The sequence below is a fragment of the Cololabis saira genome, chromosome 1 (assembly GCF_033807715.1).
Source record: "Cololabis saira isolate AMF1-May2022 chromosome 1, fColSai1.1, whole genome shotgun sequence".
Classification (NCBI taxonomy): domain Eukaryota; kingdom Metazoa; phylum Chordata; class Actinopteri; order Beloniformes; family Belonidae; genus Cololabis; species Cololabis saira.
Window position 1 is genome coordinate 27,769,272 of NC_084587.1, and position 144,179 is coordinate 27,913,450.

The window sequence follows — 144,179 nt, forward strand, 5'->3', positions numbered from 1 at the left end:
TTTATGATTCGTTTTATTATTCTTCTTACACACAGCTCCTTTAACTGATTAAAACCTCTCTATACCACGAGCGGACTTCTGAACTGGTTTTTGATAAATTCCACAACACTACATAAGACTACAACAGCTGAGTGAATTGAGCATGACGAATAATACAGCATTAGAAATCCAGAAAGAGTAACAAGGGAACATAAAACTGACCCTAATGTGACATATTTTTAAATGCTTTAACCTAAAGTGCAACAGACTGAATAAAATAAATAATAAACAGACATAATGAAATAAAAGGAACTTATATAAATAAGTCATTAAATTAGTAAAGTAATAAAACTAGTAAGGAAAAAAAAGCAGCTTTTATAAGGGGGAATTCAGACTGATTTTATTCAATTCAGTAGGGAAAATTCTTTAAGAGATCATATAAATTTCGTGCCTTAATTGTTGTTATACGTTTTAGAGATTTCAAATACATTTTAAATTCGTTCATAAATACACAAAATTTTGGGGATGATTTTAGTATCCTATTCTTGTTGATAAAAAATTTTGCCAAGCAGAGGATTACATTGCAACAGAGTTCATCATTTTTGTTTTTCAAGATCATACCAAAAGTTACATTATCTTTAGAAATAGAGGATGGGAACGATGCAATTTTCCGTTTAATAAATCTGTGAAGATTATTCCAGAATGTTTGTATTGCATCACAAGAGAAGAAAATATGGTCCGTAGTTTCAATTTCATTTTCACAGAATGTGCACATATTGTCACCGATATTAAAGCGTAATCTATGTAATTCTTTAGAAGGATAAATGTTGTTCATAATTTTAAAGTGCGTTTCTTTCGTTTTGGGGGGTATAGGAAATGTTAGGTACATTGTTCTTAATTTATCAATTGATTTTTTATCAAATTTGTGTAGTATATCATTTTTGTTTTGTTTGTTGGGGAACAAAGTTCCACTTAGGCAGTTTCTAATGAATTTATTGTTGCATTTCTTGTCCAGGACTGAGATCCCCTGTAGTGACAATGGGGCCAGTTGTGGCATTATAGGTTGGTGTGCCAATATGTTTTTTGTTAGAAAAACAAATCCATGGGGAAGTGCTTTTTGTAATTTAGTGAAATCTAATTTTGAGGGGTTGAATTTATGTTTAGTGCAAAATTGTTCATAATCCAAGAGATTACCATTGGCATCCATTAAATCAACTATAGACCATATATTCCTCTCATACCAATCTTGATAAAATAATGATTTATTCCGGTATAATATATATCTATTATTCCAAATCATAGTGGTGTGGGGTGAAAAATTATGCACATATAACATTTTCCAATATAATAGGATTTGTTTGTGGAACTCTGATAATGATACTGGTAATTTATTAACATTGAAATCAGTCATAAGAAGACAATTCAAACCTCCAATCTTCTTGAATAGGGCATTTGGGATACAGTACCAAAATGAGTTGCTATGTTTGATCAAAAATTTCAGCCAATTAATTTTTAAAGTTCCATTAAGACAATCAAAATCAATAACTTTCAGGCCACCATCTTTGATTTCCTTAATCATATCACTTTTTTTCATATAGTGTGGCTTGTTTCTCCAAATAAAATTTAGATTTATTTGGTTAATAGATTTGATCAGTTTATTTGGGATAGCACTAGAGTAGGCTGGGTAAATACATCTTGATAAACACTCCATCTTGGTTAGATAAATCCGGCCGAGTATTGAGAGGTCTCTTTGGAGCCATGAGTTTAGTATGGCTTTACTCGTTTTTATTTTTTGTTCTACATTCAAATATTGACTTTGTTTTTGGTCTTTAGTAAGGTACACTCCTAAGTATTTGATTTCTGATTTGATAGGGATATTACAAATGTCTTTAAGTGTTGTATCGTGAATTGCAAAAAGTTCACATTTATTTAAGTTTAAGGTTAACCCTGAGGCTTTAGAGAAATTTTTTATTTTGTCAATGGTAATTGGAATTTGATGTCTGTCTTGTACAAAAATTGTTGTGTCATCCGCCAGTTGGCTGATAACAATGTCGGTACCTAAGACATGTAGGTGTTTAATTTCATTACAATTTTTAATGTAATTCCTAAATTTGATTCCAAAACCAAAATGTTCAAGAACCTGGAAGATAAATGGGTGCTCTACTGAGTCGAATGCTTTATAGAAGTCTAAAAACAAAAGAAAACCATCATTTTCAATTTGATTTCTATATTCAATAATGTCCATTACCAACCTTATGTTATTGTGGATTGATCTCCCTTTTAAAAAACCTGATTGTGTTTCTGCAATGAGATGTGAAATTTCTGTTTGAAGACGGGTGGAGAAAATATAGGTGAGTAGTTTATAATCAGAATTTCTAAGAGTAATATGTCTTTTGTTTTCTATTAATCTGGGGTCCTTGCCAGGTTTAGGAATTGAAATAATAAGCCCGTGTCTCATTGTGGGTGGAAGTATACAAGTTTCAAATATTTCCACAAAAGCTTGATGAAGTAATTTTTTTATGTCTTCCCAGAAATGTCTATAAAAGTCTCCTGTGAGGCCGTCTGAGCCAGGTGCCTTATTAAGAGAGAGGTGGCCGATCACTCCATCCAGTTCAGCCATTGTTATTTGATTATCACATGTTTGTTTGAAATTATCCCCAACTTTGGGAATATATTCTTCTATATCCTTTAAAAATGTATGGCAGTCTTCCTCAGAGAATTTAGAACTGTAAAGCTGTTTATAGAATTTGAGTATTTCTAAGGAGATTGAATTTGGTTCTGTGATTTCTATATCATTTACTAATAAGGTATTAATGTTATTTTTCTTTTGTCTTCTTTTTTCAAGGCCGCAAAAGTATGCAGAGTTTTTTTCCCCCTCCTCTATCCATTTAGCTCTAGATCTAATAAAGGCTCCCTGTGCTCTTTGAATATACATTTCATCCAATTCAGGTTGAAGATTTAGTATTTTCTGTTTATCATCTTCCGTAGGGTTAAGTTTATTGCAGTAAACATTTAATTGTTTGATAATGTTTAGTTCCTTTTTCTCAAAATCTTTTTTACTTTTTTTACTGAAAAAGATGGTAAATTGGCATATTTTATATTTCAGAAATTCCCATTTTTTGACAGGTGTTGTTAGTTCTTCTGAATTTATAATTTCTGTAATTAGTGATTTAACTTTTTGACAGATTCTCCTGTTGTTAGGCTTTACATATAAAAGGATAACACTGTGATCAGTGAGTGGAGCGGCAGAGATATCAGAGCTGAGATTATAATTTAGGAGGTTGTTTGCAATTAACCAATTGTCAATTCTGGATTTATAATTGGAGTTAAACCATGAGAATTTAAGTATTCCTGGATTTAAATGTCTCCAAGCATCAGTTAATCCATAGTCATTACAGAAGTTAGCGAAAGTACTGTTTGGATGACTTGAAGAAAATCTAGTCGGACATTTATCAAGGAATTCATCATGGACTAAATTCAAATCACCACCTAATGACGTTCTCAGTTGAATATGTTGATTTAATATTATCTAATCGTAAGCCTATTTGTTCTAGTAGGTTTTTATTTTCAGTGATCCCGTTGTAGCCATAAATGTTTACTAAGATGAATTTGAAATCATCAATAGTTACTATAAGTATCAGCCAATGACCATTAACATCTGCCACATGAGAGATAATCTGACCCTTAAAGTTTTTCAGTAGAATGGCGACCCCTGCTGATCTTGAAGTGCCATGGCTGAAATACATTTCATCTCCCCATTGTTTCGACCAGAAAGTGATATCTTCAACCTTGGAATGAGTCTTGTAGAAAAAAGGAATTAACATTTTTCCCTTTGCAAAACAAAAAAATGCTTTTCCTTTTGGTTATGTCTCTTAGACCCCTTGCATTAACAGACATCAGAGAAATGTCATTTTTTAACAAAAACATATAACAAACAACATACAAATAAGAACTGAGATGAATTAAGGGAACTGAACTGATTTAACAAGAGTAGACGCAAGCTAACCTGAACCTGAATAGTAGCAAAACCCTGAGCATGTTAAGTGCTTATCCAAACTCACTTGTTTGTAGGATTAGAAATCCCACCTGTTACTTGATTATGGTGTGACTCTCTGTCCATTGATGAAGGCATGGGGGCCTCGGAACATCGTCTTAAGACCTGCCTGCCTTGCTTGCTCAATTTTTGGCCATACAGCTTTACGTGCCTCTCTGTCTTCTTTGGTGAGATCTTCTGCAAAGCGGATGTTGAGCTCCTTGCAGACGGTGTGATGTTTGGTGGTACGCCAAAGTTCATCCCTGAAGTGCCTTCCAGTGAACTGCATGATGATCTGGCGAGGACGGTCTGCGTTGTTTGGCCCTAGACGATGCACAGAGTCTATTATGAAATCCATTTTCTCCTTCCAATGTGGGGCGATTTTTCCGACGATATCCACCATCATCTGACGCGTGTTTTCTTCTTTTTGTTCCTTCAGTCCATTTACTCTTAGATTCCATCTCCTTTTATACCTTTCCAACTCTGCAGCTCTCTTTTCCAGCTCTGTGTTTTTCTCCTTGAGCAGTCTCACTTCCATTCCCAGCTCTTTGGTTTTTCCCTTGCATTCTTTGATTTCAGCCGAGTTAAACTCGACTGCTTTAGCAATGCTGGCCATGGTGAGTGTGTTTTCTTTTTGTTCTTTTTTGAAGTCCTCCATCATGCTTTGAAGTGTCCCAATTGCTGCTAGGATCGCAGCATTTGAATCACCTCCAGCATTGCCTTCTGTAGTCGTGTTTTCAACTCCTCTTTGTTTTTTCTGTGGAGCTGGTGGTTTAGAAGGTGATGTCAAAGAGTTTTTAGTGCCTTTGGCGTTTGTCTCCATGTTCTCTGGTCCGCAGTAGTCGTGTTGTAGGAGTGCACGTGCACGTGCATTAGTGTTAGTATTCGTTTTAGCCATATTCTTGCGTGTTGTTAGGAATATGGGATTACTTACAGGACGGTGAGTGGCTGTAATTTGTCTTCCGTAATGTTTACTTTGAACAGAGATTTTTTTTTGAATGAGTTTTCCGCTTTTTAGGGCTTCGCTACACGGTAAACGCTACTCGTTTACCGTGCGTCTGTTCCCTCCGCCATCAGCCGGAACCTCCTCTGCAGCCAGGTACTTGTGGACTGGGCTGCAAACTAATACAAGTAAATTTTACAAGTAAATTTTCATAATGCACCTTTCTACAAAGAAATTTACGTACGTACGTATATCCCCCCTCACAAAAATAGAGACATATTTTTTCATCAATAAAACAAATTTAAAAAATCAAATAACAAAATAACATATTTGAACCATTTTTCAGACAATAAAATAACAATAACAATAAAATAAAATGTAATGTAATGTATAAAAATGTAAAATATGCTTTGTCAATGAGAGAATATGTTTCTCTATTTTTCTTATTTTTGTGAGGGGGGGATATATATTGTTTTTTGGCACTACCTTGTTCTCTATAGCTGATATAACATGAATTACTCCTATGTGGGATCAATAAAGTTCTTATTTTTGCCGTCTGAGAAAATTAAATATATTATATTTGGTGCCTAACTGTTTCCCAAGTATATTAGTGCGTGTGTGAATGAATAAATGAGACGTAAAACGTAAATTTCTTTGTAGAAAGGTCCTTTATGAAAATTTGATCAGTAAACTTATTTTTTTTAAATTATTATAGGTTTTCAGAAAGACTGTCATAAGACATTTTAATAAAAAATGATTAATTTATTTTCATGGATTTCAAGTTTTGTTGTCTATTTCGAGGTGTCTCAAGTATTAGAAAATACTGATTGCATGTCGTACATTCTTCAACTTCTTCAACAGATGGAAATCACGGTCAACAACTTAAACATATATTTTGATTTGTTTATTTGGATGAGGAGGTTACATTAATTATGACATATGAAGGATTTGACAGTTTTAACATGACAGCAGGACTTGCAGCCTGTCAGACTACGCATCAGCTGATTGTTGTGTTGTCAAAATGTTGTAGCTTGTACATTTTTCAACATATTCTGTAAAAAAAACAAGGCAAAGACCAGGGAGAAGGTGGAGAAGGTTTGTAAAGGTGACATTTGTCTCCAATCAGGTGAGGATCACAGGTCAAAGTGTAATGGACCTCAAAGCCACCTCTCTTTGCCCCGCAGGTGAATCTGTGTGTCCCCGGGCTCACAGACCTCACGCAAATTCCAAGGAGATCATCATGGCGTAAGTCCTTGTCCCAAACCTCCACCTTCAAATTCAAGTCTGTGCTCACCTTTAGAAACAAAAGAGTTAAGGTTTACTCTGGTGTTATCCATGAACAAATGTAGTGGATAATCAAGTTTAGTAACAAGAAAAGTCCACTTAATGTATAACAGTGTTTTACTATATACCAAGCTAAAAACTTTGTGGCAGGGTGGAGGAGGTGCAGCCACTCAGGTTGATGGGACACAGGTGTGTCCCGTCAACCTCTCAACCCTGCCAGCCTTATAAGAGGAGAAGCTGCTGCTGAGACTGGTGGGTGATGCCGGGGGAGAAGGTGCTTGGGCACGTGTGTGTGTGCTTTGGGTGAATACAGGATTCTACACAGAAACTCCGTGTCCTCTCCATCCTGTCGGTCGGGCCCCGTGGCACACGCCGTGCTACAACTTTTTTTTAGATTTTTAATTAACCGTTTAGATTTCTTTCCCCATCTTTTGAAAATACTGTCTGCAACAACAACAAAAAAGTGTAATTTGGGATTGATCACATGACTCAAACTATATTGACTCACAGCCTATTTATTTATTTATCAAACATTAATTAACTTTTTTGCCTTGCTCCATAATATTTAGTGTCACCAAATTAGGTTGTTTTTTCCATTTGACTGGGCCTTTAAAAATTAAAAAGGTACAGGATGATTTATTATGATAAATTTTACATTTTAGTCATTGGCGCATTTTTTGTCTTAATTCAAAGCACAAAACAAGAGTTGATGGAGTGTATGCAGTCAGCTGTCAATAAAAACACATGAATGTAGTCTGGGAGTTTTTGGATCAAGGGTTGCACGATTATTCCACTCTACTGTGCAGTGGGCCACTGAGTGCTATCAAATGATTTTTTATGTTGGCATAGTACAGCAAAGCAAACCCACAAGCTTCAATCTGACTTGACCACTAAAGTTTGAGTTAGTTGTAAGAAATATGTTATTTGTTAAAACACTTTTTGTTAAAACACTTTTTCAATAAAAACAGATTCCTGTCACTAGCTACTGTGATTTGGTGCATAATATATGGGAAAACAAAGCATAGGTCGACTATAAAGGAGTTTTGCCCTTGTACAATACTCTCATTTAGACAGTGACATTTTATAATCTTATGTGCTATGGTTTAAGAAGCGCCAATCAACTAACTTTTGGATTCAGGCTCATGCAGAACCAAGATTTGTTGCAGTTCCTCGATTGGCCGCTAGAGGCTGGATGGCAATGCCCCAGATATTTTGGCGGTGGTCGGCTGAAGGAGCCATTGTTCTATTTCATCCCTGCTTCAAGCACTGAATATTCCCCTTTGCGCATACGCAGTTCGAGTATGTACCAACAACGTCACCTGTGACCCCTGGATGACCCGGAGAAGTCGATATCTTCTGGCGTCGTCAGAGGATCAGTTCCTTTTCATTTTCTCATGCGCAGGTTTGTTTTGGACCCGTTGAAACCGCATTTCAACCAAATCTAACTTGTAGCTCGTCCCTGGTAGTTCTGTGACCGTTTGGTCGGTCGGAGGAGCGAACAATTCGCCTTCCAGGAACTGTGACGGCAAAACTTTCTTCGGAGTTTGTCAGCATGTGGACGCAGTGTGTCCTTGTGTTTGCCGGTGAGCCGGTGCTGTCACTCCCCTCTAGCCGGGACGAGGTACTGTATGTGACTACTGAGTTCTTTGCATTGTTTATTGATACGGTTGCGTTTGCAGTTTCTTTTCTCAGCTGGAGGGTTGCGTTAGCGCTTCCCCGCTGCCAGTGTGTATATTATTAGTTATCTTATTTTTATTTTTTTTAAATATTTTTATTCCCGATTTTTTCCCATTTTCATCACCCAGTGCTCTACCTAAGTGCCAGTCCTGGGCATTACCATCCTCTACCAACCCCGGGAGGGCCCTGCACTGAGCTCAGGTCTCCTCCTTATCCTGAGGAGTGAGCAGGCCGCTTCTTTTCACTAGACAGGGTGGGGCTTCTCTGGCCGGACGGAGCGCTTGGAAGGATTACGTTATTCAAGCCAGATCCTCCCCACCCCATCTGGTGCCCCGGCCGGCCAGAGGGGGCATGTATAGCCCAGGACTGTTGCATGTTTTTGTGAGGGTAGCTCACATTAGCTACCCAAGGGAACACGGGGAGAACATGCAAACTCCACACAGAAAGGCCCTTTCGCCAACCCCACCCAGGGTGTGGGCGCTGAAGTCATGGGGGAACTAACACGCACTTCAGCGCCCACAGCGTCCCTGGTGGGAATCGAACCCAGGACCTTCTTGATGTGAGACGGCTGCACTACCAGCTGCTATCTTAAACCGACCTCTGCTGGTGTAGGCAGCGTAGCTACGCGCTCCCTCCCCCCAGCATATGGTCTCACTTTAATCAAATCAAATCAAATCAAACTTTATTTGTAAAGCACCTTTCATACAAAAAATGTAACACAAAGTGCTTTTCATAAAACATAAACATAAAATGTATTAATGCCCGCCGTGTAGACTGGGTACACGCTGCCTCCCTCCAGCACTCGCTGTTTCTGCTCTAGCTGACCGCAGCGTTCGCGCCCGGGTGGTCTGGAGTGTTGTCAAGACATTGCCTTGGCTGGTACAGGTGGCGTATAGGCCCCTTCTCCCCAGTGTTAGGCTCGATTGTCTGGCGACCAGTGGCGTCCACGCTCTTGGCGCCTGGAGTGGTGTGATGCAACCAACATGGAGGTGCTGCACTACTGTGTGTCCTGTGAGGCCCCTCTGCAGCCGGAGGATGGGCATGATCTCTGCCCCACCTGCCTTGGCCCTGAGCACCTGAGGGAGGCGCTGTCCGACCATCCCTGTAGGAACTGCAGCTACATGCCTTTGGCTTTAAGAACTGCCAGATTGGCAGAGCTAGAACAGTCAGGGGGTGAAGGAGGCAACTCAGGCTGCGTGCTCCAACCTAGGCGCTCCAAACGCCGGGCGGAGGCGACTGTGGCTGTGCCCTCCAAGAAGCCAAAGTCTGGTCACGACAGGCTTTCTTCGAAGGTGGATCAGCTGTCTGCTGAGTTAACCCAGATGAGGGCCATGCTCAGGGCCCCCCCACCTGCTGTCCATTCGGAGGAGGATGTGGTGAGGGAACACTCTCCTTCGATGCCAGAGCTGTTCCCTCAGGATGATACGCTCTCCCTAGCAGCTTCGGCCACCTACTTCCAGGATGGTGGAGATGTGGGAGATGGGGTCTCCCAGGCCTCAGGGCCGGGCTCTCATTCCTCCGCTCGGAGTTTGCTGGCGGAGAAAGAGGACAGCTCCATGCATGCTGTCATGCGCTTGGCCCTAGATCGCCTGCAGCTGGACATCGCACAGCAGGCGGAGCCGGCTCCTGCAAGTGCCTTCTTCGGGCGCAGGCCTGAAGGAGTTACAGGCCTGTTGGAAATACACTTAGGCTGCGTCCCAATTCTCCCCCTCGTCCTCGTTTTCTTCACTACCCCTAAATTTTGCGCATTCTCGTGAGGGTAGTGGTGTCCCAATTCCTCTTTTCACCTAGGGGGAGTGGGCATAACGAGGGCGAGGGGCTGAAATTTCCCAGAATGCTTTTCGTTGTCATTTGCGGACTGAATAAAAAAAAAAAACATGGCGGACATTTCTTAGTGAATAAATCAATATTTTGAGTTAGTTTCTGCATAAAAATGCGTTTTGATTACATTTCTAGCGACAAATATATATTTTACTTTCATAATATTCACTCAGTGAATGTACATAATCCCTTTTTTGTCCGTTGTTCGCGAAGAATCGCGCCGGAGTAAAGGCTGTTAGGTTACGCCGTAGGCACCGTAACCTATGCCGTAGGCTACGGAAGCTACGCCGTAGGCTACGTAACCTACCCCGTAGGCTCTGCGTCGATTTGCCTCGCCGACCGAGGGAAAACACAACATTTGCACACTCGTCTCAGATTGTGACCAAGGGAGCAAGCATTTTTTTGTGGGAAATAGAGAGAAATAATCCTGTGACTCGTCAGATTTGTTTTGGATGTTTCTGATATAATAGTTTTCAGAAACCACAAAGCTGTTATCTGGGTAATTTACACACTTTCAGATAAAGCTGAAGTGAAGATAGCGGAGCTGTTTTATGGTTCTGCGTTAAAAATGGCCGCAGAGCCTACGGCGTAGGTTACGCGGCGACGTGCGCCGTACGCAGAGCCGGATTAAATACATGGACTACACTAGGCAGACTGTGATTTTCGGGCCCCCCTCCATCGATGTTATTTATGAAATCTTAAACTTACCAAAGTTACTAATAAAACTTAATTCACATTTTACATAGCAAAGTCATAGTCAAGTTTGTTCTTTGTATTCCAAAATAAGTCATGTGTTGTATATTAAACAGTCTATCAGACTATTTTTAGATTTTTATTATTTATACGTTATTACAATGCTCTATTAAATGCTATTAAATTATCCTTATCTTATCGATTGTGAGCATTTTGCAGAAAATCTTAATTAAATGTGTTGATTAAATTGAATAGTTAAATAAGAAGTCAAATCTACAAAGACCAATACAATTTGCAGTAAGACAAAGTGTGCTGTAGTATGTATGTCTGTATGTGTATATGTATGTATGTGTATGCGTATGCAGAGCCGTTTGAGAGATTTGCGAGGCCCTGTGTGAAATAGCCAGGGTGGCCCTCGCGCGTGAGCGTAGCGAGCGCGCGCGAGTTTTTCGGGTCGGATCTGGTGTCTCTATGCGCAATTTTAACTCTCCAATTAGCAAAATACTGGATACCTTCCCCTGCCTCATCATCATCTGGGCTTACCTCGACGCGGGGCCCCACGGCTGCTTGAGACCCGAGCGGATCGGTGATTTTTGTAACAAATTTATCAAACGTGCCTTTCAGAGAGGCATTAAACTCTTCCATTGTCTTTAGTTTTTTTCTTTTTTCATCCCCTGATGGAAATTTCCTGAATCTGTCTCGTTTTCTCGACATTGTGTGACAGTTTGTTCCACCTCCACCCGTCTGGATCAGAGCAGCTTGTGTCTGCGCTTGGTCTGATCATTGGATTGAACAACAGACACGCGTCATCATTGCACATATATTTATTGATATGCACAGACTAGTACACATTTAGGTCTGTAATGGAACGTGACTGTTGATATTTATAAAGAAAAAAAAAAAAAATAGGGGAAAAAAAAACGGCCCATAGCGCCAGGCCCCTTGGGGCGCCAGGCCCCTTGGGGCGCCAGGCCCCGTGCGGTCGCACGGTTCGCACATCCCTTGCGGCGGCCCTGTGCGTATGTATGCGTATATATATATGTATGTATACTAAATATAGTAATAATGCACATATATATATGCCTTAGGTTTTTACCGGCATGTTATCAACCATTAATATGTGTGCAGACAAAAAAAAAAAAAAAAAAAAAAAAACATTTTTTTTTTTTTTTTCCCCTCTGTCTGGGCCCCCCCCCTGTCGGGCCCTAGGCACGTGCCTACTCTGCCTCTCTGTTAATCCGGCTCTGGCCGTACGCCGTACCCTACGCCGTACCCTACGCCGTACCCTACGCCGTACCCTACGCCGTAGGCTCTGCGTCGATTTAACGCAGACCTATAAACTCCGGAGCCGGCAGGCAGAAATCTCTTAATTTTCGGAGAAAATTTCTTAGGCGTAGCTAACAACTGTTAGATTTCATCTATTAAACCAACATCTTCCTAAATGATTTATTTCAGCCAGCGTAATTCTCAACAGAACTGCAGGTTTCTCTCCCGGGACGACGGAGCAGCTTGACCCGGCGGACACGTCTGTTCTCGGGCTGTGAGCTGCTGCTGCTCCCCAGGGCTGGCGGCTCTTCTCATGTCCGAAAACGTCGAGTCAAATTTCTTAACAGGCGTGTTTTGGATAAACTGAGCCCAGGTTGGGGATCTTAACGGTTACTTTTACGCCTGAAAAAATATTAAAACTTAATAAAGTTCCATATTAACAGCGCTACAGCTGAAATTAAAACAGCTTTTGGCTCTCAGCTTCCTGATCAGGGTAGGGATGAAAACGAGGGGGAGTAGGAGAAATGGGACAGGCACCTGGGCCAAGTGCCCTAGATTTCAAGTGCCCTAAAATCTCCCCCTTCTTTTTTAGGGGGTAGGGAAGAAAAGAAGGGCGAGTGAAGAAAACAAGGGCGAGTGAAGGAGAATTGGGATTGGGCCTTAGGCTTGCTCCCGGCTTTCTGCTGACAGTCGAACCCTGGCGGCTATCTGCGATGGAGCAACAGTTGGCCTAGATCGTATGCCGCCTGTTGAGGCCACCATCGCTTCCCTCATTGTGGCCCCTGATGAGGCTCTGAGACGGGATGCAAGGTGCCCCTGACCCCAGTGTCAGATCACGGATGACCTTCTCACACGGCCCTATATGCCTCCTATATGCCTTCCCCCCACCTCCCCTGATTCGTCCAGTAGTTCAGAGAGTCCTTCGGGAGGGTCACAGAATTCTGCTCGTGGCCCCCTTCTGGCCGGGCAGGACTGGTTCCCTCTGCTGCACAGCCTCCGCAGTGCACCATGGTGCCTCCCCGGTAGGAGAGATCTCCTATCCCAGCTAGGGGGTCGGATCTGGCATCCCAACCCCCAACGCCTCCAACTGTGTGTGTGTCTGCTGGAGTCCCCGAACCGCTATTGAGCAGTTGCGTGGACCCTGTTAGGCGTACCATCTTGAATGCCAGAGCACCATCCACTCGGCTACAGTATGCCAACAGGTGAAGTTGTTTTCCGACTGGTGTAGGGGTCGAAGTGAAGACCCGGTACATTGTTCCGTGCCTACTGTCCTTGAGTTCCTGCAGTTCCTCCTGGACAAGGGCCGGTCTCGTTTTACACTGAGGGTGTATATGGCAGCTATATCGTGTCGACATGCAAGGGTCGACAATGGCACATTAGGGAGCCACAGTCTGGTGTCCCTCTTCCTGAAGGGGGCTCGGAGGTTGCTTCCTCCAAGAGCCCCGAGACCCCCAGCATGGGATCTTCTTCTGGTGCTGGATGCTCTGGGCCGGCCTCCTTTTGAACCCTTGGTACAGGCGCAACTGAAGTGGGTGTCATGCAAGACCGCATTCCTCCTGGCCATTTGCTCTGCAAAGCGTGTCAGTGAGCTGCACGCCCTGTCTGTTAGGCTGCGTCCCAATACTCCCCCTCGCCCTCGTTTTCTTCACTAACCCTAACTTTTGCGCGTTCCCGTGAAGGTAGTGGTGTCCCAATTCCTCTTTTCACCTAGGGGGAGGGGGCATAACAAGGGCTAGGGGCTGAGAATAGCCCCTTCAAATCGAGGGATTTCAGATGCTGACTTGGCGAGCGAGGGGGTATGAAAATTTCCCAGAATGCTTTTGCCGTAGGCTCTGCGTCGATTTGACTCGCCGACCGAAGGCAAACAGGCAGACTCGTCTCAGAGAAATAGAGAGAAATAATCCTGTGACTCGTCAGATTTGTTTTGGATGTTTCTGATATAATAGTCTTCAGAAACCACAAAGTAATCCAGCTGTTATCTGGGTAATTTACACACTTTCAGATAAAGTTGCCGAAGATCACGCCAGAATAAAGGGATTTATGGTTCCGTGTTACACCAACGCAGAGCCTACGGCGTAAGGTCTGCGTCGATGTACGCGGCAACGCGCACCGTACGCCGTACCCTACGCCGTACCCTACGCCGTACCCTACGCCGTACCCTACGCCGTACCCTACGCCGTACCCTACGCCGTACCCTACGCCGTACCCTACGCCGTACCCTACGCCGTAGGCTCTGCGTCGATTTAACGTGGACCCAAACTCCGGAGCCGGCAGACAGAAATCTCTAAATTTCGGAGCAAATTTCTTAACAGGGGTAGCTACAACTGTTAGATTTCATCTATTAAACCAACATCTTCCTAAATGATTTATTTCAGCCAGCGTAATTCTCAACGGAGCTGCGTCTCGGGAGAGACTTTCTCTCCCGGGGCTGACGGAGCAGCTTGACCCGGCGGACACGTCTCTTCTCGGGCTGTGAGCTGAGGCTGCTCCCCGGGGGCGGCGGCTCTTCTCATCTCCGAAAACATCGGGTCAAATTTCTTAACAGCCGTTATTTGGATAAACTGAGCCCAGGTTGCGGATCTTAAGGTTACCTTTATCCCTGAAAAAATATTAAAACTTAATAAAGTGCCATATTAACAGCACTACAGCTGAAATTAAAACAGCTTTTGGCTCTCTGCTTCCTGATCAGGTTAGGGATGAAAACGAGGGGGAGTAGGAGAAATGGGACAGGCACCTGGGCCAAGTGCCCTAGATCTCAAGTGCCTTAAAATCTCCCCCTTCTTTTTTAGGGGTTAGGGAAGAAAAGAAGGGCGAGTGGAGAAAAGAAGGGCGAGTGAAGAAAAGTAGGGGGAGTATTGAGATTGGGCCTTAGTGACTTGTGTCTGAGGTGGAACTCTGATGGCTTGGGGGTTACTCTGTGGCCGAACCCGGCTTTTCTCCCTAAGGTTCTGTCACGCTCTCACCTCAACCAGCCTACACGGCTTGCACGATTTGACCCTCCGCCAGGAGAGAGGAGGGCTGAGCTGGATCTGTTGTGCCCAGTATGGGCCTGAGCCCAGTACGGGCCTACGTTGCAGCTACCGCATGCATTCGGCAGTCGGAGCAGCTCTTCCTGTGCTATGGGGCCCCTAACAAGGGTTGTGCTCTCTCTGCAAAGCGTCTGTCCCACTGGGTTGTAGATGCCATCCGCCATGCGTATGGGGCAAGTAACCATCCCCTGCCGCCTGGTGTGAGGTGCCACTCCACCAGGAGCGTCTCCACGTCTTGGGCGGAGTTTCCCTGGAGGATATTTGTGCCGCTGCCTCATGGGCGTCGCCGGATACTTTCTCCAGGTTCTACAGGATGAATGTCGCCTGTCCCCACCCACTGGGTGTGGTCCTGTTGCCTGCAACTTCTCCAGGTCATCCAGGGGTCACAGGTGACGTTGTTGGTATACATACCGCCTCTGGCAGGCATTCGGGATTCATAGAACCATAATTACATTCATAACTTTCGTTTTATGCAGTCAATGGCTTTGACCTATATATTGTATGAAACTAATGGATGATGGGAGTGTATGGGCTCAAATTAAGAGTATTAAGTATTTTGTATCTGTAAATAAACTTTGTACTTGTAGAAATATTGTGTGCGTGTGCAAAAAATATTTGTACTTGCAAAAAATATTTATACTTATAGAAATATTTTGTGCGTGTGAAAAAAATATTTGTACTTGCAAAAAATATTTATACTTGTAGAAATATTTTGTGCGTGTGCCAAAAATATTTGTACTTGCAAAAAATATTTGTACATACAAAGCCTTAAACTTTTTTACAAAAGCTACAAACTTTTTTTCAAAAGCTACAAACTTTTTTTACAACTACGAGTTATGGCATTGTTTTGACGTGCCAAAACTAAGACTCAATCAGCGATCTTTGGCACGGGTTTCAAAGCGTTTCTGGAGAGCCAATCAGCACATTGCATCGCCTACTGACGTCGCCGCCATATTGGATGTGGCAAGACTGGGCTGCAAACTAATACAAGTAAATGGACTTATTTTCATAAAGCACCTTTCTACAAAGAAATTTACATTTTACGTCTCATTTATTCATTCACACACGCACTAATATACTTGGGAAACAGTTAGGCAACAAATATAATATATTTAATTTTCTCAGACGGCAAAAATAAGAACTTTATTGATCCCACATAGGAGTAATTCATGTTATATCAGCTATAGAGAACAAGGTAGTGCCGAAAAACAATATATATCCCCCCTCACAAAAATAAGAAAAATAGAGAAACATATTCTCTCATTAACAAAGCATATTTTACATTTTTATACATTACATTACATTTTATTGTTATTGTTATTTTATTGTCTGAAAAATTGTTCAAATATGTTATTTTGTTATTTGATTTTTTTTTAAATTTGTTTTATTGATGAAAAAATATGTCTCTATTTTTGTGAGGGGGGGATATATATTGTGTTTCGGCACTACCTTGTTCTCTATAGCTGATATAACATGAATTACTCCTATGTGGGATCAATAAAGTTCTTATTTTTGCCATCTGAGATATATTATATTTGGTGCCTAACTGTTTCCCAACAAGTATATTAGTGCGTGTGTGAATGAATAAATGAGATGTAAAACGTAAATTTCTTTGTGGAAAGGTCCTTTATTACGGAGCCCTGGAGGTGACATGGAAATTATTATTTTTAAGTCGTGCGCACAACTTTTTATCTCCGCTTTAATGTGAAAAGTCTTTGCAAGTCTAACTTTTTTAATACATTTTCACTTTTTCAAGAAACACTATCTACAGTAAACATTTGGTAGTTCGTCGAAGTAAATTCTCGAGGAACTCTTATCACAGTTGATGTTTTAATATCATAATTTTTATTTTCGTGGCGGATTAGACAAATTAGTGCTTCGACCCGGTCATGTGATCATGCTGGACAAATCACGGTGACTCCCATTATCACTGTAGCAGGTCTCTTAGGTTTATAATTCAGATTAATTTTCGTTTACATATAACATTGTTTGTAGTCATTTTAGTGCAATTTAAAGCTTATTTCTACAAATAAAATCAGCACTGTAGGCAGCGATCTTTGACCAGCGGCCACTCTGATTGGTCCAGCACGCTCACGTGACAATGTCGAAGCACTTTGTGTCAACTCCGCCTCTGGAAATAGTTCCACTTTTAAAACGTAGTTTGTGAAGCCAGTTTCCCGAGATCGGACTTTGACGACTAGATAAATGCTTGGCATCAATAGCTGTATATGTTGAAGTGAGCGGATATGTCACTTCTGGGGGTTTCCTTTCGGCCTAATTATTCAATCCCAGTGTTCTGTTCTCACTGACCGCCTTCCTAACTCACGCGAGATAAAAAGTCGTGCGCACGACTTTTTATCTCGTGCGCACGACTTACTGAAAAGTCTGTACTTTATGAAAATAAGTCCATTTACTTAGTTTGCAGCCCAGTCTCCCACATCCAATATGGCGGCGACGTCAGTAGGCGATGCAATGTGCTGATTGGCTCTCCAGAAACACTTTGAAATCCGTGCCAAAGCTGATTGGCTTTTAGTTTTGGCACGTCAAAACACTGCCATACCTCGTAGTTGTAAAAAAAGTTTGTAGCTTTTGAAAAAAAGTTTGTAGCTTTTGTAAAAAAAGTTTGTAGCTTTTGTAAAAAAAGTTTGTAGCTTTGTAAAAAGTTTGTAGCTTTGTAAAAAGTTTGTAGGTTTTGTAAAAAGTTTGTAGCTTTGTATCTACAAGTACAAATATTTTTTGCAAGTACAAATATTTTTTGCTCACGCACAAAATATTTCTACAAGTACAAATATTTTTTTGCAAGTACAAATATTTTTTGCAAGTACAAATATTTTTTGCACACGCACAAAATATTTCTACAAGTACAAAGTTTATTTACAGATACAAAATACTTATGGCATTAATTTGAGCCCATAGTAATGCACTTTATTCCTATTTGTTCTTGTTTTTTTTATTTTATTTTACTTTCACAGATTTTTCCACCTGTATATATTTGTTGTCTACACACTTTTATGCAGTGCCTTATCTGCCAGGCCAGGGTAATTTGTCATTCATGAAATAAAAATTGACTGACCGTGCCCAGATTGTAATAAGCGTTCCACGTGGGGTCGTTTGAGTGAATCATATGAGTCCTGCGATAGTGTGGACCGAACCAGAAATTAGCGTAGCTGTGAATTTGAGAGAACAAAGAAGCACATTCCGGTTAACATTTCTAACATATCATTGTAGTATCTCATCCTCTCATCCTTCCTTAACACACCTTTCAGTTTTGCCAGTTAAATCTCCTTGAAGGTCCCAGGCTCGAACGATGGTCACTGCCAATGTCCCCATCCTGGTACTAAGAGGACAACAGTTAGAAGCCAGGTTAGGGGTTCTCTCACACACTCGTTCTCCGGGTGAAGTCCTCCTAGCATTTTTCCCCAGGTAATCCTCAATGGCAGCCTTCATCCCTGCCTTCTGTGTGTCACTTGGCATGAGCTCATACAGTGGCCGAAGAGAGTATGAAACAATATCCGGGTGATCCTTCAGGGTCCCCAGCCAATTTATGTAGCCCAGAGAGTCATTACGAGTCATTGAAAAGTCCCCCAACCAACCATTTCCTCCTGAGATCTCTGTGTAGTGTTGGCTGAGACCATAGATGTATTTGGTGGAGACATCCTGGTTCTGGAGAACCTTGTGGCAAGACTGTTGGACAGTGGAGATCCCTACCTTGCCCAGTCCAACGGAGAAACCCGTGGATAAACAGGAGTGGACCTGGATGACAAGAGAGGCAATGATATATAATATTCAATGTCCAAACAACGGTATTCAAAGGTTTGGACATTAACTTTCAACATTTGAAAATAAAATAGAATATGAAGGTGGTGGATTTGTTGCAAAATGTAATCTTTAAATAGTTACTGAGAACAAGATCTCCAAGTTCATAATATTAAAATGAAATAAAATTAGTTTCAACATTATGACCAAGATAAGTGTGACTTTTCCATAATTTCAGGAAATAGCCTTGTGCAGATGTTTATGCAAATTATTTATTTTGGTAAAATCCATCCATTTTAGCATTTAGCATTTACTGACTTGCTTAGGGGTATGGCTTGATCGCACTTGTTATTTAACCACCCCCAACAAACAAACATAATTTAAGAAAGGCAGAGTGATGCAAGTCTCAAAATTAAATGACTGCTCTTAGTCAGTAATCAAGAGTAGGTGCACACATTTTATATGTGCACAAAAAGCACGAAATATAAGCCTGATTTGGCAAAAGTGTAAAGTGGGTGTGGCTGCCCAAATGCCCCACTACCTCAGAAATACCAGCTGAAGGTCTGCTCACAGCTTTCAGACCTTAAAGGTATTGTGACATCATTTTTAACATGCTTTTAACACTATTAAAAGTCTCGGGCAACATCCCTCAAATGTGTCTAAAAGAGTGTAACAAGAAAAACTTCACTCTAGTAATCTTTTCCTGGCTTTTTATTACAGTGTTTTTTTGCGCCGTGAAAAATGCTTCCTTTCCCCCCTTTCCTGTCAATCATTGCTCCGCTCCTCCTCCAAACCTCCTCCTCCTCCAGCCATACGCTCACAACGGCGTCGGAGCGACAGGCGAAGCATGCACGGAAAAGCAGGAGGGCGAACCACAGCAAACAATCATAAAAATAAAGGCATGCAAGCAGCACTGTCCCCTTATCTTAAGTCCAGTCAGTGGCCGCGGGTCTTCTTAGCAGTTTTCCTCCGGTGATTAGAACAAAAGAGGCTCTAAACTGCTCCGTGTTAAGCATCATTTATGGTTCCGCGTTAAATCGACGCAGGCCCTACGCCGTAGGGTTCAGCGTATGGTGCGCGTCGCCGCGTAACCCTACGCCGTAGGCTCTGCGTCGGTGTAACGCGGAACCATAAATCAGCCTTTATGGTGCACTGGAGAGAAGAGGAGGCAGGGAGCTGGGTGGAGGGGGCGGTGATTTAGCGGATCGTTACGTAACGATCCGCCACCAAACCACATGCGCCGTTTTTGCATAGTTATGCAGAAAATCCCAGAAAGCACACAATACACTGAATGTTAAAAGTTTGTTGTTTTTTGGGTGTAATTGATGTCAAGACACCCAACAAAACACAAAAAATCAAGAAAAATGTGTTTTTCATGTCACAATCCCTTTAACACCATGGATGTAAGCAAAACCTGATGAACAGTGTCTGTGTGTGTGAGGTATGTTTGCATGTACCTGATTGGAGGAGAGTCCGTTCAGTGATGACAAGCAGGTTCTAGAAGCTGTTACTCGCCTTAGACGCCCCCCAAGGTAAACCTAAAATGAAGTTTCATTAGGTTTCGACAAACATTACTAAGAAAGATTTTAATTTGTTAATGAAAAAAAAAAATAGTATGAGGGATCTGCATATATGTTTCTACCTGTCGAATGTAGTGCGTGCCATAGGTGTGTATGATCATGTCGTACTGAGAACTAGTGGAGGAGTTGTAGTGACTTGGCAGTCTGCTTAAGTCATTTGTGAACTCAGAGCTGAGGGGTGGTCTGGCAGAAACACGGTAACTAGACACAAAACAGACAAATTAATAATTATATTAATGGGGATTAGCTTTACAAACTTAATTTACAAACAAAAATATCTAGACTATGTGGTCATGCAACAGTGTTCACAGCTTACCTATAATGGCTGCAAGTGACTGTATGTGCGCTAAAGGTGTAGCGATCCTCTTCGTTCCTTAGTGAGGCAAAGTTGTATGTGTTGGAGCGTGTTCCTCCCACCGCCAAATTAGCAGACACAAACTTATCCAAGTCAAGGCCAACCTGAAAACATATGGGAAAAATATGAACTAATGTGTTCCTGGATGATTTATTTTCAGCTGATTGTACTGCATTGAGTGAGGAGTTGAACCTAAGTCAGAGCTGAGCAAAGTCAAATGTCCATACCAAAATAGCCATAGGTTTACCAACAATAGGCCATTTCCTTCTTTCAAGCAGAAAAACAGGCCCAAATCATGATGCTACCACCATCAATCATACCTTGAACAGACTCCATTTAAACAACAATGTTCTTTTTTTTACACAACAGGATTGTCATTAATTAACTCCTTATGTTTCTCCTTTGTTTTATAATAACACAAAAGATGATTCAACGGATGTGTGTTATGGAGATCACATCTTGATAGATTCTTGTTATTCAAATACAAACATTGTTCACATTTGCACTTGATAATCACCCACTCTGACAGATTTGTAAAATTTCCAGTGAACATATTTATTTGCTACTGGTCAACCTAATTGGTTGTATCAGCCGCACTTACCTTCCAGTCTTGGCTTTCCTGGTTGGTGTAAGTGTTAATCAGTGAGCTGTGGAGGAAAACATTAACCAAAAGGATCATTATTGAATTTTATTTTACAGTTTCAAAGGTCCCTCATTTAAACCTTGTAATTATAACTCACAACAAAAGCAGCAAAGAACATGGAATGAGGAGAAAGTTTCAGTTCTGTGGCTGCATGCTCGTAAAAGTCGTAAAAATGTTAAACAAATGACTGGTATCGAAGTTGGAAATATTATTAACTTTTGGGCTTTAGTGAAAGGCTGAGTGGTTGAATTTGAGGAAATACAAGTGAGTTGCATCATCCCACTAAGATAAAGCACATGTTATTTTATGCCAAACAAAAACCATCTGATACTTCCTTGGATGAAAGATTTCATTGTGCAGAAAACTGGTGCCATTGGTGGTCTTAGGGAGAGAATTTTTTTTTAAATGTGTTTACACTATGAATGTGGCGATGATGCTCTTTGGTACTGTACCTAACAGAGGTGTGTGAGCTCCTGTGGTTGTCAGTGCGGCAGCGGGTGAATGCACGCCAATCCACGACAGAAACCGGTAACTGAAAATGAAAAACACCATCATTAACTTTTTTATAAAGTTTTTTATAAACGTGTGTATAACCATTTGCTACTATTTTTAATTACTTTCTGCAGTCCGTTTCCTTGAAGAGGGTTGGAGCAGAGGATACAGGTGTTATTTGGGGTGAGGAAGGTGTTCACATCAACCACATAAGCTCCTTTTCGCTGCAGTGTGACCACGTCGAAGCCCTCCCCCACCAGATTGTGGCTTGGTACAAAAGGGGCAGATTCACATTGGCTGTAGTTCCCGATCCTACAGGAAAGAGCAGGGCATAGAAAGACAAGCAGACTCAAGAAGAAAGGAGGTGAAATTGAACAGGAGTGCATGGTTGGAGGTGAAAAAAATCTTTAGACAAAGAGAGTAGAAAGGAAAAAGATAAAACAGAAAAAAACATAACAAATCATAATTTTAACTGTTGATGTATAAATGGGGGTTTTCTGTTTTACAGTACGCTTAATGTATCTTTTAAAGAGCCTGTTCATTATTAGTATCAATTTAACTATACTTTAGTGTTACTAAAGTATGCAGTGAACATGTGAAACAGCGTCACGATTCAAAATAAGCTTTGTTGTACATAAAAATGAATAAATAAGTAAATTAAATCTGAAGTCGAACATTAATTATTTGGGAAAATATGGAGTTGAAACCTCAACTCTTCATTAGTCTCTATTATCCACTGGTAACAACGTTCACTTTTGAAGGCAGTTGACTTCATGGATAAGATGTAAAAGCGTAATTGTTACTGCAGTTTTTGCATTTGAATTGCATTTGCATTGTCTTCTTATACTTTGTGAGAAAGCATGTCTTCTGTCAGCACCAATGCATGATAGCTAAAGCTGATAATGTATTCATCCAGAACTGAGAATAGTTGACAACAAATCTATTGTTTTGAATTGGGTTCTATCTATGTTTAATAGATAGAGATAAAGTCTACAACTTCTTAAGGATAAAAAAGATTTCCTGTAAACTCCAGTAATCGATCAAGGAAAACTACAACACAAAGAGATTGCTGACAAATAGATGTATTATACAATGGCAGCTATGTACTGTATGTTTGACCCAGCTAATTGAAAGAAACAGAGAATCATGTGGTTGACATCAGTAAATCCCCAAAATAAAAATATAAATCATAATTTAAGTCTTTATGCTCGAAGTGCATGAGTGATCATCCTTTGATCCATACAGTGCAGACAATTTGTAATCAAACTAGGATCCCACTAAGTTGTGACAAGTTTATTACATGAATCATTTATTTTCTAGGGCTTTAAGTTTTAAAAATATCTCTAGACTGTCATATTCACTGCAAGATAAGTAGATCATAAAGTTAAAACCATCACTATCAACAAAAAGTCCCACAGCACAAAAGCTATCTGTCGCACATAAGAATAAGAAGTCATTTCAGGTCATTTTTCCTCTGTAAAATAATCCATACCTTAATTACGCATTCTGTCTGCTGCATAATGCAGTCATGCAGTATTTTAAAATAAGACATTTTCCCATTTTGTTTTAAAAATAGTGTGTACCTGTTCCAGATGCAAAAAAATGTTGCTGCTGCTGGACCCTTCCAGTAGCCTGAATGAAATGGTGCAGGACAGAGAATGACTGAGCCTTTATCAAAACCTAGCTGAAGATTACCGGTAAATGAGAAAAAAGGTAAAGATTACAGCTTTGGATGTCACGGCTCAAAAGACAGAGAACCCAAAAGCACAACACCAAACAGAATCAGAGTCCAAGATGCTTTAATCGGGTCAAAGGCGGGCAGGGGTCAAAAACCGGGAAGACAGGCAGATCAGGCAAACAAATCCGAAGGGGCAGGCAAACATCCAAAAACCGGGAATCAGGTAGGGTCGCAGGGTTTGCAGACAGGCAGGCAGGCAGAAAACAGATCAGAATCGGAAAGCGAGGCATAAACACTCGACAATCTGGCAACAGGAAGGTGGAAATGGGCCGGTATATAAGGGGAACTGATGATGAGGAAACCAGGTGTGGAGCCTGGCAGGGAAGCACAGGTGAAGGGAATGAGTGAATTTCTGGCTGATGCGGGTGGCAGGATCTGGAATGATAGGAGAGTCAGTTAAACAGTAAAAAAAAAACCCTATCCTACACTGTGAAACCGTGACATTGGACGTCAGAAGAAAAGTGAACGGCAATTATGAGGTGATAAAGACCAAACAAAATCAGACAACAAAGTGCACATTGCCTCTAACCTTAAATTGTATTGATGTCATATATATATATGTGTGTCCCTAATTGATCACACATGATAAACATTTTTAGTACAAAGGTGAATCTTCTCACTTTTCTTTTCTTAATTTTATCATTACCCAGAAACCGCTGATACAGCTGGATTTTTTTTATTTTAGTCATTAAAAACCAACATAACTGATGAATAAACATGTTTGTTTTGGTTGGAATATTTGAAGATGCTCTTAGAAGCAAAGAAAATGTTGTTTTAAAGAAAACCCCCTATAAAATATACACAAACTTTATATTGATTTGACAGGGTTCAAGGAGTCGCAGAGAAAAGCCATGCTTTATACTCGTCACTATTAAAATTACAGCCAACCCTCTCTCCTGCATCACATTTTGTGTCACTTATTCATTTGTGTTGCCAAAAAGAAAATCTATTTGACCTATGGATTGTTTCTTCTGGAAACAAAATGATTGAATGTAAGTAAGTCATAATTTTTTGGTATACTACGTGTGTTAATGTGCAAGAATGAGAGGTCATCTTTCTTATTAAATTGATCACTGATATATTTGAAGTCCTCTTCCTAGAGATAACTGCAATCAGACATCAGGGTTTGTTTCATGTTAAATATACAATTCATATTTGGGTCATTGTTACACAATATATCACTTGAGGGTGAGTCACCTCTGATTAAAACCTCAGCAGGTTCAAGGGTGACTATACTGGTTGGCATGACCTTTGGCTTCTTAGATTGGTGGTCAGACAAAATGTTAAGCTCAGCATTATCAACGTGACTAAAAAGAAATGGGTCCTTGTATTCCATGATTGGATTAAGTAAACAAGTCCATCTACTGTAGGAAGATCATCATGTGTCCACATAATGGAAATATGACTGAAATGTAAATTTCTGGGTCCACTTGGTTCAGTCTTTGATTCTTGATCCTCTTTGGTTTGACAATCAGGTGGTCATAGCTGATGCTCCTTCATAGCAGGGATAAGCTCTGCTCTCTTCTTGCAGAGAAAGTCGGAGAAGTCCTCATTGATGTAGATAGAAGTTTTCTGGAGCTCAGTTCTGGCCTTATAAAGGATGAGTTCTCTGTCCTTAAATATCAGTAGTTTCACTACCACAGTCTGGATTTGTCACCATTTTGTTTAAGTTTTCCAATTTTTATGAGCCCGCTCAATTTCAATGTCTTTGGGATCCAGCTTGAGATTTTTTGTAAATATCTCACAAACTTTGTTTTCAGTTTCCGCCCATGTTCCAGATTCCTTATCTGGGCCTAGCCCTTCTATAATAATATTATTTCTCCGGCTTTGATTCTCCAAGTAATCCATCTTGGCAACACAGTCAGAGTGCGGGGACTTGATGAGAAGATGAGGGAACATTTAGAAGATCAGATTCAATGGACATCAGCTTTCTATCCATGAGTTAAAGTCATCAATTTCTTTTTGGGAGAATTGCAAGCTTGTTTTGAGATCTTGAACTTCTCTAACAAGCCCATCAATACGACTGTTGGCAGAGTCTAACACTATCTGAAGGACTTAAAATTTGCTTCCTGGCTGTCGGTTCAGCATTTGTTCATAGAAAATATTTTGTTGTTCAAGAGCTTCTTGTAGTGTCTCCCAAGTAATACAATCTTTGTCATTTTGCAGTTTTTTACTTTTATGCCGAGTTGTAGACATTATGGTGGTGCTGGTGAGTAGGTTGTTGAAAAGAGAAGTTTAATTTCTCACTCACCTTTCCCTCACGTTGCTGTTGTGACCTGGTCAGCTGGTGGTTGCTTGCTACTGTTGCCTGGTCTTCAGCTAGTGGCTAGTCTGCTCCCTCAGCTGAGGATGCTAAATCACACCTTCTCTGCAGTGGGAGTCTCAGATAGTTGGTTAAACCATGAAAATGCTGATATGTATGGTATCGAGAATTAGAGTGATGTATATAGATGTAGAGAGGATAAAGTACGCGGAGGATCTTCACTGTATGTAAACAACTGTTTAGAGTATAAGGAAAGGCCTGATATTGAAAAATGCTTCATGTCCTTTAGAGAGAGTGTTTTTATTGAAACTTATAATCATACTGTCATTGGATGTATTTATAAACCACCAAATTTCAGTATAAGTGACTTTAGCTCTCATTTGGCAGATGTGCTTGACATTATATCCAAAGAGAGAAAAGATTGTTATATAATGGGAGATTTTAATATTAATATAATAGATTCTGAATTTTTGGATATAATGTTTTCACACTGTTTTCACCCTGTGATCTGCAAGCCAACTAGAGTGACTGATATTTCAGCCACACTGATTGATAATATTTTCACTAATGTGTTTGATAAAAAAAAATGAATTCAGGGATCCTTTGTATGGACATATCAGATCATCTTCCAATTTTTGTTATGACTTCTGTACATTTATCTATTAAGGACGATGACTCTAACCCATCTACTTGAGCATCTTCCATGGGATACTGTTTTGGATTCAAATGACCCACATAAGGCTTATACCCTATTCATAAATGAAGTAACTAAATCTTACAATGTTGCCTTTCCTGAAAAGAGAAAGAATTCTAAACCTCATTCTAAACCAACAAAGCCATGGATAAGCACATGAATTATCAAGTCCCTTAGAAATAAACATAAACTGTACAGAAAATATCTTTCTAAACCCATTCCATTCTACCGTAAGCAATTTATACAATACAAAAACAAATTAAATCATATTATTAGAGGGGCAAAGAAACACTACTTTAATGCCGAACTCTACAAGTGTAAAAATAATATGAGGGCACTATGGAGTATCATTAATAAAATTCTTAATAAAAGGAAAAAAAACAGAAATCTCTTCCCAATGAATCTAAAGTTAATGGATCACTCATAAATGATCCTGCAACTATAGCCCACAACTTTAACCAGTTTCTTACTGAAATTGGACCAATGCTGGCCTCTAAAATCCCTGTAGTCAATGAAAGTCCCCTCCAATTTATGACAACACCCCCTACTGGTGAATTTAATCTAAACCCTGTTACCTGCAGTGAAGTCTGTAGGATATTAGACCCCCTGAGGAATTCTGCACCAGTGCAGAACTACTTAAAGTGGTTTCTGATGCCATTGCCAAACCACTGACACATATACGGTATTTAACTTGTCTTTTACTAAAGGAATTGTGCCATAGTAATAGAAAATGGCCAGAATTATTCTTATATACAAGGCTGAAGATCCTGCAATATATACTACCTATAGACCCATTTCCATTTTACCCTCTATCTCAGAAAAGCTAGCTTGCAATAGATTGTTTAATATTTCATTATTGTCAATGAAGCTCAGCAAACATCAATATGGCTTCAGGAAATCACATTCTACTTATATGGCCATTACCCATCTCACTAATGAACTTCACAGAGCAAATGATAACAAAGAATACACTATAGGAATTTTTTTAGACCTATCAAAAGCCTTTGACACTGTTAACCACCATATTTTGTTACATAAATTGAAATATTTGGGACTGGATGAACAGGCATTATTGTGGTTTTCCAGTTACTTAGAGCAGTGGTCCCCAACCCCCGGGCCGCGGCCCGGTACCGGGCCGTGGGTCATTTGGTACCGGGCCGCACAGAGAGAGAAAAAAAAAAAAAAAAAAATTTTGATGAAAAAAAAAAAAAAAAAATTATTTTTTTTTTTAATTAAAAAATAAATTTTGTAGATGATGGATGTCTCTCAAACTGATGGTTCACAATGTTTTTATTCCTTGGATGTAAATACACTGCAAACACACCGTAAGAGCTATAAAGGAATAAAATAAAATAAAATAGTTAGTCTTTCTACATTCATATAAGTTTAACTTAAATACAGACCGACGCAGCTGCTCGCTCGGTTGGCAATAAAGCTTCCACAATACATGAGCGACCAAACTCAAGCTGGACATAAATACGGTATAAAATTTGCACAAATCCTCATCAGCAGGTGCTTTTTGTGTCAGTTAGGCTCCACTTTAGCATTCAAGACACTAGTTTAGTCTTTCAGACACACTTTCTACTGCCGTTAAACTTTTACCATTAAAGTCCGAAGCGCCGGATGTTTACGAGGTCTCGGCGAGACGCCTTCAAAATAAAAGCACTAAATATCGGTCTACTTAATATGTAACAATAAAATAAAAGCCTGGCTTTAAATAACGTTAATGAGAAAACAAACATAAAAACACATTTATAAAAACACTGATATTATAAGTAATTTACAATTTCCATTATTTCATTTTATTTCTTCAAAAATGATGTTTTTTTATTATTATTATTATTATTATTATTACTAACTTTTTAATGCCGGTCATTTTATTTAGTTTTTATCAGCTACACCTTTAGATTGGGCCGTGAAAATATTGTCAGACATTAAACCGGTCCGCGGTTCAGAAAAGGTTGGGGACCACTGACTTAGAGCACAGAAAACAGTTTGTTGCTTTTAAAGGAGGGAACTCTCCTCCTCTTATTATAAACTGTGGTGTCCCCCAAGGATCAATCCTTGGGCCATTGTTATTTCTTATATATATTAATGATTTACCCAACGTTTCAGATCAGTTATCTAAAATGTTATTTGCTGATGATACTAGTTTTACTCACAAATCCTAATAATGTAATTATGAAAGTTGTTAATGAGGAAATAGAAAAAAAATGGTTTGAAACTAACAAATTTCATTCTGTTTAGTCACAATTACAAGAAACACATTGAAAATTTAACAGTAATGATTGATAATGTTTCAACAGCTAATGGTAAATCGATGCTAATTGATGAAAACCTATTATGGAAACCTCATATTTCACTAATTTCATCTAAAATTGCAAAAAAACATTGGAATAATTGGGAAAATCCTTTATCTCCTCAACACAAAAGTTTCACTCAACCTTTATTACTCTATGATTTATCCCTTTATTAGTTACTGCAACATTGCTTGGGCCTGTACTCACCAAACAAAATTACAACCAATTCTTAGGTTGCAAAAACGAGTGGTGAGAATCATTGCCTCTTCGCCTCTAAGAAGTCACTCGTTACCTTTGTTTCGCAAATTTGGCATCTTTAATATCTATCAGATTAATAACCTCCAAATTGCTCAATTTGTATATGGTTCTTTAAATAAAACTCTTCCTAACTCTTTTGACAATTTCTTTTCCCTGACAAGAAATTCAACCCCTAAGCTTCCCAGCTTCGGCCCCCACAATCGCAAACTATTACATCTCAATTTAAGATCTTTTACAGAGGTTCCAAGATATGGAATTCACTTCCTCCCCACCTTGTCAAACTTTCTCATGAATTATTTAATAAATCTGTAAAACATATTTTGCTATATCAATAGCTTAATAATATGATGTAAACTTCTACTTACTCACATTTGTCTTTTTTCCCTATTTTTATACAGTATTGTAGTTTTTTCTTTCTTTCCTTTGTCTTTTCTAGTTTTCTGGGTATGTACCTTTTTCTTTACTTTGTGTGTGCGTGCGAGTGTGCATTGTGTGAGCGTGCTGTGCGCGTGTGTGTGCTGCGTATGATATGCATTTTATGTCCATGATAATGTCCATTTTTATGCTAATTTAAGGAAGTCCTCTTGTCAAGCCCCTAGAGGGTTTTTTGGACCTCCATATATGCTGTCTATTGTTTTTTATGGTAATTGTATTACTGACTTTTTAATATGTGCTAAATAAAAAAATCAATATCAAATCAAAATTGAGGGGAAAATATATAAATAAATAAGTCTAACATCCCGTCAGAGGTATTTTCCATCACAATAATCCGTGTTTATAATTTCTAATATGTTTTTTCATGTCTCCACTTGCACTTCGGACCACTTCTTTAAATGGTTAACTTCCTCCACCTCCTTTGGATGTGATTCAGGGCAGCATTTTCTGCCCAACGACCAGTTATTGAACTAATATAGTACCATTCATCATAAAAAAAATGTTAAGTCCGACTGTCTCCTGATCACTATGTAACTTTGAACAATTTGAACAACCAGAGTTCAAACGACAATGATTTAGATGTGTTTGTCTTACTTCAGCAGTACAAACTACACTGAAACTCTTATCATGTTGTAATGACATGTTAATATAAGACGAATGAGCAGCTTACTTTATTCATACTTCAGTCATGCAGTATAGGCTACCAACTGCCGCAACATGATGAATAAAATAACGTATTACAAATGAAATATAATTAAAACTCGAACAAATAGGGCCTATGTCAAAATGCCATAAGAATAACAGTCATTTTGGTGTAATAGTATTATAAACACAAATGTAAATAAAAAATAAAAGTATTTGCAATAATAATGTTTGTTTCAGTACCATGAACATTCATCATTACCTGCTGAGTCGCACCAGATCAGGGTTTCTGTAATTCATCCTGGTACACGGATGGTGACCAATTATAAGAGAGATGCATTCAAAACCTGTTTTAAACCTCTTTTTTTTCCCCTCTCTCTCTCTAATACAAGTTTTAACAGCTGGGAAATTGGTAAGAAAACCCCTGCTGCTTGTCCCTGTATGCAAGTCCAAACCAAATGTCTGAGTAAAATAAAGCAACTTTTTGATGCTCCCATTTAACAATGTTCTTTTTTGTTTTGGGGATAAAGAATTATTACAAACTTGTGTATTTTTGTACTTCGGAGGTGGAATACTTAAGTTAGCCATCAAAGCAGAACACAGCAGGAGGTATTCTAATTTATTAGTGAGATGAAAACACAAGTACACTGAGATAACTATAAATCATTTGATCTGTTCATACATTTGAAAGAAATTATTTTTTACTTTTGGTTTGATAGTTGGAACAGGAATTATCCTAACACAGATTGCTCTGCCAGAGCATCTCCAATGTAATTCTCAAAAAAGTTTCCATCAAAATAATAAACATAAAAAAAATAAATATAAAATAGATGATAGACCATGCTTTCCACTGTTTATTGTGCTGATGAATATGGGTCCAGAAAAAATAGACAAAAAAAAGAAAACTTGTTTCATTTTTTAATTAATTCCCCAACGACAACAGTGTTAACATTTCATTTGAATATTGATGCTGTTGAGCTTATTGTTTAAACCTGGGACCCTTCAGTGGTGCCATCTCGGCATATCCCGTGGACAAACCAAGCACTTTTTAAAACAGCTAAGAACACAAGTAATTCTGCTTCTGAATATTTGCTGAAGACAGAAATGTAAAATAAATGCTAACATTTATGTGTAAAGAACTCTGAATAACAGTGATTTCTCCATCTGCAATGATCTGCATTGTCTTGAAAACATTTTAAACATCTTAATGAACATTTTTCAAAACAGTACAGATACAGGAACGGCTTTGGCACGCTTTGGTAGAAACCAGAAGAAAGAAAAAAAAAAAAAAAAAAAACTTACAATGAGTGGTCCTTTTTATAGACATGCACATAACAATTACTGACCCTTCCAAGCGCATCACTAAACTTTTCCCAAGTGTTTTCGGGGAGCAGTCACTTCAACAGGCACAGATGTTTGTCCAGCAATGCCATGGTTAGTAAAAGCTCAAAGTCTTTAGGAACGATATGATTTTCAGAATTATGAATTTATTCATACTCATTTGACAGAGCTTGGAACAAACGGTCCCAGCTAAAACAATGTGATACAGGCTGTAAGCGTCTTCTTGTTTTGTTTTTGGGGGAGGGCGGAGTGTGTCATTGACATCAACTGCAAATCTGGTCGTCTTAAACTGTGTACGAGTAGAAATAAAAAGGGGGGGAGGTAAAGAATGCGGTGTCTTGCTATCAGCCAGTGCGTAAGATGATGTGGACTCCAGATTCAGTAAAAACAGGACCACTCATGTCTCCCACTTTGAGAGCGAAGGAAGCATCTTCAAATGGCTTCTGCATTTGACCTAAAAGAGAAACAAATACTCCATGTTACAGCCATAAAACTGTTATCCTCATTAAAGTTAATAGAATATGATACACTTTATAATGTAGCTGGCCTCCTTATCAGCCAGGTCCTGCTAAAAGTTTCTTCCCTCCTAAAGGGAAGTTTTTACTTGCCACTGTTTGGCTTAAGGTTTTTCTCCCAGTAGTGGAGTTTTTACCTGCCAGTGTTTAGGGTATGTTTATGTAATAATTGCTGTTGGGGCTGTTCTGGGTCTCTGGAAAACACCTAAAGACAGCTTCCCTTGTAAAAGATGCTATATAAATAAAATTGAATTGAATCATCTGCAGGATTTATACATCATTACTTCAATTTATGGGAATTATACCCAAATATATTAAAGTGTCTCTTTTAAAGCTCCTTTTAAAAACATTGAACTCAATTTTTTTTTTTGGTTTTAGTTTCATATCAACCATGAATGACTTATAAAGCACAGTCTAGTCATTGTGGTGCTGGGAAGAACACAAACAGACATGACTTTGGTAATGTAGCACCCTCCTGCAAGGCTTTGCTCTGGATTATTTGTTATTATTTGTTCTTTGGAATATAAATGCTGGGGAACTATGAAAAACTGCAGGCCAGATATTAAATAAAGGATACCCCGCAGAGGAAACAAGGGGGAGTGAAGCTGAGGGGGTCACCTCTAAAAATCCTCTGAAGCCGGTTGCTACATAAAGAGGTTTAGAGACATATTTGGAAAAGGGAGCTGTGGTACTGTAATTTTATGAATGCTACAAACATTAAGCATTAAGACTCCAGGAAATGGTTTCACATTGTGAAAAATTACATGAAACTAAGCAGGATCTGAGAGAGGTTGCAGCAAAATATGTATCATTTTTAAACTTTAAAATAGTGATGCACCGATTGTTCGGTAACCGAAATTGTTCGGCCGAAAATGGCAAAAAAAACACTTTCGGTGTTCGGTGGAATAAGAACTATTAATAACGGCGTTGTAATACAAGGAAATAGACTGGCCGCTCCGTAACTGTTGCGCAACACATAAATCGTTGGCCAACCAAAAACTAACCACATAAGAATTTTACCAAAAATTCACCAGCAGGTGGAACCAAAACAACATAAATCAATCTATTACAGGTGCGTTTAGATGACGAAATCAAACAGCGAAGAGCGTGGAGTGAAGTGGTGCGGTGCAAACATGTCAGCAGTGTGGAAGTATATAGAGTGGCAAAGAATAATACAAGAATGGCTGTTTGCAATGAATGTTCTGCTCAAATATCTAGAGGGGGCACATCTGCAAAGTCTTTCAGCACTACAAGTTTGATTTATCATTTGAAATGATAAAAAACCCTGAGCGCTTTAATGCATTTTTATTGTTTTAAGGCCTGTGTTACAATGTTCAGTCAGTTAAGCCTAACGTAAGCTCAAAGATGGCCAAAAAATGTATTTTGCTAATTTATTTATTTTAAGTTATTGTTCTTTGCTGGTATAATGTCTGCTGGAATATTTAAAAAATGCTGGGAAATTAAAAAATGTTCAGTTTTTTATGTTCAAATGTTTTCTACCTTGTAATTTTGTAAAAGATTTTTTTCTTTTAAAAGCATGCCTAAATCAAATTTATTTAATTTACGCAATGGTGAAAAAATTGGCAAAATAAATGAAAAACTGCGAAGAACCATGTTCGGTATTGTTCGGTATTCGGCCAAGTGTTTATTATTATTTTCGGTTTCGGTTTCGGCCACAAATTTTCATTTCGGTGCATCACTACTTTAAAAAGGTACAAAAGCCAATAACTTTTTTTCTTTTGAAAGTAAATCCTCGAAATACATTCAGGGGGTATACACATATATTCATATATACATGGAACTTGGTGTTGTGATGTATTTACCTCTGCCAAACAGACCCAGATCGCCACCATTCTTTGCTGAGCTGCAGTCGCTGAATTGAGAGGCTAGGGTCTCGAACTTCTCCTGTCCAGACTTGATTTCTTCTATGTACTCTGCACAGAAAAGACGAGTGAAGTATGTTGATTAAACCACACAGAATCACCTCCCCATATCTTATCTGTGTTTCTGTACTGACTCTGAATGAACTCCAGGGCCTCGTCTTTAGTCCGTGTAATATTTTGTTCTCGCCAAGATGATGGACGCCGGGACTGATTATGTTTAACCAGTAGGTGAGAGCACCGCACCTGAGAGAAGGGAGGGAAAAAAAAGAAACAGTTATTTGTCAGTTATCAAATTTACAAAATCAGGCATTTAAGACAAACTCATGACCCATTTAATATGTATTTACACAACATTGTGGCTTACTGGAAAGTTAGTCAAAGACTTAGACAGACTTTGTCATTTCGGATTTGCATCGGAAATGAAATTTCAAAGCAATGACAATATAGCACAGCAGTGAATACGGCATATGTACAGTTAAGATAAATACACAGTGTAGAGACAGAAATGACATGGGATAACCTGTAGTCCAATTGTAATGTACGTTACACAGCAGTATGGCAGAGAGATCCTGAGTGAGTGAGGTAGTCCTGTCTAGGTGTGTGCATGGGGAGAGGAGGAGGGGTGGGGTGTGGTGGCAAGGTTAAAGAGTGTTCAGCAGTCTTATGGGATGTGGGAAGAAGTTAGTGGTGATTCTGGCTGTTCTGCTCTGCAGGCTGCAGAATCTTCTTCCAGACGCCAGCAGTGAGAACACTCCCCCCCTGCAGTGTCCTGCAGGGGGGGAGTAAAGTCCCAATGATTTTCTCTGCTGTCGTCACCAACCTCTGCAGGGACGTCTAGTCCGAGGCGGCTGCCCAGACTGATGGAGCTAGTCAGGATGCTCTCTATAGTTCCTCTGTAGAAGGTGGTGAGAATAGGATATGTGCTCTCTTCATATGTTGCAGAAAGTGCATGCGCTGCTGGGCTGGTCATTTTATGCTTCAGTTATAAAGCATAATATAACTGACACTTAATTAGGAAAGCATTAATATAATGAATCATGTTAAAGTGAAATAAATGTGCCAAGTTGCAAAGTGACATCTCAGCTTCTCTTCCAGTGATTTGCACATAGGTTGTGTTACTTCTTTGACAGTTTGACTTACCGTAAATCAACCCCCACCCCCCAAATGATTAAATGTGGATTTTCAGAAAAGCAATTCTTCCTCTCACAGTTACATGTCTATGTAAATCAGGTATATTTCCAAGCCACAGTTGTTACAGTAAAGATTTTGCACAAGGCCACTAATTGGTTATAGCTTGGAGCCCTGGTATCAAGGAAAGTATCATCTTGTTAGGATTAGATAAATCTTGTTCTCGATGGATAACTCTGACACATCAGCCGTACAGAACCAGCTAGAATTAGCTTTTTAAGCTTGACTTGTTTCAATGTTAATCTGTATGTCGTACGTATCTTTTTGAGTAGTTTTGTAATTCAAGTTTATTATTGATATTGTTTAGAGGCGCATTAAATCCAAAGAGGTGCAAATTAAACAACCAACCTTATCTGGCTCTCCACGGCCATCTCCCACCGGACGTTCCCACTGGCTGGCATTGGTGATGTGGTTAAAGTAGTACACCTTGCCTACAAAAGTGCAAAGACAAGACAAGAAAAATCCACATGATCACGGTGTCATCTGTAGTTCTGATTGGTGCACTGATTCAGAGCCTATATCAATGCAGACATGACATGGCAGCCGGGTATGCCTTGGTTGTGAATGAAACAAAACAGGTATAGTTTACTTTTCAATATCGTGATTTAAAATCGCATCCTTCTCTCATTTGATCACAGCAGGCTGCCGACTTGCAGTCACAGAAACTGGCTTCATCACAAAGGATGGACTCTAAGACAGGACCTGGACAGACCATTAGGAAGAGGATCATGAACGAGGAGGAACTCAATAAGACGGACATAAATGCTATACATGTACTGCACATATGCACTTATATATACACACAAAAGATGTGCGTGTGTGCGTGCGTGCGTGCATATACATAATATATATATATATATATATATACATACATACACACACACACTCCTGTGATATATTAGTGTGTACATATATTTGTATGTGTTTGGTGGTACAAGAGGTCTCATGCAATGCCACGCATGTAATGATTATGTCTGAATGTGATCAATCCTCGCATGACTGAATCTTTTCAAGACCAAAGTCTTCATTCTGTGACCAGATTTTCAACTAATCAGCCTCCTACAACTACGTTTTTCTGAATTTATCAAGAGCACTTGAATATTTAAATCCCAGATAAATACACCAATTTCAATGCTTCATGAAATATAAATGGATCAGATTAACTGCATACTTTGCAAGCCCATAACAGGTGCACTAATGTCTCATTTTGTGTCATCTTGCACTTGCAATTAGCATTAAAAACAAAAAAGTCCCCTCCAGAACAACTCCCAATTTTCTGTTTTTCTAGCCTCGGTCCAAGAGACTCAAAATGACCAAAACCCTCACTTTATATTTGCTAGTGGGACAGATGTTTGACAGTGGCTACGCCGTAGATACGGCGTAGCCTACGGCGTAAGGTACGCGGCGACACTCACCGTACGGTGTGCGTCGCCGCGTACCCTACGCCGTAGGCTGTGCGTTGGTGTAACGCGGAACCATAAATCAGCCTTTACGTGCGAGGCAGTGGGGCGGGGTGACGTCATTTAGGGCCGCGCAGCAGTCAGCGTGAATGAATTACCTTCTCATGAAAGGACACGTTTTAAAAAAAATAAACACTTATGCACTTGCCACAAGAAAGCACAGATGCAGCACCAATGTTTGCATCGTTAAAATGAGACTAACGTAGTAAAACTTTAAGGCCCAGCTCCCTGGCTGCAGCACTATACCACGATGCTCATGCAGATAGCTGGTAAAGCTAAACTTACTGCATAATTACATCTATACACCAATTAAGTCTCTCGTGGATCCGGATACATTACCTGAACTACGGCTCATTCTTTTTTCCCATCCAGACGGTAAATTTTCCTCGTCAGCCATGGTATTCTGTGCAGCAGCAGCTTTTTAAATGTAATTGTAATGTAGCAGTAGTGCGACAGACAGTTGCAGCAGCCAAGTACACGACAACTGGTACTGGTTTACGGCACGAGTTGTTTTCAGAATATGGCCCGCCCCCCGAGGGGCTATTCCGTCTCCTGATTGGTTCACAGAACTGCCAGTCATCCATTCGTTGATATCATTGGCTGAGACGCCACCACGCAGCTAAAGCGGCTCTTTAGCTCAACCGAGAGCGTTCCAGAAAACATCAGCGACTGAAGACTTGTTGTTGCTGTATAACTTTATACGTACGTATGGCTCCTATAGAACATCACAGCTATTCATGTTTTGAGACCAAAACGGCATTTTCATGAATTTGTCCGTGAATAATGGCTTTGCGACGGTGTTGTGAGCCTCGTGTAGCCAGCGAGCTACACAAAACCGTGTTGATTTCTTATGTTTCACCATCTTCCAAACTACCTCATTAATGATTAGATCCACCTGTTAACCTTCAACGGGGTTACTTTAAGATGGGATGTTTTAATGCAACCCGAAATGTTCAAATGTACTTAACTCTCTTCTTCTCCTGGCAGAGATTGAAGATGATCGAGGTGGTTTGTAACGATCGTCTGGGCAAGAAGGTCCGGGTCAAATGCAAGTATCCTTCATTAAAACTGGGAAAGTTGCACTCAGCACTCACTACTACATTGCCAAAGTTTCCAGCTTGGACAGTGTGAATAGTTGACGAGTTGAAAGTTTGTCTTAAGTTTGGATTAAACATGTTTTTTTCCCAACCCAATCTTATCAGAAGCAAGTTTAAGTAACTTAGCAGTTGTTTGTTTTTTCAAATCCAGAAGATATAGAACATAGAAGGAAATATAATTTCAAACATCAGCATGCAAGGACCACTCTTAAGCAGATGTGTACATCGGTTGTGGGAGTAAAACTGTGGAACTCTCTACAGAATGATTTAAAGGAATGCACAAATTAACTTAGGTTCAAAAAAATGTATAAAGATAAGATATTTAAGTTATATGATCATGAATAGACTGGGAATTAAGCAGTATTATTAATATCTGTGGTTGGTTCTATTTAAGTGTATATTTTTGTAAATATTGGTTACATTGACTGTTCTTTTGTTTTGGTATTTAATAAGGGGCAGGTAACATAAGACTTGTCTTCATCCTGCTCCTTTTCGGTCATGGGTGTGTAGATTGACCACCATGCACGAAACGAAATAAATAAATAAAAATAAATAAATAAAGTAATCAAATGGCAATGTATTACCTAATATACACCCTACCTCAAAGTTCATGATACTTTCTTGTTTAGTTTGATCTTTTTACTGCAGATTCTCAGTAACAATTCTCAGTGAAGATTCTCAAAAGATGCTTGAAGAATACCTTTTACTTCTTTAACTAATTGTCATTTTATCAAACACCTCCTAAAGTCTGGAAGGAGAAATGGACACTCTTGCACAACTGTCATCAGCATTACTGTTGTCATTCAAGTTCAGTAGATCATTTGATAATTTTCATGGCTGTTGTCTCAAGACAAGCCTTTGGTATTCATGCATTATGATTTACTCAGTTGGACAGTTTTAGTTTAAACTTTAAATGCTCTCATATTTTTTTCAGAATGTGGGGGGGGAAAAGCTTGTCTGTTTGCATGCGCAAAGAATTTGTCTCCGTCAAGTAATTTATACTTGCATACAGATTTGATATTTTTAAAGTGGATACAATTATTAGAGTAATAAAAATATCCTCTTACAAAGTGAAAATGCTCAAAAATGGTGATGAATGTCTCTTGCTTTGTTGGAATAGTGAATAGTTACAGTAAACATATCTATCCATCCATCGAACTGTGCCATTGACGTGAAAGAAGGTCAGTTTGGTTGGTTAATGTTTAATTAAAGAAATCTCGGACTGATTTGCAGAAACGTATAGGCTGTTACAGCGTCTGACTAGCCAATCATCAGATTGGGTTGTCGTTTCATATAATCTTTCAAATAAAATGAGTATGTAATGTTATTTTTAAATTATCCAAGACATTCATATCAATAGACAGTCCTGATTTAAGTTGGACGAGGAGATTTGGTCAAATTCTTTTATTAGGTGAACATGAACCTGTATAATTTAAATTGAGTTGAAAAGTACAAGGATCTGGTGGCTCGTTGAACTGTTAAATGTGCTTTTTTGGGGGTGGGGGTTTCTCTGCTGTTACACTGTTCCTTCACTTCCACTCTCAGCTCAGAAGATACCATTGGAGATCTGAAGAAGCTCATTGCTGCACAGACAGGAACACGACACGACAAGATCGTACTAAAGAAATGGTGAGATGCATGACTAAAATATTTCCTCATTAGTTTGGAATGAATGTTTCCTTTTTTTTTATGTAGTCTCTTGACAAGTAAATGTTCCTCTGTATCCACAGGTACACTATATTCAAAGATCACGTGTCTCTCGGTGACTGTATCCTTTAAACAAACTTTCATGCTGCTCTCTCAGTAACTTAGCACTGATCCTGCACCAACTTTTAGATATTCAGAGGTCTACTCACATTTTATTCAATCATGTTTAATGGCTGTGTTATTTTTTGTTTGTTTTTCTTGCTGATTGTTGCCCTCTGCTTAGGAACCCCAGAAAGAAGGTTATAGTTATGTATGTGACAAACATGGATATCTCTTCTGGTATGCTTTAAACAAACTTGAATATGGTCCAATTTCCAATAGTGCCTCATTTTTGAAAGTCAAGGGTATGGTTTACAAGTCGCATCTATGGAGAGTCCTTATGAGGGAGCTAGATGTTTTCTGAAGTCAGTCATGACAGGATCAACCTTTCCAAGCCCGAAATCATCAATCTGTGGCCAAAACCAAGAGTTTTCACTGAGCATCCTCCTACAGTGGCTGTGAGGTGCACATTTAAGGTGTTGGAGCAAAAGCAGCTCTTATACCTCAGCTAGCTTTTTGCTCTAACCTTTTTGTTGTAACTTGTGTTTCATTTGTTGAAACTGCTTCATAAAGCATGTATTTCAGTTAAACTTCAAGTTGAATTATAATCAAGATGGCGATTTGTTAGACCTGCAGCGCCTCTCTCTTCTTTAATAGCACAGTATAGTTGCATGTCTGTCCTAGAGCATTTGCCCATACCTCAACCCTTTTGCATCATCAGATAATTATACACTCACTCTTACTCAAACACACATCATGCTAAAACATCCCTGCTGCTTCACACATTATAGTTTTTTCATCAAACATTTTATTTAAGCTATGCCTGCGGTTATGCCCACTAAATTCTGAGTTCCTGTTCATCCAGTTTTGATCTGTCTTTATAATCTGGCAAATATTTCAGTTTATATTTATTACAGTACATATTTATGATTCTCCTTTTTATGCTGTAAGTTTCTAGTTTACAGTATTCAGTCAGTCTGTTCATTCACATTTATCCAATGTCTTAGCCTCTTAAGTGTGCCTCATTACCTCTTTATTGCAAAAACTTTACGTGTATTACTGGTGTACTGATTCCATATGGCTTTTATATTTTATCTCAGTTGAACAGTTTTTTCAAGTTAATACCATTGCAGTTTTTTACTTTTAACTTTTGCTTTGTTTCAATTAAATATTATCCTGGAAGAATTGTGATTTAGTAATTTCATAGGTTCTTGTTAACCAGCCATCATTGGGTTACGTTAATCTGCCTTCAGCTTTGGCTGCTGGAAGTACGATTTGTTTGTGCAGATGTGAACCTCTGGCACTGTCCTCGGTCAATCGGCCAAATTTCAAATCTTTTTATTTTTCTTTCATCCACAAGTTTTACAACTGCTATAAATGCCAGTGACCAAGACAACGGTGCAAAAGGGAGCATTCACTCTTCTTTCAACATATTTATGTATTCATTTTACATTGTGAAATCACAGGCGACCTATTGTTCTTAACTCCTGCATCTTCAGACGAAATCCACGATGGGATGAATCTAGAGTTGTACTACCAGTAGAGGAGAAGAGGACCAAGTCAAAGATGTTCACACACACCTGCTCCAGATGATTGGACTTTATGACTGAGAGAGACAAAGAGCGCCACCTATAGAGCAGGAAACATTCTGAATTTACATAGTTTTAAGTACAACTTTTAATTTTTGCCCACAACCAATTACATGAATGGTATGCTGTTGCTCTGCATTTATTTTTGTTTTGATATTTTGGAAATAAATATGACATAGTCAAAAGAATGATTGCTGGTCATTACTTTCCATTTGTTGAAATTCTTTAGGCCTTTTAGATTGTAATCATTACAACACTGTCTCTGGTACAGCAGGTGAATTAAAAAGTAATATTTTCTTGAATTTTCTGTAGACATTGTTTTAATTGTTCATAATAGTAACATTGAAAAAATAAAAATTCCTCCGAAAGTGTGCCAAGTTACTGTCCATTTGTGACATATCATGTAATTGATAATATCCCACAGGAGACAGTTTTCATTAGTAAAAGATTTACAAGCTAATGGGACCTAAACTTTGCATGCTTTGAAAACGGGGGATACTTTTTGTACAATTTATAATTTCCCACAGGAGATGATTATTGAAGCTTTTATTCCTGCTACTTCCTGCTGTGCAGCAGTTTTTGAGAAGATGGGGATGGTCTTTTTCCACCTTAACTGAAAAAGAGTTTTGCATGTTTTATGGCAGCTCGTTTAGATTATTGTAACTCCTAATGCTTTCGTCTTGATCAGTCATCACAGACAAAACGCAGCAGGTCGCCTTCTGACAGGAAAAAAATACAGATATGGTTTACACTGGCGTCCTGCGCATTTCAGAATCCATTTTAAGGTTTGATTGCTTGTTTTTAAGTGTCTCAAAACCACAGGAACACCCTATCTATGTGAACTTCTGAAGCCTCGCTCTGCAGCTGGAGTACTGAGGTGTACAAACCAGTTTCTCCTGGATGTTCCCAGGTCCATACTGAAAAACGGAGGTTATACAGCATTTTCAGTGGCAGCACCGAGACTGTGGAACAGTTTACTTTTTAACATCAGAGATGCTAAAACATTGGATCATTTTAAAACTCTTCTAAACATGTTCTTTAGATTTTTGCAAAAACTGAGGTTTTTTTTTTCATTATATTTAATTGTTATTAGTTGCTATTTATATTATATCGTAATTTGTACAGCACGGTCAACTCTGGTCAAGTCTCGTTCTAAATGTGCGTAGAAATAAACTGACTTGACCAATGATTACTTAAAGTAATGTTTGAAACCTGCTCAGACTAATGTCTTCAAATACATCTAAAAAAAAAAACTAACTGAAATTACACTCATTAAACTTAATTACTCATAATTTTGAGTAAAATATTGTGCTGTACTGTAATAAAGTTAGAATGAAAAATTGCATCCTTGTATGCGGTGGACCTCAGAAACAACAAATAAAAGTCATCATTCTATCTCTTTCTATCGTTTCACCACACCATGCATAATATATTTAAGACAGTTGTTGAACACAACATTTCTTGTCACTTTAACAGCTTCATCTCTCCTAATTTTCAGATGTGCTCCTTATGCCACACACAACCATGCACGAACCCTAACCCTTCGTATGCTACATCCACAACAATCTCAGTTACAGCCACCGCCTCTCATATCCAGGTGGAGAAAGACAACATGAAGGCTGTGTGATAGGAATTTGACACAGCCTGGATGTTATACAAAGATCTGAACTGTATTAAACCTCTGCAGAATCTCCTAGGCTCTTTTTGTTTTGTAGATTCAAAGTCTGAGACTAGAGGGTGTATTGCGCCCATCTTGGTACAACTTAAGACACATCCAGATGTTATGTCCATGACCCCAGTGCTCCCATATGTGGGTTTTTTCTCCAGAAGCAAAAATGCTTGGTTGTTTTTCTGTCATTTCTCTCTTGAGTGGCCCTGCGGTGGACTGGGGATCTGTCCAGGTTGTACCCATCCTCGTGTCATGAGACAGTTGTGATAAACTCCAAAAGAACCCCTTGATCTTGAATAGGGTTAAAATGAATTAATGAACCTATTGAAGAAGTTTATGTGGAAAAACTATCCATCCATCCATCCATCCATCCATCCCTTTGCAGGGCCACCGGGGTCTGTTGGAGTTTATCCCAGACAAACCTTTTGATTCACAAATTGTGTCTGTTTTCTCATTTAAATGTAACAGATTAATGCAGCAGTATAGCTGTTAAGTGTTTTAACTCCCACATTAGACTTTTGTTTTGCTTAAGGGGCCCCCACACATAATGTTGCATAAGGCCTCACAAAAGCTAGAAATGGACCTGCACACACATGGAGTTGTACATGAACGAGAGCAGAGGAAAAGAGAGGGTGCTGAAGAAAGTAGATGAGCAGACATTCTCCAGTGACATCCAGGTGGAGAAAGACAGAAACAGGTGTCTACAGGAAGAACTCGTTTCTGCCCCGATTTCATTGGAGGAGTTGACCCTTAGGTTTAAAACCGAAGAGGAAGAGCCAAGGAAGCAGGCTGAGACACAGGAACAGGAAGTGGGAAGAGAAAGGACGTTAAACCAGGACAAAGTTTCTCAGGAACAGTAGCTCCTCGACAAACAGAAAGCTGAACAGGAAGATCTTCGTCAACAGATGGCACAAGTGATGACCTTTCCACAACAAAGTTCTGAGGACAAGGGGAAGAGTTTACAGAGCTGGAGAAGACCAAGGCTTCATACCAGGAGCTCAGCTCAAAGTATGAAGCTGATATTTCAGCAGGACAATAAGAGTTCGAAAGACTGCAGATAGATCTGAGCAAAGAAATGGTCACTCACCCAAGGGTTAATCAACCAACTCAGAGCTGAGCAGGATGCTGAACATGAGAAACTGTCCCGAGGGATCGAGTCTTTAAAACAAACTTCCATCCAGCAGTAGATGCTGTATTAAGCTCAAAAGGGCGATCTGAAAACTGAACTTCAACAGATCATCAAATGATGAAACTCTGGCAGAGAAACAAAGGAGCTCATTTTGGAAAAGAGTCAGACTCTTCCTGGGTTTAAGGAAATCCGAGAAACGCAAGAAGAATAAGACCCGATGAGAGCGCTTAAAGTTACTGTCCCTACCTTATCTGCATGAATAAAAAGATTCTCCAAGTAAGTTTTCAATTAAATGTCAAAATTAGATTATATTTGATCTAGTATAATCTGATTGGGTTTTCTCCAGTTGCTTCAGTTTCCCCCAAATACAAAAAGCACCTGTGTGTTTTACTGGCAGCTTTAATATGTCCATGGAAATGTGTATAAACATGCAGTCATTGGATGTGGTGATCCCCGTAGCCACCTGATGACATCAGGAATCCCCGGATTCCAGCATCTACAACCCCTAACAAGATCAGTGTACACACACATATTTATTTCATTTTAAATACATTTTCCTCATATACTGCACTGATAGTGATAGTTTAATATGTGTGTGTGTGTGTTGTATCAAGAGTGTACAAGAATTCAGCTTTAATTGTTATTTCTCAGCATTCATAACTTCCAATTAAATACTAAATACAGGTAACTGTTCTGAACCCCAGACAACATGTAACTAGTTTGTTACCTGAAGGTAACTACAGCATGAAAAAAAATGATCAGGAACTGATTTAAAAAATCAGTTATTTGACCTCTGCTTCATTAGCACGAGGCAATCTGAATTAAAATGTTCTTTAATCAAATAAAAATAATAACTTCTACTTTCTCTTAGCGGGCAATGCTGACTGCAGATGTTTATTAAAATATCAAACTCAAAATGAAAGTGAATTCATGCCTTTTTAAACAGCAGCATCTCTGAGGCTCTGTGTTTTCTTTAGCAATTAATGTGATGATTTCTATTGGATCATTCAACCAACGTAGCCTATGAGCAGGTTTCAAATGTATCAACAGATTTACTGAATAATTACATGGATTAATGCAAAAAAACACCAAAAACCTTAAAGATCGTCTTAATAGCTTTCAGTATTATATTGATAGACTAGTATGTCAGTACTTTGTTATACTATTAAATATGAAAGACCCCCACATGTTAGAGCAGACAAAAGGTGGACAGTTGGTGCAGTTAACTGTTTATTTTTTGAGCAATCAAATAAATAAGCCTATGGTGAGACATTAATAAACATTCTGAAGTTGAACTCTTTTAAAAGCCTACTGTGACTTTGTCCAGCATGTATTCTCCTACACAGTCAACAAGGAGATCAGGTTAGATGACTTGTGTCTAGATGCGTCCAAACCAAACCGAGTAACCGACCCATCAGCTCTGGGAGCACGATCCTGCGGTAAGCGCAACTGATTTTATCATCCCAACTGTAGAAAACAGCACTGGGAGGCAAAATATGAACTAACATCTGAACTATTTGAATTATGTTTACTGACATTAAACTCCTACTGAGACACACTGATTATACATATTTTGAATTTGTTTAACAGCTTGATTTGAAAACCTTGTAAATCATTAGTTATTCAATGGTGCTGGAAATGAAGACATGCAAGTCTCCCAAGGTTTTCTCTGACTGTATCATTGTCTTTTATATGGTGGAAAGAATTGACTTGATGTTGCTTTGGAGGTTTTAATCTGAGCTCACATTGACAAGATTTCTTGCTCGACTCTTAGGTACAAGAGTGAGAGGGTCAAGGTGAAGACTCACTGTATGTCCTTTTGTGGGTTAAAAAAACCCAACCATGTCAGCCTTACACCATGCCATTCATCCCAAGTCCCAACAATGAGTAGACATAAAAAAAAGTGCAGAGGCTGTTGCATTCACTATTTTCATGCTATTTTCTTTTAACCTTGTAAAATTTGTGAAATCTTTTTACCTGCAGTCATAACAGGTAAACAGAGTTTATTGCATTGAAGGTATACTTGAAGTCCTGTATTTTCAACATTTTAATATTCACTTATTTTTTACTGATTTGAGGGGCTGCAGAGAACATTAATGCTCAAGGTCTACCTTTTTAATCTGGCTTTTAACTAATGTCCCCTTTTTTAATCCCATTTTAGACTTCCTACCCTAGATTTTATGTTGAGCCAAGCTGTTATTTATTGCCTTATTTGTCAATTTCTATTACACCTTTTCATTATTATTTTTATTTCATTTTCTTATATATTTACTCATCTTGTCTAATAGCCTCTAGTTTTTTAACAACATTTTTTTTCTCAGTGTGAGTGTTCTGCATTGTGAGGGCTGTTGTCTCCAGTTGCTGTGGTCCTGACCGGTCCCCTCTTCCCTGGGTGGTGGTGGGTCCGTACATCCATCCCACACAGGTGTTTAGCACTCTGCTCACCTGGGGGTGGGATGTGCCCCCTTCCAGGCAGCCCAGCCCTGGTGTAGAAGCCGCCCCGATGCAGACGGCTCCCCATGATAGTGTTTCCTCATTGGTTCTTTTGCACCCAGCAAAGTTTTCCATTTTATTTTTTATTTTTTATCGTTGATCATGTCTTATCATTAATAGGGGTTAAGGTTGGCTAGGAAGGTGGTGGGCTAATGGGTGGGATCAACTTTGTTTTTACTGTTAAACACTTTGTGTCGCATTTTATTTATTATATAAAAGTGGTATATAAATAAAGTTTTATTTGATTTTGGACATGGATGCACACATTTGTTGTGAGGTGCGCCGTGTAATTTTACATTTAGCCAGACAGGCCTGGTCAGTCGAATACAAGCTTTATTCACTCTACTGGACCCTCAGCGGTACCAGCTTCAGTTTCACACACACACAAAACCATCACACTCATGCACAAGTGCTGAAGCAGTCGCTCACATACAGATTTGGTCTACACATCTCCTGTGGGGTCATGTCAGCAGTAATCGGAGTAATCCTCATCCACATAGTTGGACGGAAACAATCCCACCTGGAAACATGGAAGTGGTACAGATAAGACAGGATTTAAGAACATATTTTCACTTTTTTTTTTCAATATATGTAATCTTTTGTGCATTCTCACCCGGCCATAAACTTCTCCTTTCCACCAGCCGTTGTGACCTTTCTTGGACAGGATCTTGATGGTGTCTCCTTCTAGCAGCGACAGCTCTGAGCGATCCCTGGCTGAGTAGTCATATCTGGCCCTCGCTACGCCAAAGCTCCTCATGCTGCCCCCTGTGAGACAGAGCCCACATTGCAGCAGGGAGACGCTTGAAAGAAATATTTGACATTTTGGAAAAACATCTTACTCCACTTCATATGGAGAGGCTTATGAGAGAATTTTCATCTACTGTTGAGTGTCTCATCCACGAAACATCACCAGAAGATAATTAGTATACAGTGAAAAGTGGACATGGTTGTATAGATCTCACCTGGCCTTAACAGCCATGGAAGTAAATGAATCCCCTTATTTAACCCATGTCTACATAACAAATATGTGTATTTTCTTAATATGAATTATCGTTAATTTAAAGTCACTGCTTGTAGTGATAACCTCTCTGACCACACGGGGGCAGCATATCACAAGACAGCTCACACTAAAGTGCAAAAGTACAAAGTGGTTTTACAAGACATTCCAGACCATCCCCACTCATGAATATAGTATTGCTAGTGTCTCTTTTGTCAACACAGCAGAGTTATATTCCCCCGTGTGGTCAGGATCGATATTACTACATAGAATGGCTTTCATTTGCTCATAGGGAGGATTTGAAGAAGTACCTGGTGTGACATTTGGTGTGTTATTCGGTGAATTGCTTTGCTCTGGTTGTTTGTAAGGCGTACGTAGCGTGGTGTCCACATCTTTAAAGTACTCTTTTAGAGAGTTCTGCTGGTAAAACTGAATCATCTCCTAACAGGATAGAAACAGGAGAGGAGATTCAGTCAATCACAAATCTACCTGGTATGGTTTGGTCCTGGTTTGTCTGTTTGGTATCAATGTCTTGGCCAAATGAGAGCACAGCACTTACAGTTAAACACTTGAAGGCTTTCTTTTCATTGATGCGGTACAGGCCTTCACTAGAAGTGATCTTAATGTGTCTGATGTCCATGTTGAACCTACAAAGCACACAGAGGGGTGTGGGTAAAATAGATGAGAATGAAAAGAAGTGTAATAATTCATGAGAATGATTATTTTTAACATCTGCTCAAATTTAAAATTGTGAAAACATTTAAAAAGAGATGCACATGACATGTTTTTTTAAAAAAAAACTACAAAATGACTGATGATTTGATGGCAACAAGGATCAAGGACTCTTACGAAAGGAAACCCTCACTAAACTCAGACAGAATCCATGCAGAATGTGAACCATAACTGAACTATTCCTCTCATGTTTCTCGGCTTTTATGATGTTTTATTGAAATCTGAGCTCACAGGCATCCTTCTCTGCAGCTGAAAGTAGCGTGAGCTCCTCAAATAATTAAAGAAGACCTACAGTAGAATACATAGAAATACTTATTTATCAATTGAATAGATCTTTAAAAGTACAAATTCAATACACTATCACTATATATATAAATGTACATGGAGTAGTTTAAAATGTGTAATTTAAAGTTAGTTAAATAGTTTAAAATCTATTTAAGTACAAAGAAAACTAGTCTCCTCGGCCCCTTCAGCCGGTGTGTTTCCACTAAACTGTAGCGGCACACAAGAACCTGACTGAAAAATAGCGCCCCTGGCGGTAAAGCCGAGCAGAAGAATGAATAGAAGAAGAAACACGTAAACAACGGATGCTACTTCCTTAACATACACCCCGGTCGTAGCGATTGAGATTAAAAGACCGCCCCGCCAGACCTCTATATTGGTGTAAAATGATAGCAAGACCCGAACCGACTCGGTCCAACCATCGTTTTTTTCATGTAATCTCCAACTTCATCAAATGTACTCGTAGCAAAATGTCTCTGGTCCAAAATTCTTAAGTGATTTGTGGTCACATGATTTAAGTTCATGTGAGAGGGCTGAAAGTAATTTCCTGCTTCTAGAACACCCAATCAGCAAAGACCACCCATCAGGTAGCCCCGCTGGGCCGAAAAACGTCCCTCTCCTACTACAGGGTTGTTTTTTGTACCTGGTAATGGAAACTTGCAAAAAGCATGGACCGAAAAATCTACCCGGAACGCCAGCCAGTGGAAACACGCCTTTAGAGGCTTCGTTTGTCAACATAGCAGAGCTATATGCCACCATGTGGTCAGAAGCTGCACTGCTACATAAAATAGCTTTAAAGGCCTGTATAGGGTTATTTTAAATTCTATGTATCCTAGGTACTTAAAGTAAGTAGTTTGATGTTTATCATAAAAAAACAACATCGACCCAATGAAAAGTAAGGAAAGGCATAACATGGGGACCTTTAAGACACATATGTTCATACTGTTAAAGCAATAGTACATGCAATCTAAAATACATATATCCTAAAGTAGCTGTCATCAGTTCAGCTCGCTAATGCTTCCTACTGCAAGAGGCCATCTTGTATTCACAAAGAAAAAGCAGAACAAAGGTCTCACTTGATACTGATGGCATATTCTCCTCCGTCTTTCTGTCGCACCAGGAAGGTTCCATCAGAGCGGGGCATTAATAGGTTTTTGGCGGCGGTGCGGTCCATGTTCCCTGCAAACCTTGAGTCAAATGAGAGACACTGTTAGCGAAAATAAAAAAAATACAAAAATCATGCAATATGTTTACAACCTTTTGAAGAACAAAAAAAAGCAATTGTCAGCAGTAAGATTCTACTCTTGGTCAATTCAGGATAGTCAGGAGTTTTGTGACTTCAGCTTAGCAGTGTGGTCAGTATGAGAAACTCTGGAGAAACAGAATGATTTAACTTCCCTTCAGGACTTTGTTCCCTGTATTGACCATTCTTTGTGCAACTCTTATTTAAACAGCATTCAATGTTATTTTTGTGGCCCAATCATCCTTTAATCCTATAGTAACATTTAATTTATGGTAACCCCTATGTTATCTTTAAAAATGAAGAACTAAGAAAGTGTTCGAATCTATAGTGCTTTTCTAAAGGAACTTATCTGCTTACCGGTATCTACTAAAACTATGAACATTGTTTTTATGTAAAATGATGGAGTGTTAATTATATTCTGACTGGTCCTGTATAGTTTTGAATTGGATTTGTGCTGACATTTACATAGCAAAGGTCCATGCAGTGCGTGGGTGACATATTTAATCCTACCACTAGATGGTGCCAAAGTAAAGCTATTTTACAGTCATGAATACTTGTTTTAAATTGTGGTTATTGTTCTCTTGAAGTAAAATATCAGTTACATTTAAATATCATTTAATAGAGCAGGTCATAGCCACATAAGGGTTAGTCAACTCGCTGGGCAGTGAAACGTAGCCACGTCCCACTAACCTAAAAGTGTTACAGTATGTCACACAGCTTTACAACAGACCAGCACTTTCTCAGTGTCTGCTTCTCTTTTTGTGGCTTTGATTAGGGTTCTGTGTTTGCTCTGTGGTGTCTCTCAGTTAGTTTTGCATTGAATTTAGTACAGGAAGAAATCATGCACTGCGACTAACTGAGTGAGAAAAATGATTTGTTGCACTTCACACTCACCAGCTGAAGCCAGAGAGGTCTGGGGTCGGCCTCTGGAAAGGGATGAGATCACAGAAAAGTTACATGTAAGTCTGTGGTTATGAAAAATATGTTGCTTTTCAATGTGGATTCTCTTCATAAGAGGTAAAAGTATTTGTCTGTCACCAGCTCACGGTGGCCACCGGCTCATACTCACAGAGACATAGGGCTGAACCTTTTGGCAGGGGAACCATCCCATTTGACCAGTGGTCAGATTTCTTCCCTGAGTAAGAAACAATACAAAACAAAACAAAACAAAACATCACGTACTGAGCAGACCTTTAAGTTGTTACGAGCATAAACCAATCATTTATACACATTCTGCAGTAGACTTATAGATGTAGTCTTGTAAACCCCGAAATACTTGTATGACAAAGATTTTGAGAGATAGATGAATCCTGGATAAAACAACGTGTCTTTAATTCCAGTACTGCCGCTGTGTAGTGTTGGCTGAGATCAACTTTCCTTTCAGTGAACAATAAAAGAGGTAAATGTCTTATTTTTTTTTAAAAGTTTGCTGAGGGTGGTGGGTTCACTTCTGCTTATTTCTGTGACTGTAACTTTATAAACACAGTCTCCTGTGTTCCTTCAATTATTATCTATATTTCATTTTCCAGACTTATCTGAAGACAGATTTAATTAATTATATTTATCTTCAATCTGCCTGCGAATATCTACAATGCTTGAAAAGCTTTAAATGCCGTCCTTCCAGCTTCCCCCAAGAACAACACATTATTATTATTATCATCATCATCATCATCATCATCATCATCATCATCATCATCATCATCATCATCATCATCATCATCATCATCATCATCATCATTATTATTATTATTATTATTATTATTATTATTATTATTATTATTATTATTATTATTATTATACAATTTGAGTAGTCCCTTTTCACATTCACTGATTGTGACAAAGAATTTTCTAGATTAGACATTGGGTAAAATCTCTTACCCTGCTTTTAAATACCAAAAAGAAAAAATGTTGTGTAGTGTCAATTAGAAACTGAAATGACATATGACGTGGTGAAAACAGCGTTAGCAGCCTGTACTCTTCTTGGAAGTGACTTCAAAACCTTTTACACACTTTTAATTTCTCTTAAAGGAGCATGAGGCTCCTTTAAGAAATGAGACTCTCTAGCGCCACCCTTCACCACGACGGCCGTCGGGGGTACTGCAGCCAACAGCGAAGCCGGCACAGGAGAACGGGGAGAACGAGCATGCAGCGTCATGTGACGTCACATCCGCAGGACAGCGCGGGAAATTCCGGCCCGGAATTGTAGCACATTTTGCAGCACACAGCCTGTTCAAGGCAACGGAGAGATACACTAGAGGGCTCATTCTTTTTGGTTTGGAACGCTTCATCTGACATTATTACTAGAAAACTTAAAACGTATACACATTTTTTTCATAAATCCTGCCTCAATCCGGCCTCAAGCTCCTTTAAGTGTCTTGAGAGAAATGATCAAGTCCAACCTTATTAGATGGTGTCCGGAGAAAAGCCATTTTTGGGCCTTTCCATAGGTGTGCTAAAAAAATCAGGTGCAAATTATGGGTGTCTGTCAGACTCAGCGCAGCCTGAGATCCTGAGCACTTTGGAAAAAAGTTATCTTCTCAATTTTTTGGGATCCATTTTCCCTCCGTTGTGACTCGTGTTTCAGGCCCCTTTGCAGATAAACGGATAACATCACCACGCAATTATTTGACTGTAGGTCCCTCCAGGTGAAATTGAAATAAAAATGTTTTAACTTGTTATATTTGAAAAATGTATTATCACAAGTCTGATTCACTTGCAGTGTAACAGTAAATCAATATGAATAATAGCAAGGACATAAAACGTAAGCAGTCAAATGAATCTTAGCTATGAGATCACATATATTTTCAAATTTCAAAGCATGACAATGAATCACAGCAGACTGCAGACAGGCAGAAGTTGCAGGTTTGGCACGAGGGAGGAAGAGGAAGACACGACAGTGAGCAGCCGAAAGAGACTGAAACAGACTGCAGCATCCCACCTACACACGAATCACAGGAACCAAAGCTTGAAATCACATCACACGTTTTTTTACTCGGATATGGTTTTACCTCCCACCAGGCCAGGCCAACATCAGCCCGGATCAGCTCAACGATGTCACCCCTGGAGAGATGAAGGGGCTGGCCGAAGCCCACGGGGGGCGGCGGCAAACCATAGTACTCCTGACACACCTCCATCTTAGGAAATCCTACGAGTAAGAGTAAGAGGAGGTGTGATATTTGAAAGGAGATCTGAAACACCAAATTCTCAAGGTGTATGAGAAAACAAAAAGTGATACTTTCATTGATTATTTTAAAAAGTCTATGAAAGGCTGTAAAGTTTAAAACCATCTTACCAATGCTAGACTGCCCAGAGGGCCTGTGTGGTTTATTCTGAAGAAAAAAGATAAATGTGTGTATTCTTTACAAGTTAAATGAAATAGTCAATGTTAAATATGGCATACATTATAAGGGAACAGAAAAATCCACCACTTATCTTGGAAACATATGAAATATGAATATGAAAGACTTACCGGTACCTTCATTTGTACTGTAATTTCAAGGGAAAAATCAATGTTAGATGTTATTATCCCTCAGAATAAAAGTAGGGTTTGAAATAACTCAAACTGATGAACACAAACCTGAGCTCCTGCCGCAGGGCGGGACTCTGCCTAAACACTCTTTATGTGCTGCCATTTTACAGCGAGAGCATTGATAGCCTTGGAAAAATATCCCCCTGTTGATGACAAAGTTTACATCAGGAGACACGTTTTTTTCTCTCTCTCTCTCTCTCTCTCTCTCTCTCTCTCTCTCTCTCTCTCTCTCTCTCTCTCTCTCTCTCTCTCTCTCTCTCTCTCTCTCTCTCTCTCTCTCTCTCTCTCTCTCTCTCTCTCTCTCTCTCTCTCTATAAGCTATGGGAATTGGGAGAAAGGGCAACAGAGTCGTACCTTAACAACATTGAGCACGCCTTGCAGGAAGTGGTTTCCTCAAAGCAGTGCATCTGAAAGTCGTGGTTATTTGCATTGGAGTTCTCAGGAGACATGTTTGACCTGCAGCCACACAGCACACATGTTTTAACAAAAACTTGAGGAACCAAGCAATCCCACAGCTGGTTTCCAAGGAAGTGGGTTGCTTGACTTTGGGGAAAAATTTAAAAAAGGAAAAAAGAACAAGAAGGGCTAGCTAATCGGCAGCAGCCTCAGTGCAGAGAGAATGAAAAAGGACGCGATAAATCAATCCACCCTGAGATAGATATGTTCACAAAACCATGTACACACACATACATGGCTTATTCAAGTTCTAAAATGCTTTCTGACATTTGTGATTATTTGTTCACTTTGACTGCCAAGCAATTTGACATGTTGCCAATTGTTAAGCTGTCGGGGGAACATGCAGTCTATTATTTACATATTGGATAAGCAGCGACATCAGCTGTTACGTGAGCCACCTGGTAAAGTCTGATAACCGTTTCTTGTCTTCAAGAACTCTCAGGCGTGAAATATCTGGTTGTCAGATTCTTAACTATTGTTGACTGATCTTCTCTTACTGTGCTGTTTGAGCACGGCGCATAGTTTCAGTGTGTATTCATGTGTCCACAAGTGCACGTGCGATTACTCACATAGCCATCTCGAACTGTTCAAGCCACTTCTTCTTCAGCTCTCTGGTTTTGAAGAAGAAATCGTAGCCGCACTTGCCATAGCAATTCAGCAAGAGGAACAAATGGGACCACTGACATATACACACACAGACATGTACAGTCAGTCTTATGGATGACTCATGTATGTGATGTACGTCCTGCTATAATGAAATATACAATACCTTTTTATTATCCTTCTCCCCCGTGGCTTCATCTCGTATCTGGTAGTGATGTAGTTCAATGATCTCCTTTAGCTCAAAAGTCTCTCCACTCTTCTTCTTGCAAATAATCACAGCTTTGTCGAAAAGAAAGGCGTACCTGACGAGCATTCAAACACGGCATCAAACAACAGCGTGGAATAAATCGAAACAGCAGAGAGCCATGCGGGGCACGCACCTGTCCTGTTTAGACTTTTTCTCAGAGCTAGAGATCTTCAGCTCCCCATCAATCTTGGGGCGACCAAAGAGAGCCAGAGACTGACTCTGATAGACAGAGAAGATCCAAGATGATCAAAACAAACAAAACAACTATAGTATACAACCACAAGAGAAAACTACACATTGCAAAAACAGCCCCTGTTGAAATAACCCTCCAAAAGCCTGTCAAATTGTTGCTGATGTGGTATGAAAGATTTTCTGGAATAGAAGCCTTATAATTAATAAAATAATCGAACCACTAGACAAAAAGTTTAAAAAAATTCTTAGAAATGACTTTTTGCAGTGCAACCTCACCAAGTTTTCTATAGACATCTGGAAGCTGGTTATTTGTTTAATGATCTCATTGTCTCGTTTTACTTCATTGACACACTGCGCCAGGTCCTGCAAATGCATACAAGTGTACACAAAAAAACAAAAAGTTAAGTATCTAAAATTCAAGTTACTGATAAAAAAACACAATCACACACTCACACACTTACTCTCATGGCATCAAGAGCTGTTCGAAGGTTGTCCTTTTCTGTTGGGTCGGTGGTGTGTTTCACCAGCTCCTGCACACACAAGAAAAACCACACCATAGTAGAAGTGCTGGACACAAGTAATCAGAAAATGGTGACATGGTGATATGGTGATGCAAGAGCACAGACATACCTGTAATAGCAGGTGATATTTGAGGACTCTCTGCATAGGGACCATGAGCAAATCTCTGAGAGAAAAACGACCACTGTTTGCTCTTTTTGAACACTCCTGAAAGAGAAAGAAGAAAAAGCAAAACATCTGTGGTAAAAACGAAAACACAAACAGATGTATTCCCTTGGGGACTGCATTTGAAGCTACATTTGTTGAACTGTCAAGAGACTGCAACAGCACTCAAAATAATCTCAAAGGAAGTAAAAAGATTAAAAAAATAAAATAATTGGATTGACTATTACAGACTATTTAACTAGTTTTGAAAATTTTAGTCAAAAACATTTTTCTTACCCCCTTGGCAGAGATATTTTTGGTTAAAATAAGACAGTTTTGACTAGATTTAGGAATATTCGGCTTATTTCTAGAGGGGTGTAGTAGTCCCCTCGTCATCTTTTTCCCCCACTGACTACCTGATGTGCATTCGTGTAATCTTTTCTTAAAGATTACACAAATGTGTTATCTGTAAATAAAAGGTGGAGAAAGTTTCTGGGCCTAAAGGAGGAAGCAAAAGCAGAAATAACCGAAACTTGCATTGCACTGCACATTGCAAGGCGTGACTCCCAAGTCTGAGAAAAAGATCCCCTTACAAAATATATTAATCTGTTTCTCGTCTACTTATGATCAGTTCTTATTAAAACATAAAGCAAGATACCGAACTTGAGGTATGAGCATGGCAGTCCCAAAACAGCGCTGTCATTGTTCCTTCAAAATGCCTCTCCTAGAGTACACTTAACGGAAGTTAGAAAATTAACTATTCCCCAAACAACTTCCCCTCATTCCTCGCAAGTTGCCCATCCAACTCATTTAGAAAAAGAAATGTTTCCTCTTGTTCTGGTTTCTTGCTGCTGCTTATGAGAGTGTGTGTGGGTCGTCCTCACCTCCAGTTTCATCCGGATATCCTCCCTCACATTTGAAAGCTTGTCCAGGTATTTTGTCGCTGCTTCCACCTGACTACAGTAATGACCGTACAGCAACAACCTGCAGAGAGACAGAACATGCAGCACCCCAGTGTGGTGTGAGTGGCTGGCACAGACAGCGGGGTTTGTGAGGATCTGCGTGTGCCGTGTACCTCTCCTTGTAGCTCAGAAACACATGGTGGAGATTCTTGGCTCCGTAGCTTAAGATGGAGCTCCGAACTTCTTCCAGTAAACTCCGATGGGTGGCAGCCAACTCCTACAAAAACACATTTGAAAATGTGAAGGTAAACCTGTATGTACAGCAGCTTTGTGGATCATCCCCTTCTTTACCGTAATATTGACGAAAATGCTTTCAATGTCTTCAGCTTGGAGAAACCTTTCAAGTGGCTTCATAAAGTGCTGCGCAAAAGAGGAGAGAAAAGAGGGGTTTTTAATCCATCTTGTGCATGAGTATTTGTCCCAAGCCGTACAGGTTAGATCATTATTGTGCACTGTTCCTAGCCTATGAGTGATGTTCCGTGTGTAGATGGATATTTTATCGTACTGAGACTGCGTACTCACCTGCAAGATAGATTCCAGTGTTTCGGTGTACTTTTCTTCTGTCTGTCGAATTTCCTGCAGGCAACACTCTCGCTTGTCGATGCCTGTCTTATGTTGCTGCATATAACATACAAGAAAAATGTCTGGATGTTTTCTTTCATGTCTGGCTGCGTCCTTTACTCCTCTGCATCTTCAGCACACAGATGGTTTCTGCTCTTCGTTTTGATTACATTTATGCAATTTGCTTTAAATACAATCAAAAAGGCACAGTGTTGTAATAAATGCTGATGGATGATTATTTCACAGGAATGAATATGATACCTTTTCCAAAATATTCAAATGTTCAATCAGCCTTTGAAGCCTGCAATGTGACATTTTAAGAGCCCCGATTTTTCCAGACCGTGGGGAACCTGAAGACTCCTAAAGACTGCTAATCTTCATTACACAATAATCCTGCCATTACGAGTTGTAAAAAATGGATGAAGCTGTTGTGTGTGCTAGATCAATGGCACAAGGTCTCAGGTGACAGGTGTCACGTTTTATGAGATCACAAATCAAAGTTGTTGGGCAACCTCTCACTGATGTGACCAGTGAAGGGTCTGGACTGTAGATTTTTCACTTTTCTAAGCTTTATGACCGCTCTGAAAGATCAGAGTTGTAGAAAGCCTCTGCATTCCCAGAGGCAGCCGTGAGGCTTTCTTTTGTTCGAGGAATCATAAAGAACTACTCACAGTCTCAGGCTGCTCATCTGTCCTCATCAAATCTTCATAGATCTCATCTCCTTCGTTTTCCTCATCCTCCACGAAATCATACAAGTCGTCATCTTCATCCACTGTGTCACTGACAAAAACAACACAAACGTCAAAATATGACCAATAAATACACGTTTTTAGAGACTGAGACTGTTAGCTCGCTGGAAGCAGACAGATTATTTAACAACAAACCAATCCAGTTTCAAAGTTGCTCATTTCTGTTTTCATGTTTCTATATCCAGAAACAGCACATGTCTCTATGTTTTGGAACGTTGTCTTTGGAAAGATCTTTAGACAGTAACACACCGAAGCATATCCAGTCTTACTCCGTGTTCCAGCTTGGTTTCATAAACTGAAACACGTTCAATTAATTACTACATTTTGAAACACATTCTCTTGTTTCTAAAGAATATTGTGGCAGGATAAGTGAGAAAATGGCTTACTCTATTTGGTCAGACAGACCACTGTAGATTTCATCATCAGCAGTAAATCCCGCCAGAGGAAAAGGTCTGAAAAAGAAATCAAGGGTTGTAAACAAGGAAAAGTATCAAATTTGTCGTAAAACGTAGACAAGCCTCTTATTACAACATAAACCAGCTGATCAAACTTTGATGTAAAGGATTTTATGGTTAAAGTGCTTCTGTCTAGACCTCTGTCCAGAAGATGCTGTATGGGGGATTATATTTAGGAAATAAATATCAATTGTCTTTGATATCAGGGTTTTTAGTCTCCAAAACATGCAGATATCTGCAAGGCTACATGCTGTTACCTGGCAATCTATCTCTGGAAGTAAAAAAAGTTGAAATAGATGAGCCTCCTCTCCTGAAACTACAAAATCATGACATTTGAAGGACCAAGCAGTCCAACAGTGAGCTGCCGCTACATCAACTTCCTGCTGTGCTGGTAACATTTCCTGTCTGAAATTCAACTTTTACTGAACTACGTCATTTTTTTGATGCTGTAAAGACACACACATATTTATATTCTCAAGAGGTTGAATAACTTCTCATAGATGTTGTTAATGCTGTAACAGAAGCACTTTAACCGCAATCATCAACATGATTTTGGTTTCATCCAAATCTGTTGTCAGTATTAGCAATATACAATGTGTTGATGAACTTTATAAATGCTGTAAATAAACAAAAATACTTTTTTTTTATCTCCTTACAGTTGCTCCAGGGCAATCTCTAACCAGTATTCATGTGAATGCAATAATCTACTCACTGAGCTCCTTTTTGTAGAGCAATAGATGAATGAGACAAGATGGACAAGGTGTTTATGACCTGTTAAGCAGAGACACACACACACACACACACACACACACACACACACACACACACACACACACACACACACACACACACACACACGTAAATGAAACATCCATAAAGAGAAAGCAACACAGATGTGTATACAAATAGTAAAAGCTGAGTCACACATTTAATATTAACATTCATTAATTAGACTTTGATCAAGTTTCATTCTTATTATTATGTATCGAATCATGCCGATCAATCTCAGAGCACTCATTTCATGAGTTCATTTCATTTCAAGACTTCATAAAAGTTGTTTCTGATTAAGACAACGTCTGACTAAGAGTGTAACATTTTTGTAATCGAGAACATTTTTAATGTTTCATGAGAATTAGTAAAACTAAGTGAAAAACATTGTGTTTTCTAACACTAATAATTAGGTATTTTGGTTACACTGCCTCAGACCTCCGAACTAGTTTTTTTTTTCTCACAGCTGCATTAACAATAGATTTAATGACTGCTCTAAAAAATAAAATAAAATCCTACTGAAGAGGTCTTTTTTCTCTCAGTCAGCACAGTTTGATTTCTGCTTTCATTCAAGATAGAAGGAGGAAAGTCCTTATGAGAAGTGAAAGTCTGTAGGGGAGGTTTTGAGCAGAAAGCATTTAAATAAAGTAATTTATCACCCCATCTTATAAATGGCTACTTCCTCAGTGGGACTGTAGGAACAGACATTTACCGTCTTGGCTTTCCTGTGATGATCTGGAAGAGAATATCAAACCACTCACAGCTGTCAGTTAAGTACAAAGCTGGACAGAGCCAAACACAGTGTTTAACTCCGCCCTGAGTTGTAGGATGCAACTAGGGTCATTCGCCCAGTAAAGGATTAGACTGAATAAATTAACTATAAAGTCATTAAAACTACTTCTGCAATGAAACAAAGAGTAAATATAACTGACACAAAAGAGCAACAACTATACATTTCATCCACTAACACTAACCCGTCCCCAGCTGGTCTAACGTGCCTGTTGTACCGTGAGAGGACTGAATACATATAACCCACGCAGGTACAGGAACTACATGCAAACTCCACACAGGTCCCAGGGGACATTTAAACAAGGAACTTCTTTTTAAGCAACAGAACAAACCTCCTACATCATTTTATGTCTGGTAATAATAATATTATTACATCAGTTCATACATCAACTGTTATGAAACCTCGTTGTTATAACATTATAACTATAAATTGTGCAATGGATTCAAATATTTTGCTGCAGTGAATGAGGGACTGTGCCTCTTCCGCGAGGCTTGGTGAGGGCAGCACAGTGAAATGGGAAGCTCAGCGCCGGTACACATACTATAAACTAAGTAGAAGTTGAAAAGCTTGTTAAGGGCCCGGCCCCTTTTTGACTAATTGTGCTGTTGGAGGCACAGCTTCCTCTTTGCAGATAAAGTTAAACAAATGCTTATTTTTTGAATCAGTTCCTATTCAGTCAAAAACTGCTGCAGAGCACAGGAAAGTGAAAGAGAACTGTAAAATGCTGAATTCTCGCCATCCCTTACCAGCTTCAAATTAGAAAATCACTGAGCCACTTCCTGTTAGGGCTTAGTGGGTGTCTGAAAGCTGCAGTAAGCTGTCAGACTGCCTGGTCTCATTAGAAAAAAAACAACAGCTTTGTCCGTATCTAATGGCCTTATAAAGTATGGACAGAAGTAGTGACATGGCAGCATCTGTACACTATTGAATTGTGTTGGACAGTGTACATGTGAGATGACTAAAACTGCAATCCACAAATTCTGTATATTTCTTTATCATTAAAGATATGTCTTTAATTGCCTTAAACTATCCTTTTCATGTGAGAGGGCACAAATTGAATGGATTGGTGAAAACACTGGATCAAATGGGTATCAATTTCACGGTCGTTTAAGACATTTAAGAGTCCAAATCAGCGGCATTACCCATTAACAGTGTATCTATACAGGACTCATGGCAGAAAAATAAATCACTAAATTCTTTATAATACAATACAAAATGCATGCATTGTCATATATTTTGTATATGACGTTACACTTGTTACAAGACGCATGAATATCTTCACTTCACAAGCACATCTGAAGGTATTATTAATAACAATGGCGTATCCCCTTTCCAGACAGTTGGGATGTGTGTGTGCGTGCGTGCGTGCGTGCGTGCGTGCGTGCGTGCGTGCGTGCGTGCGTGCGTGCGTGCGTGCGTGCGTGCGTGCGTGCGTGCGTACGTGCGTGCGTGCGTGCGTGTGTGTGTGCGTGCGTGTGTGTGTGTGTGTGTGGGGGCGTCTAACGTCTATGTGAGCGTGTCCAAACATTAAAGCAGATATGGCTCACGACCGTGCAGCCATGGTAATTGGTAATCCTCTTAACTAGATGGTTTAACAGTGATTATGTGACATTCAAAAAATGTCATGACATCAATGCCTGTCATTGCTGAAGTGGCAGTGGACGAAATAGCTTGAAATATATTGATACCAGTATGTGCAACAGATGGTCTGCAAATTCAGCAGCTCTGTGAGAAGTTTAGACGTGGAATTGGCTGTGAATCGGCCTGATTAGTACAAATGACTCTGAATTGTGGCTGCTGCTACTTTACAGATCTCTAAAGGTGCTCTCTCTCTCTCACTGTGTTGCAAACGGGCAAATAAAAGGGATTGTTTGAAAGCAGTGGCTGATATTTACCAACAGAAAATCAGCCAAGAAAACATTTTACACATTTTCAGAGTTGCAATATTCTGGGGTCACCTCTTCTGTGAGATCAAGTTATTTCTGCCATAATGAAATATAGAAATGTAATTGCTATTTAAAAAAAAAGTTTTTATCTGTGATATTAGGATTATAAGGCTGAGGCAGGGACATGTTTACCCCTCTGTTGCTTCAGCTTCTCTTTTGACAGCATTTTTTAACAGGAACTGATGAGACCAGTTACAGACAAGACAAATGTGACAGTTTAGCACCACAAGTGCTTAGTTCACAGCTGGATACTGTCGTCACAGAGGTTCATTCTACACGCAGCTTTCACAGTGCCATGCAGTGATAACAAGCAAAAACAATATTTCGAATTTCAAAATGAATTTCAAATGTAGATCCTTTTGACTATAGAGCGATTATCCATATTGGCTCAGCCCATCTTAAGGCTTGACGGCAACAGACTTTTTTTTTCTGGATATTGGTTTTCCTTTTTTTCTTTTCCTTTTACATGTCTGGATACAGCAATAGACTGTGGGATTTCAACGCAGATATTTCCACCCCACAGCAATGATGCAATGTCTCTGCGACATCATTTGGTATTGGGGGGGGGCAAAGATTTTTGCAGAGAATCCATGTAATTTCACACATGAAATATTATTTTACAGTTGTTGAAAGATTTGTCCACGAACTCTTACGCATGGATAAACACCTCTCCAATTTTACTTATAAAAGGTTCACTGGAATTCACTTTTTACAGAATATTTGGCCTTATTTGTGACCATCTAATCAAATCAAGTGTGAGATGTTCGAACTGTCGTTCTTTTTTTTTCTAAATTTCATAAAATCTTTCCAGCAACAAACTGAGCAACGGATTGAGAATATACAGTATTTCTACAAACAATAATGCACCAGGTTAAATATCTGATGCTGAGACAAGACTGTAGAAAAGGTGTTGGCCCTTTCACGTAATCATCCAAAGATTTGCTGTATCCTTACTCCAGCTGTCACTAGGCAGGAAGCTGAGTACACCCTGGACAGATCGCCAGCCCATAACAGAGAAAAACAAGACTTACACAACAGGAGACAAACTCTCAGCATGAAGATGAGCAAAAACCATCAGAAGAGCTAGACAGCAAATTATATAAAAATCCCTCCCAGAAGCCTGATCTCCACATCCTCGTGATGGTCTGCTATTACACGCAGACATGAAACAGCCTAAATCCACACATAAACAAGTGTTACAGCATGCTTCGTGTTCGAAAACTCATTTTCAGGATAAGGTTCTCACGTTATAATACAATCAAGGTTTTTTGTTTACCACCAACTTTGATATTTTCGGAAAAATTAAAGCTATTCAAATCCAGGGACAGACAGGTGATACTAGATTGATACCTTTCCAAAGTCTCGCACATCAAACAGTTCAAAGGCTTCAAACAGCTCACTCTTCTTCAGACAAAACCTCTCTTGACAAACTCCCAGAAACGTCCGGATATTCTTCAGGCACAGGAACTAAAAACAAATAGAAAGACAGACTTGGGTTAGCATCAGTTCAGTTTATTTATTGACATTATTAATTGTCACAAATCTGTTTCAAATGTGGTTAAACATGCTATGTCCTCATGCCTTTGACTCTAATGTCTACTGAACATCTGCTAATCCGTTAGTTACACAACAAATCGTTAACCGACAATCCATTTTGATAATCCCAAAGGTTCCTGCAAACATTGCTCTGTTGCAGCATATTACAAACGATTTAGCTGTTTATTTAGTTTAATTTCTCTGCCAAAAGGAATATTACTGTGTCTTGCAGTGTCGACAGAAGAAATTTGAAGAGCTTCGGGGAAGATCTTATCAGTGTTTTACACAACATCCTGCTAATTTAAAAAATAAACAGAAGTTACCTTACTCTATTGAATATTGTTTTCTAAGAAAGTGTTATTTTATGTAAATGAAACTATTAAAAACAAATATAGCCCAGAAAATGACTTTGTAGCACAAATTATTAGCCAAAAAAGCCAAATGAGACAAAACCTTTTAGAGACTAGTGAAATGTAAGACAATAAAACAAGATGTATGATTGAGTTGTCAAATATTTAACATGTTGACAGACTTGTTGATGACACTAAAGGGAGATGCTCATCATATAGCCTACAAAATGCACGTATTGCACTGATACTGTATACAAAAATAACTGATGAGACGAGAGGCAGCGCGGAAGGCTGCGTTATAAATCTAAAGTATAACGACATAAGAAACCACACAGCGCACAGCGTGGAGGTTAGTCTTTGCAGCTTAACATAACTTCCTGAGCTCTCTGTTCTGCCTCTGTCTGTCTGCATATCTTTATTTCTCTTTCTTTCTCTCCTCCTGAGTGTCTGTCTGTTTTTCTGTCTGCCTGCCAGCTCAGCAGTAGGAAATACGGAACTCTTATTTGAAGAAAAAAAAATGAGAAGAGGAAATGTTAAGTTCTGACTAATATTGTGGCACACACAACAGCACAATCATTCAGGAGCTCATATCAGCAGAGTTACATACTCAGCCATGCCACATTAACTAGTGTAGTAATCCCTGTTGCAAGAACAGTGGGAAAATCCTTGATCAATGTAATTTCATCAAGTGTGTGAATGTGTGTAGATGTGCCTGAACGTCTGAGTGGACTGTCTTCTGCTATTCAGCGGATATTTCTCCACCATGTTTGACCTCATAGGATTTCCCAGTGTTTCATATGTCTGTGCCAGAGCACTGTAACTACTGCACACACATAGTCACACAACACAAGACCTTCCCAAGACTTGATCAGACCAAACACGTTACAGCTTTTCTACTACTTAGTCATTTCTCCTTCCTCCCGTTGACCATTATCTTTATTTCACTGTTGCTTCTCTCATGTTATTATCTTCCTCGTCAGATGCAGACCCTGTTGCTTGCTTGTTTCATTGGTATTTGTTTGTTCAGTACTTAAAAGGGAGGACAGGCCAGAATAAATTCAAATTATTACCAGTTTCCTGTTTGTACATTAAACCTGCTGCTCACCACTAAGTGTGAGTGCACGTGATGAAACGTGAAGTATAATTTGTACCCCAACTGAGTTCTAATGCTACATGTCAGTCAAATCAATAAAATATTAATGAAGTCAATGAAAATTGACCAGTTTTTACGAGTTTTTCTTGAATATGGCATTATTTTGTAGAAGAATAATAAGTTTACATATAATGCTCTAAGACCCGGTGCAATTTGGGCCCCGTTTAAGAAGTAATATATGATAAAGACAAAACAATGTATGATGTCTACATATTTGTATGTCAGGGCTTAGGAGGTTAAAGAGCATGATATATGATTATTCATTTGTGCATGACTTCAGTTTGGCAGTATACTAGAAAAATGGTTTCCATGGTTTCATATAAAAAAAAACAAGAAGTCATGCACAATTGTGCGAAGCTGCAGCATCTTGCAACATTTCACTGAAATGCTCCATTCTAGCTTCTGTTTCTTTAACCCTTATCCAATCTGCTTTGATTGGTCAGGTGACTGGGCAGAAATAGTTAAATGCAAAACAGCTCAGTGTGCCAAAGTAGCAGGCAGCCGCATGCTATGGTGATGTACCGTAGGTCCACATAGGAAGAATAGCCCAGAGTACAAACACTGTGTTTAAAAGTGTTATCTGTGGTAGAAAACTCCCCACGATGTGAACCTTGGGCTTTTGTAGCTTTGTATAGATAAAACTCAGCACTGAAAGTTTTTTTTTCTTTTTTTTCAATAACATATTTGGCTTTGGTAAAAGAACGATTTTGATAAAACTGATTTTTTTTCATGCATGTTCCTCTCTCAGTGCTTTCTAATTGTTTTCTTTGTGTGTTTCTCATCATCATTGCAGTCATCATCATGATCATCATCATCACTCATCATCATCATCATTCTGTCCACGCTCGACAAGCTTCCGGATGAGTTCAGATATAGATTACAATATTTTCTTATCAGGCAGCCGGTGGGCATCAGTAATGCATACCGGCAGAGTGGTTGCTATGGAAATGACCTATGAAAATGGAGGAGGAAAAGATTTGTGTCCTCGTCTCACCTGGGACATCTGTGGCCTTAGGTTGATCTCTCTCAGGTTGACAGCCTGAGGTAGGAGGTTATTGAGCAACTGGCAGAGCAGCACGCCATCTCTCAGAGCTTGAGCGAGGTCACACACCTGGCCACATTACACACACACACACACACACACACACACACACACACACACACACACACACACACACACACACACACACACACACACACACACACACACACACAAACACCCCTTATGAGACTGAAGAACTAAGAGAGCGGATTGTATATTTGTATGCAGGAGTGTAACTGTTGGAGAGACACAGCTGATTTACCTGTGCGCCCTCCCATGTGACCCGGTGGTTCTCAGGGAGAACGCGACACTCGATCAACCACATCGCACACTGCCGCCACAACTCCATCTTTGGTTTCTGATGACTGGATAACAAAGAATTGAACCTCTCCCTTTTTAATCTTAGACAAAATTACAAGTATTCACTCAATCTGACTTCAGTTAGCAGCATATCTGTTGGCCCACAGTAAACATACTGCAGGCACACTCATGCAGCCCTTTAAGTTATTGAAACAGTTATCTTGAAAGTACAAATAGTGTTGTTTTTTTTTCAACTGGCTATCAATGTAAGATGACTATTATCATCAGCTCTTACCTTCACTAGTTTCTCCTGGTGGTTCGGTCTTCTTGCTCGATGTTCACCCCACCGCCTTACTTTCATTATCTCCTATTCAGAGTTAGGCGCTCTGGTTCTGCCTTTCTTCCGTGGTGGGTGTTCTGCAGAGCTGCACTGTGTCACAAGCTTTTAACTTCATCCCGCAACTTCCTTTTTCCTCTGACGCACCCTTACATGCACACGTTCACACACAATGACATGCACACAAAAAAAGCTGCTGCAGTTTCTGCTACAGGCTGAGAAAAAGAGTGTGAACCTGCATTGAAATTGTGTCTTAATGCATAGTAGTTAGTTGACAGGTTAAGAGATGATGACCGAAAAAGAAAAAAAAAGCACTCATGGTTATTTTATTTACATTTGGTGCCGTTGGGCTATTTCTTTAAGTGGCATGTGGTTCCTCAGAAAATAATTCTTTAACTTTAAGTCTCCAAGAGTCTCTCTCACACACACACACACGCACGCACGCACGCACGCACGCACGCACGCACGCACGCACGCACGCACGCACGCACGCACGCACGCACGCACGCACGCACGCACGCACGCACGCACACACACACACACACAAACACACAGTAATGTATCTCAAGGAAAAAGACCAATTAGAGACTTATGTTTTTGTATTGAATACTAAACGGCTGTGAAGTCTGCCCAGAAGCTCAGAAACAGATAGGAGATTGTCTTGATTTCAATCAAGGAAAAAAAAACAAAACACATAGCTGCAGAGTGAATACTGAAACGGCAGCTTACAAACTCTGACAGCACCCAATATTGATTTTACCGGTATGTGAGCACATTTTCTGATTCACGTCTGAGATCCAAAACTCATTCGGATGGAACGTCTCCAACAAAGATGAGACGCTGCGAGCTTCCATGGGTAGAATTTTGATTTCAAAGATGGGAAAGACACGGTGATGGCTTAAATCTTCAAAGAGCTTTTGTTTTCCAGAGACCCCTATATATGCAAATAACACCGACTTACCCAACAGGCAAAAGAAAAAAGCACAATAAAATCCCTTGAGAAGGGAGAAGTGCATTAAAAGTTTATATCTGCTCTACAGAAAATGTGATATAAATAATCAATTTTATGACATTTTTAATGTATGATGTAAACTGGAGGTGAGAGGTTTTTCTTTGCAAACACAATTAAAGTGTTAATTAATTTTTTTAAATAAACTTATCACTTTCAAGTGACATATGATGTTATAAAATACAGGTAGAACAGGGTCATAGCTAATGGTTTACTGAAATACAAACCGAAGAATAGTGGGTAAATTACAGTAATAGACTATGCTGATTTGAAATATCCTGCATACATTTAAATCCTGAAAACAATGTTGTTTTTATATAATTTAGTTTTCTAGACATTTAGCATTTAACAGTTAGCTAAGATGACACTTACAATTGTCCAATGTTCTCATTATAAACATCTTCATCATCCCAGCTAGTAGATTTAGCTTAAAAGTGTCATGCAGGCTTTTTAAACATTTTTTTTAGTAAGACAGAAATCTTATATCAACCATTGAAACAAAGGATTCAAGACACTTTTGGTTTTTAAACTTAGAAGTCTCTGCTGTTTGTTTAGCTTGAAATGAGTGTTTGAGGGAGGGGAAAGAGTTCAGCTCAGAGTTGGAGCAGTTGTTACCACTAGTTTGTTTAAGTTCTCTTGTGTTCTCGATGCACAGTTACTCTTCTGACAATAAAAGTGAAACTGTTACTCTTCCGACAATAAAAGTGAAACTTGCTCCAACCTGCAAACTTCCCTCTTTGCACCACTGTATGACAAGATTGTCAATCAGTGGTTTAAGTGCTTACTTAACAAATGTACATTAAAAAAAAGAAAAACCCACATTAATTGGGATACTTTGGTTGCCTCATATTGCACACGACACGCCACTTTCAAGATGAACAGTTTATACAATAAAGATCCAAAAGTGTGTAATAGAAAATAATGTTTTGTATAGCTCACTAACTTCAACAAGGAAATAGTGGAAGTATGTCTTTCCTTATTATAGTTATCTAAGAATAAACATCTTTTTTGACTGCCTCTAGTTACCAGAATGATCTGCCAATTTGAGACAGAGTCTCTCATTATCAAAACTAATTATCAAAACTAAAACTGAGAATTTTTTTTTCTTCAGAGTTGCATTTTGTTCATGTCTTCCTTAGAATCTCCGGATTACAATGATATCTAAAAAGGTGACGCATTACAGTAATAAAGTTGTAATCTGATTGTCTCATTTCCAATTACACAACGTTTGTTTTGCCACATACTGTCCATATCTGGTCTAGATCCTGTTTGTTGCAGAAGTAAAACCTGCAGCGTGAATCCTGAGTATGGATTTAATGTGATCTAGCTTCTCGTTTTTCAAAGGTTTGTTGCTAAGGAATCAAAATATGAGGATGAAGTGGTGGAATAGTGATGGGTTATAAATAGAAAAGCAAAAGGACATCATTTAAGGAAGGTCGTTGCCACTTTATCAGGTTTTGCTGATGGAGGTGCATCTATGATAGTTTTAACATCAAAATGACCTTTGCTCCGACCATCCCACTGCTTGCTTCCATCTGTCTGTATAACATCTCTGTGGGATATCTGCCGACATCCCGACATGCAGCCCCCCCCTCTGACCCCCTCAGTGTCTGCTGTCTACACCTGTTTATATAGTCGTCTCTGTAGTAGATCAACTAACCATGTATCAGTCATATGTACATCTTAGTTCTCCAGATAACGGATAATTAATACTAATATATCTTGTCTTATGCACCATTGACAATAAATATGTGTCTCCCCTCTCTATGTTCTTCATTCTCTCTTTCTGTTCTCCCTTTTCCTGCTCTACCCGGCAGGACGGTCTCCCCTTATGAACCAGATCCTGCTCAAGGGTTCTTGCCTCCTAAAGGGGAGTTTTTACCAATAATTGTTTGTGCAATACTTGCTTGGGGCTCATGTTCTGGGTCTCTGGAAAGCGCCTAGCAACTTATATTGTAATAGACGTTATATAAATAAAATTGAATTGAACTTTCTAAAACGGCAAAGATGCTCATCATTGCCAAAATAACGATTTTGGCAGATTACCAGCTTAGATTGCCAGTGATCATTAATAGAACAAATGATGCACTGCTGCTATCAATAATCCCAATAATTGCAATACCCAGTGAGGGATTGATTGATTAATTGATTGCACTTGAATGAGTGTAAACAATTTGAGATGGTAATGGTCAAAATGGTTAAAAACTGAAAATCCGACTGTGTATCATTTCCCGAACAGCATAGTTTTCATTTTCTATAAGGTGTACTATATGACTGAGTCAGTAAATGCGTTAACTTAAATGCAACATATGACCTTAACTCACACTTTCGTTTTGGTTTTCACTTCCTGTGCACCTTCTCCCTTCTGACCAGTGGCGACAAACTGTTCGAAGAGTTGCATTTTAGCTGCACAGTACCTATAATTGATAGATGATCAGCCACAGAAGCACATTTACACACACCATTTGTCCTCTGCTTATTTTTGTTTCTTTCCTCATCTGTGTTTTAGTTGGTTTTACACATGTTTAACCAAATTGTTTTACATCTTCCAAATTGTATCTATTTATTTTTCTTTGCATGTTCCTGAATGGATACTCATGGTGTCATAATTAAAATGTTAATTACTTGTATTGTTTATTTATTTTTTGTTTTGTTTAATACCACAAGGCTTTGGTAATACTTTTCAAGTGAATAAAATGTTTATTAATTAAAAACTACTTTGATCATTTTTACTGATCATACATGTTATCATGGCTTATAGTATAAATTACTAAAATGGTTATTTTTCATGTAAAATTTGTGGAAGTCACTTTTTATTTCAACACCAGGTGTCACTCTTATACACGGGAAAACCTTTCTCACAATTGCTGCATTTGTCATTTGTCTCAACTATCTGGAGAAGCAGAAAGTATCCCGACCAACAGTCTTTTTTACATAGGAAGGATCCTAACTGACCGAAATGTCCCGGATACATTCAACTGGGAGCCAATTTCTTTCTTTACCATGTCCCTCAACATAGGAAATACAGCATCCTGTATAAAAGAAAGAGTAAAACACTTTTCCATGATCAAAAATTACAATTAAAAGACCCAGCTAATATTTGTATGCTTGACCCATCTGAGATATGTTTGGGCTGAAAAATAATGCTCCTTATGGGATTGTTCACGGGTTCCATGTAGGCTCCATGTGAATCGCTTGCAGGGGTTATGCTCAGGTTCATGGGTACATGGGTACATGGGTATAGGCCCAAACTAGGTGTCCTATCTGGATCCCACTTGGGCCAACCACATAAGTGAACCATGGGGGGAATTTCACACAGGGCCATCATGAAACCAGGGGACAATCCCTTTTTTTTTTAACCCCATGTACAGTTTATCTCAGATGGCCCCCCACATGCAAATGTTGGCTGGGGAGCATTAGACAAAGTACCTCCTGCCTTTTTTTGGAATACTTTTGAACATCTTTTTGTCTCCCAGCAGAGTCACATCCCAGCTCAATGGAGGTGTGGTCAGATCCTCACTGCAGAGGCCATCTATTATAATTTCTCTCACCATATATTTTGGCACCTCATGACAAGTTTCTATGAATTCAAAGAAAAGCGCTTAAGAAAAGACGATGGGAAGTCAGTTTTTGGACCATGTGATAATACTCCAAGTCTGGAGAGCACATCAGTGTGCATGCATACCTGTCTCTGACCTGACATGCTGACGGCTGCCTGACAATGTAAAACCCCTCTTCTTGTTTTTTCTCTCTTCCAAGACATGCCTCTGCCTGATCTCTCCACCTCCCGAGAGCCCTTTCCAGTTCTTGTGCTGTGATTTGCTGATCTCTTCAGGGTGCTGCTTGCCCACGGTAAAATCTGATTGGCGTTTGAAGGGACCCTGCAGCTTTAAGGGGGGAGCGGGCTTCCACCGTTTCCACAAAAAGAAAGGGAGATGCTAACTTCATGACAGAAGTTACTCAGATGAGATCAGCTCTACGGGAAGAAGGAAAACGGAGGGAAATAAGAAAAGAATGTAATGAAAGAGATACATTACAGAAAGAAACAGTAAAAAAATTAAAAAACAAAAACCACAGAGGGCCACGGTAGATCCCGTAAACAGGTAGGTGTTACATTTTGCAGCTACTGGAGGGCAAACAGTACAACATACTCTGCTTATGTGTCAGTTTTACCGCTTTCTGAATGTAGGGTAATATCAAAAGTGAATTCTCAGACACTCATGCACAAAAACAAGTACAAGCATGTGTCTTAGTGTGTGCACTGGTATGTAATCTGTATCTTTTCTCTCATTGCTGTTCAGACATGAATAATCGCTCTATCGCCTGGTGGCTGCGTCAGATCAGCCTGCCTCAGTACACCAAGATACTAGAAAGTGAATTTTATGGTTTGGAGGTATGTAAATATAAAAATAAGTATATGTTTGAGCTTGCTGGTTTCTTAATCTGTCTTTTATTCTTTTCCGAAATGCTCATAATCCTCAATTCAGCTTTATTCCTTCTGGCTCACCTTCTCTGCAGGGTTTGCTGAATGTAACAGATGGAGAGCTAAAGGATGTAGGGATAGAGGATGCAGCACACAGACAAACCATCCTCACTCAGCTTTCAAGACATCGACAGAGGCTGGACCCACACTCCGGTAATACACGGAGGACGTGAGCAAATTAACATGCACACGAGGGCTGGAATGATTTAAAATGTGTGAAAAAGTTGTATTTACATGTAAAGGTATTACCATCTACAGCAGGGGTATTCAATTCTGGTCCTTGAGGTCTGATATCCTGCATGCTTTAGATGTTTCCCTGCTTCATCACACCCAGATACAAATCACTGTGTCAGACTTTTGCAGATGTTGCTGGCATGCTAATGACGAACCATTACTGTGAATCAGGTGTGCTGACATGGGGGAACATCTATAACATGCAGGACACTGGACCACCAGGACCAGAATCAAATACCCTTGGTCTACAAGATCCCAGGCTTAATTATAAAGATAACATGTGGATCCCAGAACACCAGAGTCTCTTACGGCTGCAGTGTATCAACAAATTTGACGTGTATCAACAAATTTGTATTGACTTAATTGAATAATTGATGCACTTCATATTACACACTGATGCTGCATAACAGTTGACACGATAATGACCTAAAAATGAGTCCACGTTTTTATGTTATCTTGAAAAAATCCTGCCAATATCTAATGCCAGTATTTTGTATTTAATCATTTTTGATGTTGGATGATTTGAACAGGTTTTAGTGTACTTGCATTCACAACCATGGCATTCTGTGTAAAAAAGAAAGAAAGAAAGAAAAGGAAAATACCTTTGCTAATATTGTGAGATAGATTGCAATTACAATACCTCAGAACAACATAAGCACAGGTTCTGCCATGAAAAAGAAATCCATGCACAACCACTAGTGGAGTAAGTGAAGGTTGCTTCCATTAGTTTCTCCTGCATTTAAAGCAAATAATGTTTTAGATGTTCATGAGAGACACCGGTTAATGAAAGTGTGTGTTTAGGCATGTGTGTGTCAGTTTTGATGAGTGTTTTCAATCAGAAGAGATCTGTATCTGTTGCGGTTATCTGTGCTGAGCGAGCCGGTTTATCAAGTAAAAGGCTGTTTTGCATGAATCAACTAACATTACTGATGGGACCTGATAACACAATCAAAGGCCTCACTGACTGTCACAGGTTAATAAATGTCCCCCAGTGTGTGAATACAGTAGATCTTTTAGCTTTGTACCAAGAGAAATAGCTGGGACCTATACTTGCACATTGTAATTACAATTTTCATGCTTTTTTTTTTCTTTCTTTATTACAGCTTCAGCTTTAACAAACAGCTTTGAATATGGTATGTATTTTATCTTCTTTACTTCTCTGAAAAAAATGTACTGCAAATATAATAGCCAAAATACTATTTTACAGTGTTTCTTCCCTTTCAGGTGAGCAGGTTGTGAAACGCAGAGTGAGACGAAAGCATTCCCTGGGATCATCCATGGATGTGGTGAGGCTGAAGTGTTTCCACCAGATTGACCTTCACAAAACAGTCTCTTTTACCTTAAAATTATGTAATCTGTGGCGTCAGATTGATCAAAAATAATAACCTTGGATATAATGTTACCATATCCTCCAGGAGAAGCCAAAGGATCTCTTTCGTCACAGTATTCTTCCCCGCCTCCAGCGCGCTGACAAAAAGCACCGCCTCTCTGCCTCCTGCACGCAGCTCCGCCCCCTGAATGAGGACAACGCTGTTAACCAGGAAAGCAAACACAGGTGAGCTTTCTTCCAGTGTCTGTTGCAGGTATGTCGGTTGTTACACTGAAGAAATGAACTTTCTCTTGGTAGTCTACTAATGATTAACTCGTACCTTATAAAAACTGTGTCAGACCTTGTGAGGTGACGCCAAAGTCACCTAACAATCACACAGAGGCAAAAACCGACTCTGACTTAAAGTGGTGTCAAAAAGTATGTGAATCCCTCAAAATAAACAGTTTTTTATTGATAAATTGGCCATAAAATGTGATCTTCGCTTCATCTAAGTCACAACAGAAACACAGTGTACTAAAGAAGTGTTCTCGAGCTCAAGCCATTGAAGGGAATTCGATAGCCCTGCGTTTCCCTGCTCCAACACAACTAGTTTTAATGAATGCAACGTTAAAAGACTTGTACAGACCTTGGTGACTAGCTAATGGTGATCATAATGGTGACGCTGTGCTAAGGCTTATAAAAGAAAACCTTTATAATTTCTCAAGTCTTAACTAAACACATTGATTAAAAATTCACAGTGATGGATGCATTCTTGGAGTTAATAGCTTGTCAGACACCTTTGGTACCTTTAAATTAGACCAATACAGGTTCCAAGACCAATTTTAGGCCATTTCTTATTAATGAACTGCTTCAGCTTAAACACATTTTTAGGATGTCTGGTGTGAGAAGCTGCTTTGAAATAAATGTACTGCATCTGGTATATATCCTAAAAGTCTGGTCCCTGACTACGCCACTCTCCAAGATTTCTTTTTTCTGCAACTATTTTTTGGTGAATTTACTACGGTGCTTCGGGTCATTGTCTCACTCCATCACTCAGGCCCTACTACACTTCAACTGACAGCCATCCTGACATTCTCCCCTTAGATATTCGGATAAATTGGGAATTTAATGTCCTCTGGATGATGACAACTAGTCCAGGTCCTGAAGCAGCATAGCACGACAAATCCATGACACTCCCTCTGCCATATGTGACCAAAATTCAATGTTAGTTTCATCAGTGCGCAAGAAATGTTCCCAGTATCGCTGCAGTTTGCCAAGGTGCTCTTTGACAAACTTTGGGCACACAGCCACGTTTTTCAAGAGAGCAGCAGCTTAATTTGTGGTGTTCTGCCACAGTGCCTGTTCAACAACTTACTATGGTAGACTCAAGGAGACGCTGGTTAGGTGGCTGTCAGGGCCACAGCATGGGAGTTACACCTTTTTCCTGCTCATCCAAGTGGTCAGTGACCCCTTATGCCCTGTGGGTGGGGTTACTGTTACCCTGAAAGACAAGACAGAAATATCATCACTCCTAACAACCCTTTATTGATTTTCAGTAACCCTTGCCTCTAAGGAAACCGTGTAACTTGAACTCTTTGCTATGGGGGTGAAGGTTTCAGATTTTTCCTTTAATTTGTCACAAGCTTTTTGATCCCCCTGCTTTTAGGGTGAAACAAATGCTTCATCTTATAGTGCTAAAGGTGCTGAAAATGAAGATTTGACAAATTGAAGTTGTCCTTCCAGAAAGAAGTATTCCAGTATTCCTGCATGATGTAAAGGAACAGTCCTACTCAGATTAACTAGGGTATTGCATCTGTGAAAATGAGCTGTAATATTTTCATTTATCAGAAGTGCAGAAGTTTAAAAGTATTATTATGTAAAAACAAAACCAGATGTGTATAATCTGGGGTAGAGATAAGTGGCGTGTCTTAATACCCCGAGTGAACTGACATTTTACATATCCAGACTTTTCTAGTTACTTGTTATAATACTAAAGAAAATGTAGGTCTTGACTTACCAAGGGTAAAAAATCTTGCTTTGCACAGTGTTCAATTTTGATATGTTTTACTTGAAGATTTCTATTACAAAAGCAATGCAGTGCAAGAGCTCTCAAGAAAAAATTGAGCCTCAATTCAAAACCGGTGCCCCCGTTTTAACAAAACCAACACAAAATAGAAAAAAAATTGAATTGAAAAATGACATCTCTGTTGGTGATCTATGGAGTGGAAGAATGGATGCAAACAAATAGAAGCAGCCCACAATTTCTTGGGAGATATATTCACAGGATAACTGTTAATATAAATACAAAGCACTGAAACTTGTTAATTACTAGTAACCCAAAACTGCAGCTGCAACAGAACAGCTGCTGTCATGGCACTCAAGGTCAGCTATATTATTATTACTGTTGTTATTATTATTATTGTTATTAAAACATTCTTTTTAATAATCCAAAAGAAAAAGTAAAAGAAAATAATGTTAAAGTTAAAATTGTGGGTTATTTCCACACATTAGACATAAAAAGGGCTTTTCTTAATAGTGTCAGCCGACTTTCTTTATGGGTGCACTTACACTAGGTGACCTGTACAATGCCCAAGCATGATGGATTGGTAAAATTTGGTTCGTTTGGCAAATGTGAGGGCTTCATATTGAATCTCCGGAACTGATTACTTTCTTGACTTACTTGTGATGTTTTGTTCACATCACAAGGCCGTCACAAATACAAAGGTATATGTGAGACCTGACTGTGTCCCACAGTTTCTTATTTTTGTCCTCTGTGTGGATTACCTAAGGCCACAAATATTTCCTTTTACTGTCCTTCCCTTTTCAAGGACGTAAACAAACCTCAAAGTCCGCCTCAGCCAGTCACTGTGGTCTGCTTGATTAATAGCGAAACATAACATATTCTAATACGAATAAATATGCTCAGTCAGTTCTGACGAAATCTTCACAATAGAAGGTGAAATGTCCAGTGGCCTTTTTTCAAGCCTTAGAGAGTTACCATGATCTAGATGATTAAGAGTCAACACCAATTATACACAAATGTGTCGATTTTATATAGTTTTACTGTACAGCTGTCATGGATGCTTAATCGACCAATGGAGACCAGAGCCAGTTTTTGAACCAGGCTCCAAAGTTGGACATTATAAAACTGGGGTCATGGGGGTTGACTCGCTTTTCGCTAATGGTCAATTGAGGAAGTGCCACTTGAAAGTTTAAACGTTGGCGGTTTCTTCAACCTGAGGAGAGAGCTGGACATAGAAATATACTCATTTACCTAGATCTAGTGGACCTTGACACACGTGTAGATCTTGATACCAAGCGGTACATGTCAGGTATTTTTGAAGAACACTGATCCAGATAATTCCACTCAGACCTGGATCTGTGACGTCACACAGTGCCCTGCAAATCTGCTGGCTGAATGTCTTTTTTTTTGGACTAATATGGCTCATTAAAAACGTTTCAAGACGTTGATCTACAGTACTGCTAAAACCACTCTAGAAACATTATTTTAAGACTTCAGTCACCCAAACGAATGCCTTCAAGCACAAAACTTTTTGTCCTCTTTAAATGAGGTCTGTCAAGTGGAGACATTCCTGTTAAAAACTAAAAGCCCTGGAGGTTGTAAAACAATCAAGAGACAGATCTTGCTGGGGGAGGTCATTTCACCTTGATTGCAGAGAAAATACGTGACAAAAAAAACCTGTCCACAGACTTCAATGTGCTGCCACAACATCTGTAAGCACGTTTATCAACTTTTTCAATTACTTTGATATGAAATCTGAAAATCCCCACTGAGTTATTTAACTTTAGGTTTGTGCAAATAAAAACATTTGAAGCGATGGAAGTATCTTAGAAATATTGGTGTGCAGCCATCTGCCTCCTACGGAGGAATATTAGGGCCAGGCAGGAGAAAAATAAAAATAATATTTTAGAGGAAGATTTTTTTTTTCATTGTGCAAGTCGAAATGTCAAGAAAAAAGTCGAAATGTCGAGATTAATGTTGAAGTACAATTTCGAGAAAAAAAGTTGAAATGTTGAGAAAAAAGTTGAAATGTTGAGAAAAAGTTGAAATGTCGAGAATAAAGTTGAAGTACAATTTCGAGAAAAAGTTGAAATGTTGAGAAAAAAGTCGAAATGTTGAGAAAAAAGTCGAAATGTCGAGAATAAAGTCGAAATGTCGAGAATAAAGTTGAAGTACAATTTCGAGAAAAAAGTCTGTTGAGAAAAAAGTCGAAATGTCGAGAAAAAAGTCGAAATGTTGAGAAAAAAAAGTCAAAATTTCATGAATAAAGTTGAAATGTTGAGAAAAAAGGCTACGAACTGTTGACTTTATTCTTGAAATTGTATTTCAACATTAATCTCAACATTTCGAGTTTTTTCTCGACATTTCGACTTTTTTCTCGAAGTGCACAAAAAAAATCTTTCCCTCTCAAATATTTTTTCTACTCCAGGCAGGAGAAAAATAAAAATATTTTAGAGGAATTTTTTTTTTTTTATTATGCACTTCGTGAATAAAGTTGAAATGTTAAATTTTGACTTTATTCTTGAAATTATATTTCAACAATAATCTCGACATTTCGACTTTTTTCTCGAAATTGTATTTCAACATTAATCTCGACATTTCAACTTTTTTCTCTCGACATTTCGACTTTTCCTCGACATTTCGACTTTTTTCTCGAAATTGTACTTCAACATTAATCTTGACATTTCGACTTTTTTCTCGACATTTCGACTTTTTTCTCGAAATTGTACTTCAATATTAATCTCGACATTTCTACTTTTTTCGACTGTTTTCTCGACATTTCGACTTTTTTCTCGAAGTGCACAATAAAAAAAATCTTCCCCTCTCAAATATTTTTTCTACTCCATGGCCCTGATACTCTTCCGTAGCCTGCTCCCCTGCCTAAAGCCTGAATTATGGTTCTGCGTTAAATCGACGAAGAAACTACGCCGTAAGGTACGCGGCGGTGCGCGTCGCCGCGGTACCCTACGCCGTAGGTTCTGCGTTGGTGTAACGCGGACCATAAATCCGCCTGCAGACCTGCCCGGGACCAGGTGATGGTCGGTATCCCAGGAATGTCAGGCAGACAGCGGCCTTGCGGCAGCGCGGCTTTGGGCGGGGAGGAAGAGCTCGGGAAAACTTGTGACAACTCGTCCAACTCGGCGCGGGGGGGAAAGAGGAAGGAGGAGAGGATAACCACGGCTGGGAAGAAACGCAAGAGAGAAAGAAAGAGCATTACAGACTTCCAGCTGTTGTTTTTATATTGCTGGTTTGGAGAAGGAACCGTGAAAAACATGTGCGGGACGGCTGAGCTGTGAGTCGGAGCGCGTCGGAGCGCGTCGGAGCGGCAGGTAGGACGTGGTGGTCGCTGCTGGGGTTAAAACCAGCAAATACCTCTGATAATTAACGCAAAATGTTACAACTTATCACTTTTCATGTTTAAAAAAAAAAAAAAAAAAAAACTTTGGACATGCTGGGTTTCTAACATTCACATATCTAACAGCTAGAAACGGCTTTGTAAATGGTGACTTTTGGACTGTTGTTACCTGTAACTTCGCCGGCGAACTAACCTGTTGCACAATTTTGAGGCACAGACGAAACTTAACTCTGCACAACATGTTCAGTTTGAGAACAAAAGGTATTAGAGCACGGTAGTAATTAGTGTTACTTCCATAAGTATAAGGGACATTAAGTCTTGCATAAATCTCTGGAACATTACAGGTGTTTTGCTGACCAACGCCCCTCTGACAGGATGTTGTTACCGTCATTCGTGTGTGTGTGTGTGTGTGTGTGTGTGTGTGTGTGTGTGTGTGTGTGTGTGTGTGTGTGTGTGTGTGTGTGTGTGTGTGTGTGTGTGTGTGTGTGTGTGTGTGTGTGTGTGTGTGTGTGTGTGTGTGTGTGTAATATAACACTATACACTTCACAAAACAGCTACAATGTAAAGGTTACAGTGATTTTCTTCTCCTTTGAGTGTTGACAGGAGGCATTATGTAACTCAAACAATAAGAATAATTCAAAGCACACAAATCAGCTGGTTAGAAGAGTCCAAGGAAAACAATTTGCAAATAGTTCCCCGCCCGCCCTGAACATTAATATAGTGTCGTTTAAAAGAAAAGAGAGTAATGTAAAAAATAGTTAAGTGACAAATGGAAAAATGTACTGATGGATTTTTAAAGGAAAGTTGTTTGTATTTGAGATGTGGTCAGACAAAGCAAGCAATCCTAAATTTAAAGTCTGATTTATTTTACTATTGCACTGGAAGAGTTCGTGAGAAACAGGATTTAGTTCTAGCCTGTGAATTCTTGGAATAAAACTGTGTGGAATGACAATAAAGAGATCTTGAATCTTTATATGATTTCATATATTTATAATTTATCTTTTTTATTATATAACTCAACCAATTATTGGATGTGATAGAGTTGAATTTAATGTTACAGGGAATATAAAAGACTTCATAAAATGAAAAGGCAAGGTTGATCCTGTCACTTGTGTTTCTTGTATTTGTTATTATAACTATTTGGGAGGTCTGGTTCCAGGTCCTGAATACAAGAAAGCTGGAAAGAGCATGCAGACTAGAGTTTTGTAGCAGTGAAGGCGACTTATTTAAAGCTCCACGGAGGACATGGGGGACATGTCCTTGTTGTAGTTTTCAGAGAACTGAGTCAGAGTAGTGTTTTAAACATACTGAAGATTTTCAGGACATCTATCAGTATTTATTTTTTACTTAATTTGATGTGAAGCTCAGTTCTTAAATCGAATCAATGTTCATATGAAGTAAAGAGGCACCAATTGATGAACCAGTAGTTAGAATAACATCCATCATATGCAGAGCTTTAAAGATTTTAGGTTTTATTTATGTATGTATTTTTCAATATTTGTTAGTAAATGCATCAGGTTGGAAAAAGCTTAACATTGTAAGGCTTAGCATGGACAAAAAGTAAAACATTATTTTTTGTTGTATGAATGTTGATTCTGATGTCCAGATGTGAAACCAGGATGCTGATCTTTATACCGAACGACGCAGGCTCAGATATAGATTTTCTAGTTTGTGGCTAATAAGATCACTGGGAATGATCTTTTGTAACTTCTGCCAGCTCTTCGTGTGGGAGCCTTGTGTTTGCAGAGGCAGGACGTTGGAAGCTAAGGGAGGAAGGAAGGAGGAAAATGAAGCAGGCTATTAAAAGTCTGTTAGTTTGTGTGGTGTTAATGACAGACACAGACCTTGGCCTTCCATGCTTGTACTTTTAATGTTCAGGGGAAAAACGTCATCATCATCATCATCATCATCATTACATAGCCCCAAATCAACTTTTGGCTCTCATTTTTCAGCAGGAGGAAGAGTATCAGTGCATACTTCAGCCACCTGAAGGTAAGAAATTAACCAAACGACCTCTCTGTTTCTCATTTGTTTGACATAGTTTCCTTATTTTTTTTTTATCCCGACATACTGGTATATAAAGCCCCACTCAAACACGATGAAAGCATTAGGACAAAGTGCCGTTTGCTTCTGTATACCTTGTAGGTGTTTGGTGGTCGGAAAGACATGGACTCAATGAAGAAAGAGCTGGAAGAGGAGCTGAAGCTCGGCACTGAAGATCCGAGGAGCCATGCGTGGTACCATGGACCGCTCAGCCGTGAGGTGCAAATTAGACCATACTCTGCTGGGTTTATGCCTCATTAAATATTAGAAAACATAGATATCAGTAGAATAAATTGTCTGTTTGGAAAATATGGTCTTTTTCTATCTTGTTAAGAGAACTCATGCCTGCAGGGTGAAAAGAACAGCCAGTGGCTGAAGTGAGCATAAAGCCTATGATCTGGCTCTGCTCAGACACAGTCTACCCACCAATACTAATAAAGCCAAAAACAACTTAATGGAGCCTTGTCCCCACCTTGAGGTTGCCAAGCAACAAGTGACGGCTCAAAAAGGTCATTCTGCTTGAGCAGGATGTACACTGCAGGCAAATTCAATACTAAATGCTACACGTTCAGTATGTGTATTAAAACCCTAAATCAGAAGTAGTAATGGTAGGGAAAGCCAAAGAAAAAGTGCTTCATATTTACTTTAACTTTTATGTAGTTTCATGAACTGTGTAAATCCGGTATGTTTCCAACTGTCAACTTCAGTTAACATTCATCCATTTTTTTTGAAGTTTCAAACCTGCAACACTTCCAAAAAATATTGCCACATTGAAAGTCTGTAAATTTATAATGTGGCTGCTCCTTCTTTTAACAGTGTTGTAAATCTGGTATTGTGGATGATGAAGTGAAGAAAAGCTGCAAGCTGCAACATGTGAAATTGCACAACAGTAAAGGATGTTTTTTTTTGTTTTGTTTTGTTTCCCTTGTTTTATAACACAAACATCATTGGGTGGTGTTGTTTACCAGAAAGTCACACTTTAAACAATTTAGTCGGCTGCATTTATATTTGTACACTGCATAATACAAAACGTCTGGTAATAACACAGAAGCATACAGCTCAGTGTCTCTACAGCAAACATTTTTAGGTTGAACTGTATTTACGTTTTTAGTCTGAATACATTTTAACTACTAGGTATGAGAATTATATAATAATGGTCAGTAAACAAAAAGGAACAAAAAATGCAGTGCCCACTATTGCTCCATCCTTGTAGCGTACACTGTGGTTAACTTCCATTTATCATGAGTTTTAACTTGAATGTGAATCTTTGAGGTCCATCTGGCAGAGTTAACCTGCTGATTTGTCTCCAGGCTGCAGAGTCTCTTTTTGAGAGGGATGGCGACTTCCTCGTCCGTGACTCCAGTTCTGCACCTGGTGACTATGTTTTGAGCTGCTTTTGGAAGGACGGTCCCTTGCACTTCAAGATAATACGAGTTGTACTTCGTCCCAAAAAGGTGTGTCTATATAACATGTGCTGATGCACACAAAAAAAGGCGGTGGGTGGGTTTTATTAGTTTTTTAAATTATGTATCAAGCAACAACATTATTTTATATCACATTTCATTGAATCTCTCTGGACTTTTGGTGCTTTGTTAAGCAGGACAGGTGACACGAAGATGCCCTTTTGGAACTGGTGATTGGCAATATTTGTTCATTTAGAGACTAAATGATTTGTGAAATATTTGTGATAACTCCAAAAATGTCGGGTTAAAAATAAGTTATATTTACTTTGTGACACAATACTTAGATTTCTACTAAGGTTTATATTTACTTTATCAAATTGTAAATGATTATATTCATAATCAAGGACAACTGCTGAAGAAGGAGATCGATAATGAACCAGTGGGTTTTTCTTTTTATATGGAGTTGTTTTAAATTTTTTCTGTGATTATACTTCTGAAAGGTAACTGCTATGTATACAAACTACGGTAACTTCTACTAAAACTCAAGCTACAATAGCTAATAGATTTGGCCTTATTTTTGCTTTATAGGTTCTTCCCTGATAACTTATGAGTGTGCCTCCGTGTCTGTGACAGGGATACTCTCGGGAGCTGTTCCAGTTTGAGGAAGATCGCTTTGACAACGTTCCCGCTCTGATCCGATTCTATGTGGGCGGACGTCGCCCCATCTCCGCGGCTTCGGGTGCTATTATCTTTCATCCAATCAACCGGACCCTCCCTTTGCGTGTCATCACTGAACGGGATGCAGAGCTCAAAAGTAGCAGCAGCAGGCCGGGGACCGGAGAAAACCACAAGGAGCACAGCAAGAGACGGAGCTTCAGCTCCGCACACAACGACACACTGCAGATCATCAATCCACTGTTAAGGTTCGAGCAAGTGTAGCTGCATGCAATCGTACATATGCTTGTATTTATACATGTAGACGAACATAAAAGTTTGACTAAACACTGTCTTGTGTGTTGCAGGAGTGGAAGTCAGCCGGCAAACTTGGAGAATGTTGGGCGGAGGCCTTCACTTCAGTCTGCACAATCTGATAGCAACCTAAGAACAGGTAGCTTATCCTGCACTAGCAACCGCTAATGTCTGACAGACAGAACTATGATGAACACATCAATATTTTATCATTTATGAGTTATTAGTCTTAATGTAGGGACAGCAAGCTGTGGAGTAAGTAATCTTATGTTTGAAAAAGACTAGTTGAGGCCTTTTGTGAATGCAAGCTGTGACAAAATGAAAACTCAATTATAGACTATGATCTGAAAATGACTTTTATACTGTGAAAGAGAGTTTTCGGGATTTTTTACTTAATAACATTATGTTTAAGGCCTTGAGTAGAGGGACATGTGAAATAAAGTTGTTTAAAGCCTTTTGTGACTCCAGAGGGAGCTGTGCAACCTTGAGAATACTTAAACTTTGAAAGGGGGCAGGGGGGGAGGGGGGAAGTGTGTGACAAGTTGGAGAGAAATCCGTTTACCAGAAACCAGCCTTCATCTTTTTCTATGTGAGGCTTAAAATGTTAGTAGCTACATCAGGCATCAAGCGCTTAAACAGCAGATGTTGATGGGCACAAAGATGCCATCGATGTGCATCGGTTCCAGACAGAATCTGACAGTGTGACAGAATGGCAATTTTTAACTGGTGGAAAACGCAAAGCATCATATAGGTATGACGCTGTATATGAAATAAGTGTTGCCATTTTAAATTCTTGCAGTGGGTAGTTCTTCAACAGAGACAGATGTTTCAAAACAGTGAGGGGGGGGGGTTGGATGAGCGAATATTAAATAATGAGGATTATTTAATCAAGAAATTGCCATGCTGGATGTAAGGTTTCTTTTAGAAAATAATATATAATTGTTACTGTCAGTAATACAGGTGGATTTTCTTATTTCTGTTCTTGTTTTTCCTCCAGGCGTTCCGCAGAGCACTCAGCTGGACGACACGGGCCCCGAGCCCATCTCCCCAGTGTTTCGTACCGGCAGTGAACCCCTGCTAAGCCCTCGACCACGTCACACACGGCCCTCCCATCCAGGTGATGTGCAAACATGAGCACATCCCAAGCTTTTCTTCTGTGAATATGCAGAGGTCCTCTATCTGAAGTTCCTGCTCTGTGTCTGCAGGTGGTGGTGTAACTTTGCGAGGCTCAGATGGGCAGCTACACCCCAGAGCTCCTCCTAAACCTCTCAGAGTCTCTGCCATTTTCCCCAACTCTGTTCTTCCCCCACCCAGAGATCGGGCTGTAGACCCTTCCTCCTTCTATGATGAATTGGTTGTACAGGTGAACACAAATATTTTTTTCTCATCTCTGTTTTGGAAAAGAGAGAGAGAGGAAAATATTAGCCCCTTCCAGGCTACAGTACCTGTAAACCCTCACGTTGTTGTGTTCAGGTGCCACAGTCGAGGCGGAAGGGTCATGTGGACCGACTGCGGGCAGAGGAGAAGTGGCAGAGCCGCGCACGCCTCACAGAGACTTCCTTTGGGTTGTTGGAGGATCAGGAGAACGTAGAACCATCACAGCTGCCGCCTGACAAAGAGCTTCAGAGGAAGGCAGCAGAGGAAGCGGAGGACTGGAATTTTGAAAGGCCACATGTTAGTATGAAAAACCCAACACTTTATTCTTTCTATTATTCACAGATTCCTTTTTTCTTAGCAGGTCACGGGCCATTCTGGCAATTAGTTTTTTACTGACTCCTCATGATATATTAAAAAGGATATGAATGAAGGAACTTGTGAAATCTGTCAAATGTAATCGATAAAGCACGAAACAGGTCTATAAGTAGATATCCAAGAATGTGCAAGGAGCAGTTTTTAGGTGTGTAATTTAATCAAGAAAGACAATTTGACACAAACAATAAAGGTCAAGCATTAATGAAAAAATGTGAGAGTAAAAATAGAGATGAAAGGGGAATTAATTTCTAATTAAAATCACAAAACTATTGCTATTAGGAGATGAAGTGAACGTTGTGGTCATTTATATAAAACTGATTATTTTGGAATGTTTTACTACTGCATGAGGCCACACACGTGTCAACATCTGTAAAATTGCTGTGGGCAACACTACAATGAATTTGCTACATAAAAAGCAACACAGAAGTAGCACAGGTCTAGTAATATTTCAGATTTATTTCTAAAAGGGAATAATGAATGAAGCTTGACTTTGAAATGTTATATCACAGTAAACTGCAGTGGCAGTCTGTGAGAAAGATCATAGTTACTGTAGATATCAGATTATAAAGTGCCAGTTAAAAATAGGATGTCTTCTGCAAAACATAATGATCTTGTACCTGTACCTTGTATCTCACCTAAACCTTGTAAAAAAAGTGAAATTAATAATCAGGGTACTGTTATCTACCTGGTTATTTGCAGTAAGAACATTCATAATGTGTGCTGAAACTTTTACATACTTAAAACATTGTTAACTCGAACACAGATGGAGACAGAATCCTGTTTCCAGTTGGACCAGTTTGATTCGCTGCTGTTGCCGGAGAACAATCGACCTTTGGAGCCCAGCGTCCTGCTCGTGGTCAAGGAGCTCTTCAACCGTTCGGATGCCAACACCACGGCTTTGCACATGCTCAGTGTTGACTGCCAGGTAGCCCAGTGATCTGCTGCTGCACTGTATGTTCCTACAACTGGGAACGCTGACTTTATTAGTGTCAGATTCATAAAAGCTTTAAGGGAGAAAGAAAAAGTCTGATTTAATTGTTATTCTAAAAAGGCCCAAAATATATGCAGTTTAAATTAAGGAAATGTTTCATAATAGTGCCTGGATAGGTTCCGGCTTGTAAGCAGTCAGTAAGTTCAACCAGACAAATTCCCTTAATACCGAGAGTAGCTTCACTGTAGAATTGATGTAGTCCGGATGTAAAACCAGGGGGAGTTTTGATGCATTATTGTTGTGCTATTGCAGGTGGCACGTATCGTTGGGGTGACTGATGAGCTGAGGAGGGTTATGGGAGTAGATTCTGGGCTGGAACTCATCACTCTGCCACATGGACATCAGCTACGACAGGATTTGTTACAGAGGTACAGTACCTTCCACTGACACGATCTAAAACGGGTGTATGTTTATCAATGAATAAGGGGATAAACACAAAGTAACTTCTTTTATCTTTCCATGTAGACAGTTTGTATTTGATTGACCTTGTAGAGGAAACAGGAAATATTACTTAGTTCTCGTAGGCGGGGGGTATTTCTCTGGTTTACAGTTGCTCTGTGGATTGCCTAGACTTAATGGGCATTTCATCATGTTGGGGTGACCTCTGTTTGAGTAGATCGATACTGCAACTTTCAGTTTTTTCCTCCACTCACACTCTTTAATCTGTATCTTACTAGGCATCATGTAATATCACTGGGAGTTGCTGTAGACATCCTGGGCTGCACAGGGACTGTGAACCAGAGAGCAACTGTTTTACACAAAGTAATCTTGTTGGCTCAAGCCCTGAAAGATCACGTCCACAACCTTTACTCCTTCTCGGCTGTGATGAAAGCTCTGGAGATGCCTCAGGTGGTTTACACACGCCACATATTTCATTAACTCATATGAACCTGTTAGAATTTTTTTTTTCTTTTTTTTCCTTCCCCTTTAATACTACTTGTATATTTGTGCTTACACATGTTTAGATACAGCGCCTGGAAATGACATGGCGAGCACTGAGGAGGAGCCATACAGAGAGTGCAGTTTTATTTGAGAAGAAGCTCAAACCCTTCATGAGGTTGCTGAATGAGGGAGATGGTGAGCATCGGTGTTCGTCAGAGAGGAACCTTACATTCATCTGAGGGTACAGCAGAGGTGTCAAAAGTATTCACATTCATTACTCAGGTAGATGTATAGATACTAGAGTTTAAAAATACTCCTGTAGAAGTTGAAGTATCAACTCAAGTTTTTTACTCAAGTAAAAGTATAAAAGTACTGGTTTCAAAACTACTTAAAGTATAAAAGTAAAAGTAATGTAAGGGGGAAAAAGCCATTAAGGACAAAAGCCATTGAAAATGAATGCATCTTAGTATAATGCAAATATATTAAAGAACCATATATGTGTACTATTGAGCATTAACATGTGTTTCAGAGAGCAGACGCGTACAAACCAATAGGGTGTCGGAATGGTATTATGTTTATACTTCTCATCAAACCACAACCAAATTCACTCAATCCGGATGGTGCAATTTAACTGGATAGTTTTTTTTTTAAAGGCCGAAATGAAATAGAGTAACAAGGCTGTTTTTAAAATGTAAGGAGTAAAAAGTACAGATAATTGCGTGAAAATGTAAGGAGTAAAAGTAAAAAGTCGTCTCAAAAATAATTACTCCAGTGAAGTATAGATAACCAAAATTTCTACTTAAGTAAGGTAACAAAGTATTTGTACTTCGTTACTTGACACCTCTGGGGTACAGACATAATATATGGCACCCAAGAACAAGTGATATTAGTGTCACTGCACAGTATCTGAGATTATAGTACGGTGCAAATATAAAGATGATATGATTTTAAATTGACATGCAGACTAATCGATGATGAGACCTTATAAACAAACTGAAAAGCGTTTGTAGGCTACAAAAAACACAAGCAAAACTTTTTGGACTAGCTAATGGAAACTTCCAGAGTTAAAACAATCCAAGGTCTATTAGTAGAACATAAGTAGTGCAAACTTTCATTAGGGACCAATATGAGGTTATTCTGAGCAGTTTTAGTTCTAATGGAAAATCCTTTTTTTTTTTTACACCATTTACCTACTGGTTACGGAAAATGCTCTTCAAATGTTGCAACACTGTGGCTACAGGAGTTACTGTGTTGCAGTGAATGGGATGGTCTTCATGTCTGTCTGCAGATTCTGTTGTCCAGGGAAGTGTCGCCGTGCCGCATCTTATTCCTCTGCTGATGCTGATGGAAGGTGAGGACCCGGTGGAGGACAGCGAGAAGGGCTGTCAGCTGCTCTACGACGTCCTCCAGGCAGCTCGCAGTGCTGCCTTGCGCGCCCAAGATTATAAGCAGCATGCACACTCTTTGCTCATAGGTATGCAATGCTCAACCACACATCATAAGCCTAAAGATGCTAGTAGTAGTATATATGAGAAGTAAAACAAAAAATATTGTTACCAATGCTGAGTTAGAAATGATGATCAAGTGGCATAAATAAGAGGGGATCAAGAGGATGTGGAAATGAGGGAGAGACTTTAAAGCCATAAAATGAGAAATTACTTTTTTACTTCAGGGCATTCGGTACTGAAAGGAACTTCAATAAAGCCTAAGATCTATGTCTTGGGATCAGTTTGCAAATGTTAAAGTGTATGAAAATGCAGTTAGAAAAGACTTCTTTAGAAGAGTTGTCAGGAGAAACTTCTTGCTAAAATGAACATGTTTGTTCCGTTTGGTTCAGTCTATTGTGTCTGAACAAACCACAGGAATTTAGTTACAATGTCCTTTAAAAAAAAAAAGAGACCAAAATTTATATGTTCGGCCATAATGCACAGTGTCGTGTTTGGTTAAGACCTAACACTTCATATCGGCACAAAAACCTCACACCAGCTGTTCAGTTTCGTGGCTTTTGTGGATTCAGTCATGGGGGTGGAGAAGTGATGAACTGAGCTTGTTTCGCAGCCACTGGACCTGTGCAAATGGGGTCAGCAATGAACTGTTTTTTTGTGTTTTTTTTTTTTTTTTCAATCAAAGTGGTAAAGTCACATATAAAGCTATCTCTTTGACAGCTAAACCTTAGCTGAAAGTGGGTCATGTGGCTGAAAAAGGGACCCAAGCACACCAGTAAATCTACGGCAGAACAGCTGAAAATCAGAACAAACAAAGCGTTGCAATGGCCCAGTCATTGCAGTCCCTGTAGCAGCACCTTGACAGAGCTGCACATCATTGAGAGCCCACAAGCCTCAGTGAAGTGAAGCAACATTACAACAAGTACATTGATTTGACAGCTTGATAATTTCATACACAAAATGCTTACTTCATATTACTGCTGCTAAAGGTGCCCCTACAAGCAGACAAAATGAACCGTTTGGCTTCTTCAAATTTGGGCATCAAATACTACTTCTCAGGTCAAACAAGGTGTCCCTGAAGTCTGAGAAAAATTAATCATAGAAACTGCTGTCAAATGCTATGAATTAATCTGCTCATTTGAGGGGTTCTCGTCAGAAGCTCATTGTAAAGTTGAGCCAAAATTAGCTGTGGCAGGAAGTAGCAAAATACAACTTATTGTGAAACTGGTGCTTGTGTACATGTGTTTGCGCTCTGATCAAATGTCTGTCACACTGTTTCATTAGCAGGCTGGCAGCCAGTTCCTGAGCTACTGGAGGCTTTCCGGACAGAGTTTGCCCTGCGGCTACTTTGGGGTCAGCAGGGGGCACTCGTGGACAGAAAGGAGCGATACGAGAAGTTTGACAAGATTCTGTGTGTGCTCTCAGATAAATTGGAGCCGGTGGAGCTCACGCCACAGCAAGCAGACCCTTTATCCTGAGCCTGTTTTCCAGGTGGAAACTGACATTAGCACTTTCCTCTCTTCAGGAAAATATAAAGCAAAGACAAGTGTTTCAGCTGAGCCTCTGCATATTTAGCGAAGAAAGAGATCTCAGTCATGAGCTCAAACAGATGGAGGTAAAGTACATTTGTCCTTATTGAAATACTGTACCGTATGTTGAGCGTGTCAAGGATCAGTGTAACTTATAAAGACTATTTTTAACTGGAATGGGTGGACAAACCTTTACTGTGAAAAGGCTTTGGATTCATTTTCCTTTTACAGGAAATTTGAAACTGTTTACAAATCATTTGTAAAGATCACTGTTTGTTCAATCCAAACCACTTTTTTTTATACTTGAGATTTCAACAGACCATCATGTACATCATTCACACTTGGCTTTAAGTCTAAGAAAGAGACCCGTTTGGAAATGTGTTTTTATTTCCGTTTTTGCAATACATTAAAAAAAAAGAAGTACTTTTGTCAATTTGTCTGTGTTATTTCTCTTTGTTAACACTTAAAAAGCACAAAAGACAAAGGTTTTCTCTTTTATACTTTATGATACAAGTTAATACAGATATTTAAAAAGAGGGTTATACAACGATATCCCTCAAATGTTGACAAAACATTTACTATACCATGTTGTATAGAAACAGATAGGTAAACTTTTTGTGGCTCATTAAGAAAAATATCTATAAACATTTCAGGTATAGCCTTTTATAAGTTCCAGTCAGGAGATGAACATCCCTTTTGAAATATATCCATGTGCTGTTTATAATTTGACACTGGGATATACAAACTGTATACATTTCAAGTAAGAATTATGAAAAAAGGTTTGGACCTTTTTAATTCAGGGGTTTTGCAGAGTAGCATAGAGAAATATTAAAATGTTCACAGGCTGAAAATATAAAATCAGGAGTCGATGGATAATTACATTCACTGTTTTAATCCTTTTTTTAAATCCTGATTTTTAAAAGCATAACTTTAAAATAGGGGTGCAACGATTAGTCGACGTCGTCAACATAAGTCGTCTATAAAAAATGGTCGTCGACTAATTTGACTATTCTCGGCAAAAAAATAAACAGTGAGGCGTATATTTTCTCCCTTCCAATCTATGCCGAGAACTGCATGCGTTTAGCCACGCGTTTTTCAACAGCACGAGGTATCGTGCTCTCTTTCTATCTCTGCTGAGTTGCACATGTGCAATAGAGTACAGCTCCAGGTAATCAATATGGAGGCATCCAATGCAACACTACGGCGCCTGGCAATAAAGTTCATTAAAACATGTAATTTTGGATGAAGTGTCCATCTTTCATGTCTTTAATGTATAATTAGGCCATAATTTAAACAACCTCATGCAAAATATAAAAGTTGAGAGCTAAATAAGACCAATTTAATACTTTAATAAAAATGAGAGTCATAATTCGATTAGTCGACTAATCAATCGGGATAGTCATTAGTTGCAGCCCTACTTTAAAATGCTTTATTTTGGCTCAGATGGTGCTGGAACAACATTATTTTTATAGGGAAAATGTGAAAGAGCTTAAACATTTAAAACGTGTCTGAGCTACCGGTCCCCTTGCTTATTTGTATCAGCTTTTGGGGAAGAAAAAAAGAATAATGTCTAAGTTGATATTTAGAAAGGAACCACCTAAATCCACAACTTGAGAAACACAAACGGGACCAAGATGGGAGCTGGAGGTTAAACTGCTGTTACACACCTCTATTCTCTACATCTAAATGATGAGATTTGACAAAGCCAGTGCAATTTTGCAATCTCTGAAGCAGCATAAACACTGAAACCTTAAACACAGGAGATACCATGAATTATAAAGTAAGAAAATAAATAGTTTTACTTGTGTTTGATCTCTAGTCCCCCCCCCCCCCCCACTTCCTCTCACCATATTTAAAAAAAAAAAAACAAAACCACTTACAACCAACTTTTTTTTAATTTAAAATTTGAAGTGTGTATATAAGTCTGTCTTCACAGTACTAACATTATATGAACAATGAAAGAGGTTGTAATTCATTCCCTTTTTTTCCACGTTGAAAAGACTTCTGTTCTCAGAGCACATCAACTAAAAGCGATGGCAAACAAAACACTGTCCTCAATATATGTGAGGTTTATTCCAAATCTAAGTTGACACTAGGTGAGGTATTAGCAGTATGACCTACCAGCCTGACATGTTTTAATTTATTGAGAGAAACTGCTTTGTGATTCCTTGGAAAGCATTCTCTCCTGAGCAGCAAAGCAGAAACACTAAAACAGAAAAACTACCACTTGTCACACTGAAGCATTGCTTCTGGTTCAGAGAGAGGACTTTGTCTTGTCTCTTTCATTTTTTGAAGCATACTAAGGACTACTTTATTGTTCAAAGAAGGAAGAAGTATTATACTACACCATATACACACTTACTCTTCATATAGGCACCTGACTGTTCAAAGAGCCATAAAAACGTCAACCCAGCTCTTACCATAACTCTTACTGTTTTATAGTCGTGTTGTTTTAGCACTCTACTGTGTAGTGGTTTCCATCCAGTTAAAAACTAAGTCACTATGATAAAAATCTCACACAATTCCAACAGGAAAGTAGTTTGAATATGAAAACTCCCGAAAAAATAAAAAATAAAAGGTCAGCAGGTTATTAAAAGTTAAAGTGGGCAGGTATCATATACAGAAGGGTTAGCAGAATCAAACATAGGCTACAATGATGCCGACCGCATGCAGCCTTTGCATTAAATTATCCCGAGAGATCCTTCCACAAGTGGCCAGCGCCAATGAAAACCAAACATATTCCAGGACGAATTCAGATCAGATCACCTGAAATGCATTTGGGTGCACATTTTGCTGCCAGGTGTGAACAGACATGCTTAGCATGGGCCATGAGTGATCGGATATCTCAGTACACATTTCAGCGCAAGGTCTGAATGTGGCCTCTGTGACGTATAGTTCAGAAATACATTCAACTGTTTTGTCTTTTTTTAAAAACATGTTTTAAGAGCTAAAATTGATAAGGATTATCCAGGGCAGATAATCTGCATTTTTGAGACAGAATCTCATCCCACGGAGATTGTAAGATACTGTAATCAGCCTTGGTAATCGCTCCCATTCTTCCCTCCATATCGGTCACTGGCTGAAATAAAAGATTTAGAGAATAGCTCCAATTATCTTGAATGACGTGCTGCGATGGAAGTTAAGGTGTGTGTTTGACATATGATGAAGGTATATATCCCTCATCTCCGTTGGCTCTAAGGACTCTCATCCATCCATCTCCTTTATCCTCCTCCATTATACTCAACAGCTCTCCCTCCGTAATGGAAATGGTGCCCTCGCTATTGCCTGCACATAATTGGACATGAGGAAGATGTGCATGAAAGAATGAAAGCAGATTTATTTATGAACACATTTGCAGCAGATTTCAGACGTACCTTCAAAGCTGTACAAGGCAGAGCACTGGCCAACGGGAGTTTCTATGTCATCAAATTCATCATCAAACTCTGTGTAGATGTTCTGAATTGGGTCAGCCGCTACAATCCTGGAGAAACACAATGACAAGGAGGGAAACCAAAGATTTATATTTTCTCAACACTTTCTTTCCATTTAAAAATTTCACATTTACAGAAACTATTTAAAATTTTAGGAAATGGTCTTTTTTTATTGTATTGAAATCTCAAAGGAGAAAACTCAGTTGTATTGTGCTTAAAGAACCATAAATCTGACTTTAAAATATAGCTGTGAGCCAAGCAGACCGCGGCCACAGCAGACAGTTGACATGATCCTGTTAGAAGTGTTTAATGTTTTTTTTTAGAGTGCCAACATGTGGCCTTTTTTTTAACGGTGTGTGCTAGATTGCATCTGAAACCGAGATGAAGTGAAAGGGACTCTGATACATTTGTTGGCAAGGTTTGGATTAAGTTGTGTCTGTCACCACAGTAGACACAAACTGACCCCACATTTAATTTTGTCTGAAGCTCACAAGTGTTGTGTCTTTAGCCTTGGGATACTACACTGAAGACAAAATATATATATCGACATCAGGCGTTTTTGGTTTACCTCCTTTTAAGATTGAAATGGTTTAGCTTAAAACGTCAAAGGGTGATGAAATATGACCTCACCTCTTGTTTGGGAGTTTCAACAAAAATTAATTTGGCTCTTCAACATGCATGTGATTGCGTTTTGTGTGACTTAGTTTTAAGATAATCTGTTTCAGTTTTGGGAAGAATTTAACAAAAAAAAAAGAAGTGACCTAAGAAATCTTATTTGGAAAATGTCATCATGCAGTGTTTCAAACTGACTGATTCCAAATAATTTAACAGGGACTTAATTTTTCAACGTTGGTTAAATGATTCATAAATAATTATTCTGGCTTTGATGTACTGGTGGCACTGGAGGTCCTGATTTAAAGTTGGTGGAAAGGATTTGTCTCAGATCAGAGTATTATATTCTAAAACATTTAGTTTCATTAAACAACCTTTACTGTCTGAGACAGACGTGTCTGTCTCAGACAGTAAAGGTCATCCAACATTGAACAAGCTTACGATTCCTGAAAACAGAACTGTGGAAATCTCTTGGATGAGAAGTGAAAGCTCTTCATGGTCCACAAAAGTAAGTTCTGTTGCATTTTTTGAACCCCAGGCCTCACAGGTCTTAACAGTCCAGCAAGTCTCCTTATCCCCAGCAAGGACAACTATTCAGGTTCAGTCAGAAGTTTTGAATTAATAGAACAGATAAAAAAGAAATGTTAAAAAGAAAAAGAAAAATAAGCTGCCCCCTCCCTCCCTCACATCTATCTATCTATCTATCTATCTATCTATCCATATATGTGTGTGTGTGTGTGTGTGTGTGTGTGTGTGTGTGTGTGTGTGTGTGTGTGTGTGTGTGTGTGTGTGTGTGTGTGTAAATACCAAAATGCACGAGCAGGGTGTGAAAAACTAAGTGCACCCCATGATTTAATAGCTTGTAGAACCACCCTTTCAGCAGTAATAACTTTAACTAGATGTTTTTCTGTATGATTTATATCTTTAGGGACGAATTATGGCCCCCATTTATAATAACTTAGCTTTCTTGAGGATTGTTTATGTACAAATTGACACTTGCAATGGACAACTGGACTATTACGTTATAGATTTGTTTGAGCGCTTGCAATCAATGTGTAGCTTCATGTTCCAGTTTGGTCCAAAGCTTTTTCTGTCTGACAGAGTTCTTAGCTTGTGACCTCATAACTTCATACTTGGACATACAGAGTAGTTTGTGGTCAGCTCAGTCTAAGGTGCTCCAGCCGGGCAGCTGCAAATCACACCCAAATCATCAGCCCTTTAACACTGTGCTCCATAGTTTGCGTGACAAACTTGTTTAAATAAGGGCGCGACAGATGCACTGCACAGGAAACAGTACACTTTCCTGTATGGCAACAATCAATATACTCCAATATAAAATAGAATTGAGATCAAATTTGATAGTAATGACCTGCAGTCAGTGTGGGATGGGATGAAAGGTATTACCAGTCAGAACACTGATGGACAATGGACATTTTGTGTTCATTGAATTATCTTTACTTACGTTTTAATGATGACTTTGATCTTTTGAGCACAGTGAGCAACCGCACTGACAGGCTGCACTCTGTCAGCTCTATGTTTAACAAAGAAAACTGGGCTAAATAGAGAAGAAATACTGGAAGTCTGTGCTGATGAAGTGTGTAGTGTTTTAAAAGATCTTTTGAAATTGTTTCTTAATCTGTAAAAGGTCTTTAAGATCTGGAAGGAATATGTAATTGTATCTGTAGCGAAAAGAAAATCTCCCAAAGAACTGAATGACTTTCAGCCTGCGGCTCTGACCTCAATCATGTAGAAGAATTTTGGGCAATGAGTTAAAAACAACTTGACTAACAAGGTTCGGGGCCTGCTCGATTTATTACAGTTTACATACCAGGGCCACAGAGGAGGAGATGATGCCACTATCACTCTCTTAAACTATTTATACAAACATCTTGAGGGGACCAAAACTCATGGCAGGCTTTAATTTGTGGATTTCTACTCAGCTTTTAATACAATCCAACCCCATATTTTGGCGAACTATTGCCTACTTTTAATCTGGAGGTTGGGTTGGTGAAGACGATCTTAGATTTGTTTTTCTCTTTTTTTTTGGACATGCAGGCCCCAGGGAGTCAGAGCGAACGATGTCCTGTCAAACTAACGACTGTCATCTTACACGTCCACTCGAAAGATGCACGTCTCGTCTGCTGTACATTTTATATGCAGACGACTGCAGGAGTCATTTTGAAAACAGACACTTCCTGATGTTTGGGGACAACAACAACCCTCCTTGAACCGCCACCTTACTGTGGTGGAGGGGTTTGTGTTGCCCGAGTGAGCCTAGGAGCTATGTTGTCGGGGGCAATACGCCCCTGGTAGGGTCTCCCATGGCAAACAGGTCCTAGGTGACGGGCCAGACTAAGAGCGGTTCACAAAGCCTACCATGAGAAGAAATAAATCGAAGACCGTAACGTCGCCCGGATCGGCGTCACCGGGGCCCCTCCCTGGAGCCAGGCCTGGGGTTGGGGCTCGTAGGCGAGCGCCTGGTGGCCGGATCTTTGCCTGTGGGACCCGGCTGGGCTCAGCCCGAAACGGCGACATGGGTCCGCCTTCCTGTAGGCCCATCACCCGCAGGAAGGACCGTGAGAGGCCGGTGCAATGTGGGCTGGGTAGCAGTGCGACTGACATGCCTCGACGACCCAATCCCTGGACCAAAACCCTCACAGTGGGGACATGGAATGTCACCTCACTGGGGGGGAAGGAGCCGGAGCTTGTGCGTGAGGTTGAGAGATACCGGCTAGAGATAGTCGGGCTCACCTCCACACATAGCCTGGGCTCTGGAACCCAGCTCCTTGAAAGGGGCTGGACCCTCCACTACTCTGGAGTTGCCCAGGGTGAGAGGCGGCGGGCTGGTGTGGGCTTGGTCATAGCCCCTCAGCTCAGTCGCCATGTGTTGGAGTTCACCCCGGTGAACGAGAAGGTCGCTTCCCTGCGCCTTCGGGTTGGGAAAAGGTCTCTCACTGTTGTTTGTGCCTACGGGCCGAACAGCAGTGCGGAGTACCCGGCCTTCTTGGGGTCCCTGGGAGGAGTACTTGATAGTGCTCCAACTGGGGACTCCATTGTTCTACTGGGGGACTTCAACGCTCACGTGGGCAATGACAGTGATACCTGGAGAGGCGTGATTGGGAGGAACGGCCTCCCCGATCTGAACCTGAGCGGTGTTTTGTTGTTGGACTTCTGTGCTAGTCACAGTTTGTCCATAACGAACACCATCTTCAAACATAAGGGTGTCCATCAGTGCACGTGGCACCAGGACACCCTAGGCCGGAGGTCAATGATCGACTTTGTTGTCGTTTCATCTGACCTTTGGCCGCATGTCTTGGACACTCGGGTGAATAGAGGGGCTGAGCTGTCAACTGATCACCACCTGGTGGTGAGTTGGATGCGCTGGCGGAGGAGGAGGTTGGACAGACCAGGCAGACCCAAACGGATTGTGAGTGTGTGTTGGGAACGTCTGGCTGAGCCCTCTGTCAGGGACATCTTCAGCTCCCACCTCTGGGAGAGCTTCTCTCAGATCCCGGGGGAGGCGGGGCACATTGAGTCCGGGTGGACCATGTTCTCTCACTCCATTGTCGACGCGGCGGCTCAAAGTTGTGGACGCAAGGTCTCTGGTGCCTGTCGTGGCGGCAATCCTAGAACCCGGTGGTGGACACCGGAAGTACAGGATGCCGTCTGAAGAAGGAGTCCTACCGGGCTATGTTGGCCGGTGGGACTCCTCACGCAGTAGATAGTAGGTACCGGCAGGCCAAGCGAGCCACGGCTCGGGAGGTCCTGGAGGCAAAAACTCGGGTCTGGGAGGAGTTCGGGGAGGCCATGGAGGAAGACATTTGGTCAGCCACGAGGAAATTCTGGAGGACTGTTCGGCGCCTCAGAAGGGGGAAGCAGTACTCTGCCGGCACCGTTTACGGTGTGGGTGGGGAGCTGTTGACCTCGACTGGGGACATTGTCGGACGGTGGAAGGAATACTTCGAGGATCTCCTCAACCCGACTGACATGCCTTCCACTGAGGAAGCAGAGAGTGGGGACTCTGGGGCGTGCTCATCCATCACCCAAGCAGAGGTCACTGAGGTAGTTCGTAAGCTCCTCAGTGGCAGGGCACCGGGGGTGGATGAGATTCGCCCTGAGTACCTCAAGTCTCTGGATGTCGTAGGGCTGTCTTGGTTGACACGCCTCTGCGACATTGCATGGAGGAAGGGGACAGTACCGCCTGGGTGGCAAACCGGGGTGGTGGTCCCTCTTTTTAAAAAGGGGGACCGGAGAGTGTGTTCCAACTACACACTTCTCAGCCTCCCCGGGAAAGTCTACCCCAGGGTACTGGAGAGGAGAATACGGCCGATAGTTGAACCTTGGATTCAGGAGGAACAATGCGGTTTTCGTCCCGGTCGTGGAACACTGGACCAGCTCTATACCCTCCGCAGGGTGCTCGAGGGTTCATGGGAATTTGCCCAACCAGTCTACATGTGTTTTGTGGATCTGGAGAAGGCATTTGACCGTGTCCCTCGTGCCATTCTGGTGGGGTTGCTCAGTGAGTATGGAGTCCTGGGCCCTCTATTAAGGGCTGTCCGGCAGATGATGTTGTCCTGTTGGCTTCATCGGACCGGGACCTTCAGCATGTGCTGGGGCGGTTTGAGGCCGAGTACGACGCGGCAGGGATGAGAATCAGCACCTCCAAAACCGAGGCCATGGTTCTCCATCGGGAAAGGGTGGCATGCCTTCTCCGGGTGGGTGGAGAAGTCCTGCCTCAGGTGAAGGAGTTCAAGTATCTCGGGATCTTGTTCACGAGTGAGGGAACGATGGAGCGTGAGATTGACAGACGGATCGGTGCAGCGTCCGCAGTTATGCGGTCGATGTACTGGACCGTCGTGGTGAAGAGGTCATGAACTTTGGGTAGTGACCGAGAGGACAAGATCGCGGATACAAGCGGCCGAGATGAGTTTCCTCCGCAGGGTGGCTGGACGCTCCCTTAGAGATAGGGTGAGGAGTTCGGTCACCAGGGAGGAGCCCGGTCACCCGGGAGGAGCTCGGAGTCGAGCCGCTGCTCCTTCACATTGAGAGGAGTCAGCTGAGGTGGCTTGGGCATCTGTACCGGATGCCTCCTGGACGCCTCCCTAGGGAGGTGTTCCAGGCATGTCCCTCTGGGAGGAGACCCCACGCTGGAGAGACTATGTCTCTCGGCTGGCCTGGGAACGCCTCGGACTCCCCTCGGAAGAGCTGGAGGAAGTGTCTGGGGTGAAGGAAGTCTGGGCATCCCTGCTGAGGCTGCTGCCCCCGCGACCCGGGAACGGATAAGCGGAAGAAGATGAGTGAGAGTGAGACACTTCCTGATGTTTGGGGACAACAATGTTTTGATCAGTTTGTTCCTGATGGAGAGGTGGAAGAGTGAGATCATTACTTTCCAAAGCTAAATGTAGACAGAAACAAAGACATGGCCATCAGCTTTACTAGAATCAAAACTGGTTGAGACTGTGGGCTGTTGTTAGTACCTGGGGACAGTCGTGAGACTACATGGTTTTAATAGAGACGCATCTCTGATGCTCCTATTTTACAAATCCTATATTGAGTCTATTTTATTTTTTGCCTCATACATATTGGTATGGAAAACTTTCCATGCACAACAAAAATCCTCTGTCCAATATTGTAAAAATGGCCAGTAAGATAAGTGGGATCTGCAAGGTGAGGACACTTTGAGCTGGCAGTGGCCGTCCTGGATGGGGGCATTTATTCTCCTCTCGTCTGGTCAGAGGTTCAGGCTACTGAGGGAAAAGTGCAGTAGATAAAGATTTTATTTTGGTCCAAGTACAATAAAAACACTTTAAGTGTCAATAACATTTTTAGTAGCAATGTAGTATTTTATTAGCTGGTCGTTTACTTATTCTTTATCTTATCTACCTATCATTTCCATTATACCATGAACACTTTTGAACCTCTTCGTTAGCTTGTATCTTAGATTTCTTGTACTGTTGTTTGTTTGTTTTTGTGTGGGTTTTTTAGTAGTCATTACCACTACCGTGAAACCAAAGTTCCCATGAGAGGCAAGTCGGAACTGAACTGATACTGGTGCTGATAGTGTTTGCTTGTTGCCAAACTTGGCACGGTTCATTTATGGCCGAACAGCTACACAGTGATTATATTGTTCCAGAAGACTTGTGGTTTATTCAGACACAAAAGCCCAAATCTAAGTTTTACTGCCTGTTTTTCTTTTTTCTTTTTTACAGAGATAAAAGACATTGTTCTGCAACCCATCCAAACAAGTCATACTCGGGCTACCTGAGCACTTACAGTGCAAAGGCCCTATTGTATCTGTAGGAATTTTTATTATTATTTTTCTGACGAAAGGAGGGAAAACCGAACAGGAAGTCGGCCATTTTGAACATTTTGAATTTGGTGCAATTTATGCCATTCCTTCGGCAGTTAATACGGCCCGAACCGTAACGTGCACCCAGGTGTGTTATACATCAAAATGTGCGTCTCCATCCTGCGACTACGTGCATTACTTTTCTCTTTCAAAAGCGTTACCGTGGCGACGCCAAAAAGCGTGCCCCTCCTTCATCTGATTGGTCCATATTTGATAGTTCCCCAAAAGTCACCACATTTTGCACGCAAGCCAGGCCTGGTGATAAATTTGATATTTCGTGGTTTGCATTGAAGGGCGTGGCAAAATGGCTCAACAGCGCCCCCTAGAAAACTTTTCTCTGCCATAACTTTTGAATGGTTTGACATAGAGAGTCGTGGGTGGTGTCATCGGGCGCTGTATTGAGTCCTTGAGCTTCATTGGCCTGAATTAGCCCGGCCCCTTCTTCTGATTGGTTGTCCCTATTTTCTGCTATAACTTTTGATTGGTTTGACATAGGAAGTCGTGGGTGGTGTCATTTCTGATATGCTTATGGGGGGCGGTGGCCATGAGTGCGAGGGCCCGTTCATCACTGCTTGCAGCTTTAATTTTCTAATTGTGTTGTCATGATTTTTATCAATTAACATGCTACCTCAGGCTTGCAGAGTCTGACATCCATGCCTCGGGTTTTCCTGCAATTTTTCTGAGCCTGGTAGGGTCTAACATTTGCGGGAACTTGGTGAAATGTCAACTCATGGGAAGATTGTCAACCATCTTTACTGTTTTACCCTTGTGAATGGTATTTCTCACAAACTGAGATGACAGAATGACAGACTGGAAACAACCTTCCAACCCTACCCAGACTGACGTGAAGCAACAATGGATTTTTTTCTCAGGTCAGTGATGATGTTTTTTCACCTTGTCACTTTGTTATAACACAAACTAATGCTCCAGACTAACAGACTGACACTATATTTTCATAGTGGTGCCAACACTTTCAGATGATCAATTAATCATGTTATTAGTCACCACTGGGCTGCTGTATACCCCCTTGATTCCTAAAAAAAAAGCAGTTGACTTTATTTTGTACTTCTTCGATATTTTTGCTTATTTTTTCTGAAAGGGTATAGTTTCTTTGATATAACTTTTGTTCCTAAAACATCTTCTTCTAAATGCAGGCCTTACCCGTGTTGATTGTTATTGTTGATGGTGTTGGAGGTTTCCTCTCCACCCACTGCTTCTGATAGCCATGTCTGTTGTAAACAAGGAGGTTAATGATCATTAAAATACAACGCAGTATTTGAATACATGTGTATACTAAGCATGCGTACTAACCTCATATTTGGCGAGCTCCCCCTTCAGGCGGCCCAGGTTCTGCCCAGTTTCTGCGATCTGAGGCTCCAGACTGGAGGGGTCTCCCAGCTGTGGGTTCTGCTCATACACACCCTTCATCTTCACCAGTGCATCACTGATGGCAAACAGAGGCATAATTGTGTTATTGCTTGGCAAAATATGTGAGCTGATTAAGGTTATTTATCTCTCGTAGGGCAGTGCAGGTAGAAGTTCTATGAGACCAGTCGACTAAAAGATTTTATTTGTGGATAAGACTTCCAGAACTAAACAATGAAATAGAAAAAACAATCTTCCAAGAAAGTTTGTACATATACTGCATGGTATAAAATTCTATATGTCTATGTACTTTTCTTGTGCTTCAAGTTCAAGTTAAAAAACATGAGTCAATCTCAGTTTTAATAATAATCTCAGCAATATCTGAGGTCATGTGTGGGAGATATTTGACAACTTTTTATTGGTCTTGTTGTTTCAATTCATAAAAAAGAGCTCAGACATGGCTCAGCTGTTTGCCACTACTGAATGTCTCAGCTTATTTTTTTCCCAAGACAGTTGCTGTTGATGTTTTCACCTTTGATCTTGCTCCTTCTGCAGCTCTTTATTGATGTCATCAATCTTTCCCTGCAGCCTCTTCTTCCTCTGTTCCGGGGGAAGGTGAGAGAAATCCTCAGCAGCATGTGTCTAAACACACACACACACACACACACACACACACACACACACACACACAAAGAAAAAAAACATGCAGACGTTTCTTTGAACTATTAAGTTTGGAAATAGATATATGTTAAAGACAGAGTGAGAGATTACTATTTATCTAGAGTGATTACTGGGATGTCATACGTCCCATGATGCCCCTTACTGTAATGAGCCCGGAGCGAACACCATTTAATTCCATCAGTACAATATTGTAGTTTGGGGATTTCAAAATGAACAAAGAGCAGTCTTTCATCTGTGATGTCATACCAATGCACTAATATAGACATAACTGTCTTTGAAAATAATTTTGCAAAGACCTTTGGCAAATACAAAAAACTGCATATTTCACTGGCAAGAATTGAACATTTTTTCTAAATCATGAAGATGAAAGCAGGGGATTTAGTTTCCTTAGAGAAACTCAAAGTAAAAGCATCGTTATGACAGAATATCAATACTGAGGGGAAGTACTTCAGAGAAACTTGCTCACACAGCATGTTCTGTGATTACTGAGAGAGGAGAGGAAGAGACAGTGACTTTCCAGTTTTCTACAGAGCTTGTTGTTGAATTTTTAAAATGCCATTTGAGCTTTTAGCAACACAATCATGGATCAGTTTACATCCATTTATTTCTGTCTTGTGGTCAATTTCATGTCAAAATACAGCTGCATAAATACTTTTTTTTAAACTAAAGTCATTGTCAAGCTATGAGATGGCCAAGTTTCTTCTATCAAGTAGAATATACATTTGTTTGTAACATTACGTGTATTTGACTTTATTCCCAACATTGAGAATTTTCGAACTTTCAGTCTCCAGCAGGAGAAGAAGCATGTATGCCGTCACAGAGTAAAGACTTGGTCTGTAGTTATGATGCATCCCAAAACAGAAAATGTAACATCGAGTCCCATGAGTGACATTAATTTGATCGGGTTAAATAAAGAGTAACTCCACTGAGATGGATAACCCTGATATTACTGTACACTCCTTTAACAGAATCCACTGGAGCAGTCTGTGGGTCACTAGGTTTACGGTACAAGTAACAGCTTGAAGTACTCAAGCCCAAATTTTTAAAAGACCGTGTGGCTTGACTCGGACTTGGGCACTGCTAATTTAGGCTTGGACTTGAGCTTTCACTGCATTTGGACACATAAAGACTTCAGAGATGAGTCCTCACATTTTAATGTTATTTTATGCCATAATTATTTTGTATATGACTATATCAAGGTTAGGTTAAATATAATCAAATATAAAATTTCTTGCAAGATGCACAGTAGAAAAAAAGTGCACTGCTAATTGTTTAATCTAAAAAAGAAGCATGGAGGAGATGATGGGGATAACTTCTAAATACAGTTCTCGTCTGGTAAGATTTCACACGAGAAGTAAGTTGCTTCAATAATGTTTTTTGCTCAGTTTGCAGAAAAGAGCTGCAGAGAAAAATAATTATTCCTCCTGCAATTGGCGTGAATGGGGAAATCAGCCACAGAGGGGGTTTTTTTTGTACAAAGCTCTTTAGTACGTGGGATCTATGGGAATGGAAGAGGCCATTTGAGGTGCTGCAGTTTTTGGCTCTTCTCTGTTGGCTTAATGTTTCTGCTCCAGAAGTTGCAGCTGGGCTGCATCCAGCTCTCTTAATATATCCATGCTTTTTATTTTTCTTTCTTTTTTTCCCCATGGAGACTTGTGCAAAACATCTATCGTGGAGTTAGTCTTTAAACCGCATTTCCCCATGAAAAGAATCCAGCACCAGACCCTATTATCCAAGCACCTTTTACATTATCCTCTTAGTAACAATAGTAAGCGTTACCATGTGCTTTTCAGCATGTGATATCTATACAGGGAGAAATTAAGATTAAGCATGAGACAACAAAAACAGTTAATGTCAAACACTGTCAAACACAAAAGCATTTTTTTTTTTACAAAAGAACACATGCAACGACCAATATGTGCATCAACAAGCCATTTGAAGAAAGTGAGACTGAACAGAGCTGAGACCTGACCCAAGAATGAAGCGTCACTCACCAACGAAGACTTGTGTATTAAAGAGGAAATCCTGGGTTTTACAGTTTGATTGAACTCCCTCAGACAGAGAGACAGAGAGGAGTGCTGCAGCTTGGAGAAGGGGAGAAAAAAGGGAATGCCGCCAGGTGGGAAAGGGGATGGGGGAGAGAAAGGTGGGGGGGCAAACTGAAGACAGAAGTAACAAGACAAGATAGAAGAAGAAGAGAGCAGTGGAAGAGTGTAGGAGGGAGAAAATGGCACTGATGGTTGGAGGAAAAAGAAGAAGAAGAGTGAGTCAAAAAGGTGCAGAGTGTTTTTGTTATAATATGGATAAAGAGTTACAGAGTGTAAGAAGTGCTTTGGGACATGTCTGTGCAGAAGACAGGAATTAGAACTGGCCCCTGAGGGACACGGGGTGGTGGGTGAGATATGAGTGGAATGCCTGTTGAGAACAGTGTGTGCGTGCGTGCGTGTGTGTGTGTGTGTGTGTGTGTGTGTGTGTGTGTGTGTGTGTGTGTGTGTGTGTGTGCACGGGTTTATTACAAAAAGCACTGTGAGTGTCATTCTGCACTTTAAAAGAGGCCAGCAGGAGCAAGATAAGAAGCATGCCAGGCCCTGGTCTTCATATGGATTTAACTGCCTATGATTTGACACAAAACTTTTAAGCTTTTTCAGGCTTTCATGCCTTTCAAAAGAGGTTGTCATGACAACTACTCTTCCAGACTTACAAAATTACAGGTTATTCAACAGCCAGAAGTAATATGACTCCCTTGAGAATGGATTAAATATTGTGGAAGAAAGAAAAAGTTAGGCTTTTTTTTTTGTACATTTTGATAATGTGACAAAAAGTAAATTAATTTCGTTCACTAATGTGTTTTAAAAAAGAATTATGCATAGATAATGCATAATTTTCTCCTGTTAGACTAAACTTTAAAATTATAAGGAGTGAACATTATTAAAGCACTCACTTTATTTCAGTGCACAGATGAACTGAAAGACTACCGGTAATGCTTTGCTTTATTGCCCTCATTGATGTTGGGATTATAAAGGAAAATGGAATCAAAACTGAAAAAACATTTCAAGGTCAGTTTCAATATTTCTATTATTCACGGAGATCATGAATTTCTATGCCCAATATACCCACCAAATAACTCAACATGTTTTTGGATATGAAGCAGGATTCCCTGGTAAAACCTCTGCAGACAATGGGGAAGCATGCAAACTCCTTACAGAGAGGCCCTTACTTGTATTTTATCCACAAACCTTAAGTCTGTGAACCTCAAATCACTGCGAATGACAGTATCACTGTGCCACCACAGAAAGATAATCTTGGATAAAATTGTCTGCATTCAATTGAATGTATGCTGAGATGTGTCACAGAAAGCTCCAAAAGCTGTATCTCAACAACTCAATATTTCTTTACATGCATGTTTCTAGAGGAACGAGGTTTGTGTGCACTGAACGGATGCTCCCATTTATCGGGATATCTCTAAGTCAACCTACTCAAACTGAACCTTAAAACACAAATATGTAGTCCTTGGTTTTGGGACACTTTTAACATTCTTTAAAAGGGATGTTGCACATTTTAGTGGCTGCAGGTTTAAGTTTCTTCAGTGGCCACCTTGATAATTGTGGACTTGCACAAATACATCACAAACTCTCTGAACATAGATTTGATATCAGTAAATATCAGGGGCTTGTTGTAATCTAAACTAAACACAACCCTTTCTATATTCATGTCACTATAAACTAATGAAAACCTAGTATTGATAGTTATACAGCATTTCTGCTGACCTCTGCAGAGCTCTGAATCCTGACTGTTGACTTAGTTCTCTACACATGTTGTCTTTTGTTTCCTTTTCAGCACAAGTCTGTGTGGTGCTTCAGAAAAGAATAACCAATAAACCCAGCTAGCCAGGTTTGACTTTGATACGACAGGATATTTTTTAGATGATAGCAACGCGCTGACCCAGATTACTTGAACCACATATGAAGAACAGGACACGGCTTTGTTCAGGTTGCTGGAGGAGAGGAGAAGCAGATATGGGTGAGCCAGTGTGGATGTCTGTGTCGTGCTTTCTACGCAACTTCGTGTGTTCGCAGCATGCAAGTTCACCTTGTGTTTCTTGCTGAAAGGCCAGAGCTTGGTGCGAACTTTTGGTGGGTGGAGGCTGGAGTCTGAGGATGCAGATTTGATACCCTGGGTAAAGTCTTCAAAGTCCACGTCTCCAGGTCGCTCAAAACCAGACTTGTGTTGTTCTATGAAAAGCATCGAGTCCTGCAGGGAAAAACAAATGCTTTAGGTTAGAAGCAACAGGTATATTCCCAAAAGATCTTTCAGAGTGTATGAGTTCACAGTTACCACCAGATATTAACAGAAACTCATCAATACTTAGTCATCTTTTATGACAAATTGCAGGCTGTGTCTCGATAGCAATGATTTCTAAATTTAGCAAGCAAACGTCATTACATTCATAGAATTACATACATAGAAACATAAAAACTAGAAACTGGTTTTGCTGCATTTCACACACTGATGTTACTCAGAAAGTAACTGTACCTGGTCAACAAACATCCAAGCACTTACAGTCAACTCTATAAAACCATGACGCGTTTTTGGCCTTTTAAATATATATTTATAAGTGACATTTGAAGGTCTTTAAAGGTGAAATTAACTATTTGGTAAGTAGAAAATGTAAAAGTTAGAATACCACACAATACAAGCAGGGATTCACCTTGTCAGGTAGATGAGAAGAGATATATAAGGAGGTGAGAAAAACAATTCAAACTGCCATTTAACTGTATTCAAAAAATAAACAACACATATCTACAAACAAAACTGGATTATTGACTCATTCACATCCATGGAAGCTGTACACCACATACTCAGTCTGACTGGATGCAGTCTGCGAGAGTTGAAATGCTTCATGAACAGCGACTCATGACCTGCTTTGCAGCAGCTAGATCGCACACACAGGGATTCACAGACTGTGCCAACTTTGGATCCCCTGCAATATCTGCCCCCCTTTGTGGACAGTGAACGAGGAATAAAGCAAAACACAAATGGTCCATAAACAACCAGCTCTGTATTTATTTTACTGAGTAATCTGAGTGATAATCAATATTTACTTAATCTCGAGGTTTTTTATTTTACTTATATATATTTTTCTTGCAGACATGCAGATACTGTATGTCTAAAATATGGTAGGAATCGATTAAGATGCAACTATACTGGTTTATTCTTTAGTATGTCCCCAAGAAGAAGAAAAAAAGATCCTTAAAAAAGTCTCAGGCCCATTGAGATCAACACAATTTGGTACAGTTACTGGTCTATGACGCCGGGGTTATCTAATCAAGTGATGCAAATGATAGGGGTGATTGTTCTTCTGGTATTCTTATAAATACCAGACATTCGCTCCCTGTCAGATCAGTCAAGTGCCATATGTGACAGAATGGCAAAATGTCATCGCACACTTGCCTGTTTCTCATCAATTTTTGCTCCTGCTGCAGAGATTCCCTCGAGACATTTGGAAATGATGGGAAGAACGTTCTTCTCAATGTCTGAAAACTGACAGTAGCCCTCTGCCAGACGCCGGATCCTCCGCTCATCCATGTCCTGCAGTTTCTGTTTAGCACACACATTCAGCTGCCTGTTTCAGGTTCTATAATGTCACATTGGTTATGCTTCTACATGTCTAGTGTGTATTCAGTGTGCTCACATATGCCAAGGAGTACATACTGTATTTACCCAAGAAGGACAGCTCAGTGGGGTGTTTTCATTCAAGCATTTCACATTAGCAGGAATGTAATGTGATCTCTGGCTACTGGAATATACAGTATTTGTTTAGACTGGTCTTTGTCTCACATTCAAGATCTGTGGTATCTCTGTGTAGTAGAAGTACTTCTGGTCCTTGTTGTACTTCTGATGCTGTGCTGCATAATCGGTCCTGCACTCCTCCGCAGTGTGTTTTCGCATATGGACATGCAGCTTGACCTTCAGAGTGAAGGACAAATGGAAAGAAAGAAAAAAAAGAGGGGAAGATGAAAAGATGCAAAGCCAAATGCATTGTAGAGGAAATGTAGGAATGGTTGCCGAAGGGAAAAAAAAAAACGCTTGGTTTTCAGTCATTGTATTTCTGAGTGTTTACCTTCTCAACATCAGGTTTAGTGGCATTAGGGTCGTGCTCTGTCTTCTCTGCTTGTTGTGTAGCTTTTTCCGCCTCTGCCCACTCCTTGGCAAAGCGCTTTTTTGTCTGCAACAAAACATGATCACAAACTTTATTAAACTTAAAGACTTGCACATCAACAACGTATGCACATCAGGGGATTAAACCCTACTTGATTATAGACTAAAGGGAATTTTAGATCATAATTTACTTTGTTGTACCACTACAATTAAACAATAAATGAATTTTCTCCAGAAAAATTATGCTTGTTTTACTCTGTCAATGAAATACTCGATTTAGTGTCTGCTTTTAAGCCTGACAGGTTCATTTAAGATACTGTGATAGGAATTAATGGAAACAAAAAAACACTTTAAGAGAACTGATTCCACATGAGACCATTGAAAAGTTATTTCAAATAGCAGTCATGTTATCAAACTAAATATCTGTAAAGAATAACATGTGACTCACACTTTCTAGTTGTTTAAAGCTGCTCTCTAAAGTCTGCTGGGCCTTCTTGGTATCAGACAGGTGCTGGGGAAGTAAAAGGTTGGAGTAAATGCGATGCAGTTTAAGATAATAATGCAGCATACCAGAGATATCTGCAATCCGTCAAACCTCCCCGTTCCTCCCTCCTTCTCACTGTTTTGCGCTCATGTTTGAGGTCCTGTAGGTATTTGGTGAGTTCAACACAGATGCTAGTAGTCATGTTTTCAGCGATGAGTTCCCGTTGCCCGGCGTAATCATTCAGCTCGTTCAGGATCTCCTGGAATGATGCATGATTGCTAAATCTGCAGCAGAAAAGACAGCAAAATTAGACAATTTGACGAAGACTCAAATGGATGAAAGAACACATGGATGTTACAACAAACCCTCTCTAGCGAACAACAAAGGAGCTTTTGCTTAGTCCTACTGACTGTTGCTACGCCTCTACATCTTTTATACTCAAAATGCGTTTGAAAGATTTTTTTCTCTCCAGCCACACTTTGTTTACTAAAGGAGCTTGAGGCTCCTTTTAAGAAATGAGACTCTTTAGCACCACCCTTCACCACGACGGCCGTCGGGGGTACTGCAGCCAACAGTGAAGCCGGCACGGGAGAACGGGGAGAACGCACATGCAGCGTCATGTGACGTCACATCCGCAGCCCAGCGCGGGAAATTCGGGACCGAATTGCAGCACATTTTGCAGCACACAGCCTGTTCAAGGCAACGGAGAGATACACTAGAGGGCTCATTATTTTGGGTTTGGAACGCTTCATCTGACATTATTACTAGAAAACTTAAAATGTATACGGATTTTTTTCATAAATCTTGCCACAATCCAGCCTCAAGCTCCTTTAACATCAAACTTTTACATTTCAACTGTCTCCAGTAATTACCGATGTTCCTCAGGTCTCTTTCCTGGGGTCCCTTCAATTAATCATCTATTGACTTCCTGTTGCCCATATAGTTTAACATCCACTTCTATTGTTACGATGAGGATGGTACTGAGACATACGGTAGTCCACTTTTTCACCCAACCCTTTCTTCCGCAACAATCTCAAACTTAACAATGATAAAACAGAAATTCTCCTCATTGACACTAAATCAATTTTGACGGAATTTGACTTTTTTTCCCATTGCTGCATGCACAGTCAATGCTTAACAGTTGAAGCTTTAGTAATAAAGCAATCCTGTTCAAGGAGCTTTTATATTAAGCTTTTTATATCAACCCTCATCTGCATCTGTGTGTTTATCTGTGTCTGTGTTGTATGTATGAATGTTTCCCATAATTACGCTAGAATCCAAGTTCTTCTCCGGTGCTTCTCCGGAGCTAGCTATCTAGCATTTGAATCATCAACTTTGGGGTATCAGTGCTCCTCCAACACTGCAAGACACCTCTCTCTTTAATGGATCAGTGTCTGAAGTTAGTAACTGTGGCTATTTGCTGAAAAAACAAACATCTCCATGTTTAAACTCCCTTTTCAGGCTTCTGTTTAAATCAGAAGAAAGGTCACCTGAAGTTTTACTGCTAACTTTATTTTACAACAACAAGCTACAGATGAAAAGGTCTGCCGGTGATAATCACATGACTAGCAAAAAAAAAAAAATTAAATCGACATAGTCAAGGAATTTTTGGAATTCACAATTAAATAAAATCATATCATGAAAAAAAATTGAAAAATGATAAGTTTGTATGTGTGTTCTCACTTGCAGTCCTGCTCATCTTTACTTCCTCGTTTGGCGTACTTCTTTGACAGATTCCTATTGGAAAATATATTTTTTAAAAAGCAAAAAAAAGCTGTGTAAATATGTTTACATAACAAGGACATTTAAAATGCCAATTCATGTATAAAGTCATTCATGTATAAATTGAAACATGCAGAGGGAAAGCTCACCTGAGCTGCTTGGCGTAGTTCTGCTCTACCTCTGTCCGCTCCTTCACAAACTTTATGTAGCGGTCCACCAGGTCGAGGCCGGATTGCGTGTGCTTGTCGATGACATCATACTGGTCCTGTGAGGGGAATCGTACAGAGAGAGATAGTTGTCTGTATGCAATGCATCTGTTGAGGTGTAGGACACACCTGCGCTGAAGTATTTTGAATACTGGCACATTTTTCATTGTGATTTGTATTTGTCCACTTCTGTAATGACCTCAAGGGCGTGACACTGTAGGATATGCATCCCTTTAATGAACAGTCCAAGTAAGGGAATACCACAGAATGAGGTTTAATTTAAATATGCTGATTGAATTATATATTTTTTTCATTTAGAAATGCTGAACATGATTCATGTCTTGCTCTTCAGAGTTAAGAATGTATTTGTGGCTTATGTGAAAGTAAATCACACAAAGTAAATGCTTTTGTGCTTTTCCCACTGAAAAATTAGCATTTTTGTTGCAACATATGATGTAACCATCACATAAGGCTAGTGTTAATCATCATACCTGTTTTGTTTTTATTTTGGCACAGCGTAAAGAAAACACATTTACCCTCATTTCCCCTTTCATCAACCCATTATCTTTATACAATCAGTTTTTTATGGTCACATCCTGTATTTTCCACAACAAATAGATCTGCACATGCTGATCTAAGCTACACCATGGTGCAAACACATTTAGAAGACATGATGTTGCAAACCTCAAATTCTAACAGTAAAAGAGTTTATTATTGTTTTACTGCAGTTATTGTTTTAATATGGTCATCTCCATAACATAAACACTTTTCACTCTTTGTTTCCTTAATCTGCTCTGTAATATACTTGATGGTAACAGTTACTATTAACAGCAGAGTTTTAAGCAAATAGATCAAGTCTCTGTCTAACTGCTCCTCGGGGAAATACCCAGCATGCAACGCGAAGTGTCTAAATTTAAACTAATTCCAGGATATCTAAAATTTTGGGGCAGCCACAAAAAAATGTGAGTAAAATATCTAATCATCCTTCAGTCTGTTCTACGTGTTAACCCTATGATGCTGGATGGAACACAACTGCTATATGAACGTCTATATTAAGTTCTGACACCTCATCATTAAAATAAAGAAACAAAAAAAGAAAAAAAACAAACAAACAAATATATATACTATATATATATATATATATATATATATATATATATATATATATATATATATATATATATATAGAGAGAGAGAGAGAGAGAGAGAGAGAGAGAGAGAGAGAGAGAGAGAGAGAGAGAGAGAGAGAGAGAGAATTTTCTGTGTCTTCTTTAAGGTTAATAATGTAAGCACTACACTATGGCCTGTCCAGAGAGGATACCTGGTACATCATGTTAACGTTTCATTGGACCTTTCATTCAACCTTTCCTCAGTGCTTGACTTTTGGTCAGTTTGTGTCTTAAAAAATGTTCCTCCTACTCTTCATCTATTTATGACAATGTTTGCTCTCAAATCCTCCTTTTCTTTGATTTCAATGTTTCTGTACTCTAATGTTGTGGTAGTTAGTACATTTTTGAAGTCATCTCTCTCTTTGCTTTATCTTTTGTAGATAAAATGATGGGTTCTTCTTATTCAGCTGATTTCTTAAATAATCTCAAACTTCTTATTGGAATTCATTTTCGTGTCTCTAACAATGGTAGAGTAGAGCCACAGACTGTGCTCAGTTCATATGTTGTTGTTGTTGGTGTTTTAATTCTGTGTTGTAATAACTTATTTTCTTTTAAATCACCTTTGAACTATGGAAAACACAAGAGATTTTTCATAAAGCTGAAAATGTCTCATCAAATAACCTTTATAGTTAGTCACACAGAGCCTCAAACTGTTTACAGTCACATAAGGCAAAGAAAAGTATGAAATCCTTAAACTTTAGGACATGGAGAATATTTGAATGTATTGCTTTGAAGGTTACTGTAATAATAAATCCATCAGGTGATGTGGATTCATTGATGCAACCAGTGTATATCTCTCAAAAACTGAGCTCTTTACTGAATTTAGGGCTGCAATTAATTACTGTCCTCCTTGCCGACTAATCTAATCATTCTTTCCTCTTCATTTAATACTCTTTTCATCTTTGGAGCTTTAGCAGAGCCAAAAATGTCATAACAAGTTCCCTGGGCCCCAAAACAAACGATAATTTGTGGAGCTGGAACCTGAATTTCACTCACACACACAACATAAATTGATGTGGTATGAATTGATTTGAGGCCTGACAATAGCCTCTCATGCACATGTACACAAATACACGCCCAAGTTCAAAGGTGCAGTTGTGAAACATAACACCTGCAGTAGCCTTCCCCCAGCATTCTTCTGTCTCCAGATACTTCCTTGCATTTAAAAACATGCACGTACACACCTATCTCACACAAAACCTGTTGAACAGGTAACATTTGTTTTCTCAGTCCCCAATGGCTTTTGTCTACACAGAACTGTATAATGGCAAAGAGTAAAGGGCTCTCTGCAGACGAATGTGACCATGAAACGAAACATTCTGTTTACATGGAGAGTCTGGACGCACACACGGCCTCAGGGTGGTTCCCACTGCTGTGCCTCTTGTGCAACACAAAGAAAGACTCCACATCTGGTTGTTCATGTGCGAATAAGTGCGTGCTGGAGTTCCAAGGTGTTGCGGAGCAGGAAGCACAGATAGCGATGTCCTCAGAGGAGAAATGAGCTAAATGGAGATAACACACAAGCGCAGTTGGCGATGCCCTAGATTCAAGAGAGCTGGGAGGGGGCATCGGAGAAAGGACGGACAGGGTTAGAACAAATAAGAGGACAATGGTGTGACATAGATTGTTTGTCCCAGGAAGGAAAGCAACAGGGGAAATCAGCTGACCAAGAACCAAGTAGTGAGGCCAGGTACTGATGGAGAGATTACAGTTCAAATCTTCGAGCTCTGTTCTTGTATGTATGTCCCACTTCTGTTGCAACGCCCCATTGCTCTACTGAATTATATCTGCATGTTTGTGTGAGAGCAGGAAATACTGATCGTGAGACAGAAAGGGTTCAGGAATGAGATAATCGTTAGCTCAGTGTACCTCCGCCCAGCGAGTGACGATCCCAGGGGCCTTCCTAAACCCTGGAACCAGTTGGTCTGGCCCCTATGACGAAGAGCACTGGCTGTAGCATCAGTGTTCCTGATCCAGCTGATCTTGGACTGAATTCTAGCTCATCTGCATCATAATGTAATGGTGCCAAACAGGAAGGCTGACTGCACTACCCAGCTGTAAATCAGTGTCTCAGTTACTATTAGCTTTTGTCAAAGTGGTAATTTACTTAAGTAGGTAGAACCACACATGCCTTTAGACTCCCTCAAGGCACAGTTTAGGAAATGCAAGGCATTTTTTGCTTGATTAGTGTCTGATATGGTAGTTTCACTTGTTTAAGTTGCCTTCTCACGTGTCTGAATCAAAAACTAGTTATGATGTCACAAAATCCTGCCGATAAGCGTGACGACCAGCCAGAGGTTTCAACCTCGACGTTCGGTGTTTAAATGCAAACATGACTCTGACGGAAAAGTCTGGCACTTGCAGAAAAAAAAGAGGAAGTAAAGCATCTGACTGACCTCATTATCTACACTGAAGTAGATCATCTTCAAACTGTTTGATTTATTGTCCGAATAGCCAAAGTTATATAATTAAAGTGGAAATAATGTGCTTTTCTGTGGTTTTGGACTTATCTCACAAGCCAAAGTGACTTTGCACCACCGTCCCTGTCTCTTGCGATGAGTACCTATTGCTATTTTACAATGTCACACATCAACAGCGATGTAAGTATATTACAGAGGCAAGTAAGAGACCCAATAAAGTAGTGACAGAACAGAAAAATGAGAAACTGACCGAGTAAAAGACTGAACAACACAAAGTTTTGAAGGCAACTTCAACTCCGTCCCTAAAGCTGGGTAACAAAAGGTTAATTTGTGCTGCTTTAGGACAATGTCATCTTGCTTGAGGAGAGTAATGTTCCTCATGTATTTTTTGTTATTGTTCTTAAGTAATAACAGACTGTTTTGAGCGCAGAGCTAATGTAGAAGTTTCCCAGGTAAGACAGCAATGTTTGGAAAAGGCCATCTGATATCCACTTTAAAAAAGATATCCTACTGAGCTGGTAGTAGGTGTTGGTGCCAGAGACAGACTCCAGCAGGCTAACAGTTGCTGTCAGACCTCATATATTCACACTTTATGACTTTCATAAACTATTTAATGGAACTATTTTGATAATTTATTTACTGTTGAAAAAAATATGCTAAAAAAACGTTTATCCTTCATTTTTCATTTTTGCACATTATATATAAACCATAAATTCACAAATACCAACAATAAAATAAAATAGCTATAATTCAGGTCGTGATTGAAGTTTGTTTTCTTTTCTGAGAGTGTCGTAAAAAAATAAAATAAAGCCAGCATTAATGATGCTATCAAACACAACCCGAAGCCGCACCCAGTCTGTGCTGAACTGATCCAAAATCATAGCAGGATTTAGTGAATATTTATCTTTGCTCCTCAAAAGCAGTTTCTCGAACAAACAAGTGAAGAGTTTTTTTGTTTGGCTTAAAACCACCGTCTGTATATAAAAAAGAAAGAAAACTCATACATTATGCATTGTATGTAACATCCATTTCCTTGCATGCAATTCTCCAGTTTTGTCTGAATGTAAATGGTGAAGAACTTAGTGATTTTTTAATGATTTGTTGATTGACAGAGAATTCAGCAGGAAATGTGTCTATAAACTGAGCATTTCGTTTCTGAAATGGGAGGATTTCCTCTCTTTCTGTGTCTCTTTGGGTGATGGTCAGACAAAACACGCCTGTGATGACAGCATTGCTGACATTTTGTCAGCACTAGAAGTTTGTGGTCCTTTACTGCTGGTGCTTTTTTGACCTTTTGACTGAAAGCAGAATCACAGCTGACCAGAAGCAGCAAAGACAACATAGCTTCATTAACGAAACCAGGAGGCTTCCTCACAAATGCTGCTAATAATGAAACCTGGCTTCAAGGGCATTACAGAAAAAAAGCAGTTTTGCTCTTTCATGCAAGCTTTTCCCACTTTAATTCCTAAAGTTTAGGGTGATTAAGAGCACATACACAAAGGAGTGCAGAGGCTTTAATTTTCCAGAGAGACTCAGAAGCCTGCGTGCTCCTCAAGGACGAGGTATGCAGCAGGAGTTGTGAAATCCTCCCCAGAAAGACTCCTGCTTTTCTCTGTTCTCTGGCAAACAACACTACATAAAGTGTCGACAAATAACTACAGTCGGGTAGGTTACACTTTAGAGTTGTTAAGGGGAAAATGTCTGTAAAAAGTTCCCCCGGAGCGCTCTCTGTGTCAGCTGTCAACTTACCCAGAGATCTGTTCCCCAGTCCATGTCTGCAGGAGTTCCGCTGTCTTTGGGAAAGGGAGGAATACCCCTTTGTTTAGTCTTTTAAAACAAAAGCAAGAAGATTAAATAGAAAACACAAAAATATCTTCTCTCGGAGCAAATAATCCTCAAACCTTGGAGGCTTGAAAGCGGAGATGGCGGAGGAAATGTTACGAGGAAGTGTACGCCTTCTCCCTGGCACGGAGGTGCGGCTGTCCTGTTTCTGAGAGAGAGAGGGAGGGAGGGAGAGAGCGCTGTTTTCCTGAAACAACTTTTGGTCCAACAGACACAGAGGAAGGAGGGGTCTGAAAACCTACCAGCAGTGCCTCTGTTTGCGTTATCTTACAGAAGCAGCTTGAGGTTATTTCCATCTGAAATGTTCCTGAAATGTTCCGAGATCTATTCAATAAACGAGTTGGCTGACAAGGGAAAAACAAAAGCAATGCATGCTTTACATCGCAAAGACCCGAAACCAAGGCTAAATCCTTAAAGGGGACCTATTATGGCATCTAATACCTATTTTAAACAGGCCTTGGATGTCTTAAAAACAAGCTTTTGATTGTTTTTGCTAAATAAATTAGAAATTCAGCCTCTAAACCATGTCTTTACCCATTCTCTAACCTTATTATCTATGCGATATTCTGAGTGGGCGGGGAGGCTATGATAATGAGGCACTGTGCTGATTGGCTGCCTGAATGACGCGATACAGCGCTATGATAAAATGGCGGAGGCTCCGGCCGGTTGACTTACACCGTGTCCTAACTGCATGCGATGCGAGCGAGCGTCAGCGACAAAATCAATTCCATTGCTTTATTTTCTATTGGACTGTCCTAACTGGCCGCAGCGACGCAGGGCTGCGCAGCGCACCGTTTTGAGCTGAACATTTGTCGGACGCCCTGTTTCTATTTTCTTCCTGTCGCTCTCGTTGAAAGCCGGTTGAAAGCGCTGTAGGAAACGGTCATGGATGAGGAACGGCTGATCCAGTTAGTTGAAATGAGAAGTTATCTCTATGATACCTCCTCATTTCACTACAAAAACCTCAATAAAGTGGCAGCTGGCTGGAGGGAGATGGACAGAGAGTGTCCGATGTCACGCAGTGCGACACGATAGTCGGACGCTCGCATGCAGTTAGGACACGGTGTTTAGTTGTGGGCGTGGTTTGCATTTTGGTTACGTAACGAAAATCAGCAGAATCTGAACGGCTCGTAGAAGCCACATCACACTGGACGGCTCATCCGGGCGGCTGTACAGACACTGCAGAATTTGGTTGCTTTCCTCTTTCTCTGAGTTGGCAGGCTGAGGGGAGACCACTTTATATATGTTAAAGCAAGAGAAAACGTGTTTTTCATAATAGGTCCCCTTTAACTTTATTGTCAAAAAAAAAAAGAAAAGGAATAATAATAGCCTACTGAAGATTATGGAGCTAAATCAGGGCCAAAAGTTTTGCTAATTTGAAAATAAAATTTGAACCTGAAATTTTTTTTTTACAGTTTCAGTTTTATTTTTTTCAGTATCAGATCTTTTTTTCAGTTTCAAATCTTTTTATTTCAGTTCCAAATCTTTTTTTCAGTTACAAATCTTTTTTTTTTCAGTTTCACGTCTTTTTTTTCAGTTTCACATCTTTTTTTTTCAGTTTCACTTCTTTTTTTTTCAGTTACAAATTTTTTTTTCAGGTTCAGACTTTTGGCCCCGATCTGGCGTGGGGGGCGTGGCATCAACTGAGAGGGGCGTGGCATCATGATTGACAGCAGAACAGAGAAGGCGGGGGACGTTCTTCAGTCACGTTGCCTTCAGGAAACGTAGCTTGCAGAAGTTATCAGTAGAAGTATGATTCAACACTGTATATACACCATATTCACGTGATTGGCAGTGGAAAAAACTGATATTAGTGACACATTTCTGTTTGAAAGGCTGTTTTAGACCGTACTTGGCACCAATCGCAGTATAAAAGCAATAAACTATGCCAGACTGTACAGTTCAACAGCCACACTTTAAAGTTTGACATTTCACACTTCCACATACTACCAAGTACGGTCTAAAACAGCTTTTTAAACAGAAATGTGTCACTAATATCAGTTTTTTCCACTGCCAATCACGTGAATATGGTGTATATACAGTGTTGAATCATACTTCTATTGATAACTTCTGCAACCTACGTTTCCTGAAGGCAACGTGACTGAAGAACGTCCCCCGCCTTCTCTGTTCTGCTGTCACTCATGATGCCACGCCCCCCTCAGTTGATGCCACGCCCCCCACGCCAGATCCGGGCCAAAAGTCTGAACCTGAAAAAAAAATTTGTAACTGAAAAAAAAAGAAGTGAAACTGAAAAAAAAAGATGTGAAACTGAAAAAAAAAAGATTTGTAACTGAAAAAAAGATTTGAAACTGAAATAAAAAGATTTGAAACTGAAAAAAAGATCTGATACTGAAAAAAATAAAACTGAAACTGTAAAAAAAAAATTTCAGGTTCAAATTTTATTTTCAAATTAGCAAAACTTTTGGCCCTGATTTGGCTCCATAGAAGATATGCTTTCTTTACTGAAGTTCTTAACACTAGGTAAGGATAATAGGCTACAATCATTGACAATACTGCAGTAAAAGTAAACGAAGAAACAAGAAAAGACACTTCAAGTGTTAAAAGTAATCACATTTTTTGTCGTTGTTGGAGTAAGACAGTTTGACAGTTGTAACCAGGTAATTTATGAATAGTCTGTCATTTGAATTTTCTTTGTCAATGCAGTAGGTGCAACATGTGCTTGTCCCATCTACACAGCTGGTCTGATCCTGCGACTGAAATTAGTCCTGTGTGAATATGCAAAGGGGAATGGTGTTATAGTGTGCAACGATAGCTGCAAACACAGTACCACATACAGGATGGAAATAGGCCTTCTGACATCCACGTTATGGCTTATTGTCAGAACACCTACTAATTGACAAGTAATCTAAAGATACAACAAGAGAGAAAAATGAATTCCAGGTTTTGAACCACAATGGTTGGAGAGAAGGAGACTGGCTGCGCTGGTCTCTTTACAAACCTTTTCACTCATCTTATGCAGAAAACTGTCAGCGTTCATAACAACTTGGAGCAGCCTCCATGTGCGGAAGCTGGACATTTTCTTCCTCCCACAGATCTTGTAGCATCTCAAACATCAGCAGGGACAGGAGAAACTGAGGCAAGTGATACCATGTGTGCCCCATGGAAATAACCTATAACTAAGACTATTACATGCTTATAAAGCAATCCCATACTGTTTTATAGACATGTATGCCCCACAGCTTAAATCTTAAAGATATTATTACCAGAATAATGGCAGCATCTACCCACTGGATGTCAGTATCTCGAATCAAACCATTTCCTACAACAGTCTACTGATTGATTGATGGTTTTAGAAACAAAATATCCAGGAAAAGCAAAGTTCATGCAGAGGGAATGTAGTTTAAAGAGCGTCTGGAGGTAGAAATGTGTCTCTGTTTATTACTGGGTGGTTCTAAAAAAATATCTAAAAACCCTCCAGCTTATCCCAAAAGATGCAGCCAGGGTTCTGACGAGAACTAGAAGGAGACATCATATTTCTCCAGTTTTAGTGTCTCTTCATTGGCTACTTATAAAATTCAAAATAGAATTAAAGGTTCTTCTCCTCACGTATAAGGCTATTAATGACCAAGATGAATCATATCTCCAACAGCTCATGGTTTCATATTTTCCAAGCAGAGCACTTTGCTTTCAGAAGGCAGGTGTACTTGCGGTTCCTAGAGTTTCTAAAAGTACAATGGGAGGTAGACCCTTCAGTTATCAGGTTCCTCTCCTCTGGAACCAGCCACCCGTTAGTGTTCTGGAAGCAGACACCATCTCTACTTTTTAAGATTAAGTTTAAAACCTTCCTTTTTGGTAAAGCTTATAGTTAAGGATGGTTCAGGTGCCCTGAAACAGCCCTTAGTTACGGTGCTACAGGCCTAGACTGCTGCAGGACGTCCTGTGATGGACCTCTCCCCAATCTGTTCTCTTCTACTCCAACTCTATTAATTGCATCATTGTTGTTGTTGTGAACTTGTGTTACTTTCCCCAGTTGTTCCTGATCTGTTGTTGCTGTTCTCTCCTCTTTCCTGTCCTCTAAACCCCCAACCGGTCGAGGCAGATGACCGCCCTTCCTGGGGCTGATTCTGCCAGAGTTTTCTTCCTGTTAAAAATTACTTTTTCCTTTTCCACAGTCGCCTGGTGCTTGCTCAGGTTGGGGTTTTTGATGTAATCAGTAGCTTTCCTTATCAAAGCAATATTGTTATTTCATTGACTTTGGATTATTTGAACTAATTGGGAATGAGTTGAACTGTATTGTTAGAGTGCCTTGAGATGGCATTTGTCATGATTTGGCATGATATAAATTAAACTGAATTGAAAGGAGATAAGCTGGTGTGTCTTTTTGGATGGTGTTAGAGCCCAGAGAATACTGATTATGTTGGTGCTACCACACCAAGCTAGGAGCTAAATATGCTAACCTTAACTATCAATAAAACCAACAAAAAGTACAAGAATTAAAAAGCAGTTCTAAGAAGGTCTTTTATTTATGTATTTATTTTTACTCAGATATGCTTAACATATAAAAACAGGTCTACTGTGATCAGAAACATGCTCTTAAGAAACATAAGTTTGTCAAGAAATAACCAGGAACACAGCTAGTTGAGGAAAGTCTCAGATAAGTGGCTTTTTTAATAATTCTTGCCAAAAACACTGATGCAGTTGACATGTAATAGTGGCCTGAAGGCAGATTTCTCTGATGTACATATAGTTGATTAATTTAAATATCTTGCAGCTGCAAAACTGGTCCTTTGACCAGGGAGAAATGGAGTCTGACATCCCTGGAGTATCCAATGGCAAGAGGAAATAGGGACTGGTGGCTGACTGTGGATGCAGGGACCATCTTCAGAGTGCAGAACATCGTCAGGCTTTGTGAAAGCACACACCAGGGAGGTGATATTGCACCGTCATGGGTTCAATGTGAATGCACAGCTGGAGGGTGAATGAGGAATGTAGAAGGGATCTCTAGTCTAGTGTATCTCTGCACCACAACGTCTGTGCCAAGTGTTGTCTGCATTGTTTTTTTTCTATGCACTTAATGCCAAGCAAGAAGTGGGTCCCTCTGTACCATTGAAAGTAATTTGATAAACTCTTTCCAAGAAAAGAGTGAAGTTGTAATGAAAATATTTGAGCAACACAGAGAATCAGGTTGGTCTCAGAGACACGAGTGGCTTTGATTATGTTTATTCAGTGTTATGAAATATTGAGCCCTTTCACCTTTATAAATGTCAGAAAATAAAAATCGTAATCCTGCTTTTATATTGAACTATATTTTTGATATTTCTGAGTGTGGAAAACTTATGACACACTGGTAATTAGCTTCATGTCTGTCTTTTCTAGCTACTAGTACGAGCCAGTGTGTCATGTAATTCGTGTCTTGTTACGAGGTAATCAACTTTATTTTAAAAGGGTAAAAGTTGTAAGTTTTCACAAACTTTCAAACAGCCAGAAATGCAATTTGGACATACCTTATATCCAGCGTAAAACTTGATTAGGTTCCGTTGCACGACAGTGACACCATGTGTTGGGGGAAAATGTTTAAAATGAAAAACAACAAAACAAACAAATAAACAAACAAACCTGAAGTAAGGTTTCAAAAATCAATCTTCTGCTTCAGTGATGGAGCTTATGTCACACCTGTAGTTTATGTATTATCTATAACAGATCCATACTTCCAGCATATTGCCAGTCACATTTCAAACATCTGTTAGCGGGATTGTCACAAACGGTGTTGCAGGACGTGATGGCTTTAAACACAAAACTCTGCATACTATCATAAAATCCAAGCCATCCATCCTTTTTTTTGCATCACCAACAGTTTGATATTTGAGGTTTTGGAAGACATTTCTTTGACTATGTCTCATAACCATCATAAGTGTTTTAGATCATTGATGCAGAGTTTTTACCCATATTTACCAAACACTTTCCCTGTTCCAGAATTACATATTACAGAGTTCAAAACACTAAATTATAATAAATACACTCAAGGAAAGCTTGTACACATAATTTTTAGAAATATGACACAGAAAAGAAGATTACTGAACAGTCAAATATACTCAAAGTAACCTGAATCAGGTGAGACGATGTGAGTAGGCACTGCTAATTCTGACTCGAGGTGTTTTTGATAAACATCCTCTACTTCTCGTCAGAGTACTGTTAGCATGAACAGTTGGACACTGACCTAATCTTCATGGCAATAGTTTTGAGAGAGTAATTCCATCCCTTCCACGCGTGCCAAATCACATGGACATTTTCAAAACTGCTCATGGCACCATGAGGGGCATACATGCCAGTTGGATTAGTCATGTGGCAGGCATTGTACCAGAAACCCCCCAGGTACGACTGTGCACAGTTACTCTTCCAGTTGTCCTGGTCTTTGTCAAAGGTGGTAAACTTCATGGAGTTGTGATTTGACAAACTGTCCCCTAATGGAGAAGGCAGAAGAAAACAATGTAACTGATAAATGTAAATGTAAATGCTTTCTGCTCACATACAGCTGAAGCACCATCACCATAAGTCTGCTGGAGAATTTGAATTACTTTATATATGTTTGATACGATGGTGAATGTGCAGTTAGATGCCAACTATGCTCAGGCTGGGCAGGCTTGTAAAAACAGATGATTGGCTTAAAGGTGCCATATATGTAATAATCACACTTTCAACTATTTCAAAGTCAACCAAATGAATGGAAGTATGTCAAAATACAACAAAATGTGCCATGTTAAACAGATATATCTACTATGTTGACAAAAGAGCCACTCAAAACGTTGTGCTGACAAGTGCAGATATGGGTCAAGCGATGTCATGCTTTTTCGACTAAATGTAATACAAATCTTTGTAGAGTTAAGTGTTTATACATTGTTGAAGAGAAGGAAGTTGTGCTGGTTTAGAGCATATTCTGTTCCCATGTCAGTCATGCTGAGTGTACCCTAACCCCTAAACCTAACCACCTGGAAAGACCATTTAGTCAGCTTTCAGACAGCACAATTTGCACACCACCAAACTCTGGTTGGGGGCAAATCAGCTGCAAATAGATGCATCAACAGATCAACTTTCTTGTGATGTGCTGCCCCCATTAGGTCTGGAGTGTTCACACCTTCTTATCTCGCCTCTAGGAGGAATAAGCATCTTTGTGAACTTTTAAAAACTTTTAGCATATGAGTAAGCATTGTTCTTTTAATCTTTTTTTATTCCCACAAGTGGCTCGTCTTGGTTAGTAATAATAATAATAATAATAATAATAATAATAATAATAATAATAATAATAATAATAATAATAATAATAATAATAACTAGAAAATTTCTGGAAATTTTGATATGGGCATGCCCTACCGCCCATTCGAGCCCTCTCGCTGCTCTGGTTTGGGGCTGCAGTGTTTGTGTTCGGGGCGTTTTTATGTCAGTTTGAGGTGTTTACGGTTGTATTTCATTCATTCCTGTGCTCCCAATAGCTATTAATGGGGCGCGCTTTTTGCCGTCTAGCGTCCCCACGGTAACGCTTTTGACTGAGAAAAGCAATGGCCATCGAGGCACGATGGAGACGCATCCAACGATGTATGCCATCTATGGGTGCACGTTCCGGTTCAGGCTACGTTAACGGATAGGTTTTTTTTCCACCATGGTTTTAAAAAACCCATCCGAATGAATGGGGCCATTTGGCATGGATTTTACATTAAACTTTCCTTAAATCACAGCTTCATGAAATTTTAATACGTTGAAGGTCACAGCGTGCCGAGTCAGGGAACATTTGTATGATGTCTCTACGATAATCTGTTGCCTAGCAACAAGCGTCCAAAGTCAAACGGAAATTAAAAAAAAAATGAAAGGTCAATATCACAAAAACTTAAAAAAATGGCATAATGAGGTTCTAGGCTCCGTTAGTGCCAATCGGGCCGAGTGTTTGAAAGTTTGAACTATGTCTCTACGATAAAGTCCGGCCGAGCAATAAGCGTCTGAATTTTCGCCTTTTTTTTGGCTTTTTGGCATCTAGCGTTGCCACGGTAGCACTTTTGACTGAAAAAAGTAATGCCCATCGAGGCACGATGGAGACGCATCCAACGATATATGCCATGCATGGGTGCACATTGCGGTCCGAGCAGTATTAACAGATTGTTTATTCACATGCTCTCCCATACAAATGCATAGGTTTTTGTTGCCATGGTAACAAGCCCCATAGGATAGAATGGGACAATTTGGCTTTAATATCTCAAAAGCTGTAAACGACAGCGTAATGAGACCTCAGTATGTTGTAGTCCACATCAACCTGAGTCTTTTAACGTTTGAACAAAGTCTCTGCGATACCGCGTTGCCGCGCAACAAGCATCCGAAGTTCCGTTAGCATCAAAATGAACAATGTGGAATATCTCAAAAACCGTAATAGCAAGCATGACGAGACTAAAATATGTTGCAGTACAAAGCGTCCCGGGTTTGTCAATGTTGTAATGATGTCTGTACGATAAACCGTTGCCTAGCAACAAGCGTCCAAAATAAAATAGATTTTTTTTTTAAATTGAAAGTTAAATATCGCAAAAACCATAATAAGTAGCATGATGAAGTTTTATGGTCCTTTAGTGACTATCGGGCCGAGTGTTTGAAAGTTTGAACGATGTCTCTACGATAAAGTTCGGCCGAGCAATAAGCGTGGGAATTTTCGCCTTTTTTTTTGCTTTTTGGCAACTAGCGTTGCCACGGTAACCCCTATTACGGAGAAAAGTAATGCCCATCGAATCACGATGGAGACGCATCCAACGATGTATGCCATGCATGGGTGCACGTTGCGGTTCGGGCCGTATTAACGGACGAAAAAAAGTGCGGAATAAGAATAATAATAACTAGAAAATTTCTGGAAATTTTGATATGGGCATGCCCTACCGCCCATTCGTCCCCTCTCGCTGCTTTGGTTTGGGGCTGTAGTGGTTGTGTTCGGGGTGGTTCTATGTCAGTTTGAGGTGTTTATGGTTGTATTGCATTCATTCCTGTGCTGCCTATAGTAATTAATGGGGTGCGCTTTCTGGCGTCCAGCGTCCCCACGGCAACGCTTTTGACTGAGAAAAGTAATGCCCATCGAGGCACGATGGAGAAGCATCTAACGATGTATGCCATGCATGGGTGCACGTTCCGGTTCAGACTATGTTAACGGATAGGGGGTTTTTTTTCACCGTGGTAAAAAACCCCATCCGAATGAATGGGGCCACTTGGCATGGATTTTGACAAAAAATTTCCTTAAATGCCAGCTTCATGAAATTTGAATATGTTGAAGTCCACAGCATGCCGAGTTAGGGAACATTTGTACGATGTCTCTACGATAACCTGTTGCCTAGCAACAAGCGTCCAAAGTAAAACGGAAATTAAAAAAAAACCTGAAAGGTAAATATCGCAAAAACTGTAATACTAGGCATAATGAGCTTGTACGTACCGTTAGGGACAATCGGGCCGAGTGATTGAAAGTTTGAACGATGTCTCTACGACAAAGTTCGGCCGAGCAATAAGCGTCCGAATTTTCGCCTTTTTTTTTTGCTTTTTGGCGTCTAGCGTTGCCACGGTAACACTTTTTACTGAGAAAAGTAATGCCCATCGAGGAACGATGGAGACGCATCCAACGATGTATGCCATGTATGGGTGCATGTTCCGGTTCAGGCTATGTTAACGGATAGGTTTTTTTTTCACCATGGTTAAAAACTCCATCCGAATGAATGGGGCCATTTGGCCTGGATTTTGACATAAAATTTCCTTAAATCCCAGCTTCATGAAATTTGAGTATGTTGAAGTCCACAGCGTGCCGAGTCGGGAAACATTTGTACGATGTCTCTACAATAACCTGTTGCCTAGCAACAAGCTTCCAAAGTCAAACGGAAAAAAAATAAATAAATAAAGGTCAATATCACAAAAACTGTAATACTTGGCATAATAAGGTTGTACGGTCGGTTAGGGACAATCGGACCGAGTGTTTGAAAGTTTGAACGATGTCTCTACGATAAAGTTCGGCCGAGCAATAAGCGTGGGAATTTTCGCCTTTTTTTTTGCTTTTTGGCAACTAGCGTTGCCACGGTAACCCCTATTACGGAGAAAAGTAATGCCCATCGAGGCATGATGGAGACGCATCCAACGATGTATGCCATGCATGGGTGCACGTTCCGGTTCGGGCCGCATTAACGGACGAAAAAAAGTGCGGAATAAGAATAATAATAAGAAAAGGGAAACCTTTTCTAGATACTAATATATCGCCTTCATTTTCATGTTTTTCCTCGTTTTTCCGGCCGTGTTTTATTTTTTGGGGATTTTCTTTTTCCACATCCGAGCGGGGTCATGCTGTACACCCGCTGGTGCGCAGTGGGACTTTTGCAACTTTAGCTTGTTAGCAAAATGCTAGCAACATTGCCCTTTCGGCCATTCTGGACGATTGCAATATGGTCATGCCATTACTTGGCATGCCCATAACTAGAAAATTTCCGGAAATTTTGATATGGGCATGCCCTACCGCCCATTCGTCCCCTCTCGCCGCTTTGGTTTGGGGCTGTAGTGGTTGTGTTTAGGGTGGTTCTATGTCAGTTTGAGGTGTTTTTACGCTTGTATTTCATTCATTCCTGTGCTCCCAATAGTTATTAATGGGGCGCGCTTTTTGGCATCTAGCCTTGCCACGGTAACGCTTTTGACTGAGAATAGTAATGCCCATCGAGGCAAGATGGAGACGCATCTAACGATGTATGCCATGCATGGGTGCATGTTCCGGTTCAGGCTACGTTAACGAATAGGTTTTTTTTTTTCACCATGGTACAAAACTCCATCCGAATGAATGGGGCCATTTGGCCTGGATTTTGACATAAAATTTCCTTAAATCCCAGCTTCATGAAATTTGAGTATGTTGAAGTCCACAGCGTGCCGAGTCAGGGGACATTTGTACGATGTCTCTACGATAACCTGTTGCCTAGCAACAAGCGTCCAAATTCAAACAGAAATTAAAAAAAAAAATGAAAGGCCAATATCGCAAAAACTGTAATAATTAGCATAATGAGGTTGTAGGGTCCGTTAGTGCCAATCGGGCCGAGTGTTTGAAAGTTTCAACAATGTCTCCACGATAAAGTTCGGCCGAGCAATAAACGTCCGAATTTTCGCCTTTTTTTTTGCTTTTTGGCGTCTAGCGTTGCCACGGTAACACTTTTTACTGAGAAAAGTAATGCCCATCGAGGAACGATGGAGACGCATCCAACGATGTATGCCATGCATGGGTGCATGTTCCGGTTCAGGCTATGTTAACGGATAGGTTTTTTTTTCACCATGGTAAAAAACTCCATCCGAATGAATGGGGCCATTTGGCCTGGATTTTGACATAAAATTTCCTTAAATCCCAGCTTCATGAAATTTGAGTATGTTGAAGTCCACAGCGTGCCGAGTCGGGAAACATTTGTACGATGTCTCTACGATAACCTGTTGCCTAGCAACAAGCGTCCAAAGTCAAACGGAAAAAAAAAAAAAAAATGAAAGGTCAATATCACAAAAACTGTAATACTTGGCATAATAAGGTTGTACGGTCGGTTAGGGACAATCGGACCGAGTGTTTGAAAGTTTGAACGGTTTCTCTACGATAAAGTTCGGCCGAGCAATAAGCGCGGGAATTTTCGCCTTTTTTTTTGCTTTTTGGCAACTAGCGTTGCCACGGTAACCCCTATTACGGAGAAAAGTAATGCCCATCGAGGCATGATGGAGACGCATCCAACGATGTATGCCATGCATGGGTGCACGTTCCGGTTCGGGCCGCATTAACGGACGAAAAAAAGTGCGGAATAATAAGAAAAGGGAAACTTTTCTAGATACTAATATATCGCCTTCATTTTCATGTTTTTCCTCATTTTTCCGGCCGTGTTTTATTTTTTGGGGATTTTTTTTTTCCACATCAGAGCGGGGTCATGCTGTACACCCGCTGGTGTGACAAGGGACTTTTACTACTTTAGCTTGTTAGCAAAATGCTAGCAACATTGCCTTTTGGGCCATTCTGGACGATTGCAATATGGTCATGCCATTACTTGGCATGCCCATAATAACTAGAAAATTTCTGGAAATTTTGATATGGGCATGCCCTACTGCCCATTCGTCCCCTCTCGCCGCTTTGGTTTAGGGCTGTAGTGGTTGTGTTCGGGGCGGTTCTATGTCAGTTTGAGGTGTTTACGGTTGTATTGCATTCATTCCTGTGCTCCCAATAGCTATTAATGGGGCGCGCTTTTTGCCGTCTAGCGTCCCCACTGTAACGCTTTTGACTGAGAAAAGTAATGCCGATCGAGGCACGATGGAGAAGCATCTAACGGTGTATGCCGTGCATGGGTGCACGTTCCGGTTCAGACTACGTTAACGGATAGGGTTTTTTTCCATCATGGTAAAAAAAAAACATCCGAATGAATGGGGCCATTTGGCATGGATTTTACATTAAAGCTTCCTTAAATCACAGCTTCATGAAATTGGAATATGTTGAAGATCACAGCTTGCCGAGTCGGGGAACATTTGTATCATGTCTCTACGATAATCTGTTGCCTAGCAACAAGCATCCAAAGTCAAACGGAAATTAAAAAAAAAAAAGAAAGGTCAATATCGCAAAAACTTTAAAAGTTGGCATAATGAGGTTCTTGGGTCCGTTAGTGCCAATCAGGCCGAGTGTTTGAAAGTTTGAACGATGTCTCTACGATAAAGTCCGGCCGAGCAATAAGCGTCTGAATTTTCGCCTTTTTTTTTGCTTTTTGGCATCTAGCGTTGCCACGGTAACACTTTTGACTGAGAAAAGTAATGCCCATTGAGGCACGATGGAGACGCATCCAACGATGTATGCCATGTATGGGTGCATGTTCCGGTTCAGGCTATGTTAGCGGATAGGTTTTTTTTTCACCATGGCAAAAAACTCCATCCGAATGAATGGGGCCATGTGGCCTGGATTTTGACATAAAATGTCCTTAAATCCCAGCTTCATGAAATTTGAGTATGTTGAAGTCCACAGCGTGCCGAGTCGGGAAACATTTGTATGATGTCTCTACGATAACCTGTTGCCTAGCAACAAGCGTCCAAAGTCAAACGGAAAAAAAAAAAAAAATGAAAGGTCAATATCACAAAAACTGTAATACTTGGCATAATAAGGTTGTACGGTCGGTTAGGGACAATCGGGCTGAGTGTTTGAAAGTTTGAACGATGTCTCTACGATAAAGTTCGGCCGAGCAATAAGCGCGGGAATTTTCGCCTTTTTTTTGCTTTTTGGCAACTAGCGTTGCCACGGTAACCCCTATTACGGAGAAAAGTAATGCCCATCGAGGCATGATGGAGACGCATCCAACGATGTATGCCATGTATGGGTGCATGTTCCGGTTCAGGCTATGTTAGCGGATAGGTATTTTTTTCACCATGGCAAAAAACTCCATCCGAATGAATGGGGCCATGTGGCCTGGATTTTGACATAAAATTTCCTTAAATCCCAGCTTCATGAAATTTGAGTATGTTGAAGTCCACAGCGTGCCGAGTCGGGAAACATTTGTATGATGTCTCTACGATAACCTGTTGCCTAGCAACAAGCGTCCAAAATCAAACGGAAAAAAAAAAAAAAATGAAAGGTCAATATCACAAAAACTGTAATACTTGGCATAATAAGGTTGGACGGTCGGTTAGGGACAATCGGGCTGAGTGTTTGAAAGTTTGAACGATGTCTCTACGGTAAAGTTCGGCCGAGCAATAAGCGCGGGAATTTGCGCCTTTTTTTTTGCTTTTTGGCAACTAGCGTTGCCACGGTAACCCCTATTACGGAGAAAAGTAATGCCCATCGAGGCATGATGGAGACGCATCCAACGATGTATGCCATGCATGGGTGCACGTTCCGGTTCGGACTGCATTAACGGACGAAAAAAAGTGCGGAATAAGAATAATAATAAGAAAAGGGAAACCTTTTCTAGATACTAATATATCGCCTTCATTTTCATGTTTTTCCTCGTTTTTCCGGCCGTGTTTTAGTTTTTGGGGATTTTTTTTTTCCACATCCGAGCGGGGTCATGCTGTACACCCGCTGGTGCGCAGTGGGACTTTTGCGACTTTAGCTTGTTAGCAAAATGCTAGCAACATTGCCCTTTGGGCCATTCTGGACGATTGCAATATGGTCATGCCACTACTTGGCATGCCCATAATAATAATAAGAAAAGGGAAACCTTTTCTGGGTACTAATTTACGCCTTCATTTTCATGTTTTTCCTCATTTTTTCGGCCGTGTTTTACTTTTTGGGGATTTTTTTTTTCCACATCAGTGCGGGGTCATGCTGTACACCCGCTGGTGCGCAGTGGGACTTTTGCGACTTTAGCATGCTAGCAGCATTGCCCTTTGGGCCATTCTGGACGATTGCAATATGGTCATGCCACTACTTGGCATGCCCATAATAATGATAACAATGATAACAATGATAATAATAATAATAATTGCCGATCCGCTGGAACATTCATATAACATTCACACACCAGCTAGGATAAACAGAAATTATAACTTGTATATGACAAAGGTTCAAACTTATCTTTGTGATTCCATTTGCATGAAAACAAAAACAAAAAGGTGTGCCACGTGTGATAAAAGCAGTTTTCTTAGATGTTGTAGAAAACTACAGGTCTTTGTGTTTGGCTTTTATTTTCAACAATACGGCCCTGTTCCTTCATTTAATAGCTGTTATTACTTTATCGAGAAGCTTTTTTCACCTTCTCAGGCAACAGTTTGTACAATAGGTCTCTCAAAATAAATGAGCAAAATAGCACTGCTTTAAAAGAGGGGCTAAAAAAAATAATCACCGAAATCAATGTATTGTGTGATTAAAGTTTTTTTTTATTCTGGTGCTCAGTACTGCATTATACTTTGAAAAAATAAAATTAATTAGAAAGAAATCATTTTAATAATCTGGAACCTGAGTGCAGGGTGAGAGACAATTATGAAAAAGGCATTTAACAAACAGGAAGATCCCTTATGATATGGAAAATGGTCTTTTCTTATTTTTTTTTCTTTTTTCGTTGTTATTCACCTTCCTAAATTAAAACCCACACACTGACAATCACCTGCTGCTCCACCGGTGAACTCGCCCAGATCAAGCTGATATCCAGTATTCTCAGGGTCGATTGTGAAGGAGGCGTACTGAGCGGAGGCTCGTCCTCCCTCCCAGTCCTCCATGTCGACCCGCAGCTCATTCTTCTTCCTCATAGTCAGCAGGAAGATGTTTTCCAAGCCTAAAAGATATGCAGATCCTTCATTGATTTGACATCCTGCACCAGCACCCACCATTGTACCACATTTGATCAATGCAGTTCCTTCAGACTATTTATTTGTGTAACTCACCCAGCCAGTATTCTCCAGCTACATTCCCAAAGCCAGCCTTGTAGTCCTTCCAGGACCTAAAGAAGCTTTCACTCCCATCAATCCTTCTCTGAAATATCTGAGGGGCACAACGAGAGGCAGCTATAGAAGTCTAAAACTGAACAAAACACAATGTTCTTTTATACCAAAGATATTGAATCCACCTTGTCTGTGATGATAACAATCGATGGATAATATGGATGATAAAATATGTATAAGAGCAACGTTTTTATCTACCATTAAAAACAGATGAATACATGAAGGACAGATTTTATGAGTCCCACTTTCATTCTGCAGTGTGGCAACCTGCCCAGGCATACAGACACCAAGAACTAACTTTAGTGACCAGAATAACAAAAACTCCCACAACAGATGGGATGAATCCCTAAGAGCTCTGAGACACATTCCTCCTCAGACAAGCTGCTGTAAGCTCTGCTGCAGCAACCCACCTGCACTGAAGTCTATGCAAATGCAGCAAGGGAAGTGACATTTTTTTATTTTTCACTTTGCCTGAACTTTATTGATGAAGGAAAGCTATCAAATTGAGATGATGAAAAATGACCATATTTATATATTTACATTCACTGCGTATACTTGTATTACTCACAGTCCATCTCCCTCCGTCAGTGGTCATGTCACAGTAAACTTGCAATGGTGTAACAGGGCCTCCTGGGTAGATCGTGTACACTCCACTGGCGCTTGTGTTGTCTTGCTGATGGATGTCATCACAGTCAACTGGTCGGTAAAACTTTGAGTCGGATGGATCACCGGCAGCAACGGACAGGAGAACTACAAATAATGGCACCTGGATGAAAACAGAGACATTGTACAGTCAACATGCAGGGATTTTCTCCAGTCATGGCAATTTATCTCTAATGTGCAAATTAAGTTTCTGTTATCACAAAAAATGTGGATGAGGCTCACAAAGATTCTGTTCTTTCTCTCCAGTTTGTATTTTCTTGATTGGCATAACTATTCTGCAGTGACTTTCTCAAACCCTCTTTTATTATGTACATTTTTTATTTCCATTTCCCCCAACTGGTCAAGATATTGTCAAGATATTACTTGTATAGTTGTCAAAAATGCCCGAGCCAACCTCATCTGGCTCTTCTTGATGCAGAGGATGAATGGGTTTAGTCTGAGCCCCTCCCGGATGACTGAGTTTCTCATCCTATCTTTAAGGGAGAGCCCAGACATCCTACAGAGGAAACTCATTTTCACTGCTCGTATCTCGATCTCGTTCTTTTGGGTCACTACCCACAGCTCGTGACCAGAGGTGAGGGTAGGAACGTAGACTGACTGGTAAGTTCAGCTCCTTCTTCACCACGACAGACTGACTCTGGTAAGGATGCTTCCTGGACACCTCCCTGGTGAGGTTTTTCATGTCCCACTGGGAGGAGACCCCAGGGATGACTCAGGACAAGCTGGAGGGACTATGTTTCTCGGTTGGCCTGGGAATGCTTTGGGATTCCTTTAGAAGAGCTGAGCGAAGTGGCTGGGGAGAGGGAGGTCTGGGTTTCCCTGCTTAGGCCACTGTCCCCTTGACGGACGGACGGACGGACGGATGGATGGAAGGAAAGTTGTTAAAAATATTATATAGTGTTTTCACACACATTTCACAAAAAAACTATGAAATGGGAAAAAAAAAAATTGCCGCTTGAAGTAAAAATTCCCCATTTTCATCACCGGGTGCACACAGTTATTACGACACTTGGAGTTTACTTCCAGAATGAGTCTTGTGTTTGCCTTACCTCATGGCTGTGATTACTACTCTAACATCTCTGAACACAGGGTTCAATCAGGCTTGGTTAAATAAAAGGTGGTTACACTTTAAAATATGTGTGTCACTGGATTTACTCTTTATGTTTGTCTTTCGAGGGTTCACGAGCCTGGAAGCAAATGATATATGCTCACCAGAACGGGCAGTGCCTGTCAATGAGTAACCAACTCCAACCGGCGACAGCAGCTGGTAAAGCCAACGGCAGACAGGCTTGTTGCTGAAATATCTTAATCATCAACTTATGCAAAATAATACAGGGTTTTATTGCTACTTATTAAATTTTGACGAAGTTACTAAGTAAAATGCAATAAAAATGTCAGTCAATAGAGACATTCTCAGAAGCTTCAATTGGGGCAACCGAGGCAAAAAAAAAAAACAACCCACAATACTAAATAGAGAATAAAAGAAATAGAGCCTAAAAAATGTTGTCCTTCTACACAAAGTAGGAGTGTCTTAGAAACTCTAACGCCTCCAAACAGGACATCCCAGTCCACTGACACCACCCTCAGACTAAATTGTCTCTTCAAAGTAAAACATCAAACAGAAACAGAGCGGCGTTGTATGAGGAGTGCAAGAACCTTCACCTCAGAGGAACTAAACAACAACTGCACAAAGGTATGGCCCAGGACAGGAGAGGCAGCCCATGAGGTTATGATTCATCCGTCCACCTGTATCTGAAGGATACAAGTCTCTCTTTTGAGGACAACAATGCACAACATTTTGGACAGAGAAGACAGTTTGAGAGAGGAGTAAAAGAAGCCAGTCCATTTTTTAATCTGCTACTCAGGTGGTTCCACAACCATACAACCTTTTCACTTCAACAGGTTAGAAGCTCTAAACTCCACACTAGTCGGGTTGAACTGAGAAGGCTCTCTAAATGAAAGGTGGAATGTCTTCAAGAACCAGGATAATAGTAGAGGAATATTTTGAGCATCATTAGACTTTATAATAAGGATTTTTAGACATTATAAAGGACTTGGGAATTGTAACTAAGCCAATTTATTAGATCTTGACACAAAATGTATTAAGAAGAAAGACAAACAATATTCATTTTGGTGTCTTTTTTACGACTGATCAAATAGCCGCTCTAAGAGACAATAAAGGTTCAGAGTTCCTGGACCTGTAGCTGTTCAGGTGACCCAAACACTATTATTGTTACATGTGTTTAACAGCATATGACAACATGGATTATCATTGGATCACATCCTCTCTGTTGATTCTCACTGATTTCTTAAATTCTACATCAATTATTAGCATTGGATATCTATACACTGTCAAGGCAAATCCTATCAGGATTGAAAAAACCCTTTACAGTTAATTAAATATACTGACAGACTGTAATATATTAGTGACGTACCTGCAGCCTGCTTTCCTGCATTTTCTTTATGGAGGGCAAGATTCAAGTCTGTCCGCTAAAATGGATCAGGGGGACAGCTTTTAAGCAGTTCAATGAGGGTGGATCCGTGGACATGTGCAACTTTGGAATTTTTTTTTTAAACGCAACGTGTGTTTAAGGACACACACACACACACACACACACACACACACACACACACACACACACACACACACACACACACACACACACACACACACACACACACACGTGTGGACGTTCCTCAGCTGGATACTCATTAAAGCAAATAATTCATGTATCACAAAAATGGACAAAAAATCAAATAAGAATAATGTAAATTTAACAAAATTCAAATCTCTCCAAATGTGTTTAGAGATGGCAGCAACACACTTTGTCATTGTTGGGGCATAGTGACTGAAATAAAGTCCACAAAAATATTTACTCACACTTCTGTCAAGTTTTATATGAATTTGTTCCTCCACATTTGTAAGGGAGATGTTCATTATGAGTTATGATATTGAAGTGTCTTCAGTGTCGATACTGGCACTTCAGCCTCTGGCTGCACTTGGTGTTATGGTAGTTTCTGTTTTATTTTGAAGCCCGTGTCTTTGTGTTTGAATTCTTGTTTGACTTTCCTGTTTCCCATCCGTCCTGATCGTCTGCACCTGTGTCTCGTTAACCCTTGTGTATATCTGGTCTTGTCTTGCCCTTGCTCCCTGCTCGTCCGTACTGTTTCCTCCCTCCCTTACTTTGTCACGTTCATGTTCTGGTTTTTGCATCCAGCTAAGCAGCACTTTTTGTTTGATTAAATAAATCACTGCTTTTGGGAATTCCTGCTCTCCTACATCTGGGTCCGACTCCAACCTCATTTCCTAACACTTGGCACACAACAAAAAGCTAAGCATGTTCACATTTTCTTAAGAAGCCAGATCTTTATGTTTGAGTCTTCAGCACATTTTCACACTGACTCATACCACAAAATATCTCAAAGTGACATTCATGACATCTGATGTTCTTGAATTCACTATCCTTTGATGCTTTTTACACTTTACTTTATCTTTAATGTTTTAGAATGTTACTTTTCATAAACTACAGGCTACAGGATGATGTACTGCCCACCACATTCTCTCCTGTGGTCCTTCTGGTTATTCCTGTGTTTCACTGTTAGCGCCCGCGTGCACCTTGTACTGTCCATGTTGGTGACTCACTCTGTCCCATGAGTAGTAGTACAAGCCGTGCAGGTCTGCTTCACGAGACAAGACTAATGTTACACCAGGAGTAAGTGATTCAGGCTGTCATGTTGAGAAAATGGCTGGGCTCTGGCTCTTTATTTTATTTTCACTTTGTTATCTTTCAATATCATCCAACAGAATAGTAGTTGAATTTAAAGCAGCACAAAGTTTTTTTTTTCACCAGGTTAAAATATCACTTTTAATTTCATTTGAAGGAATATTTGATTACTTTTTGAATATGTTGATTGTTTGACAGTAATGTATTTTTTAGTGTTCTATCATGTGTTCAGCATGTATAAAAATACAATAATACCATGAATCTTACAGTTTATTACAAATTTGACTTGCCTCTTTCAATGTGTACTAATACATAAAAGAGCAAATTAAAGATTAAAGTGTTTTCTTAATTTCCTGTTCGTCCCTTTTGATGCTGCTTTTAAGCATTCACAAACTGTCACAGCTCACATGTGGATGTTGGTTGGTAACAGTGGTCAGTGTTTTATATGTTATTTTTATTTTATTTTTTGCACAACAAAAGTAGTCAATGCTGGGTGTAGCAACTATGTGTAAATTGTCTCTGAGTTTTGTTTGCCGCCAGCCACCCAATCCCATCTTTGTTCATTTATTTATTTATTTTTTATTTTTTTTTATTTTATTTTTTATGTTTTTGAACGGGGTGTATGAACATGACCAAAGTTGACTCTTTCACTAAGCATGCTGAGCTGTCAGTGAGGTTGGGTGGAACGCTTATGCCTCTTTTTTATTAACCTTGTTTTGTTTTTATTTCTTGTCATTTCGCAGTCAAAATTATTTTGCACCTTGAAAGTGTTTCTCATGCTCTGTTAATTAAATTATATGAACCCCACACATCCTTTTAATTTAATTAAACAAGGAAACATATTGAAGAAAAAGGAATCCAAACAACATTTAGTCTTTTTCAAGACACTGAGTGTACATCAGTGCTCACAGGTGGGCCCAAGCTTGGCTGCAAAATCAGACTGGAGGGTTCAAATCTCAGTTATTGATTTTCTTTTAAAGTTTAAGTTGTTAAGGTGTAGCTTGCATCAGCTGCACTTAATTGAAACCTCAGCATATAGGCTATTGGACTTACTGTACATACCCCCTCAACTACACATTTACATTTAATGTGTACAAAACTGTGAATATATACTGATTCACCTTTTTTTTTCTTTTATCCAACTGTCTGCACATATATTTATGGTTAGTACCATGATTTGGGGAAACCATTATCAATGGGATATATATGCATTTTGATCTTGCTGCAGATGTTGGTTTTCCTAATGTGAATCTGAATGTGTGAGAGTGTGCGTGTCCTTCACCAGCCCCCTTTGACAGTATAATCTAACATATTTTATTAACATTTGAATTTCTAATTCTGGCAAAGAGGACTAAAATCACCAATCTGAAACATGAAAGGATAAGGTTGATAAAGAGACAAGACAGTGATGGGTGTGGTGTGTGTAGTGTGGTGATTACTGCTGTGTTTGAGTGATGTGCCTTAGTGGTGAAAATGTGTTGAAGTAAAGGGACGGACATGCTAAGATAAGACAAACAGCCATAGCAAGAAAAGGGATGTGTGTGTGTTTGTGTGTGCGTGAGAGACATATCCAAATTTAAACATGCAAGCACGCACTCAAATAAACACACTCATATGAATATATATATATATATATATATATATATATATATATATATATATATATATATATATATATATATATATATATATATATATATATATATATATATATATACCAGTAATAATATTAACAATCCTAGTATCATTACTGCTGGTATTAGTGGTTAGTAAAGTCTGACAAAATGGCCAGCTCAGTCCTCTTGATAATATCCACAGCTCGCTCTGCCACCATTTATACTATTCCTTGTCTGCCCACTTTTTTCTACGAAGACACATCCATTGAGGTGTTTCTGGCACAGCAGAGAGACTGTGCAGCTCCAAAAAATTGGCCAAGATTTCCTATAAACTGGTATCGTAATGTCTGACTACGATATACACTTTGAGGATATATTGTAACAACATGTGTGTAATTTTTCTTATTTATTTTTTTCACAAGTCAAGGTAGATAAATATACAAAGAAGCTTGTTTTGATGGATCACATCCTCCTTCAAACCATGTTAACATCTGCATGCATGTGTTGTAATGCATCTTGAGCAGTTATGTGATGCTCTGTACACATCTTGCTCAGAGATTAGATGTGTGAGGAGTTGTCTTAATAGACAGTTGCTTGTCCTCTCTTTCCTTCTTTCTTTTCTGAAGTCCCAGCTAGAACAGCACAGTCATTTGTGGCTTGACATTAACAACATATATATTGATGGCTGATCTGGAGCCCAGAGGGGATATAACTCAGAGCCGCCTGAATCATAAGCCAGGATAAAGGTCAATAAAAAAATACGGAATCTTTCCGTCCATATCATAGTTTTCTCTGCTTCTCTGTCCTTTTATTCTAGTCTTGCCAGCAGTCTTTGGTTCATAGTAGGAGGGTTGGAGTGGTGGTGGAGCTTTCCAAGTTCTGAACAGGTTTGTCTGCGTGGAAATGTGACCCAAGTTAATAAATGGCTCTTTAGGTCATCAAAATGAAGTCAGAATAAAAGGCGATCAAGATAAGCAGAAATGTAGCTTTTCTGTAAGGATAAGGATGAGAAAATGCTTTGAACAGGCTGAATGCTGACCTGGTGTATTACTGACAATAAGCGCAAATGTTGCCTGTTGATTTTATATGCAGCCTTTGTTCATCTCTTGTGTACCAGATTATGAATAGGGATTTTGCAGTGATTTTAGTAACAGGAGCTCTGGTGCTTTAGTTCTTCTTTCAGTTTCTACTTTAGTTTTTATACGAGGAACTAAGACTAATTGCATAATTTTCTGTGCCCTTTGATAGACATGTGATGAATGGTAAGCCTCAGTGGTATATTCAGGTCATTTCCTTTTTCTTTTTATGTAATTGTACACCATGTCCCCATCACATTCATTTCATGTATATGTAAAGTACCTTTGGCCTTAGCGAGGCATTGTGCATATCCCCATGTATGGAACTCACCTCACATCCTAAATACTACCTGTGTTTAACATTTCTTACATTAAACATGACTGTAATCTTTCTTTACGGAAATACATGTTAAAATAAAGTCATGATTAATAATGTTTGTTGACACATACTAATTAGTGCCACTATGAAGATTACACCCGCTTATTTCAGTCACGTCCAGAGAAAAGGATTTGTCACATTTTCAGTCAATCAACCTGACTTTCTGCCTGTTTCAACAGCATTTACATGCACTCACCTCATGCATCCTCAGAGCTACCATTAGTTGTCAATAGTAACAACAGCAGTTATTACTGGCATAGTGAGTAAGCTCAGTGGCTGGGAACAAAACAAAAACCAGTGTGGTTTCGAAAATGAAAGGTTGTGTCTGAGAGAGACAAAGAGCACTGAATGCTGCAAGAAATGAAACAAACGTTAGTATTGGTGTAGCATTTCTCCGATGGCAACAACTAAGAGGAGTTGTCATCAGAAAATGTTAAAAAAGTAAATGTGTATTGTAAAATGGAGCAATTAAAACAAAAGTGAAGTGAAAAAAAGAAGGGTTGTTGTGCAATTTGATAAATTTAAGAGTGATTTGAGTAGTGTTGTTATAAAAAAAGCCATGTTTTGTTCCTCTCAACACAAGGTTTTTTAATATAATTTCAAGAAAGTAGCTTCAAAGTTCACAGAAGTAAAAAAAAAAGACTGAAAAACAAAAAAGTTTGCAAATTAAAAATATAAAAAAAGACAATATTTGAATGGTAAATTGTCAGTTGATTGGATGAATTTCACTGACATTAGATACTGTTGTTTTGAGAGTCACTGCTCAAAAAAACGATGGTGTGGAGGATCACAGCTACTGCTGTTGGACGAGTAATAGATGTTTTACTGTTTCACAAACAACAGCATGGAAGAAAAGAGCTGAGAATTTTGGTTGTATACTTTCAGAATGCAATTTGCTATTTGCACATTTCCCAAGTATCACCCACAGCTATGTTAAAGAACCTGCAATTTTTCACTTATAATGGAGGTGACATTGCAATCATTTACCATGTCAGCTCAATTACTTGTACCTCGACTAACATCAAAACCTTTAGCTATTTTTGCAGCCCCAGCTGCTGCAGTAGAATAATGATGATCATCAACTGTGGTAATTATTCTTCTGATCAACAGCACTGATTAACTTCTGTATTAAGTGTTCCCTCCTCACTAATGGATATGTTTTGATCCATGAACTTGCTGTCATAGCAAAACACCAGATAAAGGTTCCTCTGTGTTCTGTAACATCTATAACATTTTAGTCAGCATCTTGGGATTCATGAGCCTCATACACAACATATCTCCTGTAAGTTAAATACTTATTCTTGTGTTTTTTTGTTTGTTGTCTAGTTCTATTTAGTTGTTAAATGTTTCATTGTGTTATGATCAGTCACTAACTTTAGCAAGTGCACACTAACAGATGTCATAAAGAAAGTAATAAAAGATGCTCACATTCTTGCAGCGTTTCTCTGCACCACCGGATGGCACTGCTCCTCCTTTAGCTGCATCGCATCCTCACTTCAATACTCCCTCTCTCCTTGCAGTCCTTTTCTGCCTCTCTCACGTCCTTTGATTGCGTCTCCTCATCTTGTGTTGGAGGAAAATTAGAATCAGCAGAGAGCACAAGGAGGATTACCAGATCGATAACGGAAACAATCTTTTTCTCCCATCTCTTTTACATGGTATATGTTCTTCTGCTCTTTTGCTTTCACTCACTTACACGCCGTCTGTTTAATGTGTATTTTCACCCTCTGCCCTTCAAGTCCCTCACTGCCTTGGGGTGAGGGAAATGAAAGAGGGTGGGTGGGGGGTGTAACCCGTAAGAAAAGCAAAGCGACTCATACAGCTGTATATACAGCTGTAAGACAGCTGTATCAGTCGCTTTTGTGGAAATGAGATTGAGTTTACCTTCACTCCACAGATACCTATTGATTAACTGTGATCTGCTTGCATATACAGTTTCAATATGCAGATATTTTAATTAATTATGAAATGCCCAACAGGCTTAGCTGAGGCTCGGAGAGATGGAAAAACCTCATGGATTCCATACATGACCACAGACAAATACCATCTGAACGAAAATAGCAAACTACAGAGAGCTATTTTTCTTTACAGAGACTGAGGCCTTGAGAGAGAAGGCGATGTGAGGAGACATTGAGCTTTAATAACATTACTTTAGAAATAAAATCAAGAACATTACAATTACAATCTATCACACAACTGCAAACACACAATGATTACACATAATACATATTTACACTCCCACACCCCATCATGCATCATTTCAGCAGCAAAGACGGATTCAGAAATCCAATAATTCATTATCATCATTTGTTATTGTAAACAGACCATTGTCATTTCCTCCTCCATGCCCTCAAAATCAAAACAAAATAATTTAATTTCAATCTCCTGTCAGTTTTTTATTTGTAATTTCCATTTTAAGATGAGCAGCTTCCAGACCCTTGAACATAGGTTCAGCATGTGCAGATGCCATTCTTTTCATTTTATTTCCTCCAGTTAACTGAACACTCATTTTTGCCTGACCATGAAGGAAATTGGCCCACTGCTGTCTTAGTAAAGTAAAAAGAGGAGTCAGTCTAGGACAGCTGCTTGCAACAAGCACTGTGGCCTCTCCTCGGCTTGACAGAGTCATGGACTGTATAAGATGCACTGAATATACCCCCTGTGATGTCACCCACAGGTTTTTTCTGGAGAGTGCATTTGAAGCCTTGTTTTACTCATACTGCGTGGTGCCATGTTGCACATGGGCGAAACAAGCAGGCCTGAATGCTGACTGGAAGACACCCACTTTAGTTCAGTTACACTAAGTTAGCTATTTCATCTTGTTCTACCTATGATGTGAGCTATAGTTACCTAACATTCATTCTGACCAAATCTGTCAATCCGTCCATTTATGATGTTTCCACTGAAAGGACATCTTAAACTAGCAATGTTGGTGTTAAAATGAGAACGGGCAGATATCCAGTGGAGTGGAACCTGCGATGAGCCGAAGCTAAGTTACGACCGCCTTCTCCTGTAGCTGCTTCCCGGTGGCTCCTGCCTCCTATGGCTCTTTTCCACTAGTCCCGCTTCACCTCGGTTTTACCCGCCACAGCCCCGTTTTGCGCTTTTGCACTAGGGCTGAGACAGGTAGAGCCGCTCCAAGCCGATACTATTTCTGTAACCATTCTGGCGAGGTTCTATCCGGGCTGAGCCGAGACTATTTCTGATGTCATCACCCTCCGTGCCACTGATTGGTCGGGGGGCGGGGCCTCATCACCCTCCGTGCCACTGATTGGTCGGGGGGCGGGGCCTCATCACCCTCCGTGCCACTGATTGGTCGGGGCAAAACGTCTGTTTGGTGATCCAACTCTGAGGTGCAGATGTTCATAAACCTGTTGGCTGAGGAGAGAATTAAAAAAGGGATGTAGACGGGCTGTTTTACTCTCAGCCGCTCGCGGCTCCAGCTGATTTCTGATCAGCGCCGACATGAACAAAGCGGTTGCGCAATCGAGTACGTCACAGCAGCTTCACCCCAACCTGCCCACTTCTCACCTGGCCGTGGAAAAACAAACGGGGACAAAACGGGTAGAGGCGTGACGAGCCGAGTCGGGCCGAGTAAGGACTAGTCCAAAAGGGCCACTAGTTAAGCCACAGGAGCCAGGAGCCAGCTGCCAATGGGGATTGCAAGGCTGAAATTGTTTAGCCGATGCACAGTTAGTGTAGGCTACCTGCCACTTAGTAGCACTTTTTCTGCTGACCTTGCCAGGCCAACCCCACAGTACAGTGGACTGTTAATACAACAACAAAGTGTATTCTCTTTAAAATAAAAATTGGCCATACCAACTGTGGTTCCAAATTTATTTGTCACTAATTTTACCTAAAATGTTTTAATTTCTACTGCAGAATTGGACATTTTGTCACGGATGTCAATGGAGATTGATCTGCTTTGGGAGCCACCCCCCAGTGGTCAGCGGAGCAACCACAGTTTAACTCACTTCCTGATTCACATCAGACTAGCAAAGCAGATGTAGCCCCTTGGACAGAACGTACGGTGGCTCTCTGCCATGGATGTATTATAGAACTGGATGGGACACTAAAAATGGCCGCCCATTCATTTCAATGCCTTCTGCTCAGCCAGCGCATACGCTGAAAAAATCTCTGACTTCCGGGTTTACTTCCGCATTATGCGGCCCATAGAGCATGCGCAGTTGAGTCACCTCCCATGATGCTCTGGGGCCTCCCATCATGCCCCGGGGCAATGACGCGAATATTAATATAATATGTATTAATATAATATATTAATTAATGTATATTATTACATGTATAGCATTACATATATTATTAATGTATTAATATAATATAATTATATAATATATATTAATATAAAACATCCGTGGAATGCACGGACACGGCTGTGACGTCAGCCGTGACGTCACGCCCAGAAAGAGACTTTTCTTTTACTTTTCTGGCCGTTATAAAACATTTTTGACGGATATAAAGTCCATGACTTAAAAATATAGAATACAAAGATTAGTAATTGCCGGTGATTACAGATGGAGGTGTCCTGTGAACAGTTTTAGAGGCTTCTCTTTTACTATTGCGGTCTATGGGAAAAAAGCTTTCTGGGCCCCATGGGATTTTTGGTTGCAGTACCGCGGCTGGACACTGGAAAAAATCGGCGTGTCTGCTGAGTGCCAGACCCGGGGGCTGCTCTCTGCTCTTGGATCAATGTGTGCTACATGCATTGTCCATGACCACAGCCCCATGCACCACCCTCCACTGAGCATTCTGTATTTCTCAACAAGAGATTTTTATCTTGAGCTCCAGCTGCCTCTCCCCCAGAGGGTAATCTGATGCAAACTGGCCCGACGACACAAACACCCTGACACAAGCAAGCTACACTATAAAACCTTTGACATTATACATTAGCAGAAGATGCGTTTTCATACAGTGCTAATGTTAGCAACTGTGTTTGCTTGCCATTTGACCAGTGACAGACACAGTGATATCATCAACATAAGCTGAGGAGTTAAGCGGTGTTTGTGTACCCATAACAAACCTGTGAGACTCTGTCTGCAGTGGTTTAAATTCAACATCACTGACAAAAGGGAGATAAAAGGCAACAGTACCTGATACCGCTCTGTAGAGAGAATAGTCTGCTAAGTCCTCCTATTTTTAGCAAAAGTTTTTTTCTGAATATAGTAGAAGTTAGTCTATCTCCCTGTGTTGTACACAAACATACGATAGACTGTATTGTAGCCTTTGATACTTGGCTAGAATTACATGTTTATGTGTTCATGTGTTCTGGATGTGTGGTTTTGCAAATATTTCAGCCTTCACCTACTCCACCTTTAATCCCTGCAATTAACTTCTTTCCAAAACCAAAAGCTTCACTGTGTAAGGCAGATCAAAATGATCAATCTAATCTCAATCTTCCCCTTGATCCATTGAGAAAAGGCTGACATCCAGGTCAGACATTTTAACAGATCAATGATGTTGCAAGCAAGTTGTTTATAATTGTACATTCAGGAAACCAAGTAAATGTGAAAAACCTATTATGAATAATAGAGCCCTGTGATGGACTGGTGAACTGGCAGGGTGTAGCC

At 39.9% G+C, this 144,179-nt stretch overlaps 6 protein-coding genes across 12 annotated transcripts; 1 reads left to right on the plus strand and 5 right to left on the minus strand.

The window, feature by feature from the left end:
• Positions 1–5,997: 5,997 nt before the first annotated feature.
• LOC133453907 (perforin-1-like) lies at positions 5,998–23,194 on the minus strand. The gene is made up of 10 exons (XM_061733168.1): positions 23,135–23,194; positions 21,677–21,956; positions 21,512–21,591; positions 21,018–21,063; positions 20,378–20,520; positions 20,124–20,262; positions 19,939–20,019; positions 17,985–18,478; positions 17,799–17,892; positions 5,998–6,249 (listed from the first exon to the last, which is right to left on the minus strand). Exons 2-10 carry the CDS (start codon positions 21,935–21,937, stop codon positions 5,998–6,000), a joined length of 1,590 nt encoding a protein of 529 aa, XP_061589152.1. The 5' UTR covers positions 21,938–21,956; positions 23,135–23,194.
• Positions 23,195–30,782: 7,588 nt separating this feature from the next.
• pin1 (peptidylprolyl cis/trans isomerase, NIMA-interacting 1) lies at positions 30,783–37,193 on the minus strand. Its single transcript, XM_061719927.1, has 5 exons — positions 36,608–37,193; positions 35,157–35,239; positions 33,755–33,863; positions 33,561–33,671; positions 30,783–31,676 (listed from the first exon to the last, which is right to left on the minus strand). Exons 1-5 carry the CDS (start codon positions 36,663–36,665, stop codon positions 31,567–31,569), a joined length of 471 nt encoding a protein of 156 aa, XP_061575911.1. The 5' UTR covers positions 36,666–37,193; the 3' UTR covers positions 30,783–31,566.
• A 9,018-nt stretch (positions 37,194–46,211) lies between these two features.
• Positions 46,212–65,992, minus strand: LOC133442047 (proto-oncogene vav-like). Of its 2 annotated transcripts, XM_061719939.1 has the most exons (29): positions 65,843–65,991; positions 65,510–65,612; positions 65,200–65,316; positions 62,517–62,633; positions 58,375–58,433; positions 57,594–57,659; positions 57,130–57,238; positions 56,420–56,515; positions 56,189–56,257; positions 56,011–56,114; positions 55,820–55,919; positions 54,903–54,998; positions 54,734–54,802; positions 54,549–54,635; positions 54,214–54,299; positions 54,000–54,135; positions 53,800–53,909; positions 53,129–53,230; positions 52,823–52,917; positions 52,715–52,731; positions 52,538–52,574; positions 52,254–52,390; positions 50,315–50,380; positions 50,140–50,171; positions 49,079–49,189; positions 47,548–47,635; positions 47,300–47,429; positions 46,605–46,756; positions 46,212–46,511 (listed from the first exon to the last, which is right to left on the minus strand). In XM_061719939.1, the coding sequence occupies exons 2-29, from the start codon at positions 65,594–65,596 to the stop codon at positions 46,458–46,460; spliced, it is 2,529 nt and encodes an 842-aa protein (XP_061575923.1). In that variant the 5' UTR covers positions 65,597–65,612; positions 65,843–65,991; the 3' UTR covers positions 46,212–46,457. The 2 variants fall into 2 exon arrangements, with proteins under 2 accessions (XP_061575923.1, XP_061575932.1); XM_061719948.1 differs by lacking the exon at positions 46,212–46,511 and having other exon boundaries at positions 46,611–46,791; positions 65,843–65,992.
• Positions 65,993–70,791: 4,799 nt separating this feature from the next.
• Positions 70,792–89,744, plus strand: sh2d3a (SH2 domain containing 3A). Of its 4 annotated transcripts, none has more exons than XM_061719970.1 (20): positions 70,792–70,996; positions 71,195–71,286; positions 71,412–71,529; positions 72,714–72,743; positions 72,835–72,896; positions 73,026–73,165; positions 80,250–80,289; positions 80,443–80,559; positions 81,651–81,794; positions 82,377–82,666; positions 82,766–82,851; positions 83,710–83,829; positions 83,918–84,075; positions 84,186–84,386; positions 85,228–85,389; positions 85,708–85,823; positions 86,133–86,304; positions 86,421–86,532; positions 87,626–87,811; positions 89,070–89,744. In XM_061719970.1, exons 2-20 carry the CDS (start codon positions 71,197–71,199, stop codon positions 89,258–89,260), a joined length of 2,535 nt encoding a protein of 844 aa, XP_061575954.1. In that variant the 5' UTR covers positions 70,792–70,996; positions 71,195–71,196; the 3' UTR covers positions 89,261–89,744. The 4 variants fall into 4 exon arrangements, with proteins under 4 accessions (XP_061575954.1, XP_061575946.1, XP_061575962.1 ...); XM_061719962.1 differs by having other exon boundaries at positions 70,793–70,996; positions 89,067–89,744; XM_061719978.1 differs by having other exon boundaries at positions 70,793–70,996; positions 80,253–80,289; positions 89,067–89,744.
• A 1,401-nt stretch (positions 89,745–91,145) lies between these two features.
• On the minus strand, positions 91,146–115,907 carry trip10b (thyroid hormone receptor interactor 10b). Of its 3 annotated transcripts, XM_061719998.1 has the most exons (16): positions 115,811–115,907; positions 115,659–115,702; positions 110,264–110,379; positions 110,076–110,129; positions 108,529–108,676; positions 108,357–108,419; positions 107,871–107,975; positions 107,588–107,716; positions 107,201–107,347; positions 105,839–106,000; positions 103,744–103,827; positions 101,601–101,710; positions 101,015–101,147; positions 100,865–100,932; positions 92,686–92,792; positions 91,146–92,596 (listed from the first exon to the last, which is right to left on the minus strand). In XM_061719998.1, exons 2-16 carry the CDS (start codon positions 115,680–115,682, stop codon positions 92,451–92,453), a joined length of 1,596 nt encoding a protein of 531 aa, XP_061575982.1. In that variant the 5' UTR covers positions 115,683–115,702; positions 115,811–115,907; the 3' UTR covers positions 91,146–92,450. The 3 variants fall into 3 exon arrangements, with proteins under 3 accessions (XP_061575982.1, XP_061575990.1, XP_061575997.1); XM_061720006.1 differs by lacking the exon at positions 103,744–103,827 and adding an exon at positions 103,529–103,552 and having other exon boundaries at positions 115,659–115,874; XM_061720013.1 differs by lacking the exon at positions 103,744–103,827 and having other exon boundaries at positions 115,659–115,873.
• A 4,461-nt stretch (positions 115,908–120,368) lies between these two features.
• LOC133451959 (microfibril-associated glycoprotein 4-like) lies at positions 120,369–134,337 on the minus strand. Its single transcript, XM_061731129.1, has 5 exons — positions 134,234–134,337; positions 131,704–131,901; positions 131,079–131,175; positions 130,802–130,969; positions 120,369–122,173 (listed from the first exon to the last, which is right to left on the minus strand). The coding sequence occupies exons 1-5, from the start codon at positions 134,252–134,254 to the stop codon at positions 121,905–121,907; spliced, it is 753 nt and encodes a 250-aa protein (XP_061587113.1). The 5' UTR covers positions 134,255–134,337; the 3' UTR covers positions 120,369–121,904.
• Positions 134,338–144,179: the final 9,842 nt, after the last annotated feature.

Bases quoted from the DNA above. Each gene is read 5' to 3' on its own strand.
- trip10b (XM_061719998.1), bottom strand. From the start codon at position 115,682: ATGGACTGGGGAACAGATCTCTGG. The intron at 108,677-110,075 runs GTGAGAACACAC...TTTCTGCTGCAG, and splicing joins AAAGATGAGCAGGACTGCAA to ATTTAGCAATCATGCATCAT. The intron at 103,828-105,838 runs GTGAACTTGCAT...TCCAAGCTGCAG, and splicing joins CTTTCAGCAAGAAACACAAG to CACTCCTCTCTGTCTCTCTG.
- pin1 (XM_061719927.1), bottom strand. From the start codon at position 36,665: ATGGCTGACGAGGAAAATTTACCGTCTGGATGGGAAAAAAGAATGAGC. The intron at 33,864-35,156 runs GTTGGTTGTTTA...CCCTTCTCTCAG, and splicing joins GCCGTGGAGAGCCAGATAAG to GTGCGGTGCTCTCACCTACT. The intron at 33,672-33,754 runs GTCAGTACAGAA...TTTTCTGTGCAG, and splicing joins GGCCCTGGAGTTCATTCAGA to AGTACATAGAAGAAATCAAG.
- sh2d3a (XM_061719962.1), top strand. From the start codon at position 71,197: ATGAATAATCGCTCTATCGCCTGGTGGCTGCGTCAGATCAGCCTGCCT. The intron at 72,744-72,834 runs GTATGTATTTTA...CTTCCCTTTCAG, and splicing joins AACAAACAGCTTTGAATATG to GTGAGCAGGTTGTGAAACGC. The intron at 73,166-80,249 runs GTGAGCTTTCTT...CTCATTTTTCAG, and splicing joins AACCAGGAAAGCAAACACAG to CAGGAGGAAGAGTATCAGTG.
- LOC133451959 (XM_061731129.1), bottom strand. From the start codon at position 134,254: ATGCAGGAAAGCAGGCTGCAG. The intron at 131,176-131,703 runs GTGAGTAATACA...TGTGCCCCTCAG, and splicing joins CTGACGGAGGGAGATGGACT to ATATTTCAGAGAAGGATTGA. The intron at 130,970-131,078 runs GTGAGTTACACA...CATATCTTTTAG, and splicing joins AGCTGGAGAATACTGGCTGG to GCTTGGAAAACATCTTCCTG.
- LOC133442047 (XM_061719939.1), bottom strand. From the start codon at position 65,596: ATGGAGTTGTGGCGGCAGTGTGCGATGTGGTTGATCGAGTGTCGCGTT. The intron at 50,172-50,314 runs GTGAGTATGAGC...ATCCCTTTCCAG, and splicing joins AGGTTCAGCCCTATGTCTCT to AGGCCGACCCCAGACCTCTC. The intron at 47,636-49,078 runs GTGAGACCTTTG...TGTGCTTTGTAG, and splicing joins GAATATGCCATCAGTATCAA to GTTCAACATGGACATCAGAC.
- LOC133453907 (XM_061733168.1), bottom strand. From the start codon at position 21,937: ATGCACTCCTGTTCAATTTCACCTCCTTTCTTCTTGAGTCTGCTTGTC. The intron at 17,893-17,984 runs GTGTGTTAAGGA...TCAAATTCACAG, and splicing joins TTAACTGGCAAAACTGAAAG to CTACGCTAATTTCTGGTTCG. The intron at 6,250-17,798 runs GTCAGTCAATTT...TTGTTTCTAAAG, and splicing joins CTTATTACAATCTGGGCACG to GTGAGCACAGACTTGAATTT.